Genomic DNA, 144,179 nt, shown 5'->3' on the forward strand with positions numbered 1-144,179 from the left:
GCAGTTATTTTATCAAGGAATGTGGACCTTGCCATTTCTATACTTAGCCAGCCTAACTCTCTGGTTAAGGAAGGGGGAAGAAGCCTGACCTAATCATCTCAGCCTCCAAATTACATCATATACGGCGAGTCTTGAAATGAAAATGTATTTTACCGACCTGCTTCGTGAGGCTTATATCCCTTGCTGTGACAAAGTATTTAGGGAGAGAAAATGACAGATGTTAGGCACATTAGCACAATGAATAGTCACTTCTTCCCCCAGATGAAGCGTTTTTATCACGGCAATTTATCATGAACAAGATAGTGATTTAGGAAGACGCATTAGAACCGCAGCTTATACTGCAAAGTGAGTTAGCATGAGCAAAAAAAGCATGGCTTCCTGGGAAATGTAACCACAGGCCTTTCAACCTGCATGCACTGGCGGGACGTGTTTATTTCTGATTTTAATATTTTGAAACTGAATATCATCACTTAAAAAAATGAAGGAGTGAAAAAATATACAGAGCTCAGAACGCTGTGGGCTGTAGCTAGAGTTGGGGAGGTGACCCACGGTCTGGTTAGCAATGACTGCCCTATGCACCGCATTGATACTCTTACTTATTTTAAATTTCTTGACTAATACGTAGCAAATATTGATCCAACTGCCTGAATAACTGGTAAAAATTTCTACCATTTTCATACACATTTTAGGAACAAATATGTCAAATTTCCAGAAACAGACATTTAAAACGCAAATAATTTGAGTTTGAATGTTGCTTTTTTAATTTTTTTATTAATCATTACTAACTTTATGATGTGCTCCTTTAATTTCAAGTCTTCCTAAGAAGGCTGCTAGAACATGGAGAAGTGAGGGAGCATTTATGGGTCAGGGGGAGCCATCCAACACTGCCCTTTACCCTTCCACTCATTGGATTCCACATGGAAAACCTCCCTTCAGCTATAAAAATGGCAACATTGGACATAGGGAGCACACTTCTTTTCTGTATGACAATTAACATGCAGTTTGAATATAGTATAGTCATGTTTTTAAAAAAAATGTCCAATACCTGTAAGAGAAATATGAACAACCTGCCTCCAACTCTGAGAACTCCTCAGGGATACTGTCAAGAGATGGAAATCTGTGCATGTCAAGGAAGCAAAACGCCAGAGGTCTCCAGGGTAGACGTGCCTCCACCCAAGTTCCAACCCTTCTAGTTAGGAATGGCTCTCTGACATAACACTGAACAACATTAAGGGAGAGGAGCCACACTCACACAGACATGGGCTCAGTGTTTGGATATCTGGGTGCCAGGTGTCCAGAGCTGCCGTCTTCTCCCATTCAGGAGAGAAAATGGGAGAAACTTTGGGAAAGTCACTTCAACTGAATATGGTTTAAATTTCATAGCTCCTAGCAGCTCACACTTTATATTTGAAGGTCAGGGGAATTAGCTTTGTGTTTAACAAACTCGTGTGTGTGTGTGTGTGTGTGTGTGTGTGTGTGTGTGTGTGTTTCTGCACATTTATTTGTGTGTCTGTGTCTCTTTGTGTGTGTCTGTCTGTGTCTCTCTGTGCCTTTGTCTCTGTCTTCTCTCTCTCTCTCTCTCTCTCTCTCTCTCTCTCTCTCTCTCTCACACACACACAAACACACATACAGAGAGAGAAAGAGAGAGACAGAGAGAGACAGAGAGACAGAGAGAGAATACAGATTCAAATTGTTCTGCTAGTCTGTGTCCCACTGAAATCTTTAGTCATAAAATTTCATCCTAAGTGAGAGACTTACCTATTTCTGGTATCAAAGATTGTCTTTGCAGGAGGAGCTCAGCTGACATTAGTGTATGGACTACCACATACCATTCACATTGTGACATTACATACTGTTTTCATTGGGTCAGATATAAAACAGAAGTTGATGTTGGAGAGGAGGCTCCAACGAGGGAAGACACTGAAGGGATGATACAAATTGAATTTGATTACTGTTGATATAAAACTGACCTACTTCATACTTTTGTCTAACTCTGGACTCACTTTATTTCTCTGTAGAAGAACAAATTTACGATCAAAAATTATTATTTCTCCTCTCTTCACTAAGCAAATATACTATCAGTGGGGGGATGAGCCTTAGAAGTGCTCCACACGAACACTGTACAACTCCCAAGTACTGGTTGGCAAAATTACTACCATTTGAAAATGACTTTGTCCTGCACTGTGTTTGCTAAGCACTAATTTGTCTAATGCTTGTAGCAAAACTACATGGCTCATGGAGTTTATACTTCTTCTAGATCAAGTCTTCCTTACCCAAAGCCATAGATCTCTAGAGTATCAATGGGAGACTCAAGTCAGTCTATCTGAAGACAAGGCTGTTGTTCCTTCCGTATCTGCTAGCTATGAATGCCAGGATCCAAGGAAAGATTGTCAGTCATTAGCATTAGTCTGTGACACCTCGGTATCTAGCAATGAGCATCCTGATTCTCCATTTTTTAAAACCTTTTATTGATTCTTTGGAAGTTTCACATCATGCACCCCAATCCCACTCATCTTCCATTCCTCCAGATCCACTTTCTGCCCTTGGTTAATTAATTTAACAAACCTCCCTGTGGAAGCTACAGTAAGTCATGACGTGTCACACAGTACACCCTTTTGTCCACACATTTTTACTTGCACACATTCATTGTGATGAGTCACTCACAGGTCTGGTTTGCGGCCTCTGGCTTCTGCTACAATATCAATACTGGATCCTCACAGGCTTCAGATATTCTATTGTTACTCTCTGTCATAGAGATTCTGCTGCTTTGGATACGTAGGACTGGCTCACATGCTCCAGCAGTTCATAGATGGAGTAGATGTTGGGGTAAGCCACCTTAAAGCCCTGGATCTATGCCTGGACATTACCTGAGCTGTTCATCCTGCCGGCTCCCCTGTGCCTGTGCCACCAGCGCCAGCTCTCCAGCTCTACCATGGTGAGGGTCTGGTTTGGCTCTCCTGCCTGCAGCAGCCTTTAACACATTCCATGTTTGGGGGCCTTTAAAGCTGGCCTTCAGGCTGTCTTTCCTGAAGCTCTCTACCTTGGGTGGTTAACATATACTTCTACAAGGCTTCTTCTTGAACCTCAAGCATAGGCCATAAAAGACAAAGAATACAAACAGCAACACTTGTCAGTTGATTTTACCAAACCACTAGTGAACAACCTCTAGTGTTAGACTGAAGGTCAAGGTTATATCTAAGTATCAGCTCTTAGTTGCATGGCATTCAGTCTCTTCAATGCAATTGAACATCCTGCATTGGACAGTTGGTTTACGAAGAAAACTGAGTTGCCTTCTGACAGGCAGAATTTTCTTTCAATATCAAAGCTGACCCAAGTTAGCACTGCCTTTCCTTCCTCTATTTAAAATAAGTCAAAAACTGCTCAACTCTCCATGTTTGAACTCCCAAAGAAGCGTAGAAGTTCTTGTTTTGAATGGCCTCTCCTAATTTCAACAAGAAAGTTAATTGCTTTTGTAGGAGTCTGAAGAGATGGATAAAGCCTTAAAAAGGGTATGGCCCATCAGGACTCTGCTCATGAAAGGGTTTTAACATGAGAATACACTACTGTAGAAGTCAGTTCCTAAAGACTTAAGTCTGGTCTTCTTTCTACACATTCCCACCAGCTCTCTCACGTGACTTCCTGTTGCCCTCTTGTACCTCAGCAAGAAGCACCTTCCCAATTGCAGCTCAGAAATCCCAGACATTTTAGCCTCCATAACCACCAATCAAATGAATCAATGCCTCTGGGTTTTTGTTTAAACAATATATTAATAACAAAAAATAACCAAAAACAAAAGTGCCTGTAAATTTTCTTATACAAATGTATTAAATTCTCTTGTTAAGAAATACTAGTATCATTTCTCTAATAGGCTGTTTGAAAGGGTTAAATATGCATTCCAGATTATCTGAAAATACTTCTGTGGCAGCTTATAAATAATTTCCTTCTATGAGTATCAGTTTTGAAAACTTGATGTTTTAAAAGGTATATTAAAGTAGTAATATTAACAATCTCTTTTGAAATTTTATGAGAACTAAAATGTTAATATTCATAAAGTATATTATAGTTCCTATGTGAAAGTTGTTAAGTTTAATGAATGTGTGGATTCCAATAAAAAGGTCAGGTGTGGAATTTACTGAACTGAAAGAAAACTGCTCTTCATATACAGCGATCATACCACGTGTAAATGTGTAAACTGAGAGCAGTCTGGCCCACTGAGCCTCAGCCATGCTTGAAGAGTTAAGTGAGAAGACGAATTGTCTAAAACACACAACCGAAATATAAGCACAATAAGTTAATACTTGTTGACCCTTTGTGAGTGGATAAAACTATAAGCACTTCAAATGTTTAAAGCAAGCAAGAGTAAAATGTGCAGGTAAAGTGTTACATAGAATAATATCAATACTTCTAAAATGTAATGTGAACGTTTTGTGTCTAGCACTGCACTGTGTATAATGTAACAGTATTTTATTTTAAAAATTTGATTCAGAAGACCATTTGAAAAAATTATGCGACTTACAAATTACAATAATAAACCAGTTACCATCACATGTGTTGTCTATTTTCCAATAGGACTTATTTTTGTCTCTTATTCATAAATAACTACTATACTGACTGCTTGTTTTTTATATAATCCCCTTGCTTCTGATTAATCCCACCCAAAATATCCATCCTAAGACAATACTTTTATGTCCTGAAAATGTATGCAAAGCACATCAAACTTGATGCTATCATTTATAAATGTTTCTTTTTCTGCACACTGTTGGGGAAACATCCTTTTGTTGAGGGTTGCTTCATTCTTTTTCATTTCTAAGCAATGTCACATTACATAAGAGTTGTTGTTTATTTATGAGATTTCCCTTCCTGTAGTTTGCTTTCAAACTGATCACTTATTTATATTGACTTTTCATATTATAAACTAAATTGCTCTGAACCGTTTTCATTGTGCCAAGAACATATATCTAAGGGCTTCTTGGTGTTTTTTCAAGAGTAGAAGTCTTGAGTGGCAAGTATTGTATTCATGAGAAAGAAAATACAAAATCTGTGTCCATACCAGCAATGGGTGTGTTTTGCAGCAAATGGAGACCAACATCTGCATTTTAAGATTTTATTTCATGGGAATTTTACTGATGTACAGATTTCTTTATGGAAAAATGACAGGATTGCTTTTAACATCTATCTTAACGTATACAATGTTGAATTTTCATAAAATTCTTTATATCTGTCTTCTAAATTCATTACATCCTCCAAGGTACTTATATTTTCTTTTATTTTGAATTTGCGTGTGTGTGTGTGTGTCTGTGTGTCTGTGTGTGTCTGTGTGTGAGATAGAAAAGAAATTTCCTCCAGAATACAGTCTTAGAACTATTCATTTCTGACCTCCATATGTTTCCTTCACACATGACTGTGTACTATGAACAAGGTGTGGCTCAAGTAGAAGGTCAGTCAGAAAACGTGCTTCCAGATAAAGAGCCGAAATAGTTCAGGGTTACCTATTATAATACCAGATCATTCTGTGTACAACAAGAACTCTGATCTTTCCATAATTGATAATCACGTGTTTTCCTGACAATAACTGGCTGAGGCATCTGGCTCCCTTTTCAGGCCACTCCTGGAAAGAGGAAGTTCGTTTTCCTGTTGCTCTGACAGGAAGAGGTGGATCTACATCGTAAAACAGCACAACAACTTCTTAGGGCACAGAATGAAGAGGGAGGAGGGAACATAATGTGTTCTTGAAATTTCCGTGTCTGAGAATGAATGGCTGTATCACCGGTTAGCATGCACCTATTAGGTGTCAGTTGAGTTTCTTATTTGAGTCCTATTGATCAGGGTCCTCTATGAGTCAGAACTGGAAGAATGGACATACCTTGTCATAGGGGATTCACTATTTCATAGCCGGGATCCTAACAGTGCTTGGAAGATAAAGCTAGGTGCCTCAGCAGTCCCAATCTGATGGAGGAGGCCTGGGGATTCCTAAAGTCTTCTGCTTTCCATTCATATTTAAAACGCCAAAACAAGCTGGAGTTCAATGTTAGCAGAGGACCATAGCAGCAGAAGTGATAGACACTCCCTCTGGAGGCAGGGCCAGGACAACATGGCTCCCTCAGACCTCCTTATATGAGGACAGAGTCACCACAGCTGATGTTCACTCTGAGGAAGGCTCTTCCCTCCACATGCAGTCATGCCTTCCTAGAAACCACTTGCATTGGTGTGCTTAGTAGTTGATCCTAGATCCAATAAAATCGACAAGATGAGTCTTTCCTGAGGTCAAAGGCTTGGAGGCGGGATCTAGCAGCTGTCTATCATTAGTAGACATCATTGAATAGATTTTATCCCTGCAGTACATCTTCTTGTTTCAGTCTTATTGTCCTGTGACTGAATCATAAAACTGCATGCATTTAAAATGGACAAAATTATTTGATGCACATGATTGATTAATTCTACTGAGGACAGTGAGCATCCTTCAGTACATGTGATTAACCTTGTATGTGTGTGCCTGGGTTGAGGATGCTTAAGACCTGCCCTTTCAGCTAACAGCAAGTACACGGTCGATATTATCAGCTCTCGGTGCCCTTGGAGGACCAGCTTCATGAGTGTCCTAGATGTCGAAATTCATGAATGTTCAAGTCCTTTTGTAAAAACGCATGGTGTGTGCACATAATCCACATACATTCTCCCATATATTACAAATCATCTGTAAGCTACCTATATCTCCTAATAGCGTGTAAATATACTGTAGGTCATATGTTTTAAGCAACAATGGGAAAGAAATGAATGTTACACTTAAGAAATCTGAAGATGTGGTAAACATAAATCAATGTCAACATCAGCAAATTAAGCCACCAGTACTTGTGCAACCAAGTCTTTTGTAACTAATGTGTGCTCATAGTATGAAACTTTTTTTTATTATATTCTTTCTACTTTTCTGTAGACCACAATATCGAAGTTCTATTTTATTTATATCTGAAAGTATACTTAAATTTTGTCTTAATGCTTGTCAGCTACTATTGCTTTTAAGTGAATTTTATCAATATTAATTAGGATTTTATAGATTGCAAAAAAAATCACTTTCTGCAGTGAAAAATTAGATGTAAAGCAAAAAAAAAAAATGTAGGGGCTAATAAAACTGATGGTAGACTGGTTTAAAAAAACAAAAAGGCAGTTCTCATTTCCTGAAAACAAACCCACTGATGTCTGTACACCTATATTATCTGTAAATGTAGCTGAGATGAAAACCAGACAGAAAAATAACTAGTAAAATTATTAGCTCTAAGATGTCAACTACTTAGAGGCTGTGAGACCATATCAATAAGCCACATTTGCTGCACTCAAAGCTCTGAATTCTGTTACAAAAAACACTGTGTGATCCTTTTAAGTTAATGGACTATGTTATCACATACAGCATGCTGGGATGCTTCGCTTATGACATCGATAAATGCTATCAGTTTTTAATGACTGTCTTCATAATCCATCAAAGCCACCATGTCAACTCTGTAGAAATTATTTCCATAGCCTTTTGAACAGAATCCTGATGGACTTATTTGAAATCCTGAAGGTTTGGCATTCTTTTTATAGATAAATCAGAACACTTGGAGAAAGAAGCCAATCAAGAGCAGTTAAGTGACTTGTACGGGGCATGCTACATGGAGGAACTTCCAAGTAGAGATGATATTTCAATCGGGGACAATTATATCAATTCATTCACAAGTAAAGGGTTTGTTACAAGCTCAACTTCTGCAAATAATTTGTACAGATAGGGCTACACCATTAAACTGTTATCCCATAGAAACTATTCAGAAAATATTTTCCTGAATGGTTTTAATCCCTAAACTAACTATAGAAATTTAAAGATTGTAATTTTGTGAGGGCTGAAAAGACCATTAGAAGCTAACGTTACAAACTGCTCTTGCAGGGGACTTGAGTTCCTAGACCCACAACCATATTTGATTCCACCTCTTGGAGATATAAGATCCTCTTCTGGACTCTAAACATTCAACTGCACATAACAACACATGCATACACATAGTGGAAAATAAATTTTTATGGATCATAATTTTAGATATCTTATTTCGGTATGAAAATAGTTATAATTTCCAATTTTTACTGTAGTATTTCTAAAACTGTACATATGTATACATGTATTTATATATATGTACAGGTTTATTTGTTTTATGTAACAATGTATTTAACTTTCTAAATTACAGTTGTGGTCAAAATTTGGTTACCCTGTCTTTTCCCATTATTATTATTTCCTTTTCTGACCTTTGACTTTTTTTGCTGAGATTTGATTATACTAGAAACTAAGGACAAATCAGGTCCAAGATACATATTTTATTAGGACAGCAGTAACTGTGTCTGTGTATAAAAGGGCACTTACAAGGCATACACCTCAATGTCCTATCACTGTCATCTCCCTCTCAACCTCAAACCAGTGATGCATCTGATAAAATTAACCAGTTAGAATTGGGGTTATTCATACCTACAAGTACATCTCAAATTCATGATGGCTGAAATAAGACAAGAGGCAAATTGTCTCCCAGTTGAGGAGATTGGGAGTAGCCACTTCCGCTACTATTTAAAGACACTGCATTTGGTTTGACACTTCTCAGGGATGTTATTGGTAAATGTCATGAGGCTATCACTCTTTCTCTAAATCAAAAATAACTACTGGAATTCTAAATTTTACCACATGGAAATAAGCAACAGAATGAAATAGGCAAAAAGACAAAGGAACATCTAAGATTTCCATATCTGAAACCCAAAACCTGTACTAACATTTCGGTAGCCAGAACTCAGTCTTAGCTACTGCAGCTGCAGATCAGACTATGAAGAGCCAGCTCTCTCTGAGGAGACTACGTTCACAGCTTTAAGTATGGGTCATCATCATAAAGAAAATACAAACAATATTACTACATTTAAGATGTGCTCTGGAGATAAACATGCTGAACCATGCATGTCTGTAACCACAGCCTTTGGGGAGATGCTCTGAGATAGGTGAGATGGGTAGCAATATTCTAACTCTAAATCATGGGGAAAGAGAAAGAGAGAGAGAAGAGATAGAGTCAGAGATAAAGATGAGGGAGGAAGAAAGACAAACAGAGAGAGAGAGAGAGAGAGAGAGAGAGAGAGAGAGAAGAAAAACAAAGTCCTTATGCCTTATGCTCTTAAAATGATATGTCCTCTTATAAGACAATACTGACAGTGAGTCCTCATATGCAATTTGAAAAGACAGGTCCAGGCAGAACTATATAGAAGTGCTTAGAGCTCACATTTCAGGAATAGATTAATTAATTCATGTGATTAATGCCTCAGGACTTATCTTGAGGGTGATTCTACTATAAATCCAGCTTTGGCCAGGTTCCTAACATGGCACATGGTTCTCGTGATACCCTGTGCTGCACTGAGGCTCTGAAAACAGAAAGTTCATTTGTATCCCCAAACTTAGACCAGAGCCATGAGTAAAATCAACCTGTGTTTACTGTAATTTATCCAGTTTGTGGTACTGTAAGTAGTGGGAAAAGGTCTAAGATGAAAGCCACAGGTCAACAACAGAGAAGATCCAAGTATCCCACCAGTCATCAGAAGACTCGAAAATCTCCAGAAATCCAAGAGTGCCATCTGGGAGACAGGGTCTTACTTCCCACTGTGGTAAGCTAGGTAGGACTTTAGTCTTGTCAGATTTAAAGAAAGGCATTATCATACAAAATCTTAAAATCAAAGTAGAAAAATCTTACTTTTGATGCCAGTAGTTGACAATAGTTGTTGTTGAAAGTACTAATCATCAGAGGGTCCCCTGAAAGTCAAATTTCATGCCACTCACCAAATGAAGAAAGGTACAAGTGATCAATGAATCATGTATATAATCTGGGATACAGTAGACATAATATGCAGGAAAATAAGTGTTTGACATTCTATTGTTCCTGGTAGCTTAGTTTATTATTGCTTTAATTGGATAATAATACTTACATATGATTTAATGATGAAGTGATTTGACACTTGAGAGTGGAATTTGAGAAAGAAGTTGAATAATATTCATTTAAAATTGCATTAGGCAAGTTCTTTGACTATATCTACACTTCTTCAAAACTATGCAGTCCTTGACAGATCCAAGAAGTTAGGAAAATTCAGGGAAGAACAGATTCATTTGTGTACCATATTACCTGTCAATAAAATCATTGTATAGCACACTTTAAATTCAAATAGCATTGTTTGTTAGGTGTGAGGATTTTATGTTGACATATGCACAAAATTAATCCCTACATTTGACAGCCTTATAAGTCCTTTGGAAAACAGAAGACAACAAAACAAACAAGAGATTTAGCCATTCTACTGACAAGGACAGGAGGGAAATGGAACGAAATTAGTGTATTTACAGGACAACCTTTAAGACCATAATAACATAGTGCCTCTCAAATGCTGTGGTAATGGACCACAGAAAATGGTAAACAAGAGGCGTTGCTTAAATATTGTACAAATCAACCTTATCAACTTTAGCTCCGAAAGTAAAAGTGATGCATAAAATTAATTCCAACTCTCCAAAAAGAGGAAAAAAGACTGTGAACAAAGAACTCACAACTTTAGTGATTGGTATTGTTATAAGCTTTCCAAATGTTTTTTTTTTTTTCTTAACTACAAGCTAAATAACTTTTTAAAAAGCTAAAAGCTAACAGATACAAGGATTTGGAGATGCAAGAGGAGATATGTTGCTAATGACAGGATCCTCAGACTGAAATAAAATCAAGAATAAATCTGGCTAGTAATAAAATATTAGTATTTTGGTAGGAGCATCAGTACTTTTTACTTAATAGAAATTAGAAAACACTAAACTAGCTTTTATAGAGTTTTTTTTAAGGATATAAAGTGTCTAGATTAGGGAAATGTTTATTTATAGCAGGATGTAATGATTATCTTCTAATTTAATTAGACAAAATGATAAACACACTAAGTGGATTCTCAACCTTAGGCTTAAGGGTCAATTATGTGAGCAGTAATTAGCTTACTTTGGTTTCCTATAATTAAACAAATTCATTGCTAACTATCAATGTAAGTTAGAAATCTTTCTGTTTTAAAATTATGTGTTTATTAAGACAGGTTTGTAAGTATCTGAATTCTAAAAAAGAAGAAAGAAGATAGGAAGGAAGGAAGGAAAGAAGGAAGGGAGGGAGCGAGGGAGGGAGGGAGGGAGGGAGGGAGGGAGGGAAGGGGCTCTCAGAAACAAGGATATAGTTTAATGATAGAGTCTTTCAATGATAAGAGCAAGCCTGAAATGGAGCAGAAGCAGAACCCTCACTCAGATAAGTAAAGAATTACTTTCAAAAGTTCTGCCTGAGGCAATCATATTTAGTCACAAAAATAAGAAATGTATTGTTTCCTCCTCATTACTAGCTGTACCTTAAATAATTTTACTTACGTTTCTCCAACAAGTTTCAGTTGAAAAGATGGAATTTTAACTGTTTGCCCCACTTTCAGAAGATGCAGTTTTCAACTATGTTTGTGCCCATCCCCCATCCCCACAAGTTCTTTCGTGGCAACGCTGTTGGAGTCGCTACCAAATCCTAAAGCATCCTTGTGGATGAGTGAATTCAACACTGTTCACCATACAGGAAGGAATCATAAAGGCAGTGACAACTCTTAAATCAACTGCACCACACAGGGCGAGAGCAGGATAAAGATGGAGAGTAATCAACGATTTTGCAGTATCACTAGATGGGAAGCTTAAATTATAAGAGAACTTTAGAAACACGGTACAACTGGTTTATAAAACGATCTTAAACATACACCAATAAAGTAAAGCTACCTGATAGTCTGTTATTGATGATGCTAATTTGTGAGTTATCTGCCAATAATACCATATGATATTGGGACTTTTGAAAGATTAGATGATGACCTTCAAATCTGTCTAATCACAGCATTATTGGTAAAAATGTATTTTCAATCAATGGAGCTAGTTTGTATCATTTATGATTATTGATAGCATACACTGAGAAATGTTGAAAATTAAGAACCTGGTGCCCAGGATTAAAAAAAAAAAACCTTAAAAATAAGATAAAATAAGATAAAGTACAAAAGATTATCAGTTAATGCAACTTAGACTTTCAAAGCATCTTCTCTTCTTATAAGCCAATATTCCTTCCCAGAGGCTATTAATAAAACATGTTATAGAGGAAAATTAAATCTTGGCCAAGATTAAAGGTGTTTGACAAAGCAGAGAATGTCTAAAAGGATAATTCCCAATGTGGTCAGAGGTTAAGAAGAATGCTCCCAGGGGCTCTAGACCATGGTGTGTATCTTTCATGTGCTCAACACCAACAATGGATGTTACTTGCTTTTATTAATCAATTATAATGATTAATCTTCCTGAAATAAATGAGCAACTGTGACAATTTTTGAGAAGATAAAATAAACTAGCAATTGAAAAACCCAAAGGTAGATCAAGTTTAATCTAAAGTATACTGCACTGCAAAGCTAAAGAAATGGTTTAAATTACTCGTATGTCCTGATGGATTTGGTAACCTCTAGAAATATTACTCAGAACAATCTGATGAACCAGAGCTATCGACTATGAATGAATCAGCACTACGACATGTGGAACACAGAGTTAAAATGTGCAACACTATTAAATAGAAAGCTATTTCACCATGGTGTCTGTTTTAGAAGTGCTGCCCTTTGAAAAGATGAGGTCAGTTTAATATTTGTATGACATGGAAAAGGTCCAAACAAAAGAAGATAAATTAATGAAACAATTTGGAAGTCTGAAAAGAGGCAAATAATTAGCATAGATGTGATTCTCCCTCCCTCCCTCCCTCTTCCTCCTCATTTTCATTCCTCCCTCTCTTCCCTCCCTCCCTCCCCTCCCCCTTTCCCACTGCCTCTCTCTTCCTTCCTTTTCTTACTCATCTTCTGTTTATAAGGCACTATTCCTAGGTTTGGATGCCAGTTTATAAATCTTCTGAAGTGGAACTGTAAAGGAGAGAAAGCCATGCAGAATAGAAACATTTACTACTGTTACTCAGAACAATGAAAAGATTAGTGATTTTTCTGAAGGTCATCAAACAATGGAAGGACCAGCTTAGGAAGAAACTCTGGTCCCCTCCTTTCCATGCATCACTGAAATCTTCAAATGATCTGAGGCCCTTTCTACTAAGAGAGTCCCCAGCTAAGAAAACTAGGCAAATATTCCTGCTTACACTCATGAAATCAGCTTTAAAAGCATTCTTTTAAATACAAAATTACTTTAGAATTAGATGAAGAAATGGCTAATATTTAAGTACAAATGTATATTGAGGCGACATAGTTTTTTTGTATGTTCAGGGAAATGGTCTGCATGCATGTTTGTGTTTGCATGTGTGGGGGCCCATGTGTGCTAGTAAGTTTGATAGCACACATGCTGTGTGCAGTTTGATGTTGGGAGTCTTCCTTGCTTGCACTTAACCTTACACACTGAGGCAGGGTCTTTCTTTACACCCAGATTTCACCAGTCAGCCTACTAGCTTGCCCCAGGAAAGCCTGTTTTCTCATCCAGTGCTGGATTTTCAGCTGGGCCCACTCCCACTCTGCATTTACTTGCGTACTGCAGTCTGAATTCTTATTTTCACTTTTGAACAAGGAGGGGTTGATTAGCTGAGATGTCACCCAAGTCCTATTCTTGATATAATATATTTACAAAGATTCAATATATTACAGCCTATAAAGATGCATGTTTTGAAACTTGTGTGCCGTGCCTAGGTCTGGACATTGCAGTATCTTCTGATTCTCCATTTGTTCTTAGATTAAATAGGAGACACAGAGGAAAATATAGCTCCACATCCCATTGGAAACAATGACTTTCTGTTCACATAACAGTTTAGCTGTGGTGTTTGTTTGGTTGATTTGTTTGGTTTTGTTGAGGCTTTAATTAATTGTGGAAAAATTAGCCTGTTCAGTCCCAGTGACATAAAATGCATCTGGAACATTGAAGACACCCGAGGGAAGCACTTCTAGCTAATCCCCCAAAACAAAGCAGCATTTTGAACAAAGTTTACTACGTATTACTGTATAAATGCATCCACGTATTGAGCCAGTCAGTGAAAGCCACTGTTTCTATTGTTTCTGTTCCTGAGCTACAACAGCATCTCACAAGGCTAGCCTGGAACTCACTATGCAGGAAGGGCAAGCCTAGACCTCCAGACAATCTTTCTGCTTCAGCCTCCCAAATGCCACAGCATTTATCAATCACCCATTGTTTAATTACATAACAACCATGGTGATTTCGTGTATGAAAGAATTAACTACAGATCTATGCCCCTGACCTTTGTGTTCTAAGTAACTGGGTTAAGAATAACCTTATACTGACCAGTCAACCTTGTCGCCTCAGCCCTTATCCGTTCTTGAGAGTTACCTTATGCTGTGTGTGCTCAGATACTACTAAAACTGTTGAGGGTTTTAATACTAATTATACTGTGTAAATGAGGCTTTATTTACACGTAACTCACTTTCCTGCTTTCGTTGTTTCTCTATGGTGTGTGTTGCTATGGTGGGTTGTAAACGTTGCATTTGTACATTGTCTTGTTCTCTATTTGACACAGTGCCACTTATCTCAGAATAACCTCGAAACCACAACTCAACAATGCTGGAAAACTCCCCATAAAAATTTGTATTCTAGTGAGCATGCTAAAGAAATACATGATGTGACGTGATTAGGAATTGCTTCGTGTAAACTTTGGAGACAAAAATCCACTAACTTTAGCAAATTCGATTGGTGGAGAATAACTAATGTGTGGAGCAATAATCATGGCCTGGAGATTAATCTTAATTAAATCCACAAGATTTACACTAAGGGAAAAGTTAGTCTAACCAAGGCATGAGGAAGGGGCATAGTATCCCTACCCTGGCCTTTGTGAGGACAGTAAACATGGCTCTGGAGAATGTCTTCCTACTCACTGTGTACTAACGTCCTGTATTTAGGTATGTTAAATGTTACAAGCTGGGATGTAAGTATGTAGAGTGTAACACATTGTGTTACCACACAGTCCTCTGGCAGGTGCATGTTGTTGCTTCCATTTAAAGGGACCAACTAAGTATCAGCAATACTTTTTCCAAAGTCCACTCTCTATGAAGTCAACTGCTAAGCCTAAACTTTTACTGCAAAAACCTTCCAATGTAAAATCTGCCCTTCCCAAGAACTCTCCTGTTAGTTTTGGCTCTTACAAACAGAACTAACATAAAGTACCTCACATTTTGTCATAAAATGAACCAATGCACAAAAGCACAGACAGGAAGTTTATAACTGGCTTCTTTCCACGTGCTATACCTTAAGCAAAGTGAAGTCTTCGATGATTGCTGTCTTTGAAACTTAAACAGGAGGCTGGAGAGATGGCTTAGAACTTAAGAGTACGTACTGCTCTTGCAGAGGGCTGAGGTTTCATTCCCAGAACCTAGCATAGGCATCTCCCAACTGCCTGAAACTCCAGCTACCATGTGATCAGGTATCTTCCTTTTGCATCAGGCACCCTCTTCTAGAATTCATTCACACACACATGCACACACACGCACACACACACACACACACACACAATTCCTTTTTAATTGCTGCTTTTAAAATGTTTATCTTCAATGACACAATATTTTTATTGAAAATTCTCAAAATTTTCAGTGTCTTTCTAAAATACTGTACAGATAATGGATTCAGAGTTATACGGTGAATTCATGTCTATCCATTTCCACAATACAGACTTCCTCAAACAATGCATTTTAAAATGATTTTGATCTTACAATGGGCAATCTTAAAACTACAAGCATCATTAAACACTCTGGTTCTTTGTGTAAATTCATTTTTTGAAGTATGAATTAGCTTCCAGATTTAATAAGAACACACACAGAGAAAACACGTTTTATACAACATTCACGTTTTAATTTGCTTTTGTTGTTTTTTTGCAAGAATAACATTTTCAAAGATTTTATTATCTTCTGTTATCTTTGGGACAAGCTAAAGTTTAAACATGTGCAGCAGAAAGGTGGAGTAAATTATTTTAGGTTAATGACTTCTTAAAATAGGTATTGTGTCTGGGTGTATAACTTTTGTCTGAAAATAATGAGTTTCCATATTTAAGCCCTTTGAAGTTAGTTTATATATATATATATATATATATATATATATATATATATATATATATATATGTATGTATTGAAACTCAGTTTTTCTTGACCTAAGAAACTCACACCACTTGGACTTAGTCAGATATGAAGCCAAGCTCATTTCTTTTTGTCCTTTCTAAGTAAGTCCTCATTCTAGATTTCCTGTGTTTGTAAAGGAATCTAACCTTTCCCACCTAAAACAATTTGAAAACCTCCATGCCCTCTATCTCCAAAGCATTCTAACCAAGCCATGGCATCCCAGCATGGCCAAGCCAAATCCTCCAGAGCACTCTGGCTTATTCTAGCTCTTTCAGGAATCTGTATGTCAGTGTCTCAGAGAATCAGCACACAGGGCTTGCCCAGGTGATTACCGGTTGCTTGTTCAACTCTGTGTAGATTGTTCCTCTACCTTGAAAGCTCCTTGGGCTTCATCGTTCACATGGTCCAGGAATTCTCCACTACATTACTATCCAGTGCTTTTAAAAGAGAAAAAGAGAATAAAGAAATCATTTAAAAAAAATAGTAAACACTTTTTTCATGAAATTTAATCACTTAAATAATCACCTTTTCAAACACCCTGACTAGCCTTCTCTGATTATTCCACATTCTTGACACAATCTACAAAAGGGAATATCATGAGAGAAAGACAATGTCAGGACCACCTATCCTTCCAGACCAGCTTCTGGGCTAGCTGCGGGATGGGGAAGTCACATCACATTCTGGCTTTCATTTGTTCTACACGTAGTGGGGTCACTCTCAGGAGCGTTACTGATTTACACATTTATTTTATTTATTTAATTAAACCAGAAAGGGTCTTGAGGGCACTGTGAAGGACTAGGGACGGGCCATCCATCCGTAAGCTGTTCTTGCACCTTGGTGACTGGTTTCAATCATGCCTTCATCACTGTATGTTCTGTGGATCTGAGGGACACTGAAGCTCATTATGGGAAGATATTCTGTGTGAGATGTGGATTCTCAGCCATCATCAGGGAAACACTAGGTGTGTCAGAGTTGTGTGCTAAAGTGGTGTGTGCTGACAGAATGAACTTCAGTTATTTCTTTATGTCACCTGCAAGCACACAGTGTCCTTGGCTTGCACACAGTGCAGGGCACCAAGCTTGAGCATTCTGTTTGATAAACATTGACACTTGCGTGCACTCACCAGCTCAGTCAAGGCGGATGATGTCGTCTATCTTCCACTTTTATAAATTAATCTGTCTGCAAGTTACTTTGAATTTTTTAAGCTAGAATTTTTTTCTATTTGAATAATTGTCTGTTTAGTTATTTATTTATTCATTTATTTATTTGAAATTTTGAGTATTTTCTTCTCCCCCCAACTCCTCACAGATCCTCCCCATCTCCCTGCTCAACTTAATTTTCTCCTCTCTTCTCCACTCAAATGAATGAAAGCCAAAACAAATGAACAAACAAACAAAAAAAAAACAGTAAGACAAAAAAAAATTACCACAAACAAAGCAAAACAAAAAGCCCACAAAATAGTAGGTGGTGGTTTTTGTGTTGGCAACTCTGGCGCATGCCCTACAGTGTAACTGATATACTTAGTAACAATTCTTGGGAGAAAACTGGTTTCCCTTTCCCAGGGAAATAAATTGCAAGTAACTTCTTGGTTAGGGTTAGTACTTTGTGTCCAGTGTCTGTAACTTCTTGGTTAGGGTTAGTACTTTGTCTCCAGACAGGTCTTGTGTGTGATCTCACTCTGTATGAATTGGCATCAGCCATCGCTGGCTCCTATGATCTTTCTGCTATTTCTATTCTCCAGCCTGAAAGATAGTCATTTACACAATAGATTCATGAATCAACAAGTAGAAAGAACTTGGCTATGATGCACAAATCGTACAGGTGTTGGATGGGTAAGGGGTGCAATGGTGAAATCGACTTGACCTTAAGTTGGAAAAGAGAAAAGAACACTTCGTGCTTCCGCAGTTTTCAGCAGGGAAGCTGACCTTCATTCTTACGTGTTTCTTTTCTTTTCACTCTCTTTCTTTAACCACAGTTTTTCTCCTGGGTCCTTGAATCTCCCATCAGGTTAAAACTGACCAGCACAGACAAAATGCGACAGAGCCCCTGGGCCCCTTGGCCCCTGGCCTATCTTGGCTCCTTTTCCTGTCAGGACAGAAACAAGGGAACAGATAAGCAGTCAGAGTCCCTGTGAGATGAGCTCTCTGCTGGAAGGAGTTCCCAATGGGTCTGTGAGATCTGAGAGTACAAGCTTTGAGGGCACTCTGGTGGCTGCTCCTGGAGCAATACACAAAGTCCCATCTGTAATCTGACAGGGCACGGCATTTGTGACCACAGGCTGAGACTGGAATTCAGGCTGTTTGGGTGAAGGGGCCTGGCTGCCGGACGTGTCCTGCAGAGTCTGGGCTGTGCACACATTCACACAAAAGAGGCCGGAAAGTGACAGGAGGAAGCTGTGCGTCACAGGGGACTTAGCTGGACCCTGCTGATCCTGCCCAGCTCCAGGACAGACCCGCACTCTAGCCTTGAGCGCTTGGCCGCCAGCTCCGCGGCTTCCAATGAGACTCCTCCCGCTTCTAGGTGAGTTGGGCTGGGCTGGGAGGCTGCACAGCGCCCACCTGCAGGGAGCCAGGGATGGCGACTTCTCAAGACCTGGGGTTCAAGTGTCAAGTGTGTCTGGCAAGTTCTCCAAGGAAAACAGACGCAGGCTTTCACAGGATGTTTTTCTGCTTGGCCTTTCCACTCTGGACCTTGCAACCCACGACCCAGGACTATTACCCTTTTTCTTCCTGGAGAAATCCCGAAAGTCCCCGAAGTCTCAGCTTTGACCTTTCTCTTGACCAGCCCCAAGAAACCTGGGAATCTAAGCTTGAAAGAAGCTTTCTGACATTTTTAAGGCTACTGCCTGCCTGGAGTTTGGGTTCATTTAAAAACCTGTTTTTGGTGATGCATGGGAACAGAAAATAAATCACTTCTTTGAAAGCAAATTAATTCAGGTTTACAAAGTACATACAGTTTTATGTAGGACTGGGATTTAGAATTGACTGTGTAAGAATCTCTTGGTACCAGAAAAGGACAATTTATCTAAGATAACTGTTTTCTGAACAATGGCTTTGTGATTCATCCCTGTTACGTACCAAGCTTACTCTTAAGTGGGCCTGAAATAAGACAATAAAAAGAAACACTCTATGGCTTGGCTTATCATTTCTTAGCAGTCCCCAAAACATAGTTTTGTTTGTCATGTTGGTCAGGTGTTCTGTGGCTGAGATCAATCTTACAACAGTGTGTCGAATTGTTTAATGTCTCCAATACAAGATACAGTAAAAAGAACAGAATGACAATTGCCAGAATGGAAGGGACCTGCATTTCTTCTCCTGCATGTGACAAGTAACATCTTAAAAATAAATGATTTTGCTTTGAAAAGACCCAAATACTTAATTTACCTTGATTCTGGAGAGAAAAGAACTGCTTTGCAGTGAGGCAACACCTTCGGAGGTAACCACTTCACCTCAGTGAAGAGGGATGCAGTTTCTAGGATATGATGAGCTCATGGGTTTCATTATAAATCTGGATTCTCCATCATGTTTTAGTTTTACTAAAATTTTTATGATATATTCCTTAATATGTAGGTTTAGTCATTTCTCTGTTGTGATTTAGCTAGGTAAATTATTGGGAAACTTTTATAACTCTCTAGATGAAAGAAATTAAGAGCATTTGTGGGTTATTTATTAGTCTATAGCACAAGGGTGGAACGGACCCTTGTTTCTGACAAGGTCTATGTCTTGATTTTCTTTAGTGGGTTTCTCCACTTTCCTGAATTGCTCCTACACACAAAATTGCAGCAAGACACCGTGTCTCCCAAATGCCAAGTGTGAAGTGCACAACGGTGTGGAAGCGTGCTTCTGCAGCCCGGGGTACTCTGGGAACGGCATCACAATTTGTGAAGGTAAGAGTCTTGATCTCTTTTGACCTGCTTGTGAGACTCAGTTCTGAGGTAACTCCTTTGTGCTCTCCAGAAATGAACTTGCTTATCCGACACTCACAGGTTCAGGTGGATCAAAAGAAGGTTAATTACATAGTCACTAAGAATGAACCTCTCATGTCAAAATGTATTTTGGGTATTGATAAGGATTACTCTGTCTTATTTCTTTATTTTGAAAGTTAAAGATTACTCTGACATTAAGCTAAAGTCCCGGCACAAAGAAGAGAATTAATAGACTGAGAACTCACTGAGACCAGTCTCTATTGGCTTCTTAGATGTTTGCTCTGGTTGTTAACCACCTAATATCAAGTTTAATGTTAAGGGTAGGAAATAGAGTTGTGTTGTGGTGGTGCATACTTGCCATCAGAATGCTTTGTAGAGGGAGAGACAGAAAGAAAGACAGCAGATGTTCTGGCAGCCTGGGCAATACAGATCCTCTCAGAAGGCAAGACAAAGGGAGAGAGAGTTATAGAGAGGGACAAAAGGATAGGAATGAGACAGAAAAGGGGCAAAAGAGGGGCAGCAGCATGGAGGGAAGGAAAATAGAAAGGAAAGAAGAGAGAAGGGAATTTAAAAATATCGTCTTCTCTATGAGTTAATTCTTCTTATAGAATATCATCCTGGAGGCCAGATGGGAGGGGTCTTTGTAAGGTACAGTTCAAAAATTGACAGGACAGGATGCACTCCACCAGACAATCAAATTGAGATGAGTTCTACCCCATGATCATGTCAGCCAGCGTTTTCCCTGCCAACAAAACTCACTTCCTCTTTCTCGTTCCCCATTATCCTCATCAGAGGCTACTTTTAAGGAGGCCATTACTGAAACATTCTGTACAGAGAGATGGAGAAGACAGGGAAACCTTGCAAGCCATATAAATTAGTTTCAAATATAATTAAAACACTAAGTTCACATTAGAACTATGTGGTGTTAGATGCCTAAATGTGTTTAAGATCACATGGACTTTTTCTAATTAAGCTAGGGTATTGTGTTTTGTTAATAGTGCATGTTGTTGCTTATAGCACAAACAAGTTGCATCTCGTGATTCAAGTTGATAGGCTCTTAAAAAGATTAAATATGCCGTATATAGTAAAATCCAAACCTCATCATAATTAGTTTAATGCTTTAAAAAAAATGTACAGCAAAGATGCAGTTTGCTTAATGGTGCATCAGACCAGCCGTTTCTGTTCTTACATCCAGCCAGAATTTGTAATATACTATTCTACAAGTACTACAAAATACTTTCCATAAATAATCACAGTTTTTTTTTAGTGTGTATTTAATTGAATAGCATTGAGGCAAGCTGATAGCTGGATGACCTTCAGAATACTGCTTCCAATATATCAGCATACTTTCCCACTAATCACTGCAAATTGCTCTGTAGCACTTATAAACACCATTGCCTTTCTGTGAATTAGATACTTTTACTGTCATGATTATCATCATTAACATCAATAAGTTTGTGGTTTGGGCCTTTGACAACCAACTAGCTGATAATCATGATGTTCATTGCTTCTTTGAAAAATACATGTTCCGATGCGCAGTGTAGTCTCTGTACCAATTGCCTACAAAAACTTTAAAGTACTTTCTCTTGGGAGAAAATAAAATGCTGAAGGTCCTGTGACTTGAAATTTCTTCTCACTCTGAACACAATTGGTAATGGGAATTATTTGTCTTTTTAAAAATGGTTTAAACTTAAATGCCCTTTCCACTTAATGAAACTTCTGTATTCACTTGATTTAGGAGTCATTATCTGACTGTGTAATGTCTTCTAAAACTGCTACAGACTGATTTTCTTCTTTGCGACATCTATTTCAGTAGGTGTGCTAATATGTTCTCTCAAATTAAACTTAAAACATTACATTTTCAATTACTGGAAAGTATAAATTATATGTTGACTATGAAGATCTTCTTGTTGAATTTTTCATCTCTAAGTATATCTTATGTCTCCTGTTCACCTTTGCACAGTTGGCATTGTGTCAGAAATGTCTGGGAACAGCTATAAAGAGGCTAAATGATTTAAAAATAGAAGGATTTTTTCCAGTATCATAGCAATCACATGATCATTATCAATACAGAATTTGATTGTTTTTAAATACCAGACACATATTTTGGTGATGACGTAGGTACAACAAGAGTTGGTTTTAAGCAAGTCACATAGAACACAACTTACATGGTTCCAAGCAAACAATATTTAGCAGTAATAAATTAATGTTACCTAATCACCTTGTTATTGAACAAATCTATCTACTTATCACCATTATCATCAATATGCTCATCAACTGTCACTACTGAGACTAATAATAAGTATTGCACATGGATTCCAGAGCAGGAGTTAGTGTAAAGCTTGCCCTGTTGATGGTCTCTTTTATCCTTGAAGAACAAATCAAGGGATGCAACCAAGAAGTGGTGAAAACAATTGTTTCACCAAGTTGTCCTATTGGACAGTTGTAACATCTTCTTTAATTATTGCAGATATATATATATATATATATATATATATATATATTACTGATATATATCAAATATGTTGATATATACATATATATACTATTACATATAATATTACATATTATATTACATATAATATATATGTACATACATATATATTACTATTAGAGATATATTACTGAAATATATATATATGTATATTAATATCAGAAGGCATCTAGAAATGTTTTTTGTATAAAAGAGTATCAGTAGTAATTTCTCTATGTTCTGTAACGTTATTAGCCATGAGTAATTGGCCTGGACTGAAAGTATAAAGAAGCAATGGTTTCTGACATAGAAAGTCTGTGCTGGGGCAGTTACAGGTCTATATTACTGCTTGTGAAGTGGTGCTACAAAGAGTAGGAATACAAGCAAATCTGTAGAATGTGGGTGCATAACAAGTGGAAATGACACTGAAGCTGAGAATAGAAACAAATTAGATTTGTCGAGGTGTCCAAAGTAGAGATGAGAAAGTGGGCAAATGCACATTGCCCAATAAAGAGCCTGAGCAATTTCTATAATGTAAATCTATTTTTCTATGGAATAAACTGAGCTATAAAAAGCAGTAAACACAACCAAGAAGTTGAACATATCTGAAGTTTCTCAGATGTCCCAAGTATTTCATCCATGATGGCAGGACCACATTAACTGTAGGGCCAGGCAGGATACTGATTCAATGGACATGATTCTATTAGCAGAAAAGAGACATTACAAAGTCTTGATGTAACCGAGGTACACAATGATTTTTTTATATTAAAAAGATTAAACTACAGGGTAGAGTAAGCAAACATGCAACAACCTACCAAGGCCTGTTGTAAAAACTACGTATTTGTTCAATTAAACATAGTTAATGGACTTACACACCATATATAAAACTTCCAGTTTTAAGTCAAATTTTGTAAAGAGAAAAAAAAAACAACATACTTTTTCTATCTCTGCATTCCCCTATAACTGGGCATGCCAGCATTGCTTTAGCCCCATGCCATAGTCTTTTGCACTTGAGAAAAGCAGCACCATAAAACCGTGAGCTCTACATTCCTTAAGAATAGCTGGTAGTGTCAGTACTCAGACCCTCGGGCCATAAATTTCTAATAATGACAAATGTTAACATATTCTTAGCCAACAGACATAATTAGGGTAGCACAGCCTTTAGAGACATATCTACAAAGTAATACTTTGAACAGAAATAAGTTACTTTAATAGACATAGTGTGAAAATGGTCATAATTTATCTGAAAATTTGTGTGTCCAGATATTTGAGAGATTTTTTTTAAGAAAGGAAGAAGTATGTGTACAGATTTTAGTGTATAATAAATTGTTGAATCATTTCATCCTAAAACAAGACTTCTTTGTTTTGCCACCTGTACCTTTGTTAATTATGCATTCCAGCACACTTTTGGTTGTGCTTCAGTGCACAACAATTACACGTATAGTAAAGAAGAGACTATTCACCCTTGACATAAGAAAGAAAGTGTGGAAAGCACGTAAAGTGGGAAGGCTGAGGTGAATGTGGGAACTCTGTATATTTGTAAAGCACGCAGTTGGTACAGTACAGCGCTGGCATAGGTGTGAGAATGGGTGAGAGACTCTGGCTCTCTCCTGGCAGGAACCTTCATTAAGTAGAGCAATGTTTGGGGTTTGAACGGAATGTGAGTGAGACAAACAATTGTCCCAGGTGGGGGCAGGAAGTGTCAGGAAGGACGCAATGTGGACAGTTTGTGCACATGTATAAACAATGAGGTTCTGCCTCTAGCTGAAAAAAACCAACACACTTCATAAAGCAGTGTTCATAGCCAACAAGATGGCTTCACCAGTTCAGTGACACAAGCTCAGTGACACAAGTCCCATTCCCAGAACACATGTGATAGAAGGAGAGAACATCCAATCCTGCAAGCTCTCCCCCCAATACTCAATAAAAGTAATGAGAACTACTGATTTGTTAGCATAATAAGAAACGTGTTCATCAACATGAGTGGGTAAATAGGGTCAGAATGCCAAGTGTGCATATGCATGTGTGTTCTATCTTAGCGCAGGACAGGTAAAAGTCTAACTGTGAGGCCTAGACTATATTTTATAAATACAACTGAAGTTTCGAACATTTGATGAAGTTATTATGTAACAGAAGAATACTGCTGACCTTGACACCCCAGCTCTGGCATTTCCGATCTAGCTATCTAGATAGACACTTGGGCTGGGCATACCTAGCACGAAGTCTCTATCTCTCATGTTGCCCAAAAATAAATTCAGAATGAACTTGGGTATAAGACATGAAGCATTAGAACTATGAAATAAAAATGTAGATAAAAACAGTTTAAGGTATGAGCATAAGCAACAATGTTCTGAAGGGCCCCAGCGACACCAGAAATAAACCCAAGAACTGGGGGAAAGGCAAAAGGATCCCGTGAACTAGAAAGCCATCTGCACGGCAGTGAGACGCAGGAGACAGCTTCCTCAGCTCCCCTGTCAAACAGCAGTGGATATGTAGAATATATAAAAACCTGTAAAAGTTAACCAGCAAAAATAAGCTAACAAAAGGGCTGAAGTGAATAGGTAGTTTTAAGAAAGAAAAAAACAAAAATTCTCCCAAACTTGAAAAGAAAATTCTTCAACATCCTTGGCTGTGAGGAAATGCAAATGAAAAGTTTTTCTCCATAGCTGGTCTCCTCTGACTGACTGCAGTTCTCAAACGCCCTTGAAGTTGCATAGGTTGTACAGATCAGGCAGCCTGACACAGGTCGCTCCAAAGCACCACAGCGTCTAAATCCTGATTTATTTTTTTTAATGTTAGTGCTTCAAATAGGTGTGATTTTAATATGTATTTCAGGTTCTCAGCAGGCTCTATCAACTCTCCAGGTGTTCACTGAAAACTTTTGTCTTTTGTGTTGACTGCTTGGGTGTGGTGCTGACCCTTAAATCTTCAACTGAAAATCTTAATTTCTTTCCTCTTTTCTTATTTCTTTCTTCATTTCTCTTTTTTGGCATTTCTTTTTTTTTATTGGATATTTTATTTACATTTCAGATGCCACCCCCTTTCCTCATTTATCCCCCCCACCAGAAAACCCCTGTCCCATGCCCCCTTTTCCTTTTTGCTTTTATACACTTTTTAAAAATGTTAATCAAAGGCTTTATAAGTTTGGTAATGTTCAATCAAAAGTGTAATCCAATACCCAACCTAGATATATCAACTATCTTTGACTGGTGGAGACACGTGAACATCTGCCTCCATACCCCCCCTCTCTTTCTCTCTCTCATCACCTAGCTTCTTCTCTCCTTCTCCTCCTCTCCTTACTCCTTCTCTTCCTCTCAGTACTCTTCCCACCTTAGCTCCTCCTACATATCACCCTTCCAGTTAAAATAAAACTCTTCCCTCAAAATACAATTAGAGCATAATTATGCCAATTTGTACCAGTGAGGTACAAGATAGTCCTAATACCCAGTCCATCATTTTGTTAACTAACCAGAACCTCTGTCATCTCTCCTAACTAAAACACTTCGTTCTGAACCTGGCTTTTTCCTTGGCTTTAGAATGAATGTCAGCTGAAAAACATCCACTCAAATCTTTTCTCTCAAAGTAAATAGCCAGGATTGGCTATGAGACTATAAGTTTTCAACCCCGTCAGAAATCCAGAGTGGCTGAGTTAGCTGAAGTTATGGGAAGCACAAATCATAGCTTCTAAAACTCTTCATTTCTCTTATCCTCCCATCTTCCCAGTTTTTCAGTTTCCTACCCTGCTGTTCTACTTTCCTTCTTTATTTTAAAAAAAATATACATTTTTTTATGTGCGTGACTGCCTACCCCTGTGCCTGTACACATGACCATGGAGTGCCAGAGGGAGCTAGAAGAGGGTGTCTGAGCTGGAACTGCAGCTACAGGCTCCGGGTTGTCAAGTGACTCCTGGGAACGGAGCTCATGCCCTCTGCAAGAGCAACAAAGGCACCGCTGCTGACCACAGAACCATCCTCCAGCCACAGCACACAGGTGGAACACACACAGGCAGATACTCATACTTTTTCCCTCCTTTACTGAAAATAGATTTTTTTTCTCACTCACATAACATATCCTGATTACAGTTTCCTCTCCATCTCCTCCTCCCAGCTCCTCCCTACCTCACCTCCCATCCAGATTCACTCTTTCTGTCTCTCACTAGAGATCAAACAGGCCACTAAGGGATTGTATCATAGTATAACTGATAACTGAGAAAGGTAATGTGTACATCCTGTGTGTTTGTGTTCACATACCTCTGTGTGTGCATGTATGTACATGCTTGTAGAAGCCAAGGGTCATTTCTCATATGTCATCCACCTTGTGTGTAAATTTCATTTACTTTTTATAAACAGAATCTTTCACTGGCCTCAAACTTCTCAAGTAGGACAGAGAGGCCCTGGGCATTCATCACTGTGTCGTCAGCTCCCTGGTGCTGACATTAGGTTCTGGTGATGGAACTTGGGTCTTTGTTCTTTCGGGGCACGCACCTTACTACAGCAAGTCATCTCTTCTGACCTCAATGTATCTATTTTGATTCTAAATTTAAATGTCCTCTTATCATTTATATACATCATGTCTGTATATATGTACACATACATGACTTTTAGAATTTCTGTGATGGAATAGGCTAGGCTAGGCTAGGCTAGGCTAGGCTAGGCTAGGCTAGGCTAGGCTAATAAAACAAAAACTAATACATCAGAATTGGATAAAACAAACCAGCAGAAGGAAAAAAAAGCCCAAGAGATGGGACAAGAAATAGACACCCACACAGTCTCACACTCAGGAATTCCATAGAAACTCTAAATTGGAAGCCTGTGTCTGTGTGTGTGTGTGTGTGTGTGTGTGTGTGTGTGTGTGTGTGTGTCTGTGTGTTTCTGTGTGAGACATCTGGTATAGACCTGTATAGGCCCTGTGTATAATGCAATAGTCTCTGTAAGTTCATAAGTGGTTTCATCATGTTGATTCAGAAGGTCTTGTTTCCCGTGGTCTCCCATTCCCTCTGGCTCTTACATTCACCTAAGCTTTTCTTTACATGGAACTTTCTCTATTCCAGGCTGGCTTTCAACTCAGAGATCTGCTTGCCTCTGTCTCCTGGGATTAAAGACAGCTTTTAAAAGTTTAAAACTTTTCAGCATTAAAGCTTTTCATGGTTAGTGCCTCAAGATCCAGATAAAAAGCCTGTCTTCCAGCCTCAAGATTATAGGTGTGCCCTCTATTTCTAGATGGCAGTTCATTTCAGACACAGTCAAATTGACAACCAGGAACAGCTATCTCAATTGACATAGCTGGATGTTGAGGTAGATCTATTCCTAGTTTTCTGAGGAACTGCCCCAGTGATTTCCATGGTGGAGGTACAGGTTTTCAGTCTCACCAACAAGAGACTTAGTGTTCCCCTTACTACACATTCTCAGCACATGAACTCTCCCTTGTTTGTTTCTTAGCCATTCTTAGAGGTATAAAATTAAATCTCAAAATCATTTTGATTTGCATTTCCCTGATGACACATCTTTAAGTGTTTCTCAACAATTTAATTTCCTCTTTTGAGAATTATCTGTATAGATCTATACTCTGCTTTTTAGTTGGGTTATTTTCTTCATATCTAGTGTTTGAGTTCTTTATATACTTTGGATATTAACCCTCTATCAGATGTAAATGCATCTTTTAAAAAGCACAGTGCATCTAACACCATAAAATAAACATTATATCCAGATTCCTGTTTTCTGTGGTACAGACCTACTCTTCTTGGATTCTTTAATATTTCCACTTTATTTTGGAGCACTGGTGTTATTTCCTCTGTTCTATGAGAGGCCATTGCCTGTAGCCCCTACAGGTATATTTAATGGGTAGTAATAAGTCACACACATCCTTTTGTTTATTTTTCATACATTTTCTCTTCTCTATGAGTTAATCTTTATAATGCTCAAATTCTTTCAAGATCATAGTTTAAAAGCAAAATAAATGATACATTAATGTCAACTTTAATGCTTTCTGCAAGTTAGATACTACCCTAAATACTTCACACAATGAATATTCATTGATTCAATTACCATAATACCTCTAAGAAGTATGAGTTAGTATTATCCCAGTTTATAAATACATCATTTGTTAGTGAAAACATATTCAAAGAATTCCTCTAGACAATCCTCAAATGACTTAGTGAAGTAGATCTGTAAATAGGGAAACTGAATCTTACTGATATAAAAGTAAATAGTTTTAATTCTAACTTAGCCCCACCTTTCTTCTATGCACAATATTGTCAGTGGAAAGGACAATCAACAGATATAAGTGACAGTTAGGAAACTATACAATGTTTATGACTTTTAATGTACTGGTAAGTGTTGTGTAGGAAATGCACGTATTTAATCATTTTCCAGACACTTCTGGAAGGCAAAGAGCTTCACGGTAAAAGTGGAGAACTCAGAGAAGAGCATGAGAAGTCCAGTACTGAAGACTGAGCTCATGGAAGGGCCATGAGTAGGGGCCACTCACTGCACACAACAATGAGTGCGTTAAGATAGTGAACTGTCCTTGCAATGAGGATACGCTGTACTTTTGAGCAAATGGGTTGAACTTTTAGGTGACTGGTTATACACTATTCTACAAAGAGCACGCACATTGGAGACTGTCCTCTACAGTTGGCTCACATAGATAAAGCCATGGTAATGATGACAAAGAAACAACCATCTCTTAGGGAAGAGCCCTTGTCAGTGAAAATTGATGCCAACTTTGTGCGTTTTCAACACCTATGATGCTGGAATAGTGCAGAAAAAATTCCTATTTCCCAACCATATACACAGAAAACTCTGAATTTTCATACATTAAACAGTCTATCATGTCTCATAGAAAAAAAAACCTGAGCCAAGTTATATGTGACAACCTCACCTCACTCTATAACTGGACTCATGAGGATCCCTGAAACACAAACAGCCACTGAAGAGCTGACAACACCATGACTATAAAGAGGAATAAATAGAGAACCTGAGCATGAAAAGTTAAACGGAAGGAAACAGTTTCAAGAGAAAATGTCAAATATAAATATGCTCAAGAAAATCATGGAAAAATTCCATCTAAACCATAAAACAGTGGAATGTGTGTCAAAATATCAAAGCCTGGGTCATATACCAGACACGTACTAAAATTGCCATGTCTCTCACTTCCTTGTATCTAGATTTTCTTCTTGTCCCTCTTCAGTAGCAAGAGTGGTGAGGCAATCAGCTGGTGAAATTTTAGTATTACAATGTTTCAAAACAGTAGGAGAGGCTTTGAGGGTGGATCAGTCAGGAAATCCTTTCCATGAATGACCAACAACTTCAGTTGTCTAGAACCCATGATTGAAGGAAAGAAATCAATTCTACCCTTCTGGCCTCCATGTGCACACTGCACCATAGTGTTAAATGAAAACAACAAAATATCAGAAGATTAAAACCAAAGTCTCCCATTTCTGGGTTGCTTGTCCTATAAAAATGGCCTGACACAGAATAGAGAAGACAGGAATATAAAGTTCACAAACACATTAGTGAAGACTACAATAATCAAGATATTTAGATCATAACAGTACAACCCCTTTCTGTAATATCCCAATTTATCTTCTTAACTTTTATAAACCTTCTCAAACTCCTACTTACTTTATCTACAGATTAGGCAAGGCAGTTACCAACGTATTTTTCTAACCCTTATTATATGAGTAGTCTGTGATCTTTATAGTGTAAAGTCAGCAAGTTGGAAATGAACTTCAAATGTAGTAATGAGAGATAGCATATTGTTGAAGAAAATCAGTGGCTTCATTTGGTTGAATTCAAGATTTTAAATCACTTAACTTTTGTGGTCATAATGTGAGTGTTGTTTTAGCTTATCTCTGGAGCTGCTGAGGCCAGAGAAATAGTCATTTTCATCTTCCTGTCCCTGCTACTCCTCTCTGGAGATCCGGGCACATCAAGATGCTGCTTCCTGCTGAGCTGGATGTGACCGCAGACTGTCTCTCTTAATGTTAACAGGCAGGTGCTGTAAATCGGTTGGGATTGGTGTTCAGCTGAAGACTTTCTTCTTCTTCCTATAAAATGAGTTTCTGCTTCAGCCTTCAGAGATCCTTCCTGTATATATCAAAGTTACAGTAATAAAATGCAAGGTACTAAACATAATAAATTAATTGAGAGAAAGACTACATTGTAATCACTGAATAATAAAAAAGTAAGTCACAAAGCATTTTTTGTGTGTTTATCTAGCTACTTAGGCAAGTTGCATTACTATCACAGGTAAATATGAGTTTTCTATTTGAGTAATGTGTGTTTATGCAAGTCAGTAAGTTTTACTTCACATACACATCTTTGTATCGGGCACAGTGAATGGGATAGAACCATCAGTTAGCATTCAGGGTAGAAAATAAGTTATTTCAATTTTGGGAATAATATAAACTAATATACATTACCTAAGGCCCAACTTATAAGTCACTTTCTTTTTAAGACTAAAACATTCTATTTATTATGAATTATAGTTTTTCATGTCCTAGCAATTTCATTCTGTTTTAGATCAATACAGTTTTGAAGTACATTAGAAGGTCTGTCTGCATTTCAATTGTGGCCAAAACCCTTGGTGACTATTTCTCATTCTCGTTTGTGTTCTTGGAAACTCCCAAAGTGTCTTGTCAATCTATAACATGCTTGACCTGAAAACAGTGCCTCCCCAAAACGGCAGCTGTATACAAGTTGTGCAAATACACAGCTTGAAATGAGCACAGAAAGTTTCCTTCTCTGTTCTAACTATCCCTAAGCCTAGAGCTGGAAGCTTCTAGCCTCTGTACAATCTATCTTCAAAGGTGGCTTAGTCAATCCAAATCCTCTTGGCTTCCCACTGAATTGATCATCCTGGCCTCATACTAACTTTGGTATGTTCTAATCTTCTGGCTCCTTCTCATTCTCTGACTGAGTCTGTTTTGATCTGTGACTAGTTTGTTCTCTCTGACAACTGTCTTTGTAAAACTGTCTCAGTAAAACTGCCACACACCTCTCTCCATGCACTACTCTTTCTTGTGCAGTTCCTGTGAGAGTTGAGCATGACATATCTCTGACTCATTCTGCCAAATAGTTCTCTGATTCCTCACTTTGTCTGTCCTTCAATTGAATGTCACTTGTAAACATTGCTGCTTCCATCGACAGACTAAACTTATCTTCACTGTTAGGGATTAGAGGTGTGTACTAAAAGTATATTCCAGTCAGATCATATTATAATCCAGAGCATGACTTCATGACAACTGGATCACATGGACCTAGAAAGTCTTTGGATGTAATCCCTTGCTTCTGCAGCATGTTTCTGGATTAAAATTCCTCTATAAATCCTAACCACACATTTGCCTCCCTCCATTCTTCCCCACTTTTCCCCACTTATTGTCTCCGCTAAATCCACTCCCCCTCCATTTCCCTTCAAAAAAGATTAAGCCTCCAAGAGACAACAGCCAAACAGGAGGAAAAAAAGATACAGTAAGACAAGGCAAACACTCTCATATCAAGGTTGGAGAAGGCAAACCAATAAATAGGAGGAAAAGACTCTCAAGAGCAAGCAAAAGTGTTCAAGATATATTTGCTTCCACTGTTAGGAGTCCCACAAAACCACCAATCTAACAGCCATAACATATACACAGAGGACCCGGTGCCTTTCATACATGAGATTTACTAAGACATTGTGAACACTGAGCTTTAGAGATGGCTCAGTGGGTAAAGTACCTGCTGTGTTTGCATAGGGACCTGAATTTAGATTCTTAGAACACTTATAAGTCATCATGGACACATGTAAAATAATGAGATCAAACAAGGTGGAGGGCTTATCAAGAATGTGAGTCTCTATCTTCTGTGTGCTGACACATATACATGTCCACCCCCAAGTATGAATATGTATCACACACACACACACACACACACACACACATAGAAGAGCACCATGTATGGAATTTTTCCTTCTGTCCAGCACTTAGCTTTGGTTAAATTTTATTCACTATCTAATATTTATATAAATGAAGAATCTCTTATATATAATCTCAGTACAAATATTTGACTAGAAATAAAGAATACTCATTATAGTCAACTGAAAATTATATTAAAAATGAATACAGATAATACAAAATTTCATATTGATTTTTATATATCTTTTGTTTTCCTGTTTCATTTGGGGTGATCAATTATCAAGCCTGAATTTCAGTTTGCTTCATTGGTGACTTATTAATAGCTTAGTATGGTTATTAAGATAGTGCTAGCACAGGCAGTGCTAACACAGGCAGTGCTAGCACAGTCAGTTCCCCTGCCAGAACCTTCTGTTTTTGAGAAATGGAGCCCTGGTCTTTGTCTTTTGAGAATCCCAAGAATCAAAATAACTGTTTGGGTTTTTTTTATTGATTAATCTTATGCTATCAATCTGACTTTTTCATAGTTCTAAGAAGCATAAAATCATTGGTATTTAGAAAAGTAAGCCTTTTGTTTCTAATTTGCATGTAGCTTTGTGAGTTTTTCTTTAATTATTAAAAGAACTTTCATAGAACTTACACTCCTCTCTCATTTCCATAATCAGGCCTTTATAAGTAGAGCTTAGCATGGAGCATTGTTTACTTATAAAAACTATCGAAGATTATGTTTTACTATTTTACATTAATTTATACAGTGTGAAGGACTTCATTTTATTGCAGTTAGTTACTAAAATATTTTATTTTACTATCCAGTTATAAGTTTGACTGAGATTAAAGAAGTGATCACAAGTATGAGAGAAAGGAGACATTCTTCCTTCTATAACTTCAAATCATTCACGTGATTTTTGACACTCATAAAATATAAAACATAAAAATTCTATCTTCATTCACAAAAATATTTTTTAAATAGGTTTTAGCATTCCAAAAGTACACCTACCTCTAAGAGAGTCTGTCTATTCTGTTTAGCATCAGTGTCATCAACAGGAAGATTACTGGCTCACAAGAATGGCAAGGAAAGAGCTTAAAAATTCTAAATATCTCAGAAATTCCTTTCATGATTGTATGTAATGTGGTTTTGTGTTCTCCTTTTTATCAAACATCCAATCCTTGGTCTGACTTTATATTTGAATTTAATTATTTTCTAGTCAGCTTCATGACAGAAGACCACTGTACATCACATATAATACACCATTGAGATAAATTTCTCTAACATTTTAGCTGCTCTTAAAAATGAATTAGAAGCATACTTGTCTAGTGTGAAAATCATAATTTTCTGAAAATTAAATCCTTAAACAAGACTGCTGGGATGTTTTAACTTAACTATTTGGACTGTTCCCACTGGCCACAGGTAGGGGAATGTATTTGAAAGCACAGTTTCATTGTAGCTGTAATTATTGTGAGAATGAGCCTAGGAGAGAGGGAGGAAGAGAGAGAGAGAGAGAGAGAGAGAGAGAGAGAGAGAGAGAGAGAGAGAGAGAGAGAGAGAGAGAGAGAGAGGGAGAGAGAGGGAGAGAGAGGGAGAGAGGGAGAGAGGGAGAGAGGGAGAGAGGGAGAGAGGGAGAGAGGGAGAGAGGGAGAGAGAGGGAGAGAGGGAGAAAAAATGTTGATAACAACTGGAATCAGGGAGAAAGCTCCAGCACCTGTGTGTAAAACATGAAAGTATTGTATATTCAATTCAGATAATTTTCATTAAAAATGTGATTATCTGGAATGACATTGGTCAGACAAGCTCAGCTCCTGCAAAGTCTCTTCTTCTGGGATTTACTACATGGTAATGCTATTTTCCATATTAACAAGATTTTTTTTCTACACTCTTAGTTCAGATACATGATTTATACTACCAAGAAATGTGAATATGTATACAGCTTTGTAGATCCATTTTACAGCTGTGTTAAAGTTCCCAAATAAATTACCATTATGGTGACCCAGAATGTCAGAAGAGTTCAAACTGTGTCCTAGACTAAGAAGGAATTAACAGTCAAGATTTTTATTCGCAAGGAGAGGAGATGATTTTCTCGGGGACGATGAGAATCTAACCAAATATTGTAGCTAAATATAGCATACAAAGCCGTGTGCCATTTCTGAAGATGCTATCATGGAGAAAACCCAATGACTGGGCTTCACACCGTAGTTTTTAGGTACACAGATTCAATTTAGCGATTGGGTTTGAAAATAAAATATACTGCATGAGTGTTTTTGGCTGATAAGAAATGGATTTTGTGACCCTGGTGCACACTAATTGAAGTATCTGGCAATGTCTCGACCAGGTTAAAGGGACCATATGTTCTTGGAACCATATTACTGCTTCATATTGAGCTCCCAAGTTCAATCTCTTCATTACCATAGACGGAAGCACCCTTTCCCATCTGGAGACTGCTCAAGCTAACACTGCCTACTGCCTACTGCCTAACACCTGAGTTTTATGCAATGTACCATGTAGTTTCCAATAACTTGAAAATTGATTTTTTTTTAAATTTAAGAACAAATTTATGAAAGATTATACTATTTTATATCTTCTAATACTTCAGTTTTAATATATTTTTTTGCCTTTTTTGCTTGTTTGCTTGCTTCTTTGTTTTTGAGGCAGTTCATAGTCTAACTCAAGCTGATGTAGAACTCATTGTGTATTCCAGACTAATCTCAAATCTAGAGTTCTCCTACTTTAGCCTCTGAAATCCTGGAATTAAAGATACACATTACCATGCCTGGCTAATATCTTCTAACATCTTAAAGGTTTTAATCATTAAAATATACAGAGTTATTTGCTGATGGCTATATTTGAACATAATAAAAGCAACATCAGTGTTGGATTAGCCATTCACTTTCATAATATAATTTTAAGATGGATGAATGAACGTAGTGGCATGTTTCAGATGATAAAATGTATGGACTAAGTATGTAGTTGCCAGTATTTTTTATGCCACTTAAGTGCTAGCTGCTTTGACAGGTTTTGATTCACACAGGTTTAATGTACATGGGGCAAAAACATTAAAAAATAAATAAAGCTTGAGGCAATGGTGAAACCATAAACTTTGCCCAGAGGCCTCTGAGATTTGGGGAGATTAAATAACTGAGCGAGATATCTATTCAATAACTCTTTTTTGTTTATGCAATAAATACTAAAATGTAGAGCATGTGGACACAGTGACTTTGTGTTTCTGTTCCTCTGCAAAACAAGGACATACCCTGCATCTTAAAGAAATAACTACCAAAATTTCAATTGATTCGTGCTTAACAAGTAGACCAAAATTGAGGAAAGATGCACAGTCTTTTATGTGTTGTTACTGCACTAAAATTGACAGGTACAGGGAAAAAAAATTGGTTTGATAAGGTTAAACAGAAACTAAGGTGGTTCTAACAGTTGTTTGATAGTTTTGGCTTTGTGGCAAACTTTTTATATTCCAAAATAAGAGAGCCATATATACTTTCCGCCAGAAAGAATCTTATGCCAATTTTCTTAGCACCATATGGAGGAGAAATTCTGAGATTATTTCTGGACCTTTATAAACACAGAAGCCCATTGAGAATACTAAAGAAAGTGCGCCGGGCCCATCTCTGCTGTCTATGCAGTGGTGGATGGCGAGCATCTGCTTGATTAGGCTGAGACGTTTGTTCAACTAATGTTATGCTCATTGCAGCAGCTTTGTAATGGGGGCCATGTGGAGTTGAATGATCTGTAGAGTGTGTTTTGGACTTTGAATTTCAGTTCATTAGGACACAAGCATGTCTGAAAATTTTCAGTAGATGAATTAATTCTTGTTTTATAGTCAACAATCCCTTTAGCTTATCCTTTTGGGAAAAAAAAAATCAGATGGCTGCCTGACAAACAAACACACATAGGGTGAATCTGAATTTAAGAAAAGCTTTTGCAACTATGGGCATGTTGTATTGTGCCTGTGATCTCAGAAATCAGGAGGCTGAGGCAGGAGGGTTACTGTGAGTTTAAGGCAAGGCTGCAATGCACTGTTAAGTTCTAAAGCAGCCTGAGCTACAGTATGAGACCCTTTCTCTAAAAGGGGGAAAAAAGAATTACCGAGATCAGTCAGCCAGTAGCTGCACTTACTTTTTAAGCCTGACTACTTGTGAGCCCAGGTCAGTGAGGAAGAAACTCTATGAGGCTGTCAATGACTGCACACTTGCCCACCACACACACACACACACACACACACACACACACATACACACACACACGAATAGTCACACTAATAATAAATGGAAAGAAGGGAAGACGGAAATTGTTGGAGAGAAGGGGGAGAAATGAAAAGAAGAAGAAAGAAAAGAAGTTTCCAATAGCAGTGCAGAGTACAAACTGCATTGCCGTGCTGGGGGAATATACTGAAGGCCAAAGCTTACCAAATTCCACTGAAATGATTGCACAGAAGCTATAGATTCTTAATTACGGCTTCTAGTGTCTTGAGATACATTCCTTTGCTAATGAAGTTGTCTTTTCATCAGTATTTAAAACTGAGCTTTGAACTATCATCGTTGTTCAGAAACAAAGTATCAAGGGTAGACAATAACTATGGAGAAGAAATAACGGCTACTATTTAACCAGGACAGGTTTCGGGTGATGTAGCTCCATGGCTACATTGAAATATGATTGTCAGTATTTTAGGCTTAGAAAGTATGAAAGTACAATTACAGTCCAAATGGATGGAAGGCTTATGAAACTGCCCCTCTAATCTGTAGAAAGACGAATTACAGTGTACTGTGGAAAGCAGAGCCTTGCAGTCTGTGAGATTCAGTCCTCATCCTAGAATTTTTCAGTGACTAACTTTACTGAATATACACAGTTTTGTCAATACCAAAGCCATTTTTTGAAGATTAGAGAAGAGAATACCAATTAAGCGCTTAATTAAAATGGTCCTACAGAGGGATCTCAATAAATCAAGACTGTTGCTCATGTATGTTTGCAAGTCACTTACTGTCAGAAGTGTTTTTATGCACACTCTCTGTCTTCAACCACTGAGGAAAGTAGATGAAGGTTACTGGGCCACACGCTTTGAACATTAATGTTATCACACTGCAAGGAAGCCTTTTCCTGCTACCTCCAAAGAAACAACATGCATGTTCGCATCTGGGCATGTAGAGCGAACATCAATCGATTCTCACATTACAATTTACACTTCTTATGTCCAAAGACAAAATATGAAAAAAGAAAAAAAAGTTATATTTCCTCTGTGCACCTTACCCGATTAACGTGATGGAAGCTTCCGCATTTGAAGTAAAAGCAGGTTTACAAAGAAATATCCAGGAACTAATTTCTCCTAAATCATATACAGTTGCATATGTTTCAATAAATCACCTGTTATATTAATTATTGTACTGTATTATATAATTATGTTGCATGTGTTACATATAATACTAATCTTAATTTTAATTATATTATGTATATATGTAAGTAGATATATGCATACATATATATATCAGTTAAGAAATCATAAAATACAATTCAAAGGCATCAAAGGCATGATGTGTAAGGGAGATTCAAATTACAGTAAGACATGTTAAAATAGTATGCACTGTGGCTGCAGAGATGGCTCAGATGCTTAAGAACACATAGTGTTTGTTCAGAGGACTCTAGTCCCTTCCCAGCACCACACTGGAGGTTTACAACTGTTATCTCTAACTCCAGCTCCACTAGTTGGACCCTCTGGCCTCCATGGGCACCTGCACTAATGTGCATATACTGACAACAAACACATACACTAAAAATAAAAATAAACCTTTAAAAAAGTGTGAATTCTCAGGAAATAGTTTGCTTGCAGTGAATACTGATTAAAACTAGCTATCATATATATTAATACCCTATACCTGTTTTATTGATTGAAATAAATACGTTTACATGAAAATATTTGAGTTTAGACCCCAAAAGTCTCTCATTAAAGTTAGATAGTTAAAAATACATGGAGGAAGGGGTCCAGTTGGAGAGATAGCTTAGTGGTTAAAGTATCTGCTGCTCTTACAGAAGACTCAAGTTTGGTTCTCAGAACCCACACCTGACAGCTCACCAAAAAATTCAGCTTTAGGGAATTCAAAGCCTGCATATGTACATACGTCCCCTATCCCTCATACACACATAAAAATAAAGTAAATCTTTAAAAGAAATACAGAAAGAGGCCTGACTAGAAGGCTCTGTGAGTAAGGGCTCTTGCCGACAAGCATAACAACCTGAGTTCAATACCCACGATCCACATGGCAAAGAACTGACTCCCATACATCACCCTCTGACATCTATACATACAGGAGATACATATGTGCACACACATGAAAAACTAATAAAAATATAAAAACGTTTAAATGAAAATAAATACATGATGGACAGAGGGACGATAGGTATATCAATATAGAAAAACTCTTTGAAGTATCACTTTGGAAGTTTCACAAACCCTCGGGATATGATATGCTCACCCAAATATCATTAGTATATATGAGTGTGCATATGCGTGAAGATGATTATCAAAGAATGAGAGGTAAAATTATTTTGTATAGAGAAAGGATTAAATATGAGGCATAGTTTTGCTTCCCAGATAACTTACTAAATCCCCTGCCAGATTTTTAGATGCTGAGAGAAACCACACAGATGCATAAGACACTGTAATGAGACCACATTCCTCAGGGCTTCAGTGTTTTAAATGACTGGAACTTGATGGATTCATGGTTAGGATTAGTCTGCCTTGACTTTTCTCAAGCCAGTCAGTGTGATTTCTCATCCTGGGAAAGACAGCTTTGAATGGAAACATGCTAAGACACTTGCACTGAGTTCAACGCCATGTCTGAGTTATAGTGTAACTTACATCAACGCAAGATGACCAAATATTTAGCCAGAGCATTTGAACCTACTGTAATTTCTTGCTTTTATGATTTAGTTGTGCTCCCTGAGGGTCTGTGGTGACTGAGGGCTTAATAGGTCCTTAAGAATGTCATAAATATTAGCCCAAAAGCTCGCAATACCAAGATACAACTCACAGGCCCCATGAAGCTCATGAAGAAGGAAGACCAAAGTGTGGGTGCTTTAGTCCTTCTTAGAAGGAGTAACAAAATACTCATGGGAGCAAATATGGAGACAAAGTGTGGAGCAGAGACTGAAGGAGGGGCCGACCAGAGACTGCCCAACCTGGGAATCTGTCTCATGTGCAGTCACCAAATGCAGAAACTGTTGTGGATGCCAGGAAGTGCATGCTGACAGGAGTCTATTAATATGGCTGTCTCCTGAGAGGCTCTGCTAGAGCCTGACATACACAAAGGCAGATACTTTCAGCTAACCATTGAACAGATCAAGGGGATCCCCAATGGAGATGTTAGAGAGAAGACAGAAGGAACTGAAGGTGTTTGCAGCCCCATGGGGAGAGCCACAATACCAACCAACCAGAGGTCCCAGGGTCTAAACAGTCATCCTGGGGAACACACATGGAGGGACCCACAGCCCCAGCTGTATATGTAGTGGAGGATGGCCTTGTCAGGCAAGGGTAGGAGAGGAGGTCCTTGGTCCTGTGAAGGCTGGATGCCCTAGTGTGGGAGAATTTGAGGGCAGTGCGGTGGGAGTGGATGAGTGGGTGGGGGCATACCCTCATAGAAGCAGGGGGATGACATAGGGATGGGGAAAAGAGATAACATCTGAAATGTAAATAAATAAAAATATCTAATAAGAGAGGAGAGGAGAGGAGAGGAGAGGAGAGGAGAGGAGAGGAGAGGAGAGGAGAGGAGAGGAGAGGAGAGGAGAGGAGAGGAGAGGAGAGGAGAGGAGAGGAGAAAAGAGGAGTGTCAGTGTTAGAGGCCTGATGGGAGGTCTCTAGCCATTAGGAATGTGTCCCTGGAAAAGGCCTGGGAACTCCATTCTCTCATGCACTTCCTGTGTATCTTGATTCGACTCCAGTAAGGAACTAGAGCAGAACTGACCTGTAGCAGGCGCTGTGCTATGCAACCCCCCAAAACTGGGAGCTCAGTAAGACTGTCCTCTCTTCAAAACCAACTGTTAGGAACTTTGTACTAAGGAAGGGCCATCTTATAGCACAGTAAGCTTTCCAATAAAAACCTGGAAGTAAAATATAACTGACTAGCACTGCAAGAGTATCCTTCGTTTCTATTAGAAAATGTATTTTCCTTATTTTTAATATATACGTTTATTAATTTCTAATTAATTATTTTATTCATTTACATCCCAAGGGTTGTTCCCCTCCACTAGGAGGGGTTATTCATATCGTCCTCCCTCCCCTTTGCCTCTTAGAGTATGCTCCATTTTACTTTGCATTTTCCTGATAACTAAGCATGTGGAACATTCCTTTAAGTGTTTCTCAGCCATTAGAGATTCCTCTGTTGAGAATTCTCTGTTTAGTTCTGTACCAGTTTTTGATTGGGTTATTTGGTTTTTTTGGAATCTGATTTCTTGAGTTCATTTTATAGTTTGGATATTAGCCCTCTATCCGTTGTAGAGTAAATGAAGATCTTTTCTCAACCTGTAGGTTGCTATTTTGTCCTATTGACAGTGTCCTTTGCCTGATCCCAGTTATCAATTGTTGATCTTAGAGCCTAAGCTATTGGTGTTCTGTTTAGGAAATTTTCCTCTGTCCCAATGCGTTTAGAGCTATTTCACATTTTCTCTTCTATTAGATTCAGTGTATCAATTTTTATGTTGCAGTCCTTGATTCATTTGGATTTGAGCTTTGAGCAAGGTGAAAGGTATTGATCAATTTGCAATCTTCTACATGCAGACTACCAGTTAGACCAGTACCATTTGTTGAAGATGCTTTCTTTTTTTCCACTGTATGATTTTGGCTTATTTGTCAAATATCAAGTGTGCATACTTGTGTGGATTTATTTCTGGGTGCTCAATTCTATTCTGCTGATCAACCTGTCTGTCTCTATACCAATACCATGTGGTTTGTTTTTTTTTTTTTATCACAATTGCTCTATAGTACAGGTTGAGGTCAGGGATGGGAATTCCTCCAGAAGCTCTTTTATTGTTCAGAATTGTTTTTGGCTATCCTGGATTTTTTGTTATTCCATATGAAGTTGAGAATTGCTCTTTCTGCTTGTAAAGAATTGTGTTGGAATTTTGATGGAGATTGCATTGAATCTTTAGGCTGCTTTTGGTAAGTTGGTCATTTTAACTATATTAATCCTACAAATCCATGAGCATGGGAGATCTTTCCATCTTCTGGGGTCTTCTTCTTCCTTTATTTCTTTCTTCAGTGCCTTGAAGTTCTTGTCATACAGATGTTGCACTTGCTTAGTTATAGTTACTGCAAGATATTTTACATTATCTGTGGCTATTGTGGAAGATGTGTTTCTGTCCCTTAATTTCTTTACAGCTTATCAATTGTAAAGGAAGGCTACAGCAGCAAAGTGGCTGGATGTAAAATCAACTGCAAAGTATCTTTAAAATGGAATATTTAATTTGTTACCTGTTTTGTTTAACATAAGGTCTCACTGCATAGTATGGTTCATACTCTCTTTCAACTAGTGGTCTTCCTGTCTCTGCATTTGAAGTCTTTGCCTAAAAGAATTTTGTTTCCATGCTCAGCTGTTTTGAGGGAATAAAGTGAAGAGGTCATGGAGAAGATCTTCTTCTTCTTCTTCTTCTTCTTCTTCTTCTTCTTCTTCTTCTTCTTCTTCTTCTCTCTCTCTCTCTCTCTCTCTCTCTCTCTCTGTCTCTGTGAGTGTGTGTGTGTACATTCATTGGTGCATACAGACATTGGAAACACACACATTAAATAGATAGATAGATAGATAGATAGATAGATAGATAGATAGATATCACCAACTTCTTCTAGGCTGAAACTTCCCATCACTGGTTCCAGTCTATCTCTTCAAAATTATGGTATTATTGTTAAGATGCTGATATTCAATTAATTTTCTAAACTATTCTGAACTAAAACATTCAAACTCTTTATGTGACAACATTTTTGTTTCCTTATTCTCATCTTCTATTTTTGTCAAGAAAGCTATTGGGCTTGAAATGCCGTTGGCCTTAATTTTTTAGCTATAATATATTAGTTATATTTTAGTCTAATTTGTCAATGTTCTTAAATTATAGCAACAGTAACTGTGATTTTTATATTAAATATCTCTAACAGAATCATGATAAATAATTCTCTACCATAAAACTAAAAGTCTTTCTATAGTTCATCAGACTGTACTTTTAAAATAATAAAGCAATAACTTTGAATCAAATTGGAAACTGAAATGGATAATTTATCATTCATTAATTCATTCATGCCTCACTCATTCAATAAATACTTGTGCAGCATCTACAATATATTTGACACATGCTAAGTTAAATATAAATCAAGAAACAAGTTATGTGTCCTCCTCTGCCACTGATTCTAGAACAGCAAGGAATGGTGGAAACTAGCTTACACAAGTGAACATGTCTGGGTGAGCAGGAGATGCTCACAAGAAAAAAAAGTTTAAGCTGAGAGCTGAGATGCATTGGATCCATTAAATCATGTATTTGTGGATAGCAAAGGGGAATAATGGTCATCATATTAATGTTTTAAGAAAAGAAAACTTACAGTATCCTTGTACTATAATTGTCTTTGATGATTACACCTTTGTTATATCTATAAAATTAGTCAACTACTCTATTATGTACCCCCCCCTTGTATCATCCATAAGCAAACTAGATCTCTACATATTTTTTACATTTTTATAAACCACATTAGTTTCTAAAGAAAATTGTTTGGAAACTCCAAAGTGTTGATGCTGGCTGATTAGGTGCATGGCTATTCCACTCTTCAGAAAGAAACAATAATAGTCATTATTGGTTGGTTGGTTGATTGGTTGGTTGGTTGATATATATATATATATATATATATATATATATATATATATATATATATTAACACATAACACCATTAGGACCTAAGTAGGCTTCAAACACACTTGGTAGCCACAATTTACGTGAAACAGGTCCCCCCTGTAACAGCCTCCAAACATTGTTTCAGGTGTGAGCTATCATGCCTACCCTCCACCAATAGTAGCTTAATCAAGATTGTTCTGGAAGAAGACATGAAACAAACAGGAAAAAGTTATAAATGAAAAGGTTCCAAGGTCCAGATAAGAGAGGGAATATTCTGAGTATGAGAAAAATCCATGTGACAGAAAGGCTCATATTGTGAGCAGCAAGGGTGGGAGTGGGGCCCATTTTAGTGCAAATGGAAGTCTACCTGGAGAAATAGTGATGACAGCTCAGAATGACATGATCTCAGAAGGCTAAGAGGAGACAACAGTACCTTCTCTCTGAGACTGAGACAAGGTTTGGATAAATGAATCCTGTGTCAAATTGTATTCAATGGTACTATGTTCCCTGCCAAACAGGGATTTACATATTAAAATCTCAATTCCTCTTAATTAATGTTCTTAATTATTAAGACATCATAAAGTACTGAAATTTGTAAATACCACTATCACTTTGCAAAATATCTTTGTATATTTCTGTTCCATGTCACACACGTTAATATTAAAGTGTCGTGGACACATCTTACTCCTACAAATGCCTTCTGGATGGCCAGATTCAATTTTAGTCTCCTTATCTGATGTTGTTTCCATCTGTGAGAGCTCTGAATTGGATTGTTTGCAGTCACTTCAGATAGGACACCACAAGCTTTTTGCTTTGATGAGTCAACAGTTTGGAAAATACTTGAATTTAAGCCATAACAAGGTTTACTTTGGATTTCAATTTTTTACTAGTTGCAAAATATTATTACATATACAGAGTTTGAAAACTCTGAATTGGAGAAAAGGAGTGCATGCATACTGATTTTCAAACTGGTGTCTTTACTGCGGATTGTGTTATCCAAAGGACAGAGACAATTACTCATAGTTTTGCTGAGTAAGAAATGTGGGTCATGATTTTCATATCTTGCTTAACCTCTTCTTTGCTCTTTGTATTATGACCCGAAGAACTCAGTTTTATGTAAGCATTTCCTCCAATTTTAGCTCTAAATTTAGCCTTCCTTGGCTGTAGCTGGTTAGTGAGCCTAGATCAGTAATGGGGGAAATTTATAATCGGAGTCACGTACTTGCTCTTTCAAGGAAGGTTTTTCATTTGTAATCAGTTGGGTCAGTTTTGGTTTGTATTGGTTTTGTCCCCACAATCCCTTTGGTTTCTAACAATTTTACCAAAAATAAAGTATAAAGGACATCAGTGTAGATCAGATCCATGAGATTAATGGTGTTTGTGAACTAATTACAAATTCCACAGCTGCTTGAAGTGTCATCTGAAGATTGAATGCAATTGATCTATGTCAATTCCATGTTTAGATTCCTTTTAATTCAGTAAAAAAAAAAAAAAAAAAAAAAAAAATGTGTTTCCTGAATTTCAGCATTATCTGTATTTTTCAACTACATAAAAGAAAGTCTCCCTCTGTTGCCCAGGATGTCTTCAAACTCTTAGCAATTCTGCTTCTATTCTTTTGTGCTAAGATTAAAAGAGAGGGACAAATCATCCAGTTTATTCATTGTTAGTTCCTAAAAGTAATCCTTGTTTACTCAGAATGGAATTACAAGAAAGTGTTCTTTACCTCCTTCTCTTCCTCTTCCTCTTCCTCTTCCTCCTCCTCTTCCTCTTCCTCCTCATCCTCCTTCTTTTTTAAGTTTTACATCACTTTTATCTTTTTACTCCACGAATTTCACTTCAAGAATTTTTAGAGCTATTTCTAATCAGGTAACCACTTCATTAATTAATTTTAATTTAAACTAAATTAATTAATTATTAGGTATTTTCACTCAAACACTGCTTGATTCTTTAAACTCCTTGTGTGTTTCTTAACAGAAGCTCTCTCACATACTTTAAGACCAGCCCCTTACCTTATTAATGTTTACACATAGCTTATATTATATATTCCAGAAGTCAATTTGTAAAGGTCTCTAAATTTACTAATTTATATTTCTACCCTTCTTTACAAATGGTAGGATTTGGTTTGAGGGGGCTCTTAAATTCAATTTTGATAATAAAATATTGATGATAGACTTTGTAGCTGGGGATTCTGTGATACCTAGAGCATAGCTATTTTTATGCAGGAGAAATATTGATTTGTGTTCCCCAGGGGGTGTTCCACCCACCAATACTCTCTGTTGTTTATAAGCTTAGACTTCTTATAGCCTTCCTGTAGTTACTGGAGTGTAAAATCGTAAACATCCATCCCACACCCACTCACACACAGCCTGGGTCATGCCAAATAATCTTATCTTTTCTACCATTCGACAGTTCTTTTCCTGGCCCTGCTATGGCTGGGTATATTGCCCTTTGATGTCCCAGTTTTTGGCAAGTGTCTCAATCCAAGCTCAAAGGGCCAGTGAGATCATCATTACCCTAAAAGTCTTTGAAGCTTTGTTTTATTGCCTAGATTTTAACTTTCTCCTCATGTTTTCTCTCACATTGTTAGAATATGAAATTAAAACTCATTATAAACCATGTTATAATCAGGGATACATATATAGCTAGTCCAGGGGGGAAAAACACCAGTCTCTGGCAACAGAAAAGACAGGAGGAAAAGCTTGATGACCTGAGTGTTTTACTAATCCACCCTGTGGATGATTAAGAGATTGTTTTATGTTTAAGCCACTTTCTGATTGGCTTTACTGGCATTTGGGGGTGGGGGCGGGGGAAGAGATTGCAAGAAGCTCCACCCCTGGCTGCAGAGCTCTTTGCAGATGACAGCTGCTGAATATGTCTGTTTTTTAAAGGGTGGAAACCATGATAGGACAACTATGCTCAGTGGGTGCCACAAACCCAAGAGCACATGTACAGGTCAAATGGGACTCAGTGGGTTGTTTGTTTCGTTTTGTTTTGCTTTGCTTTGTAAGCAAAGACACAAAGTTATGTTTGTAGGGAAGTAGAGGTTACATCAGTGAGCTGTTGCAGAAGGGGCAGATATGATCAAAATACTATCTGAACAGTATCTTACAGGACCAATAATCAACTTGCTCACTTGATTTCCAACTCTTCCAACTTTCAGATTAAACTTAAGGCTATATTGGTGTAAATTGCTGACCTACCTTTCATGAAAAATTAAACAAAGATTGTCCTGGGACTAATAAAAATTGGTACATATTCTCAAACTGAAAATACAAGGAAATATAAATTCCCTGGGGATGCAGCTCACTTGGTAGAGCGCTTAGCTAGCACACATCAAAGACTAGCCTCTTTGCTTAGTGCAGTTTGACGCAATGTGTCACATTTGGGACATAGAAGCAAAAGAGTCAGAAGTTCAAGGTCCTTGCCTGCTGTTCAGGTACTGCAAGGCAAGCCTGAACTACATGAGATCCTGTCTCAAAAAAATAAATCTGCTTTGGCGAGCGAAATCAAATTTAAGTTTCAAATTCTATAATGACTCAGAAAGCTTAAAAAATGTTTAAGTATGTCAAACGGAAAAGTATTCGTGTCTCAATTTGCTAACACATTATTTAAAAGACTTGAAGGGTTGAACACACCTGGAAATGAAGTGAAAAGCAGGCAAGATGAGGCCAGTTTTAAAGGCTGCAGAAATGGGTGCACATAGTGACGACAAACAATAATTGCATTATATGTTGAACATGAACTGAAAATGATAAGATACTCTGTCATTGCACGAAGAGCAAGGGAGAAGAAATGTAATAATGTAAATCATGTAACTTGTATTTAAACTCGATTTGGCATTAATAATTCATCGAACTTAATTCATAATACACATCAGACATTTTAATTATGCTTAGGTTGCACTTTAATAAAACTGAAGAAAACTAGGATATCAAGTGGACCTTTGTGCTTTGTTATATGCTTTTCCTAGTCACTTCTTACTCGTATTTTTTATTATTGTTGTTTTCTTTTAGAATTAAAGTTATACCATGTGGCTTGGGGAAGCAGCGTCACTGGTAGAACACTTGCCTAACACTCATCAGACTCTAGGCTCTAGGCTCAATGCACTTTAAACTCAATGTGATAGCAAACACTTGGACATAGAAGCAAGAAAGTCAGCGTTTCAAGGTCATTGTTTGCTGTTCCGGTACTTCAAGGCAAGCCTGAACTACATGAGACCCTGCCTCAAGAAATAAAAAAATTATAAAAGGTGCATACTCCTATGGTAAAAATTAAAAGAACTTTTAACCAAAGCACGACAATAAAACCGAACAGCATATACTGAGCACCTACTGAATACAGTAGCTTTACTGACCAGGCTCACGTTGTCCCCATCAACTCATGAGCCGAAGTTCTTACTGTGTTTTGTAATTGAAAAAATAAATAAGTGTAAATGTACTCCATGTGAATTGGTTGTGTGATAAGTTAACACACAATAATTTGACATACAAAGCCAATGGACATATTAAAAACCATGACTACATGAAAGGTAGGGTATTTTCCAACCTTCCTCATCTTAGGAAGGTAATGTTCCTCAGCAACTACTCTGTATGAGTTCTTACAACACTGAACCTTGGGTCCCCAGTGACCTGGTGATTTTATTTTTGCTTCCTGGCCAGTTGGTGCTTTTTGTTTTTTTAATTATTTTTCTGTCTGCCTTGGCTTTGCGTAATGACTTGACTGCTCTGTGGAGGGGTTTATGATGTAGAGGAAGCTGCTTTACAGCGAAGCCATGGCTTCTGCTCGAACACACAGATGTCTGGAAGGTTCATATCGTACTGGGTTTATACCGTATTGGGAAATGACTGTTGACCTGAGATAGAGACTTAGTGGAGAATAGAGTAAGAGCACAGGGTAAGGAGGAGGCTGCACACGGATGCCCCTGCTGACCTCGGAGCTAGGATGGTGCTCGCACTAAATGTATCAGTATGTCTGCTACATGTTTGTGTGTGATGTTTGTATGTGTGGGTGTCTGTGTTTGAGAGTATGTTTATGTACTGCGTTTTACGTGAGTGTGTGTATGTATATGAGTGTTCTGTGTGTGTGTGTGTATGTGTGTGTGTGTGCACACATGCACACAGATCAGCATGTAGGGCAGCTGGATGCTGAGCTGGGTCCTACAATATTAACATTCTTATTAAAAAGAGGGTAAGATGATTGAGTGACATGAGATATTTGAGCATCCTCAACCTTTCTTAGAGAAGTCAGATGGGGGGGGAGGGAGGAAAGGAGTCTTGTCGAGGAATATATAAATTTTGAAATGTGGACTGTTTAGGTCATAAAAAGACATGATTCATATTTTGAGATTATTGCTTTTCTATCTGAACAGTGTTTATTTTTGAAGATTTGATTCTTTATTCACCAACTATCATTATAAATTGGATTGATTTTTCTCATACACACACCGAAAAAAAGCACACACATACACGCACTCGCATATACACAGCACATACACATATCCTCAGACACATATACACTCACACACTTTCATATAGCAGAAACCCTGTACAGGTGTGTGTACAGCACAATCTCAGAGCCTAGGGTACTCTGACATGCTCCTCTTTCCTTATTTTCATGCATTGGAGAGATGGCTATAGAATTTAACCTGTCACCAGTTCTATAAGTTAAAGTTGTTGTCTACAAACACAAATGAATACAGCGGTGCTGCACACCCCAGATGTAAGCTTGTTTACTGAGCTATAGCCCAGGCTCTTCTGTTTGTAAATCTGTGACGTGGGGTCTCACTATGTTCCCCAAGCCAGGCTTGAAAATGGGCTGTAGGCCTGGAAGGCCTAGAATCTGAAATCTGCCTACTTCAATCTTCATACTAGCTGAAATCACAGACATGAATCAGAAGGCCCAGGTGTATTTTCAGTGTAAAATATTAAAATGTGGAACACAGAGATTAGATCATTAATTCATTTATAGATAACATCATTTGAAGAGAGAAATTAGAATACATTTTTTGGCCTTATATCACCTCATATTTCAGGTTTTGCCACTTTGGAACATTTATGTCTTAGACTCTAATTTTCTAAGTAGTAAAACAATTCAGAAAAAAAAAATAAAGAATAAGGTTTTTGTGAGGATCATTTGAGACAGCAAGGGTAAAATACACAGAGATTCCAATACCAAAGTGTTACTGTGATAATCCTCTCTTCTGTGTTTGTAAACATATGCTGAGGTTTTGTGAGTGATCCTCAAAGAAAAGTATGTATTATGTATGTTGAAGAGCATTCTTAGGAAGAAAATATAAATGTAAATATTCTGTGATTACCTGGATAATGACACAAGAGATGGATTCACATGTAGAATGTTGTGTTTTTATCTGTAGATTTAGCTTTTAATCTCCTGTGTTCTGGACCAAGACACATGCTTACATTTTCACAATTCCACCTATGTTCTAGGCAACAAGTTTTTAAAATAAAATTAGTATTACAAATAAAATGTTTTATTACATGTTCAGTTCCAGAAGGCTAGACAGTTCCCCGATAGTTCCTAAATCTCCAGAACTCTAGAGCCTTACAACAGATGCGGAAACCACATGTCCAGAGATGTTTCCAACTGGAGGAACCTGGAATCATGGGAAGATTTGATTCAGGAGAAAGAGTCACATCATTGCAAACAAAGATCTGATGCCCAAACCTCTACTGCATGTTCATGGTAAATACCAGAGGTGCCTATCGATAATCGTATGGAAGCATGGCTTAGTAGACAGTACTGACATTTTGAATTTTAACTTAGAAAAGACTTTGCTGTTCAATGAGTTTCTTTCCACATCTGCCAGTCTACCTGTGGGTGCTGGGACCACAGTCACCATGTGGGGTGAGAACTTCCCCTGCTGAAAAAGACTTTTCCTATTAAGTCTAGCTGATGGTTAACACGAAACTATCTACTCGTATATATGAGAGGCAAGGAACTGGTATTGCCAGAACAGACTCAACACATGATCTCCAAACAATCACTTTTGCATGTGGATTTATGTCTGAGTTCATATTCATTTTCATCTATTCTAATATCAGCATCATTATCTTGTTAGTATTGAAGCCATACAACTTGTGTTCCTATGTTAAGGGATATATTATCAGGGCATCTCTTTGTATTTTACAGTTTTACTAAATGTAATTAACATGCATTCATCATTTAATGAGATTCTGTAAAATGCTTAGGTCATGAATTCAATATCAATATAGATATTGGATATTATCACCTCCAAAAACCTTTCTACACCTCCATAACCAAAAATTTTTTCCAAATCTCAAGCCAGCTTTGAGGATGTCTACTTCTAGTCTGCATCTATATCAAATATACAAAATCTTACCCATGACTTCTTAGCGTAGTTATTTTGTGACTTATTCATACTATGGATACTTATTATGATGGTCTGGGAATCTTATGAGGAAAGCACTTAAGAACATTGGGTCCATGGTTCCATATAGGCATCTACTGATATTCCTCTGAAGCAAATGCCTAGAAGTGGAACAGCCAGGTCATGAGTAAGTACCTGTTTCGTTGTACAACATAGAGACAAATGGCTGAGCCACGGTGTGCTACATACTTGCTCCAACACTAGGATCATGGAAGTGCTACAGATTAAACTCAAGTATCTATATATGCTGCTCAAACTGTCATTTAGCTCCATACCTGAAATTCTCATTCATAATTCCAAATTTAGACTCTGTTTACTTTTTAAATTTTTAAACTTTTATTTATTTATTCTTCATTTATATCTTACACCCCAATATTAGACCCTCTTTCTTCCCCTCCTCCCAGTACCCCTTCACACAGATCATTTCCCCATTCTCCTCTTCTAGTCTAAGAAGGGGGAGCCTCTCAGGAATCTCTCTCTCTCTCTTTCTCTCTCATACATACACACACAGAGTGAGAGAGAAAGACAGACAGGAAGAGGGAGAGAGGGAGAGAGGGAGAGAGGGAGAGAGGGAGAGAGAGAGAGAGAGAGAGAGAGAGAGAGAGAGAGAGAGAGAGAGAGAGAGAACACAGCACATTGAGTCACTGCAGGACTAGACACATCCTCTCCCAATGAGGCTAGACAAGGCAGCCCAGTGAGGAAAACGAACCATAGGCAGGACAGTCTCCACTCCAGTTGTTGGGGGACCCATGTGAAGACCAAGATACATCTGCTACATGTGTGTAAGAGGCCCAGTTCCAGCTCATGCTCACTCTTTGTTTGGTGGTTCTGTCTCTGGGAGCCCCAAAGGATCCAAGTTACTAGATACTGTTGGTTTTCCTGTGGAGGCCCTGTCCTCTTTGGGTTTTTCAATTCTTCCCCCAAGTCTTCCACAAGACTCCAAACTACATTTAATGTTTGGCTGTGGGTCTTTGCATCTGTTTCCACTGGCTGCTGGATGGAGCTTCTCAGAGGACAGTTATGCTAGGCTCCTGTCTGCAAGCAGAGCAGAGCATCATTAATAATGTCAGGGATTGGTTCCTGCCCATAGGATGGGTCTCAATTTGGGCCAGTTATTGATTGGTCATTCCCTCTGTCTCTGCTCTAACACTACCCCTGTGCATCTTGAAGGCAGGACACATTTTGGGTCTAAGGTTTTGCTTTTGCTATCTTATTTCCATTCTCTTTCTCCTGCTTTCCCTAGACCAGATACTTCCAATCCTGCTCCCCTCCCAAATCCCACCCACATCCCTCCCTCTATCCACCTCCAATATCTATTTTATGTCCCCTTCTGAGAAAGATTCAACCATCCTCCATCTAGCCATCGTGGTTATTTGGCTTCTTTGGGTCTGTGGATTATAGTGTGGTTACCCTGTACTTTATGATTAATATCCACTCATAAGTGAATACATACCTTGCATGCAATCTGGGGTCTGGGTTATCTCACTCAGATTGAGGCTTTCTAGTTCCATCCATTTGCCTGCATTTATGATGTCCTTATTTTTAATAGCTGAATAGTATTCCATTGTGTATATGAACCACATTTTCTTTATCCATTCTTCAGTTGAGAGACATGTGGGTTGTTTTCAGTTTCTGACTATTATGAATAAAACTGCTATGATGAGCAAATGTCCTTGTGGGATGCTGGAGAATCTTTTGAGTATATGCCCAGGAGTGGTATAGTTGGGTCTTGAGGTAGCACTACTTCCAGTTTTCTAAGAAACTGCTAAATTGATTTCTTGAGTAGTTGTACCAGTTTGCAATCTCACCAACAATGAAGGAATGTTCCCCTTGCCTGACATCCTTGCTAGCATGTGCTGTCGCCAGAGCCTTTGACCATAGCCATTCTAATTGGTATAACGTGGAATCTCAGAGTTGTCTTTCTTTGCATTTCTCTGATGACTAAGGATGTTGAACAATTCTTTTTTTTCTTTTATTGGGTATTTTTTATTGTTAATTTTTATTGGATATTTTATTTACACTTCAGATGCCATCCCCTTTCCCCAATTCCCCTCACTAGAAAACCTCTATCCCATGCCCCCTTTCCCTTTTTGCTTTTATAGAATTTTTTTAAATGTTAATCAAAAGCTTTATAAGATTGGTAATGCTCAATCAGAAGTGTAACCCAATACCCAACCTAGATATAAAAACTATCTTTGACTGGTGGAGACACGTGAACATCTTCCTCCATGTCCCCCCCCTCTCTTTCTCTCTCTTTCTCTCTCTCATCACCTAGCTTCTCCTTTCTTTCTTCTTCTCCTCTCCTTACTCCTTCTCTTCCTCTCACCTTAGCTCCTCCTATATATCACCCTTCCTGTTAAAATAAAACTTTTCTCTCAAAATACAATTAGAGCATAACTATACCAACTTGTATCAGTAAGGTACAAGATAGGCCTAATACCCAGTCCATCATTTTGTTGACTAACCAGAACCTCTGTCATCTCTCCTAACTAAAACACTTAGTTCTGAACCTGGCTTTTTTCTTGGCTTTAGAATGAATGTCAGCTGAAAACCATCCTCTCAAATCTTTTCTGTCAAAGGAAATAGCCAGGATTGGCTATGAGACTATAAGTTTTCAACCCCATCAGAAATCCAGAATGACTGAGTTAACTGAAATTATGGGAGGCACAAACCATAGTTTCTAAATCTTAGCCAATTTATACAGACTGCTGAGCATCTGGACAGTCCCTGTACTACAGAACGTTGGAGCATCTGATCTTCAGCCTTCTGGCCCAGAATCGTCTGGCAGACCTTAGTGATGCAGAATTATTAAGGGCTGATTACTCTGTCTAGGCAGACATAATCAGTCGACTATTCTGCAAGTGTGTACTTTTCTGAACAGTAATTTGTCTGTAGATGAAAAGAGGCAATTCTTGCCTAGTGGCTGTCTCACCACAACTGGAGTAACTCCAAAGATGCTCAATTTCTTCTTAGAATTCAAAACAGGAAGCTATCAGGAATAGACAGGTCTCTCTAATCAAAATGAACATTACTACAGAAATGTTTGTAACGTCAATTCTGTGGATTTCTGACATTTTGAAAACCAACTATCCATGTAAGGTAATCTGGACTGTTGTCTGTTAACTCCTCTCAGCTATTTCTAAATAAAATATGGAAAACACCCTAGCAATAAACTCTAAGCCATGAATTTGCAATAGGCCCTTAACTCACAGGCTGACCATCTCAAATAAGTTAAGAAAGTTAAAGAAGGACTGGCTCTAAGCCTTGTATTCCTAAATGTGTTATATAGGCACAGTGCCTATGAGAGTAACAATATTCATCTCACTTTTATATCAATAAGAAGCTCGTAGCAATGAAAACCTTAAATTTGAAATCAAAGTAAATTTTGTACCATTTAAGAAATTATAACTTCATCTTGATAACAATTATACAGATTTCTACCACTAGGTTATGGCTATGAAATAAATCCTAGCTAATCCTCCCTGTTCCAACAAACAACTACTTTTCCCTAGAAAGACAGCCCAATATTAACCACCTTAGTCCCCAAGCACAGGGCATAGGGGCACTGACTCTTCATTAACTTCTTCAAGATGATTATGGGCGTTGAGATATTAGAAGAGGGGCGGGAGGAAGAGTAAATTGATAAGCCTCTGACGCTGTCTCTTCACTGCATCCAGATGGAATTTCAGGACATCAGAGGTTTGAGGGTATTTTTTTTTAATTTACATTTCAAATGTATTCCCTCTCCAGGTCACCCCTCCAGAAACCCCGTATCACATTCCCCATCCCCCCTGCCTCTATGAGGGTGTTCTCCCACCACCCATTCATTCACTCACTCACTCACTCACCCACCTACTCACTCACCCCTGCCTCCCATTCCCTTACACTAGAACATCAAGCCTTCACAGGATCAAGGGCCCCTTCTCCCAGTGATGATTGACAAGGCCATCTTCTGCTACATATGTGGCTGGAGCCATGAGTCCTTCCATGTGTACTCCTTGGTTGGTGGTTTAGTCGCTGGAAGATCTGGGGAGTCTGGTTGATTGATATTGTTGTTCTATGGGGTTGCAAACTCCTTCAGCTCCTTCAGTCCCTTCTTCAACTCCTCGACCAGGGACCCCAGGCTCATTCCAATGGTTGGCAGCAAGCATCAGCCTCTGTGTTTGTCAGGCTCTAGCAGAGTCTCTCAGGAGACAATCATATCAAGCTCCTGTCAGCAAGCACTTCCCAGCATCTACAATAGCATCTGGGTTTGGCAACTGTATATAGGATCCTCAGGTGCGGCAATCTCTGGATAGCCTTTCTTTTAGTTTCTGCTACACACTTTGTCTCCATATTTCCTCATGTGAGTATTTTGTTCCCCCTTCTAAGAAGCACTGGAGCATCCACACTTTGATCTTCCTTCTTCTTGAGCTTCATATGGTCGATGAATCTTGGGTATTCAGAGCTTTTGGGCTAATATCCACTTATCAGTGAGTGCATACCATGTGTGTTCTTTGTGACTGGGTTACCTCATTCAGAATGATATTTTCAAGTTAAATCAGGACCAGGTAAACCATCTAGACAGTCCCATTACCCTTTAAAAAAATAGAAGCAGAAATTAAAATCTCCCAACCCAAAAAAGCCCAGGACCAGAATTCTATCAGAATTTAGTGCAGAATTCTATCAGACTTTCAAAGAAGACCTAATACCAATACTCTTCAAACCGTTCCACAAAATAGAAACAGAAGGAACACTACCCAATTCATTCTATGATGCCACAGTTATGCTGATACCAAAACCACACAAAGACTCAACAAAGAAAGAGAACTTCAGACCAATTTCCCTTATGAATATCGATGCAAAAGTACTCAGTAAAATTCTTGCAAACTGAATCCAAGAACACATCAAAATGATCATTCACCAAGATCAAGTAGGCTTCATCCCAGGAATGCAGGGATGATTCAATATACAGAAATCCATTAATGTAATTCACTACATAAACAAACTCAAAGAAAAAAACGCATGATCATTTTATTAGATGCTGAAAAGGCATTTGACAAAATTCAACATCCCTTCATGTTAAAAGTGTTGAAAAGACCAGGAATTCAAGGCCCATACCTAAACACAGTAAAAAGCAATATATAGCAAACCAGTAGCCAACAACAAACTAAATGGAGACAAACTTGAAGCAATCCCATTAAAATCAAGGACTAGCCAAGGCTGCCCACTGTCTCCCTACCTATTCAATATAGTATTCAAAGTCCTAGCCAGAGCAATTAAACAGCAAAAGGAGGTTAAAGAGATACAAATTGGAAAGAAAGAAGTCAAAATATTTGCTTTCCTATTTTTATCCCTTTGACTTCCTTTTGTTATCTAATTGCTCTGGCTAGGACTTCCAGTACTGTATTGAATAGGTAGGGACAGAGTGAGCAGCCATGTCTAGTCCCTGATCTTAGTGGGATTGCTTCAAGTTTCTCTCCATTTAGTTTGATGTTGGCTACTGGCTTGCTGTATATTGCTTTTACTATTTGTAGGTATGGCCCTTGAATTCCTGATCTTTCCAAGACTTTTATCATGAAGGGATGTTGAATTTTGTCAAATGCTTTCTCAGCATCTAGTGAGATGATCATGTGTTTTTTTTCTTTGAGTTTGTTTATATAGTGGATTACATTGATGGATTTCCAAATATTGAACCATCCCTGCATTTCTGCGATAAAGCCTACTTGATCATGATAGATGATTGTTTTAATGTGTTCTTGGATTTGGTTTTCGAGAATTTTATTGAGTATTTTTGCATCAATATTCATAAGGGAGATTGGTCTGATGTTCTCTTTCTTTGTTGGGTCTTTGTGAGGTTTGGGTATGAGCACAATTGTAGCTTCATAGAACAAATTGGGTATTGTTCCTTCTGCTTCTATTCTGTGGAATAGTTTGAAGAGAATTGGTATTAGGTGTTCCTTGAAGGTCTGATAGAATTCTGCACTAAAACCATCTGGTCCGGGACTTTTTTTGGTTGGGAGACTTTTAATGACTGCATCTATTTCTTTAGGGGTTATGGGACTGTTTAGATGGTTTATATGCTCCTTGTTTAACTTTGGTACCTGGTATCTGTCTAGAAAATTCTTCATTTCATCCAAATTTTCCGATTTTGTTGAGTATAGGCCTTTGGAGTAAGATCTGATGATTTTTTTTAATTTCCTCAGTTTCTGTTGTTATGTCTCCCTTTTCAGTTCTGATTTTATTAATTCGGATACTGTCTCTATGTTGGAATTTTGATGGGAATTGGATTTAATCTGTAGATTGCTTTTGGTAAGATAGCCATTTTCAAAATTACATTTTGATTTATGTGTGGAAAAATAAATAGTTCTTCAGAACTAAAAGCAGTCCTCTGTCTAATATATGTGGACATATGTAAGCATAGTTAATGCTCACACACATAATACATAAGTTTATATACATTATAGTATACATGTAGTTAGAGGATACTGAACCCATCCTTTGCAATGAAAATAAACTCATTTTTAAAAGATACAAAAAGGGGCTGGAGAAAAGGCTCAGTAAAGTAAAAACTTTACTCTCGCAAAGTAAAGGCAAAGATAAATTTTTACAAATAAGTAATTAAATAAAAATGCACAAATTGGGCAGTAAAAGCCAGGTGTTTGTTTTAGGCTTTGTTTTGTTTTAGTTATTGTTTTTGTTGATTTGTTTGTTTGTTTAACTCTAAACTAGGAATCAAAATTCAGAAGCTTTTCCAATGTTTTGAAACTGGCTTCTGAGGGGAAAAAGATGGCTAAATCAGGAGGGAAACAGAAATAAAGCAGAGGAAATGACATTTCAAAAAAAATGCAAATGCTGAAACCTAAGGGTACCCACCTGTCTGGCTTCCCTTAAAAAACACAGAAATATGTGCTCTGCAACTGAGTTCTGTCTGATGTCCCTAGCTGAGAGGCCGGCACCTGGCAAGAGCTGGGTCCACTGGCAACCATATTTGTCAACCAAACTTCCCACGTTTTTCTGCACCCTGGGATAGACAACAAGAACAGATGGAGTACTGCTGTAACATAAAAAAACATTTGCTGGGAACCAGACACAGATGCATGCCGGCCATGAAGTTGTGTGGAAAGTTTTATAATTCGAGAAATTAATCATAAAATAGAACCATTGCTGAATCAGGAAACAGAATTTCAAGGACGGAGGAGGGCTTCAATGCTGAGCAGACTCCATTTATGATGCCAAATAGTCAACACTATTTTTCATATTTTCAAACAATAAAACTTGTTTTTGTCCTACCTGTTTCTTTTTATCTTTGATAAATGCATATCAACGTACCAGTATTGAATATATACTATAATTAAATCTTACTGTCTCACCATAGGAATAAAGCCAACTATCTTTCATCTTGTCTCTCTTAATTAATCTTTCTCATGCTTTTGGATTTTATCCTTTTCTCATATTTGTAATTTTCATTTGTGCTAACTATATAATAGAATGCCAATGAATCAATACAATCAATTAATTAGACTTTTTATTGGATATTTTATTTATTTCCATTTCAGATGCCATCCCCTTTCCCTATTTCCCTTCTCTAGAACCCCCTATCCCATCTCCCCTCCTCCTGTTTGCTTTTATACCATTTTAATTACATGAACGTATTAAGGTCAGTTCTAGGTTGAGGAACTATCAATACAATAGATGCAAATAGTCAAGGAACAAGCAAGACAATAAACACAAATAGTCAAAGAACAAGCAAGGCAATAAACAACTACCTCAAAACTTGTAACTCTCAGATCACTGCCACAGTGAATAGTCGCTCTTGAACGTAAACATTTATACAGACATCAGTGCAGTCCTAAATGCTCCATTGCATACAATACCTGATAGCCCAGGTCACATCACCTGGGTTAGATTTGATATCCCAGCTGTGAGTTAAAAATGACTGTGAAGTTTCTCCTACCGTGACTCAGCAGCTTGCCTGGTTTATAGACTGTTCCATTGGGGCAGCCTCTGTAGTGTGTCTGGTACTCTCTGAGGACGTTCACTACATCTTAGTTCTTCAGATCAAGCTACTGGAGACACTGTTTTCTCCACTTTGCAGATGAAGAAAGTCTGGAGAAGTTGCCAAGCATTGTGTTTGCTCGCGATGTATCATTTGTCAACCAGAAATCCACACATGTATATTGTTTAACTATTTGATCATATTTCTCTGGGTTGCCAGCAATAGCAAAACAAAATCATTATTTTCCTGTTGAGTATTTCTCTTAGCAAGATGTATATTTGAAGGAAATCTTACCAAACACTTTCTAGTGTCAACATAGATCAGGGTTCAGATTTTAAAGCTTTCTCTGACAGACAAATGCTGTGTCCTGAGATGCACAAGGTCTCCTTTATGTGTTCACATACTGCCCTATGGAAAACAGGGAAATATCATTGAAGAGATTTCTTTTCCTATTTAAACAACAGTTTGGTCTAGAACTTAAGTACTCAATTGGTATCAGCTACTTAGTCTCATGAGTGAGAGGTAAGGACTGATTTAATAACATCCAATATGCATTGTCCCTGGCTGCTGCAAACTGGATATTTAGGAAACTCTATTTAAAAGAAGACTCTACTCACATTTGCTTTTTGTAACCATTTGTGTTGCTTGCTACCAAGATGTTTATTTGTGATGTAAGCAGTGGTCCTTTACTGTTTTAACACTTAATGGTTCTGGTGTAACATGGACACCAGAGCAACTCAACTGTTAACATGTTGCTCTCTAATATTTACTTTTCTGTTAGCCTTTAAGTTTCGCCTGGGATCCATAAGCCTGCACAAGGAGGCAATGCTCCAAACACTTCTTGTTCCAGCATAGGTAACATTGAATGATTAGTCAAATTTCTGTTGTCATTGTATAATATTATATATACACAATAGTTTTATAGGGTCATATTAAGGACAATCTTCTTTAACAAAATTTTAAGCTATATAACATTTTAGTCTTTGCATTTAAAACAATGAAAATGAACATATGTAACAAACTAGAAATCTGGATTTGATAACCATAAGCATCAAGTAGGTTTCTATTTTATGATTTACTTTCTTATTTTTAGAGATCAATTTTTATTTAATCTATTTGTTTGTCTTTGTTCTAACAGGGTCTTGCTATGTAACCCTGGCTTGCCTGAAACTCCCTATGTTGACCAAGATCTCCTTGGTCCCGCAAGGATCTGCCTGCTTTGCCTCATGAGTGTTTAGATAAGTAGGTGCTGCAAATATTTTAGTTCCACATTTTTTGTTTTGTTTTCCGTATCTACTTATCTCTACATCACTTAATGCTGAAAGAAACTCTTCAGAAACTTAAAGATGCAGCATCAACGCTGTAGGGGACTTAAAAAGCCAGACACAACATGGAGCTGAAGGACTTGGGGGAAAATACAGGAAAAAAAAACAGCAGGTTGTAAGAAACAAGAACAGAGGTTGATCCCAACTCACAGACATCAGGACAGTCAGCAAGCTACTTTCTGACCACATAGCATTTCTCTATGATCCCTACTGTAGGCACTTTAACCAGAACCCCAGAAACACTCATTTGCAGTAAGTCAGTGCCCAAAGAATCAATATGCGTAGCTAACACTGTTGCAGCCATCTCTTAGGAAGCATTTCAAAGGAAGGACCTTGATTCCATAATAGAAAACACCACAAAACGGGAAAACACTATTGTACTTGATGAGTTTAACAGTATCTCAACTAATAAATTGGCTGTCATCCTTGTCCTGCATAAAGATAAGGAGACGGGGACATGAAGATGCCCTTTTTAGCTTGCCAACTTGCAATTACTTCATGACAGAGCACAGTTTTGCCTTGATTGATGAAGAGCTGTAAGAAGAGAGAGCTTAAGTGGACGGATTTTATTAGGTTTTGAAATGACATCTCTAACACTAGTGCTAGGGGAAAAATAAACATAAAAACATCTTAAGAACACAGACCCACAGACTGCTTCCCATGTCCTTGTATTGCCTTGCTTTGCCATTATAAATGAAGAACAACTAAGACCCCCCCGTGCAGCTTTTCCAAAATAACATGTGGCATGAGAATAAGATACCTTTACGACCGGCAGATTGTAATAAAATGCTGTTGTTGAACATTAAAACATGCAGTATCCTCACACTCTGAAGTAGAAGCGCACTGGACTGTGATAAAAAAAAAAATGTACATTTCACGGTTCTATCATAAGCACTCAGATCCTCGACAATCCTTTCGGAGTCGTACGGTGTTTCTGAGTCAGTCTCCTTTGCTCTTAAGCATTTATATCTCAAGGTATCGGATCAGTTTTACCACCCCATGTTGGGTCAGATCACTGGTCCAGAAAATAAGGCCTCATGCCTTTTCCCAGGGTCTGAGGTATTAGTTGAATCATCTCCATGCAGCTGGGTCTCCCTCGCCAGTGTTTCAGGCTGCAAAACTGTTGGAGGAAAACAATTTCCATCTGACCCTTGAGGCAATTATTTTCAGGCCTGGAAACCTGAAATTTGTCCACACTCAGGACCGCTCTCTATTTAAATAGCTATAAATTACTAAAGCCTTGTTTGAAAAGTAACAATTTCAAAATCAATGAAGTCTCCTAAAATGGAAGAAATGTGCACAGTCTTGAAAGCGAAGCAGGGCTCCTTTACATGGTCTAATTTCTTCTTGGAGCTTGTTTTATGTAAAAAATTATTTTTATCTAATTCTAAGAAAAATAATATAAAACTGCATAAGACTGATACTTTGAGACCAGCCAGACAAAGAATAAAAGAATATTTTGTGGCACACTTTGAGGATAAAGTGTACATGTCTTAAAATACAACCAAATGTTGTACTTCACCTTGCTAGCATACAGATAAGAAATGCAAGATGCGAAACTCATTGACATATTCCAAGGGTAGTTTTAAAATAGACAAATCTAACGAGCTAATTCTAATTCTGTCTATAGAGATTCCAAAGGCAGAGAATGACAGTCTTGATTGTAGCCTAGCTTGACAATGCTTACATCTCAGTATTTCTCCTCAGATTCTTTCAAGATTCGGTGCTGTCAGTGTCAAGTAACAAAGTCAATAAAGCCTGTTTGAGATAAAGGGGAGATAAAGTGTGGGGGCTTGCTGAGCAGCACGGCCCCTGTCTGCCCTGTGGTGAAACCTTTGATGGACTGATACTTCTAACGGAACTCACACTGACATAAAAAAGTTTGTTGATATTAGACACCTGAAATACTCAGATATCCAAGAAAGAAAACTCAAAACTATGGTTCTCTCATCATACTAGATATTGCCGTGTATCTATCTGTGACATGGCTGCCATGTACACATTTCTGACAAACAGATATTTTATGGCCTTTTCCCTTGATAATCTCAGTTCTGAACAGAATAAATTTACTAAACATTTTTCAACTTTCAACAGTAAAACAAAAAGAGATTTTATAGTAACAGATCACATATAACTTTCTAAACTTCCTTGGCCATTATTCTAAAGCAGATTGGCAACTTCATTTTATACTAACCAGGGTTTAGTATTTTATTAATTGTATGCAGCCACAGAATTTAAATATAGTGTCACTGTTGTTATTGCTTCATTTTATGGATGGGGAGATCATTGTTGGGTGGAATTTCTTGTAGGCATAAGTTAATCTAATATTTCAACTGCTGACACAGATGGAAAAGAATCATTGAATTCTAATTTCTATATTATTTTCTTTGAACACAGATACTTTTCTACCTACTTCTGTATAGTTAGAAAACAAATGAATGACATTGCACTACCATTCCAAGGATGCTTAGGTATCTGTGGAAAGTAGCTAAAGAAACAGATACATGAAAATGACCTTGGTCTAGGACAGAGAAGTAGGCTCAGATACTTTGGTCATTCCGGTAAGCCCTTAGAAACAGTGATCATGGGAGTGTGTACATAATTGGATTTAATGCCTTGCTTTTTCTTAGACTACTTGTGTTTATTGTATTGCTTGTTCCTTGACTATTTGCATCTACTGTATTGCTAGACCCACAACCTAGAATTGACCTTAATACATGCGTGTAATCAAAATGGTATAAAAGCAAAGAGGAGGAGAGGGGATTGGATAGGGAGTTCTAGGGAGGGGAAATGGAGAAAGAAGATGACATCTGTATTGTAAATAAATAAAATATCCAATAAAAATAGAAAAAAAGAAACAGATACTTTCCTGTTTGTTTGGAGAAGACAGGATAAGAAAGAAATAGAGATGTCATCAGAGTGGACACAGAGAAGGCTGGTAAAACCGTGGCTTGTCAGGAGAACAAGAACAAGGCACAATAGCCACCATATTTGAAGAGGAATATAATATATTACAACTTGTCATGCTTAATTCTAGAAAAGAAATGAGAATGGAAGTAAACTTCTACATATAAATTTTGCAGAGATTAAAGTAGTATATATAAGCAGTTAGTCATTATAGGACTATGAAAAATATGAAACATTATTCAAGGCAGCCAAGATTAAAGATAATGATTAAAATAATATGTCTGGTTTCTTTATACCCTATCTAACACCCAGTTTGCCTTGCTGTCTTCATGGTCTAAGGCAGCGGATAATTTTGATAATTTTGTTAAGTGGTCAAGCCTATAAGTACTGTTCACAAACCATGATATTTTTATGTACTTATGATATGTTTCAAAGTCTTATAATTATCAGAAAACTAAATGCTTTATTTTTCTGGTGGTTGGATGATAATTTCAAATTATTAAATATTATTCACAACACATATCATGGAGATAGTTAAGATATCATGGCTTCTACTAAAATACTAAGTCTTCTTTAAAAAACGTCATGGTTTTAAAAAATCATGATACAAGGTGATTTTACAAAAACAAATGCTACATTCACATATAGATGAAAAAGTCTGCATAAAAAATAATGTCACTAGGTGTCATTTCAGAAAGATGTGAGTGATCCCTTCAATCAATCAAGAAATCATCAATTAATTAGCAATAGTGTGCATCTCTCGTTTTCAGAATGTTTCACCTATTAAACTACATCTAAAGTCAGCCAATATTCTTTAAAATGTTTTATTCAATAGATCTACATTCATAAAACTAACAAACAGATTTGGATTTTAGGATGGGATATGCTGTTCTACAGAATACATATACACACAAACACGCACACACACACACAAAGAACAACATATCTATGTTAATATTCCAATATATATATATATATATATATATATATATATATATATATATATATATAGTGTGTGTGTGTGTGTGTGTGTGTGTGTGTATGTTTTCATTGTGGTCCACCCTGACCTGACCAGTGACCAATGTAAAATTAGTCCACAGATTCTATTGTGTCCAGAGTATTTAGTACACCGCCATCTCTGTATGGCTTTCATTAACATACTAATTAGCACCTGTAAGAAGTTCTATTTTTCCTTGGGGAGCAGTGTCTCTTTCTGTGATTACAGTTAACAGTGGTTAACAATTGCATGGAGACAGTAAATGGAAAACTTGACAGATATGTAACTTGCAAGGTCCAAACTGAGCAGGAGCCTGGGTTATTTGATGAACTGTCTCATCATCTCCCTTCAGACGGGCATTATCTCCAAATACAGCATTTCTGTACAGTATGTCCTCTATCCATCATGCAGTAGCAATCTCAGTCAATGATAGAGGGGCATCTTAGATCTTGTGTTCAAGAATCACTTATTTTACTTCATAGTGAGTTCCAAAACACAAAATAGCAATGCGAGATACTTGAGGAAAAGCTACAGAGTGCATTCTTTAAGTGGAAAGGAGAAAAATTACAGGTTTAGGAAGAAAACATAATCATATATGTTCATAAAATATTTTTATTGTAAAGTTGCCAAGAACTATTGAATAATAAAATATTCTGACAGAGACAGTATCTCCATAGCTTCTACTGCAGAATATTGTTGTAACTGCCTTCTTTTATTACTGTGATTTTTTTTTGTTCACATCTCACTATTTCTAATCTTTAGGTTAAGTTTTCTCATTGTAGCATACATAGAAAACAAAGCACAGCATAGAGAGTACTTACTACAGTTTCAGGTGTCCAGCAAGGGCATCAGCTATATCTGCTTATCTACTCTGTAAGATAAGGAGATATAGCCGAATTTTCTGTTTATAATCACATGGACATTATCTCTGTAAGATTCACATGTAGGGTTTGTTACCTATGACTTGTACCACACTGTCTAGCCTTTATGTGAGGGTCTGTCTCTAAAATGATTTGAAATTCCTCACATTGCTCTCTTTAATATTTCCTCACAAACTTCATATTTCGTTTGCTGTGTGCACCCTGTATCTTTGTAAGTGTCTTTCAGCAAGATGGAATGTTTTTAGATGATTTGGGGGATGATAGAGAATCAGTTTATCTCAGTAACTTACACAGACGACTCCCTCTCTCCACACTGCAGACTCTGATGCTCCTCTGCAGCGGTCCTTTGTAAAGCATCAAGGTTTCACATTGAGAGCTTGTAAGACCTTTCTATTGATGATTTGATTCCTCCATTGCATATGTATCACTTCAATGATTAGAAACAAAAGTCAATAAAATGAGTTTCACAGAAGCGACTTCATAACCATCATTTGAGTCCCAGGGAGATTATGAGAATATTACTCATCTTTACTATTATAGCTGATGGGTTTGAGGGAATGAAAACATTTCAGAATCATTGATTGATAATCTAAAAGAAATGTGTCAGAATGTCATTCTATCCTTGCATCCAATGAGCAAGAGAAATGGTTTCTAGTGTGTAGAAAAATAGAACTGTTTTCCCTTCCACTCCCCTCTTCTACTTGTATTCAGTGTGCTTGTTTTTATAATATGTGTGCATTAATAGTTCTGACAAAGAGAAGACAAAAATGATAGTAGCAGTAAATGGGAGTATGTTCTTAAGTGCTACATTTTCCTTTAAAAAAAAAAAAGTAATTGCAAAAACAGCCTCGGAGAAGGTTTTGTACACGCATTATTTGTCTTCACCTCCCCCACCCCCCGGCTTCTGCAGACCATTCAAAAGCAGATCCATTGTCAAAGGCACATTTTTCTTTTCAAAAATATCTTGGAATAATAGTTGCTGTTTTGAACAGTTTAAAAATCACATTATAGAAACTCAAAAACACAAACATCTAGCACATTTTATTCTCATATAAATCTGCTTTGTTTACCTTGCAATTTGTAACTTTTTTCACTGGATGCTTTTGACTTTCCCTTTAGTAAATTGGACTTCTGGAAACCCATGGTCAAGGAGATGTTAGTCTACACTAATGCTTCGTGTCAGCAGTGAGGAGGAGGAAGGCATTGCTTTCAATATTGGATTATGGTCCCATGTGTCTTGTCAATCAACTATCTTGCAGGTGGAAGTGTGTATGCATAGATGATTGGATTATATATGCATTGTATTGAATTATTTCCTTCCCTGAAATAGTGAGAGGTCAAAGACATCCCCAGGTGGGAGAAAAATATGTTTATATTATTCCTTTCCTTACCCTGCCGTGCATAAAGCAGGATCTTGACATCAGTTTAACGTGCACACAGTGAGGACATCAGTTGTAATGGGCACACAGTGAGGACATCAGTTGTAATGTACACATAGTAAGGACATCAGTTGTAATGTGCACACAGTGAGGACATCAGTTGTAATGTGCACACAGTGAGGACATCAGTTGTAATGTGCACACAGTGAGGACATCAGTTGTAATGTACACACAGTGAGGACATCAGTTGTAATGTGCACACAGTGAGGACATCAGTTGTAATGTGCACACAGTGAGGACATCAGTTGTAATGTGCACACAGTGAGGACATCAGTTGTAATGTGCACACAGTGAGGACATCAGTTGTAATGTGCACACAGTGAGGACATCAGTTGTAATGTGCACACAGTGAGGACATCAGTTGTAATGTGCACACAGTGAGGGCATCAGTTGTAATGGGCACACAGTAAGGACATCAGTTGTAATGTACACATAGTAAGGACATCAGTTGTAATGTGCACACAGTGAGGACATCAGTTGTAATGTGCACACAGTGAGGACACAGTACAGGTGACTCGACTCTTCACTAACTGATTGAAGTCTTCTGTCTTCCCTGCAGTTCCTTTTTCTTCCCCCTCGGCTGACATGTCCTCCTCTCTTACCTCTGTACCCATCTGTGTAGCTTGATGCTCACCAAAAGTATGCAGTCCATGGACTGTACACACTGAGGTAGCTGAGCGATGACATTGTTACTAAGTCCCAAGCTCTTAAGTTTCTAAGTTCTAAGTTTTCTACATTGTAAGGAATTTTCCAGTACCACTCGGGGCCTGGGACAGGGGGTGGGGTGGGGAGCATGAAAAGAGCAGCTACATGAAGTTAAAGGGGACAGATAATAATGCCTTTTGCATTGCTCCGACCTTGACACACAGGGCCTGTTTCATGCAGAATCACATAATGGTTATGGTCATTTTAGTGTTCCAGTTTACAGAGGAGTACTAGCAGTCATGACCAGGGGTAAGATGGGTCCAAGAGGAAAGCTATCATTCAAATTCTGTGCCTTTCAAGTTGTTACAATCGATTTTGAGCCTAGTCAACAGTATCTCAATTTTAAAGTCTTTTTCCTTATCTTTGGTGATTACATTTGAAAATAGAATACAAAATAAAGCTTAGTATTTCAGAGTATCTGTGACCTATAAAAGCAGTAAAATTCAGTTTTATTACCAATGGATCCATTGTAGTCTGTGGTTTGTAGCCCCAAATCTGCCATCAGTAAGATTCTTGAGACCCTTGGACTTAGAGATTTAGATGCTTGTTACTTGTGCCTTATTTAGAAACATTATTTATGTTTTATTTATTATTATTTCTCAACAATGCAAAACCACTATCTTTGAAGTCAGACATAAACACTGTGTCCACCTGATTCTGCTTCTATGCAGGTCTCATTGTATCTATTCTAGTGGACTTTTCTAGGAAAACAGGGAGATGACGGCAGCAAACATTTTCTCACCACAATTGAATAATTAAAATGTCCCAGTCAAGAAACAGGACATGAAACACATGTTAATTTCCAGCATTTGAATTACTGATATAAATCTTGTCAATGTTATAACCCAATGACAAATAAATGATTGACTAACCAATAACAACAGGAATATAGTGCCCAAGATACAGCAGGAAAGGATATTTCAGACACAGTCATCTGGCTTTTGCTCCTGTGGTTATTGATAAACTGGACTGAACCAGGTAAAATCCCAATGATCTTTGCAGTTACTGTTGAATAAAACAAAACAGATGGAGGGTTCCTTGTATTCTCCCTTCACATCTTAGCCAGTCTTCTGGGCCTTTGCACTTAGTTGATTAAAAAGAGAATAGTCTCCAAGCACCAACAAAGTCATAATGCACGCAGTATACCCCACAGCTGCATCCACTGGAACTTAGGAGACAGACGGAGAGAAGGAGGGTCCTTGCAGAGATAAGTACAAAGGGAACAGTGGGGTTCCCCCTCTTCTGGAATCTGACAGCTTCAGAAGGAAACAAGAAAGGCTTCAGCTCTCCCCCGGAGACCTGTAAATTATAGCTGTGTGGTTACTATCCAATTGGCGACATCCCTGTCTATCTGAATAGACTCGATTCATCAGAACACCTCAACCTTTCCATTGTAAGGTAAGTCTGCTCTCTCGCTCTGTAAAAGAGCCACTCCTTTACTTCTCCTACTTCTCTGCAAGTTAATAAAAAGGAAGTCATTTCTGCTGTTTCCTCCACAGCCAACTGAAGTGTCCAGATAATCTCTAAAACACACTGATATCCTAAATGTTATGTCACCATGAGTAAAAAGTAAAAATCTGCACTACACATCATCACACACAATGTTCGAGTCATATTCATTCTACTTTGACCCCACCTACATGTACTGGGGATGGGGTAGGTCAGTGACTTCAAGTTTGAAATAGTTCTGAGGTGTAATGTGCCTCTTCCTTTACTCTGCTTTGGTATCATCCTCAAGCAGCTCTGGATAGGTTCTACATGCTTGTGTACTCAAATTCAGTCGTAACTTTCTACTCCATAGGATGTGTTCAAGGCCATCTTTGACCTAGTTCCAAGTGCTTAACAAGTATTTGTCAAGTCTTGGTGCCACCTCATATGATTTTTCTTAGTTTTTGCTACCAGATATTTATGAAAACTCTTTTCCTTGGTTAAGGGTACTGTCAAGATGACTTTTCTTTCTCCAATCCCATAATTACAGTGTAATATCTGGTCCAGCTTACTTTCTCTTTGAAATCTCTGCAAATAACATAAATCCTGATATCCTTGGAACTAAGGAAGCCATATCCTCTGTCTGCATTGTAGCTTAGTAATGTCACTGTTTATTAAAGACCCTAAACAGCAGATAATCTGGTAATTAAGGTGTTTGTCTCATTTTCCCCAACAGTCATAGATACTTCTGTTGGGAACCATGTGTGCCTTTAAGCTTGTCATACTCAATTCATCATGTTACAGATGGATCAATGTGTATCACTGAGCGAATACTAAGTACTTCTCCCTGTTAATAGCTTTTAAATTCTAAAATCTACAACTTAGCTGTATTATAAAAAATTTTAAGGAATATCAGTATGAATGATTATATATAAATATGATGAATTAATGTAGGGGTAAATTCAACTTAGGGTTACTGCAAGTTGATGGGAGTATTATAAAACAAAACAAACATGTTTTAAATACGCATTCATGTTATATATATGCAGATATATGCAGATATGTGTATTTTGGGTATGTATGTTTACCTGCATGTGGATATATGCACATGTGAGTATGTGAGTGCAAGTATCCATAGTGTCAGATCCCTCCGGAACTAGAGAAACAGATGACTGTGAGCAGTCTAACATGAGTTCTAGGGACAGATCTGAGACCCTCTTCAAGACAGTACGCTCCCTTAACCACCAAGCCAACTACAAGCTCAAGAAACAGCTTTCGTTTGTCTACAGTCTACCCATCTAAAGGAAATTTGTCTTTGAAGGTTAATTATTATAAAGCTAGACACTGCGAAGTTTAAGGGTATTTAAATAATTCATATTTATATATTACTTCTAAAAATAATTTACCTATCCACTATCTGGAGGTTACTTTTAGGTAAATGATGTTTTATTGAATGAGATTTGAGTAGGAACTCCAGGGAGTTTGCCTATATGATACATCCAGTTTGTGAGACTCAGACATAGCAAATATGTTTAATTTCCTAGTTCTTGATAAGAAAGCTATGCGGTCAAGTGTCAAAACTGTGCTTAAAGAACAATACAAAACTTAGTATCAACTTTTTTGTGTTAATATGTTGTGCAATATTAATAAAGGTGTGTTGGAATGAAATAGCACATTGCTGTGTTAACTGTCTTTAGAAACCACTCATTTAGGCAATATAATGTGGCTAAATTGCTCAGATCTGGTCCTTCAGATCTAGACAACCCTTTCCCTGTGCATATTATTTTTGTAGCGGTAGCCCACATGGGATCCTAGCCTCATCATTTTCTATATCACCAATAACTGATCTGAAACCACAATTTATTTTATAGTTTAATATAAACTTCCCCCTAAATTCAGTGACAGGATTCAAATTTAGAGATATAAATGAAAACTTTTATTTTAATAAAAACTCAATTATCTGCTTGTGTGGGAAGTTAACTTCAGAATGTGAACTCTGACAGGAGGGCACAGATCCTGACTTTTTGATTAATTTTTACTGATTTCCCAATATAGGCATTCACATTTGGGACCTGGAAGACTCCATAAATATTTCAGTAACTAAATGATTGACTCAAACCCAACATGGGAGAAATATTTTTCTTTAACATAATTTAGACGCTTTGAGTGCAATTTATGGGATACCCTCAGTTAATTTTCATGAAGTAGTTTAACTTATGTTGTATGTAGGCATGTTCTCACATGTGCATGTGTGTCTGTGTATCGCGTGCATGTGTGTGCGTGTCTGTGTGTGCACGTATAAGTGCACATGGGTGTGTATTTGCCTGTGTATGTGTGTACATGTGTGCATGCATGTCTTAATTCTATTAGGTGGGTGCAGAGATGGACATATTGCTGCTTTCTGGGAATGTATATATTTGCATAATAATAGATAAAAATTAGATAGATGTAAGCCAGCAAAGATTTCGCTTATTATGCTCAGACACAGTGAAAGGTTCTTCTACACGAAGGCATTTCAGATAAAGAGAGAAGTGCAGTCACAATCTTAGTCCTAAAAGCAAATTTCCCACCTGAAACTTAACTGGGTGCAACATTTGAAGCTTATCCCGCCCTACTATGTGGAGGATAAACCTCTGCCAGAGTGTGAAGGCTCTACAACAATGCTATTCTTCTCAAAAGCCAACTCAATTTCTCTGTCTTATATTCCAGTTGCCAATCTTCTTAGAATCCCATATAACACGTTCTACTGTGAGGAGTGAATGACTGATTATGTACCTCAGGAAACATTAGTAGAGCTACTCTGGTTATTGGGGGAGCCTGACAGGTAATACTGTGATTAAAGACAATTTTAATTGTATTCTCGGTTTTCTAGATCCTTCAGTCTCCACAAAACCTCCATTGTCACATCAGATCAGGTTTAATTTTAATATTTTTCAATTCAAAGGAGACTCTATTTCACAAACAGAGAAAACAGACGCACACAAACAAACAAGCAGTAAGATCTTCAACATTGTAAGAGAAGTAATTATTGTAATTTACAACTCTTTCTTCCAATCTTCATTTCTGCTACAGAATGGGACAGAATGGCCCTAAGCCTTAGCTAACTCCCTTGTAGCTCTTTTAAGTAGTTTGCAAACACAGTAACTGTATCAAAACCCAATCCTCAGTCCTGAACCCTATTTTTTCACCTGTTTCGTATGATGGATTATTCAGTGAAAAACTCATTCTCTGGAAAAATGTTATTTCTCACAGTTTTGCTGTCTGTAAGGATTATGCTTGTCTGAGAAGCTACTGTGCAAGTCTGTTTATTCTCTCAGGTTCTGTGGTAATTTTCATTGTTCTCTTTGATAATCCTCGGGGTTCACACAGAGCCATACATCTATTCCCTCTTAGTATTATCCTCACTTGTGCTTCCGATGGGCAAGTCAGCTAAATCTTAAATGTGACATATGTAGCAATTATAGTCCTTAAATAATCAATTAAAAGAAAATGAAGTTTCCTATTCAGAGCAAGAAGTGAGCCAAGAAGATGTCTTTAACTTTAGTGTGTATTTAAGTGCAGTTCCTCACACATAAAGTAATCGTTGCAGGCAGGTGTGGGTGAGAGCACGATGCGTTATATTCATCCCTTTGGAATCACAGTAAAATAGGATGTCGGGTACTCAGCTCCCAAGACCAGTTGAAAACCAGCATGGCCAGGTGGGGAGACTTAAGCACCCAGAAGTCAAAGTGACTAGAGGCTACAGAGCAGATATTATCATTTCTCCTTTACCCTCTCTCTGCAGTCACCCTTGCTACACATGTGTTTTTATTTTCTACTTGAATTTTCCGTGTAACTGTAGGAGTTTTTGTTCTCTTGCAGTTGAAAATGCTAAAACTGAATCCCATCTTTGTAAGTAATTTCTCATAATCAAACATTTTGCCTTCTACCTTCTGTAAACAACATTAGAAAACTGCATCCCTAACAATTATTGTCAACTACCTATGATCAAACTCATTGTAAAAATCAGACTTTGAAAGAAGATTATCGCAAAAATGCTGTTGGGTTTACCAGTCATAGATATGGAAAACGGCATGTCCTTTTAAATTAGAATTCGTAAATAACCTGAGATTGTGAAGGTTTGTGCTTCCTTTTGAGAAATATTGAATTTTTAGTACGAAATCAAGGGCTGTTAGTAGCAAGAAAATGGGGCCAGTCATTAAAACTTTGCAATCAGTCTTAGCCAGACTTAGCTGAGATTTAGCTTTCATTAGAATGGAGGCCAGCATTCTTTACCTCTTAGACAACTTGGTCAATTAGAAAGACATGATATCCTAGGATTCATTCCTCTACATCCTTGAGCAAACATACACTCAGGGCTCCTGCAACAAGGAGCTCGGCAAACAGGACCAGAATTACTGATTTGGTTTTCTAGTTCTACAGTGAAGTATCAGGTGTAGCCTTGGTGCAACTACTACCTGCACATGCATTCCCTCATTATTGTGATACACAGCTCTGTGTTACAGATACAGTGTAAGAGGGTTAGGATACGAATGTAGCCACTGCCGTTCTTGTAACTCTAGAAAAGTGGAAACAATGTTGATGTATTAGGTTCAAGCTGTTTCCTATGGGGCAAGTGGACTGTGCCACCAGACAGAAATGGTAAGGCAAAGCCAAACTCAGGGGAATCTCAGAATTGAGAATGGCAGGCGTGGGTGAGGCCAGCTCCCTACTTAACTCTACTGGTTCTAGAACACGTAATCACGACACCTAACTAAGAGCACCATGACAATCTGTCATGTAGGAACAATACCTGAAGTTCTTCCCCATGCAAATAGAGCATGCTTAATGGCTCAGACTGAGCCAATGGGAAGCATCTACCCCTGGATCCCACCCTACTGGCAAAACATTTATAAATCCCCCATGAGGATGGAGTAATGTGCACAAGTTATTTCACCAAGAATCGTCTAAGAGTGACTGTTTTACTGAGCTGTAACACTCTGGGAAAGAGTTTTCTCTCCTGACACATTCATTGTTGGATCTTGAATCTTCCCAGCGGGCCAGGCTTGTGCCTCTGCTACTGGCCACTTGTCTAGAGGTTCTAGCTGTGGTTCTCAGCTGCTTACTGCTGTTCACTGCAGCCACTGTTGCGGCTGGCACTGGCACTGCAGGGAGAAGGAGAGAACCTGGCTGCCTGCCTTTCAGGGAGCTTCCCTTCAGAGAGCTGTAACACTTTGGCCGATGCAGCCAGGCCAGAGACCCAAGGAACCTTTTGTTCCTGCCAGACTAGAGAGTCCTCGGATTTATCTGTTCTGATTCTTCAAAGAACAACACCTAGAGACCCCTATCATAGACTGAGTTCTGCCTCCCCTGGGCAGTCGTAACACCCCAAGCAGCAAGGTAGCCAGGCAGCCAGACAATTTGGGCTTCATAAGAGATGGCAGGCAAAGTTAGCATGAATCTCGCTGCAAGATGAAAACCATATTTATTTTATCCATGGCTGCTTCAGCCCATTCTAAGACGGGACTTTTCTAAACCATCTTAGGTAGAAGACAGACACAGAGTGAGGTCCTGAGGACAGTAGTTCTTCTACCTACTCAGACATTCTACATGGACCAGAACTTACCATTACTGTGTTATCTCGAGCACTTCCCCCTGGAGAGCACAGAGCAACAATATCAAAATCAGTAACACACACTTCTGACACTTTTTAAAGGACATTTACACTTTTACTAATATATACCAAGTACAAACAATAATAAGGCTTCATTATGACATTTTTCTGAATGTATGCAATTTATTTTTTATCATATTCAACTCCATTATATTTTCTTTTCTTTTTTTTTTTTTTTGGTTTTGTGAACTCCATGTATGAACATTGATTGCATTAATATCACTTGTCCCTTTGTAACTCTTAACAAGTCCCCACCCTAACTCTCACCCAAATTTAGTTTTAGTTCATTTCTTGTCATATATGTGTAACAATAATAATACCTATGTGATTGAATTTATATGTATGTTGTATATTATATGTATATAACAATTGTGTGAGTGTGATTGTCAGAGCCATAAGAACAGGATGTCAGCTACTAGCAAATGTCCTCTACACATTACAGAGACACAAAATCTCAACAGTATGAGAGCCAGAACAAGACATACATAATGACAACACCAGTTGAGACACCAAGGTAGATGAGGAAAAATGAAAAGCCACACATCCAATGGCCACTGAAAGGAGATAATCAAGTTTTCTTCAGGAATGAGCTCTCACCAAGTAACCAGTCCTCAACATATACATATGAGCAGTGCAGAATAGACTCATGTCTACCTTTTATTAAAATGTACAAGTAAATATATGAATCAGAGTTAAGTTTTAAAAGAATTCGTTTCAGAGGATATTTGACATTATTTCATAAACTCTCGATGCTAAATATGACAAGTTTGTATGAACTTAATCTTGAATGCTAGTAACCCAGGGCACTACTACAACCTTTGATATCATTACTAGAACATTATGTTGCCATTTTATAGATTCAGGAGCTGACGTACCCTATTTGGTGACGGGGATGGCAGCCATCTGAGAGAACAGCAGTGTGAGACCATCAAATAGACAAGGACCCCAGTGGTCATGGCACTCATGAGCTCACAGAAGCTTGGTTTCCTGCTTAGGGTCTTCACAAGACCAGACTCATTGACAGGCAATTGTGAATAGAGGGAAGGCTCCTGGGGTCCAGCCCTCCCTTGGGAAGCTGCTGTCAGTTGAAAGCTAATAAGGGAAGACCAGCCATTGTCCTCAGGTGTGTCCTGACTGGGGAACTGTTTCTCAATGAGCTCCAGGGACAGCTCCACACTTTCTTGTATTTGTTGGTGTGAAATTGCAAAGCACGTGTATTGTTATGTTGTTTTGAGGAGGCAAACGAGTAAAAGAACACTAATGTAAGAAACTGCTTCTGAAACATTTGCAGATATAGACGAGTGCAGCGAGTCTTCCGTCTGCGGCGAGCATGCTGTGTGTGAGAACGTGAACGGAGGGTTCAGCTGCTTCTGCAGGGAAGGTTATCACACCTCCACGGGGAGGTCACAGTTCACACCTAATGATGGCTCTTACTGCCAAGGTAACTTATAGCCTTCAATCTTAAACTACATAAAATATTTATGACACGTCTGTGGAGTATCAATGAGACATACTCCCAGTGATAAACAAGCCAAGGTTAAAAAAGAAAAGATCACAAAAGGAAATCAGGAAGAAAATGACAAAATGGATAGTGAAGGGGGATGGGTGTGGGGAGAGGGCAGGCGGTAGGATCAGATGGGTGACTGAGGAATCGGGATGTGCGATGAGCATGTATGACATCATCAAAGAATAAGCTGTGGTGCTGCATAATGTCCTCTGGATATGACATAGCTGTTGCATATACAAACTCAGCACCTATGGTTTTCTACACAAGATCACCACAAAATTAAGGTAGTTTAAAATTCCACCATGGGTCACAGAGTGTCTACAGGCCTATCCCCTGTCTGAGGAGCTATCAGTAGTTGACGGCTGCTGGAGGTGAGGAGTGACTTTTCCTTAGGAGTATGACCCCTGTTAGGTTCCTTCACTCTCAATGGGCTGGCCCACACCTAGACAGGTAGAGCAGCACCAACTGAACACATAGGCTAAAATGTGTGGAAAGAAAGGTAGAGGGAGAGAGAGGAGAGACTGAGTGGTAAGGGGAAAAATATAAGGAGGGTCTTGGTGAGAAATGAAGTGGAATGGATATGATCAAAGTAAAAAAATCTGTAAATTTTTCTAAGAATAAATATTTCTAAAGAAAGAAAGAAAGAAAGAAAGAAAGAAAGAAAGAAAGAAAGAAAGAAAGAAAGAAAGAAAGAAAGAAACCCAAGCCAGTATAGAGGAGACATAGGAAGATGTGATCTTAAGGCAAAATCACCAAGTGTGTTTGCAAACCACAGTGCCGCAGGCTGGAGAGAGTTGAGTTTGCAGAGGAATGAATGTCCTTACATTGCTTGCAGGTTGGTTTTACATAATGTTCATGATAGTGTTGAGCATTTAAGGAAATCAATTTCTTACAGAATAGACACCTCTAAGATGACAAAATACGGATACAGAAAGAATGTATTAGCTCCCCACCCATGGAATAATTTTTACCATTCGTGACATTTAATGGGTCGTCACATAGTTTTAATTGGGTTGCTTTCCCATCTGAGTGCAACATGTACTTCTAAAGCAGCAGTGGGAGAGGGGGCTCTTCGGTGACATTCATGATCACATACCTGCAATCACTGAACTTGAAAGGCTCTGGCCAAAAGACAGTCGTGAGTTCAAGGGCTTCAGAGTAAACTCCAGATCAGTATTGTGAGAAGCTTGTTTCAACACAAGAGTAAAAGACTTTTTGTCTTGAGCCTCACTTTCCCCACCTGGTTGACTTTTGCTTCACTCTTGCCTCGTTCTTTCTTCCTTCTGTGCAGCTTGGAATGTGTGGATAGGTGGTTCCTTCGATCCAACAGTCAATACTCTGTAGCTTTTCCCATTATTAGTCAGTATAGGACTAATCTGTGCAGGATGATCGTTTCTGAACATACAAGTAAAGATAAATGAGGAGGGAGTCGTTCTAGAGGCTGTGCACTTCCGTCTCTAGATCACACACACCATAGGTGTGTAGACATCAGCAGCAGAGAGGCTTCCTAGCCTTTCACCCTGGTGATGTTCCTTATAATTTAGTCCCAGCAGTTCTCTAGCTAATGTAAAGATCTTCCAGAGCTGAGCACGAGGCTCTGTACTGAGTTTCTTTTCTGTGTTTTGAGTTCCATGTTTTCCTGTGCCTTCCTTATAGTTTTTAAATGAAAAACTGGAAACAGCTGAATTTCAGACAACAGCCTTATGACATTTTAAATTACACTTTAATAGCTCCCTTCCTTCTTATACTGGTAAATGGTACCATGCCATTTTGTTATTTTAATAATCAAATTGTAAATTAAAATTGCAGGTCCATTCATTAATCTAATAGAAACTGATTCTAAGATGACAGAACTGGGCTCAACACACACACACACACACACACACACACACACACACATCTAAGCATTAATTTAAGGTAATGATCTGAACTATTAAGTTCCTTGGAATCATTCTCCAGCCTGGCAGCATATTTATATTGTATTTATAACTTTAAGGCACATTTCACTGCAGTGTGTAAAATTTTAAATTAAGAATATGAATGATGTGAGCCTAAAACCCCAGCACCTTTATTACAGTGTCAATATATAGCTACTGAGAAGTTCTGACTTAATTCTGTGCAATTTATTACTTCATCCATACTCAACTATGATGATTGCATATTAGAATCATGGTCCAAATGTAATATGAACAAAAGTAATCAATCGTGATAAATCTTAAGAGAGCTGAATCACATAATGTGCTGGACCTTAGTTTTCAGTTAAATCACACCCAGAAATGAAGCTTCAAAGAGAAAGTGGGCCCATCTTTATCCTCCAGATTCCTTTAAACTGAGTTATCATCAGTTCAGCCTAAGACTAGCAGGCAAATAATTTTAAGTGCACTTTGAAAAATGAGTTTTTATTAAATTAGAACCAACTGTTACATCTTAGATGATGGAAATAGATTTACTGACTTTGCTGATGAATCATGCTACTCAGAAAACAATTTGAGGGTGAGGTCCATGAATAACATTTTCAATACTCTGTCAAAATGGATTGGCCAAATTAGAGTTGAGAAATGCATGCAGCCAGGTTTGTTCTCTCCTTTCCCAAATGATGGGATTTCCCCCTGCTTTCTTGTATCTTGTTTCTTGGTGTGAAATCACTATCCACATGTTTTGAGGAGGCAAACGAGTAAAAGAACACTAATGTAAGAAACTGCTTCTGAAACATTTGCAGATATAGACGAGTGCAGCGAGTCTTCCATTTGTGGCGAGCATGCTGTGTGTGAGAACGTGAACGGAGGGTTCAGCTGCTTCTGCAGGGAAGGTTATCACACCTCCATGGGGAGTTCACAGTTCACACCTAATGATGGCTCTTACTGCCAAGGTAACTTATAGCCTTCAATCTTAAACTACATAAAATATTTATGGCACGTTTGTGAAGTATCAATGAGCTACAGTTCCAGCATCTATGCCAGGACTAAGATTGAAAAACTAAATTAAGAAAGGTATTCTTTCGCTTCGTGGAAACAGAAGCGCCATGTTTAATGTGTCTCACATTCATTCTTCCTTAAACTACTTTCTTCCATTTTCTGTGATACATTGTATATTCTGGAACTCACATGGATTCTCAAATGCTAAAGGATGCATTTTTAATGTTTAAATGAACAAAATCATTCCGATCAACACGATCAGCTCAGGGGGAAAAAAAGTGGTTCGTAGGCTCACTGTGGGATGTGTTTTCTTTTTCTACAGAAAGCGTGAATTCAAATTGCCACTTGGAACATGCCTGCATTGTCGCAAACATTAATAAAACTTTAAAAAGAGTAAGTAGACACTTTAGGTTGAAATGTATTTTATTTTGGCATTTTGATCTCAGAAGTGCTACCAAAGTTCTCCCGGAAAACATCAGCAGTTGAACATCGTGTAGCATTGAAACAGTTTGCACACAGCCACGCAAGTATGACTGACGTTGCAGATAGAATTAATTTGAAACTTCCAGAGCAGTGTAGGAGACTTTATCCTGTTTAATTTATGCGATTTTTTTTATTATTGGGTGTGTTGGAAAATTATTTTCAACATGAAAGGAAGTTGTTGAATAAAATGGTAAAAACACACATGGGCTCAGATCCAGTACCACATTCCAAGGAGACGTAGTTTAATGCAACTAGATTTTGTACTTCAAAGTGAACACTTCAAAGAGCAGATAAAGAAGGACGTTCATAACTTGTTGTTGTGCGACTAAGATGAGGATCACACCATGAGGAGCAAACTCACAGCAAAGTCACTTTCATTTCATCACAAGCTAAGGAAAGCTGTGGGGTAGCACCATCAGGCTCAGGTTATTAAGGCATAATTTCTTACTTTTGATATCAAAACTTATAAGAATTAATAAATTTAAATATTGAAATGAGTTTACTGGCTAGGATATATGCTGCAATAAGGAGGTTATTTTCAAATTTATTTTTTTCAGATTATCCCCTCAAGTAAGCTCGGCTTGTTTCTGAAGTATACTCAAAGCTTTCCCAGTTACTTGGGAATTATTTCTAAATAAATTCTGTTTTCATTGCTACATGCCATGATGTCAGTTTAACCTGATCATATGTTGTTCAGATAAGAGAAGAAAATCAACCTCTGTGCAGATTGGATATATGTCTCGTTCTGGGTTTTAATGCATGTGGTCTTGTGGCTGCTGTGTGTACATGGATGTGTGTGTTTACATGTGTCTGCTCTGTACACATGTATGTGTGTCTTCACATATGTGTCTGCTGTGTATACATGTATGTATGTGTTCACATATGTGGCTGCTTTGTATCCATGTATGTGTGTGTTCACATATGTGGCTGCATTTGGAGACCTAACAGTAATGCTGAGTAACTTTCTCAATCACTTTTCACCTTAGTTACTGAGACAGGCTCCCTCTTCCTCCCCCTTCCCCATCTCCCTCTCCTCTCCCTCTTCTTCTCCTTCTCTCTCTCCTACCTCTCCCTCTTCTTCCTCCCCTTCTTCTCCCTCCCTCTCTCTCCTAGATAGACAGCTTACCCAGAGATCATGTGTCTCCATTTGCACAGCCCTGGGATTACAGGTGGGTTGCCACACACAATATTTTTACACAGAGTCTAGATATCAGAAGGTTGGTCCTCAAACTTAGATATCAAATGTTTGCCTCACTGAGCCAAGTTCCCAACCTCTTAAATCTTATATGTAAAATCCTCCAGCAGAAATCTGATTCTCCATGTCTGTACTCATTGTTTTCTCAGATTGGACCCATAAAAGAACAAACCACTTTACTCCAAGAAATCTACAAAAATTCTAAGGCTGAGCTCTCTCTGATGGATATCGTCACATACATAGAGATACTAACAGAGTCATCCTCAGTACTAGGCTACATGAACAACACCACTTCATCCAAGGATGCCCTTTTCAATTCAACTCTTACTGTGAGTTTGTTGATCTTTAATTCACAGTGGAGTTGGTATTTAAATTGTTTTCTGCATTTCTGTTCAGTGTGATATAATAATATTTTTAAAGATGTGTGTTTTCTCCTTAAATAGGAATTTGGAAAAACTATCAATAATTTTGTTGAAAAGAATACACATAAAATGTGGGACCAACTACCTACAAATCATAGAAGGCTTCATCTCACAAAACTGATGCACACTGCTGAGCTCGTCACCTTACGGATCTCTCAGAACATCCAGAATACTCAATTTGATATGAATTCTACTGACTTGGGTAAGGCATGGAAGTAAAAGGTCTGCTTCAGAGCAACAGTGTTTACCAAGCCAGACAGTAAGAAGCAGTTCTTGGAATGTTAAATTGCACATGGGTTTCTCGATGCAGAAATGAATGTTGGTTCATATGACCAGATCAATATGAATGAAGAACCATGCTAATAGAAAGGTTCCCCCATCTTTATTGCCTCCCTTTTCATATTGCTAAACTGTTTATCATGAATATTGGCAGAAGGTATCGCTTCCTGCTTCCTTCTCACACTCACTCAGTAGTTTCCTCATCTTAACCTACAATATTTACATCAGAGACTATGGATATAGTATATTTAAATTTCTCTTTGGAGATGCTTTGTGTTGCAATAACATGAGGCCATTGTGATAATGAAGTACAATTTTATACTTTGTGTAGTTTTCTGAAAAGAATACTACACTTAGGGTTAACATTGATGATGGTTATAAATGGTTCTGAAGAAGCAAAGTGATCTATTAAGAAATCATTGCATGTGTCTATATTGCATGTCTGCTTGATAGCCTGCTAGACAGTATTATATTGACAGAATGATTGATCATCTCATTGGTATTCATCACTTACTTAAATTAAGAATAAAAATGATGAGGTTAATATGTAGGCACACTATGCGTCTATGTTTCTACATAAAGGACATGCTAATATACCCCCCAAATGAATTATTACTCAAAAATCTAATTCTTTCAGTCTTTCAACAGTAGGTTATATTTACATTGCAGATAGTGTAACAGGTATTTCCAACCTTTTGACATTGAGGCAAGATATTGTCATCTACAAAGTTCACACTGAGAAACAAACAATTCAGTTGCAAAAACTGGTCTCAAAAAAACCCTGTTGAAGGTTTTAACTAAGTTACTATTTTGTGTAATGCCATACTCCTAACTTTTCCGGATGAATACAGCCTATAGGCTGCAGGTGAGCCAGCCCTATAAGACATTGTAGGCCGCACTGCTTTAGGAATTGTGTGTGGATGCTCTTGCATGTTCGGAGATTTTCATTTTTATTTGAACTCAGTAATGATTAGACAATGAATGCAATAGTCAAAAGAAAAATGAATCAGAGGTTTCTATGCTTTGGGGGACTATGCACCATATTGCACAAAACTGAAAAGAAACTGTATCCAATGCAATTGTCTCTCCATTTAAAACCTACATTGGTTAAACTAATTTTAGAATATTTCTTATGTTCACGGTCTATTTCAGCTCTCAAGGTTTTCGTTTTTGATTCAATTCATATGAAGCACGCTCATCCCCATATGAATGTGGACGGAGGCTACATAAAAATATTCCCAAAGAGAAAACCTGCATCTGACTCAACTGGTAAGACTTGAACATCTTATGCATGGTTGTGGGCTTCAAATAAGCACTTAATATGCACTTGGCTATGTCACAGATATACAAGTAACTTCCTGTAGAAATGTTTAGGTTCATATACATATTATCCACGTTTATACTTGAGATTTCATTCTGACAGCACTACCTGAGGCTAATTTTAACCAATAATATCCTGAGTTTTCATTATGAAACCAAATTCGAGATTGCAGATAGGGATATGTTCAGACTTTTCTTTGCATCCCCCATTCCTTAGTTTTTGTATAGTAAACTCTTAAGTCATGCAAGGTTTTAAAAAATAAGACAGAAAATGCTGGTAGCAAGCAATTTACTGATTATCTAATTTAACAATCTCATTTGGTAGATAATGGAACTAAGGTACAAAGTTAATGGAGTTCTCTCTATGTTTATCAGCAAATAGTTTAGAGCAATACTTGGAAGGAAGAAGTTAACAAAGAAATCAACTCAACAAGCTTTTACTTGTCACCTAACCGGGGTCAAGAAAGTTACTACTATTTTAATTTACATTACCATTCATCTCGTCTTGGAGCAATGTGCACAGAAAACTTCTCCCTATCATAGCGTCTCTTCTGTTGTAGTTGTTCTCACATAGTTAAGAATATATTACTGAGGGTAAACACGCATTGGAACCTTTCCTCAGGCTGTGTGGTGATCATAAATATAGATGAAAACCATACAGTAAATACATATAAAAACCACTTTCTGAACAGATCGACTTTATTTTTAATGACCATCCTGCAAGCTAGACTTGTGATATTTTCTTTGCTTTGTTTCAGTTCATTTTGTTTTCTGTTGCTTGGGATTTTTTTTCTCTCTATTTGTTATCCTCACTGTTATTTATTTTTCTGGTCAAAGTGAGAAACATCTAGTTACAAAACAAATGAAAAATAACCATGATGCCTTGCCACTGAACCCTTAGCTCTTAGGCTGCTAAACCATACTGTAATCAATGAAGCATACATATAATATTTATGAACATATCCACGGAACCTGTTAAACTGTTGAAATTTCAAAGACAATTTGAATAGTGTTTAGAAGTCATGGAAAACACATTGAAAATACCTATTATGTTGACAAATGATGAAATTGTCACGGAATTAAAATCTCAGAGAGATGCTGACTGATTGTATGGTAGCTTTGTTATGTTTAATGATGGCGTACATAAATGGACAGTTGAAGGGAATAATGTCAGATCTCAATAAGGCAGGGGGAGAGAATGGCTTTTCCTCAAGGTTGAATCATAAAAGAATGAGCAAATATACAAACTGATCTCACCTCCCAGTGATGCCTGCACTCTGCACGTGATTTCACTTGTGAAATTCACTAGAAAAGACACACAGTGCTATTGGAAGGAATGCAGAGGGGGTCAAGAGACACAGGTGGGCTTTTACATTGTTTTGTAAGCTGAATTTAGAACTATGATACAGACAGGATGGGATAACAAAACAAGATTCAACACTCTGAAGCGTGGTTTTACAATAAAAATATAATAGGCATCTGTTAAGGAATTCTACACACTTTTTTTTTAAATACTTGTGAAATTGGGGTAAAAGTCAGATACCAAACAGACCACTAGCGAATGCTTTACTAAGAAGAACCTTTAGCATTCTCCAAAAGAAAGGATCAGTAAAGTCATTTGTGAACCAGATTTTTTTTAAAAGTTCATTGTATAGTCCATATTGGAAATCTTACTCCTGAAATGTAACATGCAGGAAAATCTTAATTTGTTTCACCCTGATGCTTTTTCAGTGATCTAGGATGTCAAATATAGTTGCATCACTGGTGGAACTCCAACAGAAAAAAAGAAAACAAGAAACAAAACAGATCTAAGGAAAAATGTATATCTACTAATATATATATATATATATACACATATATACATATATATGTATATATACACATATATATATGTGATATATATATACATATGTATATATATACACATATATATGTATATATATACATATGTATATATATACACATATATATACACATATATATGTATATATATACATATGTATATATATATACATATATATGTGTATGTCTTAGAAATAATTGTACATATATATTTATATTATATGTATATATATTACATGTTGAGAACCGCACTACCCCACATTTGGGGGTCAAAATGTCTCGGATTGCTCTGTCAGTGTTGGAACCCACACTGCCAAAAGCCTTGGGGGCTAAGTTGTTAGACCATGCACTGCCCCAAGCTGCTCCAGTCCGAGGGTCAGGGTTCAGCAAGAGAGAGAGTGAGGATGGATGCGAAGAATGGAGACCAGACAATCCCGTTTATTCTTCAGTCTCTCTTCCTAGTCCAAGTCCCAAGTCTTGAGTTCCTAGTCCCTAGTGCCTCCAAGATCCAAGTTCCAAGGTCTAGTCTTGAGTCTCATCCAAGTACAAGTGTCTAATCCTAGTTGCCTGTCTCGAGTCTCAAGTGTCTACTACCTCCTTCTGTCTGCCTCTCATCTTTTATATGTCTCACTTCTAAGCCACACCTTTAAGTCACGCCCTTAAGTCTTGGCTCAAAATCACACCTTTAAGTCTCACACACCCAAGGGAAAAATCCTGGGTCTCTAAAACAAGGTGTTATCAGAGTGTGCTCAGCTGTTGTAGGCTGTTGTAATCAAGTCTCTTGTCAGGGTATATGGCTCAAGATGGCTGCAAGGATGATAGCCACCTACTGTCGGCTCCCCACAATTACAGATATATATTTATATTACAAGTATATATATTCATATTACATACCTATATATATTAAAATGATGTCTCTGGAAATTTAACACAGTAATTTGTATGAAATACTTACACATTTGTTCTAGAAATGGAATGAAAGGTGGTTTTTTTTTATTGGATATTTTATTTATTTACACTTCAGATGTCAGCCCCTTTCCCAATTCCCCTCCCTAGAAACCCCTTATCTCATCACCCTCCTCCTATTTGCTTTTTTAACATTTTGATTACATGCATTTATTAAGGTCAGTTCTAGATTGAGGAACTAGCAATACAATAGATGTAAATAGTCAAGGAACAAGCAAGACAATAAACACAAATAATCAAAGAATAAGCAAGGCAATAAACAAAGATATGCCAATACTAACAGAATATAGACAAAATAGCATAAACATCATAAGCCAGAAATGAGACCAGATGGAATTCAGTATGAAATGATACATTCTTTTAAAATGAGTCTACATCTGCAATCCATTTTCTTGGTGAGTGGGCCTTATTTTTTTAATAGAAAACACAGTATTGTTGTGTTCCTACCAGGATATCTGGCAGGAAATATTAAATGAGGAAAGATTCATTTATCTCACAGTTTGAAAGGGCCCATCTAAGTCAGCCCATCATAGTAGAGAAGGCATGGAGGAGTTCATAGCACAGGGAAGTGGAGTGGATGGAAAATTCTGTACATCCCATGAAGTGAGAAAGTGGACTGGAACTGGGAGTAGCCTTCAGAGCTTCAAAGCTTCATGTCTAGTGACCTGCTTCTTCAAGGCCAATAGCATCTCCCGAAATTCTGTAGCCTTCAAGATATCCCCACCAGCTGGAAATCATGCATTCTAAGCCCAAATAAGTGGAGGAACATTTTACACTCAAGTCTGGTAAGGAATATCAAAGATCAATTAGTCCTAAAATTAGCAAGAAATTATCAGAAGTAAAAAGGTTCAGAATTCTGGCTGGGGTGAGAGGAGAGAGGCTCAAAAGGTATTCATCAAGGAAAAACAATGTCAGGGGATGGAGATTTCTATGGAACCCCTTGTTCAAAATCAAAAAAATCAATGTTTAAAATATCATCATTTCAGACAGTAGCAATTAATAAAACAATTTAAAGTCTCCTTCTCTTACCAACTTTTTATTTCAATTGGGACCATTTCTTACTATGACCCCCTAAGAAGTAGCTATCACTCTACGTGGACTTGATAGTTTCTGAAGTTCTAAGTTCTTCCTTCAAGCTCTAGTTAATGAAGAGAAAACATTAGCATCGTGGCCATTTCTAAGAGTCTTGATGTCATTACAGCAAATGAACCACACTGTTCTACTTAGGATTCTATAACACTAACCAAAAGCACTCAAGGGAGAAAAGAATTTGACTTACAGGTTACAGTCTGTCATGAAGAGAAGCCGAAGGAAAAACCTGGTGGTAGGAACTAGACAGAAACAGTGGAGTGCTTATCTGCCAGAGCCCAGTCCTGGCAGAGTTCAGAACCCAATGGAGGATATGTGAAATACTTCCTACATTTAACAATAATGTACACATTGTACTTTTTCCTTCCTTCTCCTCCTCAATCCCTGAAGTTTTCTGGTACCCATAATCTATACAGCCTCAGTAACTAGTTAATACCTGGCTCAGCACATTTGTATATAACTAAGTGACTGTGCTTGGTAGCAGTTGAGGTTACAGTATAAAGAGCTGATAGCCTACATACCTAGGAAATTCTGATTTAATTATTGGCAGCTAGCACTCACCATATCCGAATCAGGAGATCTAATTCTTCTAATGCCCAGGGGATCTCAGCACAATAATAACCAGAGTCAGTTTCTCACCCTTGCTCAGCACCCCTCTGAATGTTCCTGTTAAGTTAATGTTAAGTCTTAGAAACAACAATCCAGCATGACCTTCCTAACACTTGATAATCATCTAGCTGTTGTTTGGAACAAGTTGGTGGGCAAACTGTTGTCCTAAGTTTCCACTGGAAGAGACTATCCAGACGTTAGCTGAGCTTAACCTTAACGGCATCACCATTATTAACAAACAGGGGAGTGGTGATCTATTCTGTTCCCACGATCCTCAAAGACAAACAAGAAGGAATCACACCCTTAGCTTTCTTTTCCTGATTCTTAAGAAATGTCTGTTACATATACAGGGAAGGCAAAAACTGCATTAGCAAAGACAGAATACAAACACAAGGCAAAAGTGAACCAAGCATTACCTCAGGAAAGGCCAGGAGATTCTACAGGAACATTTCTACAGGGCTTGCCATGTGGGGACCCAACTTCTCAGTCCTTGTCATAAGGAGAGCTGTCTGTATTACACTTGTGCACCTTTCCAAGCAGAGACTTGGCCACTGCCACTCATTGGCTCCTTCCCAGGCTTATGTGTAGCTAGATTTTTCACGTCTCCCAGACACACCTGGCCAGTAGTAGCACCACCCACAGTGGATTGGTTCTTCCTTCATTAATTAACAATTATTAACCTCAGAGACATGCGCTCAGGTCACTCTGACAGAATCATTTCTTCAATTCCGTTTCCTCTTCCCCAGGTGTTGACACACAGTTTAGTCATCACACAGATTAATATCTATTTGTTTCAAAGATAGGTGTCTTCCGAGCTGGTAGGTCAAAGAAAGGTTCTGTGAGGTATCTAGATTAAATAAGACTGTGAAGCAATTAAAATGAATAAAGATGGATGTATGTTAGAAACTGTACATCACATGATCACATGGAAGAAATGTGTGTTGTGGAAGAGCTTTCTGAATATACTATCGATATTTGTGTTTGTGGTTCCGCAGCATTGGGCTGCATTCTGGCACTGCTTTTGTGTAGTGCTAAGGTAAGACACAGCTCCTCTGACTCCACAGAACTCAGTGCTTTCAACATGAGGAGGAAGCACTGCAGAGATTCTGAAGTAGAACTCAGTGGTCTGACCCATCTTAATCACCTCTCAGGCTTAACTCCCACTCATCGGCACAGGGATACAGGACTCAAAGCTTGCCTCTCTAGGGGGAACGTGTCTCACACTCTGGGTCTCTGGTAGGACCAGGCTGTGAATATGTGTAGGAATACTTTTCCTCCAACCACACTTTGTAAAAATAGGATGCCATAATTGTTGACAGAGGTCAAAGAACGTAAGAAGTGAATGTTGTACGCTAATGCACACATGGGATATTTTGCCTCACATTCCAATCTGAACTTTTATGATTTCCATAGAGCATAATGTTTGTCTACTGAGCTTTTGTGTCGAAGAGGTTTAACATACATTCCTTGTATAAGAGTCCACTGACTACATTTATTTGATTGACAGGCAATGTCGTAGTTGCATTCATGTGCTATAAGAGCATTGGCCCCTTGCTTTCCTCATCTGACAACTTCTTGCTGGACACTCAAAATGACAATTCTGAAGGAAAGGAAGAGGTCATTTCTTCAGTGATCTCTGCCTCAATTAGCTCAAACCCGCCCACATTATATGAGCTTGAAAAAATTACATTTACACTAAGTCACATAAAGGTAAGTTGTTTTCTAGTATTACTTAAAATTGTTGTACAGTCAGTGAACTAGAATATATTTTGGTACTGTTACTTTAATTATATGTGAATTTTAGTGAATAAGAACAATGAAAATTAAGCTAAAAAGGTAATATAGTTTTGATCCTTTCTTCTTCTCGGCTATGGGAATTGAAGCCAAGTCTTTCTATTCTAAGCTGATGCTCAACCAATGAGCTGCAACCCCAACACTCAGCTAGTTTCCTATAAAACATTTTGCATTTCTAGTTTACCTCAAAGCTTCTTGTCAATACTAATGAGTCACGTGTGAAATGTTCTAGAATTAAGTTGTATTCTACTTCTATTTTTAGTACAGTACTAATTTTGCCAGGTTATAAACCCATATCTTTAAGGATATAAAGTTGCCCTTTAAGAGCTTGTGAAAGGGCTCCAGGAGCAAGTCTGACAACCTGAGGAAATTCTTCAGAACCACATGCTCACCACAGAAGGGCAAAACTGACTCCTCAAAGTTGCCCTCTAATCTCCACATAGCTGCACTCACACACACACACATTCACACTTATATAAACTCACACACACTCATAAACATTTACACACACTCATAATCACTCACACTCACTCTCACACACACATTCACACACACACACACTCACACTCAAACTCTCACATTCTCTCACACCAACACACATGCTCACACACACATACTCCCACACTCACACACTCATACTTACACTCACTCACACTTATGCATACACTGATACACTCTGTCACACACACATTCACACACTCACACTCAAACTCACTCTCACATTCACACATGCTCACACTTATACACTCTCACATCCATATACTCAATCTCACATTTGCACACACTTACACTCACTCTCACACACATACTCACACACTCACACTCAAACTCACTCTCACATTCACACATGCTCACACTTATACACTCTCATATTCATAGACTCAATCTCACATTTGCACACACTTACACTCACTCTCACACACATACTCACACACTCACACTCAAACTCACTATCACATTCACACATGCTCACACTTACACACTCTCACACACTCACACACTCAATATGACATTTACACATACTCCCACCCTCACACTCACTCTCACACACATCAATGTGCTATGCTCATGCATTCACATGACCAGACATCATCTACTAGAAAGAGCCTCTTTGCACTACTTTCCATTTCATTTTCTCCTCCTTTGCTTTTCTCATTTTATATTTTTTTACAATAGAATGTAAGATCAATAGTAAATATACATTGTTTGGGTCAATATTGTATTTTTTGTACATAACTGACAAAGATTTGATAGAAAAAATAAACATTTGCTGAATAAAGACAGATAATAAGTGTCAGTAATGCTCTTTTTGTTTGAAATACACATGATGTCACTTGATAAAAGTTATCACAATTCAACAAAATAGGAAGAGTGTAGCATCGTTGCAATCAGGTCTGCTACAAAAGAGCAAGTGTGGTCATTTGTCAGCATTGGTTCTGTGTTCGTGATTGGCATCATGCTAATCCTATTGGTGCTGGTTTAAATACAAACACCACAGAAGGGCAAAAATGACTCCTCAAAGTTGCCCTCTAATCTCCATATAAGTGCACTCACACACACACACGCACACACACACACACACACACACACACTTACACAAACTCACACACACACTTCCGGTGGTTTTCTCTTTGTCTCACCAGTGGGATGTCTGTTTTTCAGCTCTCAGATAAGCACCAGACACAGTGTGTCTTTTGGAACTACTCAGCCGATGCCATGAACAACGGCAGCTGGTCATCTGAGGGCTGCGAGCTGACACACTCAAACGACACCCACACTTCCTGCCGCTGCAGTCACCTGACACACTTTGCGATTTTGATGTCCTCTAGTACCTCCATTGTAAGCCAAGTGTGAACTTGTGTTCACAATGCTGCAGCCGTCCTTTGTCATCCTTAACCTTCCTCTTCTTACCCCATGTCATTGAAAAGAATGATCCTTTTATTTCTTTTCCTTGAGGGTCAACTGTATGTTTAATGTAATTGAAAAGCCTGTGGGTTGGGTTGGGTTGGGTTGGGTTGGGTTGGGTTGGGTTGGGTTGGGTTGGGTTGGGTTTAGTTTGGTCTGTGATTCTTTCCTTCTCTTCTAGGATATGTGTAATATGGACTTTTTAGGTTATTTCCTATCAAGAACTTACTTAAGCCATAACCTCCATTAGGTTGCATGAAAGACACAATATCTTTTCATTGCTCTGGATTTTGCATGATGCTTCAATAGTTATTTACACATTTTACTCTCAAAGTAACTGCAGATCATTTTCTTTATCATTTTGATGCCTGATAAAATTTGGCATATTTTTACCTAATATATCTTTAAGAATGTAAGACCCCAAAGATTTTCAAATATAAAAACATGGTAAATATCCTTATAATACATCTTTTGCTTCAGTACTATTTCTTCACAGTTGTATTATTATTATTATTATTATTATTATTATTATTATTATTATTATTATATTTCCTTCTTTGTATCTCTATGTTTTAATATTCATCAGGTGCTGTTCTAAGCTTCTTTATCAGGCCACTAATTCAATTCCATACAATGATAAAGTCTATTAGGTGTCATAACACATTTGATTGAAGTAGTAAAAATTATAAAGACTATTTTTTCCATTGTGTTAAGGAGGAAACACTTCTTTATGTGAAAATAGACAACTCATCTACACTATCAGCCTCAACTACACTAGGTTGGCCCTCCTCACATCCCATTTTACTTTTACCTTTGTTTAATGTGTTTTAGATGAATCACCTCATAGACATAAGCCTTGGACTTACCACTGATAAATCTGTTTTAATTAACCATTTTCCCATTACAATGATAAATTACCTTTTCAATATCATGCAACTGATGGTGATAACATTATTCAGGCATGCACTAATATATACTATCCTTAGAGAAAAAAAAATCACTAATTATAGTACTGTTAGCCTGCTACATGATTTATATCAGATTTCTCTGGATACTAAGTACAGGTTTTTCTCATCTAAATGTACATTTTTATTTTTACATTTTATGAACACCTTGATTAATGCTTCCCTGAGAAGTTCATGAGTGACTGTAGTCCCTTTGATAAGTCACTAAGTCTTCCTCTTAACAACTCTGTCACTGTTCACCCTTAGGGAATTAAAGATTATAACATCCTGACAAGGATCACTCAGCTCGGAATAATCATCTCCCTGATCTGCCTGGCCATATGCATTTTCACCTTCTGGTTCTTCAGTGAAATTCAAAGCACCAGGACCACAATTCACAAGAACCTCTGCTGCAGCCTCTTTCTAGCAGAACTTGTTTTTCTTATTGGCATCAACATAAATACAAATAAGGTATGCAAATTGGCCCCCACTGTACTTGATTCTTTTCTCTACCTCAGCATTGTCTCATGTGTAGGAAACGTAATAAAGGTCTTACTGTGGCAGACATGCTAGATAGTTGTTTAAGTTATCTTCTCTATATTTCATAAGACTAACATATCTAAAAGACAGAGTCAACAAATTCATTAAACAAGAAATATCTTTCATTATATAAATTATTGGGAAAACCAAAATTCAATATTGAATAAATACCCACATTTGCATAAGCAATAAGCAAGGACTGAAGAGGAGTGGAAATGAAGTTTTACAAGGATTGAGAGAGTCTTAGTTAGAGTCTCATGGCTGTGAAGAAACACCATGACCAAGGCGAAGTTTATAAAGGAAAACATTTAATTGTGGCTGGCTGAGTTTCAGTGGTTCATTCCATTATCATCAAGGCAGGAAGCATGGCACCATCCAGGCAAGCATGGTACTGAAGAAGGAGTTGAGAGTTCTACATCTTGATCCAAAGACAACCAGGATGAGACTGGTTTCCACAGTCAGCCAGGAGGAGGCTCTTGTCAACATTGGGTGGAGCTTGAGCATAGTGACACACTTCCTCCATCAAGGTCACACCTCCTCCAATAATGCCACACCTCCTAATAGTATCACTTCCTGTGGGCCAAACAAATGACCACAGAGAGTAATCGCAAAAACACGTGAGGTGACTTGGGGCCTCACTAAAGAATTTCATATTAATTTACATCTGCAGAAAAGTTGGACCTGCAGTGGAGCTAAATATTATATATATAATATTATATATAATATATATTTATTATATTATATTATATTATATTATATTATATTATATTATAGTGTGTGTGTGTGTGTGTGTGTGTGTGTACTAAAGGATGTGCTCATGAGAGAAAATTGGAATTGCAGACCAGAAGGGGCAGCCAACAAAGTCCAACTCTAAGTAAAGGAAAAAAAGAACAGTATACTTCTAAGAAGGTCCATCACAGGTGCCTTAGTGTCCTTTGAAGAGTCCTTTACTGATCACAAGAATCCTCCCTGGTCTCTAGGCAACTAGAATATCTGTAAGCCAATAGCTGACAGTAATCCTGGCTGAGGATGTGAACAACATTGAAGTTCACATGCAACACCAGCAGCTAGAATTTCCATGCACTTGCTGGAGAAATGTATTCTTGGGACAGAAATCAGGAAAGTGACTGTGCACTTCTGTTCCTCTTGGAAATCTTTCAAGGTCTAAAGCTAGTAAGTAATAATTAAGTTTCCCTCTGAATTAGGTAGCATGGAACACCCTTCTGTTCATATAAACTTTATAGGCTGTGTGGCGGAACTCAATTGTAGACACTCTTCAGACCTCCAGTGTGTAGGTATGTATCTTCTCTTTCCTCTTATTTTTTTGCTCTACAGTTCTTACATAGAGTGTTTTGGTCAACTCTTTCCTGTAAAATAGACCCATTTTAAGCTCTAATTCAATACTAATTTCTTCATAAGTGACTTCCAAATTTCAACTTTCAGAAATCTTTCCTTTCCCCACTTTATCCAGCATTCCTCTCTCCATTGTATTTTAACATGGAAACTCCTTATTCTTGAATTGTACTGCTTTAATATTTTAGGTTTATTTGCCTTACAAATATGAGAGTCTTACATACATGTTTGTGTGTGTACCACTTGAATGCCTATTGCTCACAGAATTTAGAAGAGGCCATTGGGTCCCTTGAAACTATAGTTAGAGATAGCTGTAAGCCACCATGAGTGCTGGGAAACACACCTGCTCCTCTGCAGGAGCCAGTGTTTTTAAGCACCTAGCCATTTCTCCATCACCTACATTGTTTTAATAAGAGCAATTAGTATGTATGTTGTACGACCTTTCTAGTAATACATACTATTTTACTACTCAGGGCATGGCTACTTTTCTATTAGTTCTTATAAACCTACCTCCAGAGGATAAAGAGATGGGTAAGTGCTTAATAGCACTTGCTGCTCTTGCCAAAGACCAGAGTTCAGTTCTCAGCACCCATATTTGGTAGCTCACAACCATCCATTAAGTTCAATCTCAAAGAATCTGAGACCATCTTCTGGCCTGCAAGAACACCACATGCACACGGTATGCATATAGACAAGTAGACAAACAAATATACACATAAAGTTTCTTTTAAAAAAATTAAAGCACATTTAAATATAATCCAAGTTCAAAGTAATAAATAAATACTCATGAAAAATGTTTAATGAAAACACATTTCAAATTTACATAGTAATCTTACAACCAGAAGAAATTCTATAATGTATATTTTGGTAAAATGTACTACTATTTGTACATTTTCAATTTTGCCACTTAATCAAGATGTTCACTTTGTTTTAAATGATTTAAGAATAATTTACATTCTTTGAACTTTAAAATGGAAAGGACAATGATATCCAGTCAGAAGTCAGTTTAAACCATCATGAAGTCAATGAGAAACAAATCGTTTCTGCGAAGAGTCCCCAATTTATCCCAGAACATTAATGCATAAAAACAACAAATCTCAAAACAAGTCAGGTAGGTTAATTCCGTCACAGAGTCTGTTGGCACTTCCCATTGATGAAGTGCAGCTCCTTTAAATCAGCCTCAAGTAGAGCATCTTAAAAACAGAGCCGATGAGACGTGAATATTTTCGTGTGATCAGTGGTGGTATAGAGGGCATCCTTCATGAAGAACGTTGAGAGATGATAAGATAATTACAAAGAGAACGTTGCTTATGGTGTCTTCTCCCGTTTGCATTCTAGTTGGTCTGCTCTATTATTGCTGGTCTGCTCCATTACTTTTTCTTAGCGGCCTTTGCCTGGATGTGCATTGAAGGCATTCACCTATACCTCATCGTTGTTGGAGTCATCTACAACAAGGGGTTTTTACACAAGAACTTTTACATCTTTGGCTATCTCAGCCCGGCTGTAGTTGTTGGATTCTCGGCATCTTTAGGATACAAATATTATGGTACCACCAAAGTGTAAGTCAAACAGACTTTGTGAGCATTTGAAAGAAACTACTGAATGCTCTGCCTATCTTTGAAAATGTTGTCTTGCTATGGCCCATGCAGAGTATTCACTGATTTTACCTCTCACTTACTTTACAGATGTTGGCTGAGCACTGAAAACAACTTCATTTGGAGCTTCATAGGACCAGCATGTCTAATCATTCTTGTATGTATATAAAAATTGCTATTAAAATTTAATAATTGGCTATGGTTAAGAAGAATGGTCCCAAATCAGGCATGGGGTTTTGTAAAATCTGATTTTTGACCACTCTGTGTCTGTCATTTGGTACCATTTAATATATTGTATTAGAATGGAGAAAAATACATAACTTGCAAGTGAAAAGCAATTACCATTCATTCACATCTCTTGGGAAAGGATAATTTTTGCATAGCATATGAAAGGAATGTCAGAAGTATCCATCTGTTTTATCAGTAGTATCTCTGCATTCTGAAATGCTGAAAGTGTGCCCACCACCTGATAATCTGGCATTTCAAATGTTTACGTTATTTAATCTTTTATCGATGATCGGTCATCTTTGAAAATTAGACTGTCATCTTTAGAGTTTTGTCATCTTTATGTACCCTGTCATCACAAAGTGATTTTAAACTAAATTGCAACATCAGAGACAAGAACCTGCTATTTCTCCCAAGCAGACAAGTTGTCTATTGATAGTCCTATTTCAACAAGGAAGGAGGCCTTTTAATTCCTATTGAAAGTGGTTTCAAACCTACAAATTTGGCAGGTATTATATGTTCCAGTCTGAATAAAGACATTTTTATATGTCTCACGAGCATTTCTGAGTGCTGAAAGTTTTCACTAACCATTCTGAACATAATAGTCTGTCAATGAACAAGGGAGTCCTGACGAGATGCAAGGAAGGAACGAATTGTCAGAACAAAAACTCTGAGAATATTTTGGACAACTTTCTCCCATATGGTTTGGCCATAAACTAGACTCCTTTTTCCTTCCTCACTCTTTTTTTTTCTTGAATATTTTGCAGTTGAGATGGAATGGCTATATTGATGGCTGTGTATGCAAAGCAGAGAGTTCTGAAGAGTTGTTTGCTAGTGGTGTGGAAATTATGCTTACTATTTCTTGCCTTTATTTAAAGCACAACTTTCACTTCTTCTTGACTCTTCTTTAACTACCATCTGATCTCTTTTTTCTATCATTACAACTCATTTTGGAATAATATGAGCAGAAGTGAGTTCATTGCCTACCACCACCACAGCCTTGGTGCTGACAGTGCTCCTTGCCTAGGCTGGCCATGACCACAAGGGATGTCTGAGCTTTGGGAACCCTCTTCTCCTCCCGCTTTCAGCCTTCCCTTACTCTGGTGAGGGATAAACACTTGCTTGAAAAGATTCTGAGAGTCTTTTTTTTCTTAATGATCTTGAATTTTTCTGTAAAGTTCTGCTTTCAGAAATTATTAATTAGAGCAGAGAACTGTGGGCCCTTTCCCAAACTTGAAACTCTTCTATTTCTCGAATGTACTTACATAAAATTGGTATTCTGTCCTCTGTTGTACATTTTTGACTCTACTACTGCATAACTTAAGTTTGCATTAACTTTCTGTGTATAATCATGAGCAACCCCAAAACACATAGTGTCAAATGAGTTCTCAGCAATCAATTTAGAATTTAATTGATTTAATAATAAAACCACAATAATGCATGAGGCAACAAGAAAGGTCATATGGTCTTTCTTTGGGTGTTTGATCCCTCTGTGTCCTTAAGTCCTGAAAGATAAATGAGCTTAATGTCAGAAGCTCAATTCTGCAATAGTAAATAGCATACATTCTAAAGCAGCCATTCTTCAGCAATTAAAAATGGAAAATCCCAATTGATTATGAAGAAAATCTTATGATTCTTATTCTTACCTTCTGTGCTAAAAAGTCAAACAAAAAGACAAATGTTGAAACAGGATTTCCAAAGCCCCAAATCATATGCAGTAGAATACATGTGATCAAATCCGGGGCATGTGCATGTGTATGCTTGTGCTGATCCTAGCTTTGAAAATGTTAGTGAATATGTCACAGTATTTAATTATGGCAAAATACAATATATATGCCTGCTATTATCTAGTGTGTGGTTTGCAGTATGCTCTGCCAAGATAGTTAACTAAAACAGAGAAAATAAAATAGAAATTTAATAAAAAAATCAATATTAAAGTTTCTAGAAAAAAAGACAAAATACAAATTAAGTCACAAACTTAAATGGATAATTAGTGGTGATGGTTCATGACCTTGAGTGAGGGACAAGCCTTGTCTGAGGATAAGGATGCTCTGGAACCTTTTACATCACTGTCAATTTGCATGCTCAGGGCTATCCCGGGCCTCACATCAGAACTTTGAGACACAATATAAATGAGTAATAACTGAATTATTTAAACTCTGTTGCTTTTGCTCTTCTTGAGTTTGCTGCTTCAAATATTTCATCTCCCCTGATAAGAGTTAACTGCTAAAACATTTGAACAGAAACATATTCTCCATCAATGATATACAAGCCCTTCCTCGGATACAAACTTATTAATATTAAGCATCCCTTGAGTCCAGAAATGAGAAACTGGCGACCCCATTGATTCTGTGTTTGAATCACAGCATTTAAACATTTAAAGATTGTGACTGCATGAAAGGATCGACTATACTTTCGAAAATAAGCTGGGTGGGAAAGAGACTTCTAAGTCTTTGCAAAAGTGAGCTTCAAGCAGCAGATGATTTCCATATTTTTTCAATATTTTTAATCTTTAATGTTGAGTTCCTTTAACAAAACCTATACAAGCCGCTGGATTCAAGTAAACAAATATAAAAAGGAGTTCATAAAAATTTAGATAACTTTTAAATAGGAATTGCTTGTTCCCATAGATATATGTTCAGTTATTGAACGACAGGATTAAGCTAAGTCCACAAATACTAATTAAGCTGTGTCCACATAAGGAATTTTATTTAATTGAAAATAGATTCTTCTCACATACATCTGACTACAGTTTCCACTGCACTCTGCTCAGCTGTCCCCACCTCCCTTTTCCCTAGAACCCACTCCCATTACTTTTCCTTCAGGAAAAAGCAGGCTTCCAAAAGACAACAACCACATGTCACAAAACAATATAAAATAAGATATATTAAAAGTCCTCATATCGAGGCTGAACAAGGCAACCCAATAAAAGGAAGAGTCTCAAGACTAGACAAAAGAGTCAGAGACACACCTGCTTCCATAGGAGTCCCACAAGAACACCAAGCTAACAGCCATTACATATATGCAGAGGGCCTGGTGCAGACCTGTGCAGGCCCCATGCTTGCTGCTTCAGTGTTTGTGAGCTTCTGTGAGCCCTGCTTAGTGAATTCAGTGGGTTTTCCTGGTGCCCTCCATCCTGTCTGACTATTACTATCTTTTCTCCTCATCTTATGAGGTGTCCACAGGGAACCCTAAGTTCTGAGGGAGGGGCCCAACGGAGAGCTCTGATTCTCTTTAAACCTATGATCTTTCATTGGGATTTAAATCACACTGTTGTAATAAATCGTGGCACTGTTAAAACTCTTCCAAACTGATGTTCACCCAGCCAGCGCACCACTCAGGTGCAGTGGCTGTCCCCTCAGGCAGCCCCTTCTGTGTTTAGTCTCCTAGCTCCCTTTAAATAAATACCAATTAAAACTACTGAAAACAAGTCCCTCACATAATTCATATAATAGAGGACTTGTGACCAGTGTGTGTGTGTGTGTGTGTGTGTGTGTGTGTGTGTGTGTGTGTTTGTGTGTGTGTAAACATATTTTCTAATGTTATTACATTTTAAATTTCACAACTGTCCAAGATTGGGAGACATATGAATATCATAAGATTGTATAATTCCATCCTATATTTGCACTTCTTGTAACCTACTGCTCCTGTGATAGAACTTGGGTTCACTGTCCACACCTCAGGTAGACCAAGGATTTGGACATCTAAGCAGTTCTCGTCACGTGTAGTCACCCCTTTACTGACACATTCTTGTCTCTTCATTACTGTAAATCTCTTTCTAGAGAGAGGTTTTTCATCCTGGGTTGCCTTTGTATTGATCATGTATATGTATGTGTATATATGGTATAAGTGTGTACTCAATTAAAAACTCCAAAAAATGACCCTTGAGTTATCTATAGCCTACAATATATCTTATCCATTTTTCCTTATTAGGACATACTTTTACCATTCCTATCCTTGCTTATTATGAGTGTGTATTTAAAAGCTCCCCTAAGGATAAATATTTGTTTCCAGCATTTCTTATTAAAACCAGTGTTGCATAAAGACTCCAAGTCCCACTGTGGCTGTGTGTCCATCCAGACAGTCTTAAGGAGCACATCTTAGAGGTAGAAATGCAAGTATGAGCTGACTTGAAAATGTATATAATTACCGCATAAAAATTATATGAATTCACTTTGTTACACCAACATTATATGAGAAAGCCTTTTTTCTAATATTTATGCCAACATGCGGTATTATTACCTACTATACTGTCAAAATGGTGCTCTCAGTGTAAATAAAGGCAAAAGAAAGTTGATTTATTACAATGAACCAAGTATTACTAAAATTTTCAGGGAGTACCTTTGTGCTTATCAAATGATACTATAGAAATTGGGTTTCTCACATGGGGTTCTTAGTCTCATTTTTTAAAAAATTTAAGAATGGATTCAAAACAGAAGTTCAAGGACAGTTTAATTAGAGTTTAAAAGAAAAACAGGAGAGCAAGCAAGTTGTAGATCTCAGCAGCTCCCTAGAGGAATAGAATTGAGAAGGGGGAGGGGAGGGGAGGGGAGGGGAGGGGAGGGGAGGGGAGGGGAGGGGAGGGAGGGGAGGGGAGGGAGGGGAGGGGAGGGGAGGGGAGGGGAGGGGAGGGGAGGGGAGGGGAGGGAAGGGGAAAGAAAATGGAAGGAAAGAGAAAGAATGGGAGGAGAGGGGAGGGGAAAAGAAGGGAGGGAAGGGTAGAAAAAAGGAAATGAGGAAGAGAAAGAGAAGGGGAAGCCATGCTATTTAAGTTAAGGTGACATAGAGGCCAGCTGTATGGCAGGCAAGCCCAAGCCACATGACAAGTTGAGGAGCTTTAGAGACAGAGAAAGCATAGTAGTTTCTTGTCAGTGCCTGAGAGACACAGGGAGAAGAGAACAGAGGGCAGGTGGAAGAGGTAGAAACCAGAAGGTAGGCAGCCCCAGGTGGACCTTATTGAAGCTCACGGACTGTGTAAGAGGAGCGGAATTCTAGGAAGGAAAAGAACATCATCTCCTTAAAGGATGAGTTATTCCTTGTCTCCCATCAGTGTACCTCAAGGTAGTCCCTTGGGCAGGTGATTGACAGGAGACAATGTCTCGGCTCCCATTCTTAGAGTCTATTCTTTACTATAACACAGGTTTGATGACACTGGGCAGAGCCTTTGTTGTAGCACTGTGCAGGGCATTGTGGGAATTCCTCATCATCTGCAGGTCCTACTCCCTAGATTCCAGTAGCTGTACTACTTTTAAATATGTCTAGAGTCAGCAGTCCCCTGAGGGCCATGTCCCTAGTTCTCTTCACTGGGAACGGACTCTAGTCTAGACTGTACTATTAAGGTTAGTTTCGCTCTTGTACAAAAAGCAGACATGAGAAATAATCACAGTCAAGATATAGGCACTGTGCATTGGATAACCACATTAAAGCTATCCTGGAAAATGCCTCTGGTTTAGAATCTTATGAAGAGTGGATTACAATTTTCATTGAAAATTTTAATATGATGCCAGAATGCTTTTCACTCCTCCTCCCAGTGAAGCCTAAGTTTTAAAGCATTGTGATAGTCCAGCCTTTCTCCACACTATATAACTATATAGTAATAGTTAAGTGCTTGCAACATTTTTTTTTCATATTATTCTGACCTTCTTGAACAATAGATAGCTAGAATGTTTTTAAAAGAGATGAAGAAGAGGGGATGTTTTCTGAGGGGGAAAAGCAATATAGTAGTGTATTGCTGGTTATCAACATGTTCTCATACATAGGAGTTGTATTGTTACTGCAAATACCTTTAAAGATAACCTTTTTGGGACTCACTAGAGAATTTTATAAGATTTGAATAAACTTGTAGAAATTAGACATTTTTTAAAACACTACCTCAAGTCTCTCAAACTCAGTTTTAACGATGTGTCTAAAAAGATGCTGATTACCAATGCTCCCTTGTGAGCGTCCCTCTGCCGTATGGGATCTAGGGTGTGGCCCTGAAGAGGGGAGCCCTGATGGGGTTGTGTTGGTAGATCCACACAGTCACTAGAATTAGTACATGCTGTATATTTGCATAATCTTTTAATCTTCACAAAACCTTTTAATATGTCTCAGTTGTTCCTCACAGAAGCTTCTGCAGCACACGAAAATAAAAATAGGAACGGCATTTGGTAGAAGATCAGATCTCACGAGATTTTTGCACTCTGGTATCATAATCTAGATTTATCTGTTTAGACATGCCTAGAGGGATTCTACTATTTATAATTTAAGAAGCAGATAAATTTCTGTAAGTGGACTGATTACAATAAAGCAAATTATTTATATTATATTTAATCTAACTCATAAAACCCTCAAAAATTTGTTCACGATGAATTTTTAAAAATTGTTTAATTCAATCGAGAGGCAAGTGCATATTCTGATCATTGTCTGAGAGTAACTCGGGGCACTTGCCCAAGTCATCTGTAAGTAAGCAATGCCCTCTGTCAGCCTTACCGTCTTCTGCTGCCATCTTTCTTGGCTTCACATTGTTTCTGGGATCAAGTCAATAACCTTGCACAGGATTTATTCTAAGACTGGTCCTGTTAGTTTATTTATCTTCAAACCAAGGAGCCTTTTGAGAGAAACAGTGGCTTATAAAATACTTCAAAATAGCGTTATTGTGTAGGAAATCTATAAAACAGCCCTGTTCAAAATATTTTTTAAGTTGGGTCTTTTTATACAAAAGAGAATATTATTTGTAGTAAATCCTATGTGGCTGACCATAATGGCAATGGCTAGTCTCTGCTACGCAACCACTAGTGCCTACGTATGCTTCAGTGACCCTGGTAACCCTCAGGCACCAGCATAGGATTAGGAAATGGAAGTGATGCATTGCTCATGCCCTTCTACGCATGTTTAACCATGAGCAAAAGAATGCACTCTGCATATGTGACTTGCACTGGATAGCCCAGATAGAAGACATCAGATCTCTCTTAATAACATGTTCACTGAATGCTAACCTGAACAGAACCCTGATCAACAGCCTAGGCCAATAATGATATGTAACCCACCTGTTTAACCACACAGGCTGCTACAGGCTTTCTCTTTCTACTGCATCCTCTCTCTCACTTACTCACTCTCGCTCTCTCGCTCTCTCACTCTATGAAACCATTTCATCTCGATCCCCTCTGATCTTTCTCCTAGCTCAGCCCTACTCGTCTTGTATACTTCAATTCAAACGTTGCCTGAAGGAAGTCTTTTCTAACTCCTTGGTCCGTAATAAATATTTTGGTAATGCTTTCAAAAATAGAAGTCTACATTTCGTTCTTATGGGATACTTGCTGCATATATAATATGTGTAAGTTCTTATGACTATCTGATTCATGGCTGGTCAGTATGTATCTTTTCTGGATGACTTTAAGGTCTGTGAGAAGAGAACATCATGGATTTTCCTGCACTATACTGTTCGTAAGGTCCAGCACGTAGGAACCATTCAGGTCATACTCGTACTGTCGAGGAAATAAATGAGTGGTCCTCCAAGATGAATTTGTTCAAATGTACTCATCCCTTCCCCACGGAGAAAGGGAAGGAAAGATGTCAGGCACAAAACAGGGAAGCTTTCACTAAGACCTATCAGGTTTATTTTATATCTTTTCTTCTTAAGAAAGGTTATTGTCTCTGGCCAGGGAGCCTATCTGTGGTAGGATTTTACATATAATAGGGTATGGTAAATTCACCTGAACAAAAGAAGGCTTTGGCCAGGCAGTGACAAAGGTCTCAAAGGCAGTATGATTGATAGAGAGCACTCAGGGAGTCCTTTCTGTGCCTGCTTCTCAGCACATAGATGCAGATAGTGAGACTATGCGTATCCTCTAGAAGTTAAAGAAGAGCAAACTAATTTGGGGAATCATTTTATATCACTTCTATTTTACCGTTTAAATTAAAACCTAACTTTCTGGGGGTGCTATGCTAGAGAAACAGTTCAGCGGTTAAGAGTGGCTGCTCCTCTTCTAGACCCCCTGAGTTTGGTTCGCAGCTCACCAGTCAGATAGCAACCACGCACTTTTAATTCCACTGCAGGGGGTCTGACATCTTGGATCTTTGGGAGAGCCTACTCTAATGTATACAATCATACACATAATTAAAACCAACAAAAACAAAACTTTTACACTGCAAAGATTTTAAATATTATTTCTTTGCATAATTAAACATGTAAAGTTTGTTTAATTATGCAAAGTTTGCATCAAAGTTTCAGGAGCAGTTAAGTAACTGTACAAGTTTATGTCAAGTGCTGCTTGCGGCTTCTACTCACCTCCAGCCACACTTTACTCAGCAAGTGTGTATGCAAGAATAGCTTCTCACTTCTGAGACAGTAACATAAACAACTGGTGTAAATGCTCCTCACACACAGGTTTTCCCCCTCACCTTTCTTCCTATTTCAGTATTTTTCGTGGCCTATGACTAATTACAGGTTTCTTTAAGCTATGAACATGGACATTCACTGATAGTCACAGGGGCTTGCTTTATTCTCCAGTTTACAAATTATTCATTCTCTTCTCTGTCCTTCTATTTTTCTTTATTCTGGTTTTAAAAAGATAAAATACTTTTTTCAAACACCAAAAACTTTCAGGTATAAAATAGTCCTAATGCTTCTTTGAATTATAAGTAATCCTCTTATTGCCAGGGATGATCATTGTTAGAATAAAATTTTAGGCATACTAAAGGAAAGAGGGCCCTTATTTAACTAACACAGGGAATCGGTAGGATTGAGAGAGGGAGATATCCTTACAAGAAGATCCTGACAACTGTATTCCAAAGCTTTCAGTTGTGCCTTACCCTTGTATCCCGGCCTGGTTTTAATGAGCATGCACCATAGGCAACATCTGCTAACTGTCAAAGTGAAGATGCCCTTGTCTATCCATAACCTCCAGGAAGTACTGTTCTCATTCCACACATCCTTCCTCCCTCTTCCTCAGTCCTTCCCTCACACTCATTGTCTACTTATAATTTACAATGTATCTGTTTCTATCTTCTTTTACTCTCATGTGTAGGTATAAATTCCAGAGAATGGTCTTCAAGGACATCACAACTTCCCTACAGTTCAGAATCATTACATTTTAATAACTTAAGTCCCTTGTCTCTGTTTCTACTGTTACTTTCAATCTTCAAATAATTCAATGTTAATGAGAAACTTCTGTAGCAAAATCATCAAGATGTGAGATACATCATGGTCATTTTATACATTTGTCCAGTTAATAGGTAGTCAATTGATGGCTTCTTAATATAGGTGGTTAAGGTCACTGACTATAGAAACTTAATTTTTAAATTCATATAGCAAATGAATAGTGGGCCTGTGAGATACAAGTCATTATTTCTGACTGTGAGAATCCATAAAGAAAAAAATAAAAGTAGTTTGTTTTTATGGATTGTGGATTCTAGACCAAGAGCAATTGCTGATTCACTGTTTGTTGGACACTCACATATTGAACATGAATCCAAGAACCTAACATTAAGTGTGTGATTTATTCAGGCAAAAATATGTAAGATAAACATTAACATTACTCATGTACATGTATTAAGAAAGCAAAACAAAGAGAGCTCAAAATTTGTCTAGTTAATATCAGGACTGGAATTGGAGTTGCAGTGTTGCTCAAGGAGCCGTGTGCTCTATGTGGAAGTTGAGTCATCAGTAAAGAGTGTACTTTCATGTATGTATTCTCACATCTTGAAAACCCTGAACATTTACTAGATTATGCACATTGCCTTATATTATATAGAGTATGTGTATTATAAGACATGTTTGAAAAGATTAAAGAATTAAACATGAAAGAAAATTATTTCACACATTTGATATACATTACATCAAGATATTTGAATTTCATTATCTGAAGTTAAAACTTTATTTTACTATATGTACAATAATTAAGTTATATAGATAAGTACAGTCTGTTTTATACTATTATTTCATTCTGGGAATTGAACCGAGATTTGTGCATATCTAGACAAGCCTTTGAAATGCACCCCAATTTATGCTCTATTTAGAAGGTTCCTGACCTCCAATCTCAAAAAGATGAATTTAATTTCCATGTTCAGGTGTTTGTAGGCAGACTTCATTACAGAGGACTGTTCCAAATACCCATGTGCCTTCACCCCTTTGTGCTATCCTTTTGCATTTGAAATGACATTTACTGAATTGATTGCAATAACTTAAACTTATAGAAAGATTTGCCTCTAGATTTTCTTCCATATATTACATTAACTTACTATCTCATGAAGAATAGCATTTTTTTTCTCCCAGACTTTTTAAATAACTAATTAATAGGACACATGTAAAGAGACCCCTAGACGTTTATTTGACATAAGAGAAAGCATGGATTGAACTTAATATCGTGCAGTCTTAAATGCAACTGGGCAATGCCTCTAAATATATTCCAGATACTGTCTTCATACTGATTAAATTCATTGTATCAAATATGATCAGATCTTTATGGAGATCATACTTGTTGGCTTGTGTGGACTTCTGCAACCTGCCTGACAACATAGCTTACTTAGAAGTTATGAAAAATGTTCATTTTATATTTTCTCCTATGTATATTTGTTCCTGATGTTAAGGATAATCACAATACCCTTGGAGACACTGAAGCTCGTCTGCTTATGCTACTGAGATCACTTGTTAAAGCCAGATAATGTGACCTGGGCAACCATGTAGACACTTTATAACATGTTGCTGCAGATAGAAATGTAGCAGAGGGTTACCCTGGTACTTTGAGGAACAGACCTCTGCAGAATAACTTCCAGGTGACATGTGAGACTTCACATGACCTGAAAAAGGTAAAGGTACCAGAGACATTCATGGATGCAAAAGCTTAATTATTCCCAGAAAATATTAGCTGCAGTGTTATCATTCTATGTTTAGATTTTTTTCACATGACATTTTTTATAAAAGTAACTTTTATTCGCCTGATGAACTCTCATCTTGAAAGCTTACTGTGAGTAAAGTCACCCTTCCTAATTCTTTTGGAAATCTCACTGGCTGTGGCTCATTCAATTCAGCTGTTCTGACTCAAACTCTTCTCCAAGCTGACTGATTCAATCTGGCTTCTTTCAGCTTCTCACTGAATTGCACCTCTTGGCCTCAAACCAACTCTGGCAATCTGTTCTAATCTTCTGTCACCTTATTCTCTGGCTTCATCTGCCTCTGCTGACCTGCGCTGAACCACATGAATTCAGGAACAAACTCAACTTCACTGCACTACACTATCTGTCTGTTCTCATGAGAGTTGTGTGTATTCTCTCTCTGATTCATTCTGTCAACTCTTTCTCTAATTTGTCACTTTGTCCCTCAATTAGATGTAATTTCAAAAATAGCTACTTCCTTCTACGAACTAATTTTACCTTAAATGTGTGTACTAATGGCATATCTATATTCCAGCCAGATCACACAGACATAGATCTTTGGGTATGGTCTCTTGCCAGAGTAGCCTTGTTGCTAAGTTAAAATTCTTCTACACGCTTTGAAAACTACCAATGGAACAAGCAAAAAATACTCAGATTATGATGGGGTGGAGCCTTCTTGTTGACTTGTACCATATTCTTTGACCTCTGGAAAACTGAGAAAACTCTTGCCTTCAACAAGTTGAATCCTAGTCTTCATGAGCAAGGTTCCATCATTGATTTTGACCACTTTGATTGAGCATAAATTACTACTGAGCCGACTCTTCCCAGTCCTATAATAAATGCCTGCATTATTAATGTCTTTAAGCCTTAATATCACTTTAGCTTCTCTTTGCTGGTTTTCATCTGCAGTTTGATAGTTTTATTTAAAAAAAAATTGATAGCATAAACTCTGTAATCCATTAGGAATGAATTTTGCCTCTGATTCTTCGTAGCCATTGTCTCAGGTAAATCGTTTAATCTTTTTGTAATTCTGATGCCCTAAGTTTAGTCACAGCATATGTTATAATTCTATAATTATATTAGAAGAATAACTAATTAGTCATGGGCAGTATTTATCACATAATATTCACTCAATGCATATTGGTGCTTAAATGGAAATTTTGTCATAGTTCTTAAAGCTCAGAGTTACAGCCATTTATAAGTACTAGTAAAAATGACACATTATCCTACATCAACTATTCATCCAACTGCATTTCCAAGAAGGCAGTGCCTGGTGGGAAAAAATTGATGTCTGCTAACATAGAAATCTCAGAAGATTAGTGTAACTATTCCAGGGTAGCCTGTTAGTGATCTCCTCTTGTAATGTTCAGAACTTTCTTGAATGTACCTATTATGTTTTCAAAGTGATTCAGATGTTTCAATATGTTTGAAACTCAACAGTTGATTTCATCACATAATTGTACACTGTGCTTCCTTTTCTCTGTAGTCTACTCTCTCCAGGGCCAGTACTGGATTCTCAGCATGGGAATATCTTTAACTCAGTAGATATTCCTGAGGCAGCTATTCTGAGCCAAGTGTTAAACCAGATGGAACACATGGTGTTGCTTAAGCCTATGTGAGAGAAAGGTTATTCAGTTGACTTCACAATGCTAAGAAAGAGGCAGTGCATACTGTGATGTCATAAACTCTGTGAACTTTCACTAAACTTTTATTTCCTTTTATCCCTAAGATTGGCAGATTTTATTTCTTTCCATTACTTTATTTAGAGACAAGATTTCATGTATCCCAGGCCTTACTGTGTTGCTGAGGATGACATCAATGTCTGATCCTCCTGCCTCCCTTTCTCACCTGTTGATATTACAAGTGTATACATCGCCCAGTTTTTGTGGTACTGGCTATGGAACACAGGATTTTGTGTGTGTTAGGCAAGTAACTATACCAACTAAATCACAAGTCCAGCTCCTAATTATGAATCTTTAACAAAGGAGTTTATCAGTCCAATCCCTTGCCTCCTGGCATAACATTCCTATGTACCATGAGACATTTCCATGCTGTCAAAAGCTATGTGCATTGTTCCTACACCCAATCCTTTGTATCATTTTACTACTTCCTAATTTTAAAGCATAAGGCAGCCTTTGAACATATACATGTTGAGCTTCTATAACAGAACACAAAAACTTACCCCCTCATACTTTGACTCTTTTTACACTGTTAGGAATTGGCCTCTGCAGAGAAAGTGATAGGCTCGGGGTTTCTTCTAAGGTATTGTGTCCTCAATGATGCAGGAATTAGTGTGTAAATTTGAAAACTTGTAAAATCCAGGTTAACATACAGAATAAACCATGTCAAACTAACTTAATATTAATTAACGACGAGCTGTTTATGTCCCAATATTGTACAGATCACACTTACACAAAATATGCATTACATTTCTGGGAGTTAAATTAGCTGGTATCATTTATACTTAACCCATCTGGCTATTAAAGTACAGTACAAAGAAAACTGGGAGAAACTGGAAAGAACAAGTTGCATGAGTGACAGTGTAAAGGAAGTCATCTTAGCATAATTAATCTTAGCCATTTTAAGAAAACAGGAGAGCAGAATCCACAAATAGTAAACAAGGAGAACCTTATATAATTAGATATTCATTAAATAGATGGAGCTAAACATGAGTTAATAATAAATGATTGTATATTGTATCACTGTCAATTTGTACTTAAATATAATCAATCATCATCAATGATAAGGATCTTTCATTATATATGTTAACTGTACATATATGATGTATATATACACACATACATATGATACACATGCACACGTGCTAGTGAAGACAAATGCTCCTATTCAAAACAGAGTTGAATTTTTGAGTGGAGCAAGAATACCCCATTTGTACAACATTTCCACATTTCTTTCTCTCCTTTCTCACTGGTGCTATAAAAATGACCAAGTTTGTCACCTTGCAAAATGCAAACATGTCTCACAGGCACACAGAAGTCTGTATAGCATTGATCAGCTGCCTCTATTCTCAGGATCTCTCTGTCACGAAGTCAAGAGATCAGCCCTACCCAGAGGTTCCAGAGAAGAGCTTGTTTCCATGGTATTCATGTTTTTTTACTACTCATTTTATTTGTTCACATTTCAAATGTTTCCTCCCTTCCCAGTCTCCCCTCCATATGGGTAATCCCCATAAATCTACCCACTCCCACCTCACCCCTCTAACATCCTCCTTCTCTGGGGCATCAAACCTCCACAGGACCAAGCACCTCCCCCACACACACACACACTGATGCCAGATGAGGCTGTCCTCTGCTACATATATAGCGGGAGCCATGGACCATCCCGTGCATACTCTTTGGTTAGTGGATTAGTCCCTGGAAGCTCTGAGAGATCCTGCTAATTGACACTGTTGTTCTCCCTATGGGGTTGACCAAACTCAGTTCCATGTGATTTCAGGACTTAAGCCCCAGATCCTTTGTGGCTGTTTGAAGGAGTACTTCAAACAGTTTCTGCTTGTAGAGGCTTCACAGAAACCCTCACGAAAGTCAGTTTGTCTTCAAAGCCAGCATCTCTGCCTCCATTTCTTTCCTTAGGTTTCATCTTTCCTGCTTTCTCTCCTGCTAGACCTTGTCTGTCTTCAAAGCTCATGTGATTAGACTGGGTCTCATGTCATTATTCACAGTCATTTCTTCATGTAAGAATATATAACGTTGATTCTACCTCAAACGTTATTTTATGTGTGCTTATGTGCCATAGTCATAGATCCCACAACTAAAGTATGGAAATTTGGGGGGGGAAACATTTTGCTTACCACATACCCCAGTTTTTCTAATAGGGTGTATAATTTACAATTTAACTGAGGCTTTTGCAGGGACTATTCTAACTGGGAAAAACAGTAAACATAAAATCAAACAAAAGACAAAGCTATAACCCTTTGATTTTAATTTGGTTCATAGATAATGGAACATATTCTTTTTCTGAAATTGAACCCCTCTATTATTTAGAAGGTGGTCTAAGGTTTGAAAAGAACTGAAAGCTTTGTATGGACACTCCCTGGGAGAACAGAATCCTGCTGTTTGTTCAGAGCAGAAGCATGTTTGTCTGGCGCCAGTTAATTTAAATATAGTAAAACTATTCGAAAAGACATGTAAGCTGCAATCATGACACAGTCTTAAATGTACATGATTTTGTTTGATATAATGAAAAATTAAAGTGTGAGTCTGAAAGTGCCTTGAAGGAAATTTCCACATTCCTTTCGGTCAGAACTGACATCAGCATATAGATGGCTTCATCAATTATTGAGAAAAGACTAAGAAAGGAAAAATGACTGATTGAGACACTGCGTTTTGAACTTCAGGTGTGAAGCCCTTTGGTTGAAGCTATCTGAAGGTCTAAATGCTTCATAGTTATCCCTGGCTGTCTTGTCTGCTCACTCATTAAAATTTCCTTTTAGGAAAAAAATCTTAAAGAGTAAAAAGGCTGCTTAAAGAGTTTTTGAAATAGATTATTAAACAGAGTGCATGTCCCAAGCATTGAAACACTGACATTAAAAATAGATCAGCGTGTAGATAAACACCACTTATGTAGAGCAACGGAAGTTAAATCTCAACCAATAGTCTCTTCAATGTCAATTGTCCATGGCACTGAGTTTTCTCACAACTGTTTTTATCCTCTTCTGAATTCCAGCACACAGCAACAGACCTTAGTGTCATCTAGGATTTATGGTGCGGTCATTTCTAAAGCAGTATGCTAGACTCTGGAATGACAGCCTAGAACTAATCTAAAATTTAAGGCAAAGTCAACAATGAATTTCCATTTGTAAGTCCTTAGCTAGCCCTTGTGCATTTGTGAAACTAATCTTTAGGTACAAATGACAAAGGGATCACAACTGACAAAAACGAAGAAAGTCAGCTTTTCACACATGCCTTGCCAGAGCTTACATGCTCTTGACTTCAGGTCGATGCTAATGAGAAAATGAAATTATTCACTATGATTATCATGAACTTATTTAAAAATTACCCAAACTCTCAGTTCCTTAAAATCCACATAGTTTCCACCACAAAATTATAACATTAACAATGTAGTGCCAACTATCTAATTCAAAATACAACGGACTACTTATCACCTGATCTCATGGTCCTTACCTGTGGTTAAGCACAAAGGGTTTCTTTACTATCAGAAAAAATTAATTCTATATAGATTTGTTTTCAGCTAATCTTTGTTACCTTACCACAGATCTTTTACGCTGATTCACAATCTATTCTTTAAAATATTTTCCCATTCCACATAAACTGAAGCATTTAAACTTCATTTCCGTCCCTAAGTACATGAAGTCACATGCTTTGGATGCCTTTGCATAATATTGATTTCTTATGTATGATTTATGAATCTACACAGATCTGTTTAAAGACATTTATATATTTATGGGCAAAATTTTATATGAGTAATACAAAGATGTGAATGTGGGCTTTACCACTGGGTTCATGTTGCTGTGCCATCTGATCCAACATCATGTGGAAATAGTACATTTAAATAACTGAAGAATATCCAAGTTATTTTAAAACACCATTACTCTAACTAGAATTATTAATTTTCAACAATTATTTTAACTTTCTGGAATAGATATTATTTGGGGAAGTATTTTAAAAAAATAGGTGTCAAATGTTTGCAAAGCTAGAAATGTGACAATGCAGTATTTGAGAACCTGAGACATTAGGGTCATGAATTAAAGGCTGTCTTATTCTACAGAGTGTGACACTGGCTCAAAACAAAATAAAATAGTTTGCAAAAGAGAAGAGAAATTGTCCCTTTCTGTTTCACCCATATAGCTCAGGGGCTACTAGTGTGCTCCCAACACAGCACCTGTATCTCACGATGACATCTTTCTGTCCTTCTCCTTAATTCTCTACTGAACTGTAATCTCTGAGTTCTAGAAGCCACAGAAAGAATGATGTCTGACACTAAGCTATACCATCTTGCCTCTCCTAAGAGTCCCATCTGTGACTTACAGTCAGTTTGCAGGTGGATAAACACCCCAGGGTTATTTATTTACTTTCTTTTCTCTTAATAGAATCCATGACAACAAAAGATTCTGTTGGGTTTATTCACGAATATGTATGTACCTAGATCGCACTGGTGTCTAATGCTGGACAAGTCAGACTCTTAAGGAAATTCCTGAAATGATCAAAATTTAACAGCCAGATAGTTGTGCTTTCAGTGTGTAAAAATAATGGATTTGAGGTGTTCATGACACTTTTGGTTAGCTTCTAGATGTTTACTGTGCCTTTACATTTGAAGAAACGTGAGCTTATGGTGTAGGGATTTACCTCCTGTGTGGTGTCGACACCATATGCTTTTGGTTGTTCTCTCTCTCTCTCTCTCTCTCTCTCTCTCTCTCTCTCTCTCTCTCTCTCCCTCCCTCCCTCCTTACCTCCCTCCCTATTCTTTCTCTTCTTCCTCTTCCTTCTCTTCCTCTTCTTCCTCCTTCACTTCCTCCTTGTCCTCTCTTTCTCCTCCTCCTCCTTCTCTTTCTCCTTAACATAAATTTTCCCCTTTTTACAGGAAAAAAAAAAGTATATTTTCCAATACCATATTTCCCTAAAGAAAATGTCTGTTTTTCTCCTCCTTGATTCAGTGTTTGAAAAGAAAAGGCACATGCTGAGTGTGTGTGCTTCTGGGCTTTGAAAATCAAGTTTACAGGGAACAGGAGTCAAAGAAACTTTAGCCAATACTTTGAATAATCCATTAGTGTAGGGAAAATGAATGGATCTAGAACAGATTCTTAATCATTTACCTCATCTTAATAGGTCTCTTTGTGGATAACAAAAGTTTGCTCTAAAAACATCATTAAATGATTTGAAGGATATTTCAAAGTAATTGTGGTGTACATCATTTATATCAACTGATTTTGAAATGTTTATTACTTGAAAATATATATGCATGTATTTCTAACATTAACCATAGTGGTTTCTAAATTTATTCAAGACTATATTTTTAAAGGTAGAAAATGTTACACATTCTTTTTAAAATTATTAAATTGTATTTATTAAACATTATTAAATTGACATTTTAACTCATTATTTGAACATCCAAATAGGGTGAAACTGTCAACTAACTCAATTTAAACATACTTTATCTTGCTTCTGAAATTGCTAAGGTCTTTGAATGGAAGCATTACTGTAATTGGAATTAATTAATCATATAATTAGAAGCAAAAAACAGTTGGAAACAGAAAAAAATGACTAGAACCCTAGTCTTTTAAAATTTCATCTCAAAGAACTTTCAGTGTGTAAGAGGCAATATGAAATTCTCTGACCTCCTTCTTTATATTTGTTTTAATAGGAATTATTCAACATAATTCTGAGAACGTCCACAAAACTTCTTAGTATGTAAGAGATATAGCTCAATGGTAGAACAGTCTTCTAGTGTGTGCAAGGTCCTGAGTTCCATCTGCAGCATCAGAAATGATAGATAGTAAAATTCTGCCCAGAGCTTACCAACCTAAGACAGAAGTGCATTGCTTATGATAATGCATATTCCACGATGGCCTAAGAAGGCTTTCTTGTCAGAACGACCTAAGACATGCTCAGTCTGGTTTATGGAATAAAAAGGGGGAGATGTGGAGAGCTTTTGGGGCTGCCTGCCAGAAATCTGTCATTGGCCAAAGACACCAAAATGGGCTGCTTGGAAGGAATCTGACATAAGCCAAGGACAAGGAAATGGACTGCAGGCAGGAATCTTGTGGGAAAAAACTTGTGAGGTGTCCTGCGGCTGTCAGGTCCAGCAGTCACAAGAGCTGCTGCAGCTGGCAAGAGCACAGAGCAGCAGGACATTCATGCCACTGCGCCTGGCCAGCAGCTGCCTCGAAGGTCCAAGATTCCAAAGGTTGAGAACCAAACGGCAAGACCAGGAGACACCTGGAGTCCAAGGGATCCAGAGCTTTTATTGTTGATGGCGTGGTGGGTGGGTCTGGATGGTGTGCGCCCCACTGTAAAAGCCAGGGGAACTGGCTGTGATAGTGAAGGGGAAAACGGGAGGGAATAACTTAGCTATGCCCGCCCTGCCTTTAGATAACTCATTAATATTTAAATCTCTCGAGGTGGAGACCTGTTCATCATGCCCTCCACATGTGCCCTGGGTGCAGGTTGAATGGAGATTAGACCTTGTGTCAGGGACCTGGGTTCTGGGGGCGTGGCTGAACACCCACAACCCAAGAACCAGGATACCCTTCCACAGCTGACAGAATCTGACATTAGGCTGGAACAAAGAAATAATTTCAGGCAGAAATCTAAATCCTAGGCTAGAACAAAGAAGAAATTCCAGGCAGAAATTTAAATCTTAGGCTAGAACCAACAAGTAGGCTTCAGGCATGAAAATGACTTTGGGCTAGAACAGGGAAGTAGGCTCAGAAATTTTGATCATCCTGATAAGCCCTCAGAAATACTGATCACCGGACTCTGTTTATTGTGCATGTTCTTTGATTATCTGGGTTTATTGTCTTTCTTGTTCCTGGACTATTTACATCTATTGTATTGCTAGTTCCTCAACCTAGAACTGACTTTAATACTTGCATGTAATTTAAACAATATAAAGGCAAAAAAGGAAGAGGAGGGATGGGGTAGGGGATTAATGGGTGGGGAGAATGGGGAAGGGAGATGGCATCTGAAATGTAGATAAATAAAATATTGAATAATAAAAAAGGGAAAAGCAATGTTATCATCTCATTAATCATTTCAACAGAAAATGTTTCCAATAAAATTTCAATTATATTTGAAATATAATTCAAATATGCTATGCTAAAAAAAGTGATAGATAAAAAAATCACCTCCTTTGAATGAGGGAAAGCCTACTCTAACTCCAAGCTCAAAAATTATTAATATAAGAACTACCTAAAATTATGATATTTTAGGTAGTACTATCATTTAAAAATATATCTTGAAAATTTTGTTTAGATTAATAGATATACAATAAAATATTAATGCATCCATCACACACATAATAGTTGATATTTTGTTATTCATATATTTATATTAGCATGAATTGCATTTATCATTTGAATATTGCATGTCTGACTTGCAAGATTTTTAAAAGGCAGGAAAGTGGGACTGGGGAGGTTGGTCAGTGGTTAGGAACACTGGTTGCTCTTTCAGAAGATTATGGTTCATTTTTGAGCATTCACATAGTAAGTAACAACCCACTGTCAACTCCAGTTCTGAGATCTGACGTCCTCTTCTGGCCTCCACAGGTACTGCATGCATGTGATACATTTCCACACTTGCATGCAAACATAAAATAAACACATTTTTTAACCACCGGGAAAAAAGAAGCAAATGCACTTTCACAGTCTTGTGACAGTAAGAGACAACAGACTGAGTATTGTACTTAGCAACTATAAAATACAAATAAAAAAATAAGTCTAACAAGAAAATAAATTTTTGAGCAACATTTTTTATTGATTGATATTTCAAAAGCTTCTGTAAATAAAATGAGGAATATGAACCTCAGGATAATAGCAGGACAAGATGACTAGATGAACCACCTTAAACAAATGAAGGACATTAAAGACTTTTCAAGTAGTGACGAGTGTGGTTTCACTAATTGCTAATTTACTATAAACTCCTCTCAGATAAATTTCCACGGTGTTGTGAGAATTATCTCCCACACTCTTTTCGAAGAAATAATGAACAAAACTGAGCTTTCTCACATGCTTGCAAGTTTCATAAGTCAAATTCACCTTAATATGTGTTAAGTGTCAATGGATTGTTATAACATCTGCGGAACTTCCTGCTCATCTCAAAGTCACAGCTAAACCACTTACAATGTGTTCTAACAACCAACGTCCCTGACACTGTCAAAACCAACCATGCAATTTACTTGTCTAAGTCTGCATATATGTGTACACATACACAAATATGTGTGTCACATGAGTCCTTGGGATTTCGGTTATTTCTTGACTACTTGTTTATTGATTTTAGGTAAATCAGAACACACTATGAAAAAGACCTCACTTTTTAACATTGGAATATCTCCCCAGGTTAATCTCTTGGCTTTTGGAGTTATCATATACAAAGTTTTCCGCCACACTGCTGGACTGAAACCAGAAGTCAGTTGCTATGAGAACATAAGGTATGTGTTGTTGAAGCTGACTTAAATGTTTTAGCAAAATGTTTTCCTCCTTTCTTCCTTCCTTTCTTTCTCCTTCCTTCCATTCTTCTTCCTTTCTTCTTTCTTCTTTCTTCTTTCTCCTTCCTTCCTTTCTTTCTCCCTTCTTTTCTTCCTCCCTTCTTTTTTTTCCTTTCTTATTTCCTTCCTTCTTCCTTCTTTCATTTTCCCTTCCTTCCTTTTTTTTGCTTTCTTTCTTTTCATTGTCTTGCAGCTCTGGGGTTATGCAGGGACACAGGGCATCCTTGTGCTAGGCAACTGCTCATCAACTCAGCAATATTCCCCGTTCATTAATCACTTAAACAACTGATAATTTCGGAACTGCGGTGGTTTGTTTGTTTAAGAATTAGCTTTTCACAATATTTAAAATGTGTATTACAAAAAAACCACTTAGTACATTTAATAAATTTATAAACATTACAGATTAAATAGTAAGTGAATCCATCTTTTAAAATATACTCCCATTTGAAAGAAAAAAGATAATTTTGTAAGCCAAAAATAGATCTTTATGGAGTGTCTTTTGTCAGACACTTCTCAAAGCTTAGCAAATCTTCTAATTGAGAGTTTACATGTTGCTATAATCTTTCCTTTAACTCTCTCTCTAAGACAGATCTAATAGAACCTTGAAAATGCTATGTTAAGGAGCAGATGAGGTAAGGGTGTGTGAAGCCACTGCTGCTTGCACTGCTTGGGATCACTCCTGCATCCTGCAGGTCTGACACTTCTGAGGAAGATTTGGAGTTGCAATTTAGCAAGCGTTTTAGTGATTATCTTTTTTCAGTCTGAGTTTCTTGTCATGTCCTGACTTCAATAACGTTCAAAATGGCACATTTTCTCAGGTGCATTGCTAACACACTTACAGTAAGGACTCCACTGAAAATAAAATGTCGGTTGCTTCATTTTCAAGACCATGTTCCCTGTGAAAAAGATTTAATATTGTTTTACCCAAAGTCATTGATAGTTGTTTGAAAATATGGGTGCCTTAACATATGTATGCATAGTTCCTTTAAATATTATGATGTTAGTATTCTGACATGAATTTATTTCTTGAGATTACTACCTTGCAAAAGCAACAGCAATAACAGAAGTCTAGTTTTCTATTTTACATTTCATCATTATTGAACATAACAGTATATCAGAAGCAACTATAGATGTGATAAACACCAGTTGATGCAAGTAAAAACAGGATGCTCTTCAAGGTCAACTGTCACAGTACATGTGGAACCAAAGCTAGCACACTACAGTTACCATTTAAAAATACTTGAAGATTAAATATTTCCATCAAAGAATACACATTTAAATAATTTTTGAATTGTTGAAATTTTTGAAGCACAATCTAGGTTGAATAGGAACATAATTACCCTAAAGGCTATAGCATCAAACCACAAACAAGCTATGATTGTCTAAGTCATTGACTTTTTCTGATCATAAAATCCTTAACTGAGGGATGTGTGGAATATGTGTGGTAACTGGGGATTTCATGGACTTTTATGAGTTTTAACGGAAACTCTTCAAATGCACTCCAGGTCTTGCGCCAGAGGAGCCCTGGCCCTCCTCTTCCTTCTGGGTACCACCTGGATCTTTGGGGTTCTTCACGTAGTGCATGCATCTGTTGTGACAGCCTACCTCTTCACAGTCAGCAATGCTTTCCAAGGGATGTTCATTTTCTTATTCCTGTGTGTTTTATCTAGAAAGGTAAGTATTTTAAATTATTAGTCAAAACTAATTTATATTCATGTAGATGTTACCACACAGGGAGAACTGTTGCTTGGAGTTGTGTGACTTTCACCTTTTATTTTGCCTGAATGAAGCCCATTTCAAATATACAGTAATGGTTAAAGGAATATTTATTTTAAAATACCAGCATATAGATGCTCATATCTGAATATGCCTTGCAAAGAATCCTTATTATTAGGCCAGTATAATATAATATACTATAATGGAAGCTATGTAGCTTATGTGCCCTTGAGTCTATCCCTGCATTCAAATAGCAACAGACTTCAGTAAATCAGATATGGTCATTTATTGTGACTTAAAAAATAATGGTATGCAACTGCCTTAATAATACAACTTTCTTTTTTTCTCTTTCATCAAGATTCAAGAAGAATATTATAGATTGTTCAAAAATGTCCCCTGCTGTTTTGGATGTTTAAGATAAACAACGAGAAGTCGTGCTAATTATAGCTGCAATGAAATGGAAACTCCAAGATTCGGATAACCTGTGCGACAAAAATGAGCCTGGCTTTATTGTCAGTAATTAATTTCAAATTCATTTTTCTGTTCACAGTATAAGACATGTAGTTAATGTGAGATAAAATTATGGACCAGAGAGTCGCAGTGTGTTTTCCTATATGACATAGTTAGATATGTCAAAAATAGTACTGCAGATATTTGGAAAGTAATTGGTTTCTCTGGAGTGATATCACTGTGCCCAAGGAAAGATTTCTTTCTAACACAAGAAATATATGAATGTCCTCAAGGAAACCACTGGCTTGATATCTTTGTGACTCATGTTGCCTTTCAAACGAGTCCCCTACCACCTTAGTAATGAGTTCCTTTGCAGAAAGGAGAGCATAACAGACTCGGAGGGACAGAATAAGAAGCAGTGAAGAAGCCTTCTCTGACAAGGAATTGTCATTCCAATAAACTTGGCTTTCTCTAAACTTGATGAGAAAATTTCAAGATAAAATAGCGAAAAAGGAAACACATCCTAGCAGTTTGGGAATTGGTCTGAACTTAAAAGTCCCAGATCTAAATTTGTCAGGTCTGTGTTCTTCCTTACTATTGTAAAACCAAAGAAAAGCCATACAACTGACAGATACAGGGACGTATGCTCTTATGCTAACATTAGGTCTGAGTGTAAAATGTTCTCATTCCTCACAGATTAAGACTTCAAATACATAGTTAGTAAAACATAGATTTGTCAAACTATTATGCTGTTTATGTCTTTAGTAAAAAATAAAGTGTGAAGAATTTTGTCTATAATATTTTACTGTTATGGAAATTACCTTTTCATGTTAGAGCAGCATACTTGAATATTGTTTTTAATCTTACAAACAGTGTAATTCATGTTGCAACAGGCCCTTTTAATTGACTGTATTTAAAAGGGCATTATAAATTTAAACTATTGATGAATTATAATTCTTTTCTTATCAGAAAATACACAATTAAAGCATTATTTATAACAAATAAGTCACTGAGTCCTATAGGGGTTCACAGTGGATCTATTTTTAGCCTGTTTCCCACTATCTATCAAAGTCTATTTGCTTAAGTATACAGCTCTACCTATTATTCAAATGAAGAGGCAGTTTTTTTTCAGAAGTGAGTCATTGTTCTGAACCTTCCTGAAAATGTGATTTGATCCACTGGACATTGTGATTTTAATTCTCCTCCTGTTGAATGAAGCCTGACAAGGCCTCTCCTGAAAAGTGAAATGTCAGCTGGATGAAGCAGCCCTGCTACTTCCTGACTGAGTTGTTCTCTCAGAAAGACCACTCACCTGCCAAGAAGAGCTTTGCATTTCTAGAGCTTCTGAGACAGTACATTTTCACTAAATCTCTGGATTTCTTTCATGCTAAGTTTGTGACACAGCATTGTCATTCTGAGATTGGACTGTAGAAATGAGATCAAAACCTAATCTGTTCAATCAGTGGATATGAAACTATCACATGTAGTAGACAGAATTACCCTCCCCAAATATCCTTACACTCCTCTTCAGACCCTGTAGCTGTGGTGGATGGAGCAGGAGGGTCCTATGGAGAGGAAGGGTGGCTGACCTCAACTCAGTTGGAGAACGCTCTCACTGAGCTGGGGAAAGTGAGCATGCTGATGATGTTATTTTAGTATGGGTCTCCTGGTTTGGACATCTCAATTCTAGAGTTGTAAGACAATAAAATTCTATTATCAAAGCCACTAAATATGTGATGTTTTATTATTTTACTTTACTTCATTTTTTTAATGTGACTACCAGGAACTAAGACTGGAAATATTTATACAATAACATCTTTAGATCAAACTACCATTCACATGAAGCATATAAACATTTCTATGATTGTCCAGTTTCTCCATTTCTGAAATATTCTCCATGTGACAATTTGTGGAAAACACATCTACTACAGGGAACGAATTTGTGCCAACTTGGTTTCTTTTATGTATTTTTTTTCTTTCTCTTTTGGTCTTTCTGAATACAATCTACTTCTCTGCCACCTCCTGACCACAGGGCTGGTGTGATAATAATCCGAGCAATGCATTATCTGGCTGTCCCAGGCCCTGGGTCAGATATCACATACTGGAAGTCAGATTGGAGAGTTTCTCATGCAATTTCAAAACAGTGCAGAGGAGGCATCAGAATCAGGCCACAAATGCAACCATAAACTTAGTCTGTACTGACACTCTGATTTTCCAGACAAAGACTGACATACAAACTCTGGTTCCCTCCATAAACAAACAGACATGGAACTTGGAGGATCTCAAGGGTCAGAACAAAATGTACCCCTGAACTCAAAGAATAAGATAGATACCAAAAATGTATTAGGTAAAGCCTCTGACTGTGGAAATGTACTACAACTAGAAATAAATGATAATTCCTTATATGTGCTTCTGTTTACTGTTACATCATGTTTAGGAAAAGGTGTGTTTATAAGCAGTATAAAAAGTATACAGCAATTAAAAAGCAAATACTCTGTTGTCTCCAAAGAAAGCATCACATGCTAACCTTGTGAGACCACTATTTCTGTGGTCTCGTCAATCAATGCTGGTCACTTATGGTAATCATTAAGTGTATTTGATCTAACTTACTGAACCCATATTAAACTCCTTACAAACTGGACTTTTACAGTGTTCTAGCTTGAGCCCAGGGCTTTGTGCACACTGAGCAAATACTCCAGCACTGGCTTATGTACCTAGAACCTCTTCATCAATATCCTTGTCTAATATCCCCAGAAAAGGAAACTTTGGGGGACAGCACCCTTTTGTATAAAGTTTTCATCAACCTGGAATATTTTCTGCTATGCAAAATTCATCTGTCACTAAAGGCCACCTTCCACAAAACCTCGAGTTGATTCTTACTCATTTCCACAGTCATTACAACTTTAGTAAGGTGGTTGTTGTTGTTGTTGTTGTTGTTGTTGTTGTTGTTTGAGACAGAATCTCTTGTATCCCAGCCTGGACTTGAACCAACTCTATCTCAAAGGATGAACTTGAACTCTTATCTGCGTACACCTCCTGCTCTGAATTAGAGTTGAAGAACATACAGAGTGTGCACAGTAACACAGCACATACTGAGGCTGCTTATGAAGCAGTCACAAATGTTCAAGATTAAAGCCCATAAGTATTAGATTGTAAAAGTTAGAGGGATGACCTACTAATCGCATTTATAGAAGAAAAACTTTGGCACTGAAAAGGACACAAATATACTTTTTCCCTAAATTCTGCCACCGTATTTAATTTTCCCAGTAACCTGGGTGAGCTGTACTGTCATTTTCAGAAAGTCACTGGTGAATTTCCATTAGTGTTAGACCCCTAAGCCCAGAACATTCTGAATCCACCCAAACTCTCACTTACCTGATAGGGTGGGAGTGGAAGAAGCCAGAGCACTTGAGCAGGAGACTGATGAGGCTCGAACCAAGCCACTCACTGCTCCCTGCCTTCCTGGTGCACTTTCCAGCCATAGCTATAAACGTTTGTTTCTCTGGAGTCTCTCTGAGTGGAGGAAGCATGACAACCCTTTTTCCTCCCATGGGTGTCCAGCAGAATTTCAACTTTAAAACATCTTATAGATATCATAAGCCTTAGACCAAGTGCTCTCTTTCGTTTCTCTTAGTCTTTCCCACACATTTCCATAACCCACCCCCACTCACACTGTTACCCAAGCAATGCACTTTAACAAACTCCTTCTTATTCTTCCATATTCTCATCCTGTTCAGACCAACATACTGAAGTCATTAATATGAGCTCTCACTGCAAACATCTCTGCTACTTATTTCTATTGCCTAGTAGCTCATTCATTCTTTTTAGTGGCTGAATCATATTCTAGACTGAGTGAACCATAAACCCTACAACTGGTATTCAGTCTGAAATAGTGCAATAATACATTTGCAGGATCCCAGTATTATTCAGAAATAGCATTGCCCATGCTATAGGGTCCGTGGTGGGGCTGAACATGCGCTAAACACTAAGTTATTTACTTCTTGGCGGATATAAATTATCAGAAGGCAGCAAAGCTTTTAAAGTATGTCCAAGTGAAATAAAGTTAGGCCATTGGAGACAGAACTGCTAAAGATGATTGTGGGAGTCTGCTTGCCAGCTCTTTTTATTTTTCTTCCGGGTTGCCATGAGGTATTCACAGCCATGGTGTAATGCCTTCCTTACCACAGACACAACACAGCAGGGTCAATGGGTCATGGACTACAAACTCTGACAAATGGACTGAGATAAACTAAAACTGACCTACTTCATAAGCCTCTGTTCTGAGAAAAAAAAAGTCACTTGTTCTTGTAATTATTCAATGAAAACACTTACGCATTTGAGACCTACAAAGCTCTTAGGCATTTTCATCTTAGGGAAAATGGTTGTTATTCATCATGGGTAGTTGGATTGAGCAAGTTTTGAGATCAGTGGGAAGCCTGAAGGTGTGGATTGTTAGGATGTATTCAAAGAGTACACGTGGACGGGTTGTGGCAGCACTGTAGCTTTATAAAATGAGAGGGTTAACCACAACAGATCTCTTCTGAAAACAGGATAATATGCCTCAGATTTCCACCACCCACCTGGAGGCACTGCAAATAATAAAATCTATAAAGTATATTACAATCCCATGCACTTAAAAATGAGAGAAAAAATAATAGGTTTCTTTCAACATTGTCCTTGAGAAATATGGTTCTGTTTCCTATTGGGCTGCAATTTGACATATATCAGCATCCAAGGACCAGGCTGATGAACCTGAAAATGATTGTTTTCTTTCTTTTTTTAATGTATTGGAAATGGATCTAAAGGAACCTTCAGGATGCAGGAGGGTTAATTATCCTGGCAGTCATTTAAGCTTTGGAAATTTTAGGCAGTAAGACAGAGCCCTGAAAAAGACTCCCTACCACCACGGCCTGCTGTGAGGGAATAGTCATGTGCTGCCACCACTGCAAATATTGCTCAAATTACCCTAAACTTCCCCTGATTTTGTGTGCATCCTGGCTCCTGGAGAGAGGCAGTGTGCTGAGAAGGTCATTTATTCTGTCACTTCAGCCTACTCGGCAATCATGACAACTACATCTTTCACTCAATCTAACGCAGAAGGCTTTTCACAGAGACCTTGTGTGACCCGAGGGAAGTAATTATTCAAAACAATCTTGCAGCTTGCTCTTCCAGTGGAGACTCCTCTGCAGTACCACCAAAGGCTCCCAAGTCCATCTTCCCACTCAGATCAATTTCTCAGACTCTCCTGAAGGACTGTGCAAATAAACAACCACCTCCCATGCCTTAGAATGTCCCTTTCATCAAGGCACCCTCAGTGCTGGGGATCAAGCTGGGGCTGCAGTCAAACGGCCCCGTTGACATCTCCTTTCTGCAATGGTTAGCAAGTCACAGCCCAGAACCTCAGTGATGTATGAAATACAGACAACTAAAACTACTGCAAAGTGTTGTTAATATATGGAAGAAAAGACAGTTACATTCAAGATTAGTATCTTGTTGAAAGAACTCTCACCTCAGAAGACTAGAGTTGAAAATCCTTGGCACCTACATAATGCTGGTGTGTGTTACAGCTCTCCATTACTCCTGCACTGTGAAGACAGAGATGAGGCATCCCCAAGGCAAGCCAGCTATAGCATTGACCTCTGTCCATGAGGCTCTGTCCATGTCTCTGGGCTCAACTGATTACACCATCCTTATCAGTGGGCTCTGGGCTCAACTCAGAGGCTTTGCCTCAATGAATAAGGTAGAGTGAAATCAAGAAAGACAACATGAGACCTCCACACCCATTCTTACACACATGTGCATGCAACTGCCCACATGTGTGCCTACATACTCAGGAAAAAATGCATACACATACTCATGTATAACACATACACACATGAAAACAAAAGAATAAGAAAGTGAAGAATCATTTTCAAAGTATTGCTTTACAAAATCAAATTAGGACATCTAAAAAGAGGAATAATCTAGATTCTATCTATCACATAAGTTGAGTTAATATAAAATAAGAATGTAGTCATAAAATACAACTAGTAAAATATGAATACCTATTTACCCATATGTATGTATGTATATATATATATATGTGTGTGTGTATACATGTATATACACATACATATATATGTGTATATATATATATATTCTAATGTGAATTAACTAGCATTCACTATAAACATTAATATGTTCACTATAAACATTCACTATGAATATTTTTAAGATTATATTATCATATACAGTTCTGACACTTCTATGGCCAGCTGGTGCTGTTTATAAAATGATATTTCAAAATACTTTTCTGCTTAGAAACAAGAGAAGGCAGAATACAAATATTTAATATGAAGAAAGCTCATGCACATAGGAATGTATTTCATATGCTGATTGAGACAACAAAAAGAAGACTGTAACTTAATTTATGTAATTGTCTGTTGTGTTCCATAACCAATGTTTCAAAAGATAGAACTTACAAGTTAGATGCAAAAGCTAGATAAAACAACTATCCTAAAAATGTGTGTGTTGCTCCTGACATCAAAGAACTCTCAGGGCCCTCTCTCAGTCTGGTTAGCACAAGAGGGGAAAGAAAACTAATGAGAAGATGTTTACACGAATACAATCTTATGAATTAGTGAGGAAAACACTTTTAAACAAGAGCCCATTTCAGAGACACCTCCCCTGAAGCTTCACAAAATGGAAAAGGCATCCATGGAACCCTAAAACTGCATTCAGTGGTATCTTCAAGCCTATTATTTTAATGGTTGATTTGTATGCAACACTTCCAAGTGCAAGAGAGTATGACAGACTTCTGAATTAGAGGATCACACCACAGACCCAGCAGGGGCAGCTGGAGAGAACAGGGAAGAGTGAGAAAATGCATGTTCAGAATGTTTTCCTCCAAAACCTTCAGAACAACACAGACTGTGAGCACTGCCCCTGTTATCACACAGCCTTAGCTGGAGCTTATGTCTCTCACTTTGAAAGGCAAAATAAAACACTACAAAAGCTTAGCCCATTTGATTTAGGCTCATTAGACTTGCTCACTGCCTCACAAGGCAGAATCCCAACGTAACTGCTGATGGCAAGCTCACACTCTACAGGTGTGAGTGTGTTGAAATAAAGACAGATGGTTACTCTGATTTCAGGTAAGTAGTTTTTTCCAGAAATGACATTCCAAATGCACTTGACGTTGAGGGAATCGGTGGGAGACCTTTACACCATATGATAATCCAACCGCTATGAAAGAACATGAATAACCATTTTACAAACAAAAATAGTAACTGATGTACACTACAACTATGTTAAAGTAATACAGCAGGTGTGGAGGTCTTCCCTGTCCTGCATTTTGAGAGAGAACCAATATATTGTTTGAAGCTATCCATGAAAACATAGGTGTATAAACATTTAAGATGTCAAAGAGGAAAAAGGGCCAACTTTAACTTTACTTACTTGGGAGTTTGACAATGTTGTGCTGTAAAATATTTAAACATAATTTATGGCTCTCTTTCTGATGGGAAAGGTAGAAAATTTAACTTCCTTTAAAAAGCTCAAAGTGTATTTTTTCAACACTACTAAATATCATGAATTTTTAAAATCAGTTTCAGAACATTTCAAATATGTATGCTTTTGCTTATAATAAATGATATTCAATGAAGTATTCACCTTGTTTTCAAGCAAGAGTCTAACTTCTGCCAGCAACTTATTGGAGGTAGAACTTCCCTGATGAGAAGGTCTCCTTTGACCCACAACTACCAAACAATGTGATTTGTGTTTCAAGGTTTGACCAGGTCCTGTGGACTCTGATCTCTTAAAGGAGTAGTGGTTATGAACATTGGCCTAACCTCTGAGAGGGACAGAAGACCATGACCCTAACTGAAGCTGTGTATACCAAAGGATGAGGAGTGCTCCCCTGGTAAGTAATACTGTTTTCACAGCCTGCAGGATACTCATGATTCTGTAGGAACAGGACGACCAGCACTGTCATTTGGGAGGATCTTGGGCTCCATCTTTTAGATAGTCTTTTCCTTAGTGATTTTAACTCTTGCAGTTTCATCATAATGAGCCTGAAAACAATTCCAGACACAGTGACGAAAACCTGCGATTCCAGCATTCAAGGGTCTAAGGCAGGAAGAGAAGAGCATAAGTTCAAGGCCTACCCTGGGTACATAGTGAAAAGCTGTTTCAAATAATAAGTATTAATAATAATATTAATGATGATAATCATACCAATGAGAATAAACAAACAAAATGTTAAGTAGATTGTATTCCAAGCAGTAGTTTTCCTATTGCGTTATTAAATTGTCGGCATTTTTATCTGTTAATCATATAGATGAGTTTTATGATATACCATAGGATATGTTTCTTGAGAACACCAACACAGTAATGATAAATATGTATATGTATGATGATAAATCATGTATATGATAAATAAGTTTTATATATAATGCATGAACATATATGCATATAAATATGATACTCATTTTAAAGAATACTGTAACACAATACAGTGTCTGGTAAAGCTAAACTTAAAAGGTAAATTTAAAGCCTGACTCTGCAGAAGAGGTCAGCAAACTTAAAATTCAAGAAGTGTTGGGTGTTTCAGTCTTCAGGCAATTTTTTTCTTTTTCTTCAATGAGAAAATTCAGTGTTTGCTCTGGAGGTTTTAAACAGACTGGGTGAGTTCTACCCACATTATGTAGGGCAATCTTTCTTCAAAGTACCTTTATTGTAGATATTAACCTCCTCAATATGATGCCCTTATGGTAACATCCAGACTTGCATTTGATTAAGTATCTTAGTACTCTTGCCTATGTAAAGTGACACATAAAACTAATAGTCACAGGACTGGAAAGATGGCTCAGTGGTTAAGAGTTTGTAGCAATCTTCCAGAAGACCCCCAGTTTGGATCTTTATGCCTGTATCTGGTAGTTCACAATTACCTGTAACTCTACCTCCAAACAAATGTGATTCCTCCTGCCTCTACAAGCACCAGCACTAGTGCATACAAACACACACATACACACACACACACACACACACACACACACAAACACACATACACATAATTTTTAATTTTAAAAATTTTATTAATGACAGTTGACAGCTGAGCTGAGAAAAGGTAGTCTTGAACTTGCGCCTAGTAACAGAGGTCCTGTGAGAATCCTGTCCATTGACTACAGAATTGACTAAAACATTGATCGACCTACATAAATACATTTACTAATCTTTGAGAAAAGCAAAAAGAAAATTCAGGAGACAGAAGACATTTTTAACAAATGTTACTGAACAATTGGATGCTTCTGTGTATAAAAGACAACAACAGCAAGAACATAGAAACACACAGCGTATTGCACGTAAAAATCAACTCACAGTGGAATATAGGGCTGAATATAAAAGTTAAACATAACATTTCAAGAGTGAAATTCCTCAATTCTCATTCCATACTGGTGGAAATGCTAAGTCTCCATTCTGAGAGAATATGGCAGCTTCTTACAAAGATAAATACAGTCTTACCATACGATCCAGCCACTGTGTTCCTAAGTACTTATCCAACTGATTTGAAAATTAATGTCTACACAGACCTGCTCATGAATGTTTATAAAGGCTTTATTCATAATCACCAAGATGTCCCTTACTGTGTGGATGGGTGAACAACTGCAAGACAGACACGTGATGGATATTTTATGTCTGCAATTAATGTACCATGAAGCCAGGCAAAGACATGGGTGACCCTTCAGAACATATTGTTAACTGGATAAATCTACTCTCAAGAAAACTACAACTGTCCAGCTCATTCATGTTACATTCTGCAAAATGCAAACCTTCAAAAACTGAAAACAGATCAGTAGTTCCCAGAGGACATTAGTGGGGAGATGGACCTATGAATAGGTGAAAGTTGAGGAATTATTAATTCCCTGACTCTCTGCATTATTCTGTAATAATGGCTACAAGACTATATGTCAAAATCCATAAAAAATTATTATGCAGAGTAAACAGCAATGCATACAAAAATTTCAAAATCAATGATCTTAGGATACAGCCTGCCATTTACTGGAGAATGTAACCATTTTAAACTACCAGGAACAGTAATCTTGAGAATTATAACCACTAAACAAATGTTAAGTAAGTCTTACGTTTAAGGAAGTCTCCATATCCAAGAGTGTCTCAGTACCACAGATAAAGCAAACCCTACAAGTATGTCTCAGTTTCTGATACTAACTGGTGACTCTGAATTTCTTCAGTCGTGTAATTCTGTTTTCCTAACTGATCTTTCCTGATTCTGTTTCTCACCTTTGGGTTCAACATAATTACTACCTATAACTTGACATCTTTATTCCCATTATTAGCGCTTATATACAGTTGGTCTACTGTAATATAACACTTAATAGCATTCCTCAACATTCATATGCACGCACTCACGCACACACACACACACACACACACACACACACACACACACAAACCTACTGAGTCCATTCAGTGTGGCTCATATGCACATGTGTTTAGAAATGACCAGTTAGAACTTGAAAACCTAGCAGGGGCTTGTTGCTAGACAACAGTGATTATTCCTTTTCAGCAGTCATTGATTTACTGCAGCTCTTCAATTGTCAGTAAGAGTTTGTGGTGCACACCTTTAATCGCAGCACTTGGGAAGCAGAGGCAGGCAGATTTCTGAGTTCGAGGCCAGCCTGGTCTACAGAGTGAGTTCCCGAACAGCCAGGGATACACAGAGAAACCCTGTCTCGAAAAACAAAAAATAACAACAACAACAACAAAGAGTTTATGAACTCTCTCTATCAAGATTAGCATGCCAGTGTTACAGTCACTATTCACGTCTGGTTTAGTAAAGCACATTGAGATTTCATGGTTGTACCATCCCTCTCATGTCTAGAAAACAGTAACTCATAGAAGGCATCCTGGTCCTCAGGCTCTTAAAATATTTTCAACCCGTCTTCTGTGATGCTCCCTGAGACTTAGGTTATAGGAGCTGCATGGCAGAAGTATCAGCTGGGGTTGGGTACCCATGGTGATTTACTTGCTAGATTTGATCAGTTATGGATCTTTGGAATAGCCTCTACTGGGGGGAAAAGACGCTTTTTTTATGTGGGCATGAAAGTTACATTTATCTGTAGTAGTAAGAATAAGTATCTAGAATGTACTTAGAAGCCATATTGATTTTGAAAAATGGAAGAAAGAGACCTCTCCAACCACAGGTAGCTGATGAGGTTTGTTGGACCTGGAATGAATTCCCTCCTATGGAGAGTTCCTTGAGTCCAGTCAGATACATGTTGGTTACCACATGTATGGAAGTGCCACTACTGCACCTCAGGTGTATCTTGCTGGTCATTGTTGTGGGTCAGAGGTCTCCAGCTAAGAAGCACTATTGATTGTCTTTCTTTTCTGGCAGCTTACACAGAATATATCAGCTAAAATATCAACCTCTCTGCCCCTAATCAGGTTAACTTTGACAAATACATCTATTTGACCCTAAGAAAAACTACATTTAGGATATCAGTGGTCAAAGAAGGACTTTCTCAAACACCAACTACTTTTCCAAAATAATTAAGTCACAATGAGCAATTAAAAAAAAAAAAAAATCAATGCAGCACGTGACCCTAGGTACTGTTTAGGCTTTCCAAACAGGTAACCGCGGCAACGGCTTACTCTCAGGAGTAGTTTGGGGCCCTGTGTTGTTCTATTTTCAGTTCTGAGTTTTCAGTTCTGTGCAGCTTGTGGCAGAGTGACTACTTCCTGAATTCCCCTGACTCTGCTGAGCTGTAAACCAGCTCATTGCAGCTGGTGCTATACTCAGCCTTGTTCCCTGGCAACACGGGAGGAGAGAAGGAAACAGAGCATTAGTTCAAAGTCGCTGGTGTGAGTGGGAATCCTTAGGAGTCTTGTTAGGAGAGCAGACATCCTGAACCTGATCTCTAGAGACAGAGAATCCATAGGCTTGGCACAGAATAAGTGTCTGTACCTTAACACACACACACACACACACACACACACACACACACACACACACACAAACTGTGCACGGAGACTATGGTAAAGGTGGCCCCTGATCAAGGCTCTGGGACACTCTGGGTTGTAGAAACGAGCTGAGTGCTCCAGCAAGTCTCCATTGCAAGCAGTACATCTCCATTGTGCCAAGCAGCATGTCGCATTAATGTGATTTGTTTATATTTTGTTTGGCTAGACTATGAGCTTCTTGAGGGCATGTCTTGGTCAATTAATTTTATGTTCCCAATGCCTGGAACAGTGACTTTAATGAAAGATAATCTAAAGCTGAGGCCACAAGTGCCAACGGAATGTTTCCTACCGACTAAAAGAGATAAAAGAGTGTGATAATGTAATTAGAATCCACCGTTTGCCTAGGAGTCCCTTGTTAAAATTTATTACCCTAGACCATACCTGAAATTGTCTTCTGACCACTGGGAAAATAACTTGTTCTTTTCCAACATAATTATATGATACAAAACTGTTAAAACACATTTCTAAATAGGTAAAAAGTAATTTGAGGGGAAAAAAAACAACTGACCATATTTGATCTACTTTTGTTCCCCATGTTTCCAGAAATACTATGGGCCAGTTCATGAAAAGACACATGTGGGATGGTTAGTCACTCTCAGACGATTTTTAAACACAACTGTAAACAATACCGATTTGGGGCATTTAAAATTATCATTTATCCATTCACCATGCTCAGCCTGTGTCAACCCTGCTTGTCTACAATGCCAAGGCTGTTGATGACGAATTTCATTCTTTCCCGTCTGTCATTGGCCTCTTTCTCCCAGCTTCTCCCTCTCACTTCCTCTTCCCTTCACTAGATCCCAGTAGGAAAGCACTCTGTAGTTGAGCATAGAATCAGGGCCTTTGTACTTGCCCTGTGACCTCAGTCTCCACACATTCACTGGCTCTATCCCTTTTCTTCATTTTTCTAGTATTCTCTTCCATTGCTCAAAAACCTAAGGATTTCATATAATTTGCCATCACAGACCATACTAAAATGTCTCTTATGATATCATAGTTACTTTCTTCTTTCTTCCCTCCAAATTACTTAATATGAGTTGAAAAAGAAAACAAACAGAAAGAATCCTTGATGGATGACAAATATCTATAATAATATTTGATCTACAGTAAGTACCCAGTAATTCAGTCATTAAGTTAACCCAAGCCAGGAATGTCACTATGCACCAGGTTGTTCGGCAAGTAGAACAAGTTAAGTCCCCATGGGCAGCTGCATGTTAGAGATGAGTACAGACAGCAACCAATGAACACACACTCTATCACCAAGTGCTGATATACTTAGAAACGCCAAATAATAGAAAGAACATAGAGAGTAGAGAAGACCGTGGCTTAGAAAGGCTGGTTGGATATTGAAGGAGAAAGTGGTCAAAAGAGTTGATAATAATTAAAAACTGATATATAAAAACCGAGGCCCTACAACCACATTCAAGCTATAGCTAGGGTCTATCTATAAAATTGATTAATTATGTAATACTGAGTGAAATACCTTTCCTTCGATTAGCTAAAATACTAGATTAAAACAATGTCTTCTTTGGGATTTAATAGGTAAAGATGAAGGAGCCTGTTTATGTGTAGAGACTATAACACAATGTGATGGATAATACTTGGCTGCTACTGTTTTTATCGGAGTTGGGGTGATGGGATAGAAGCCTGTCACAGGAGTATACCTGGAAGGCACAATGAAAAGCCAGAACTGTACTGTGGCTGGCTGGAGAAGCACTTGGAAGACTAGAAAGAAATGAGTTTTGAGAACATCGCACAGGCTACTTATATGATAAGTGTGCAGTCATGAGATGGTGGAAAAGCACTTGCAAAGCCCAAACCACCCTGTCTCTAGTGAATGGAGGCAGTCTGTCCAGTGAAGGAGAAGGCCATTTCACACACTAACAGGAATGAAAGTCTGGTAGGGAGTGGGTATTGATGACGTTCATCTGGCTTGGGTTTACACGATGCACTTTGGTTTTCATATGTTCTGAGAATTCTCTGCCTTGTTTCCACACTGAGTCCCACCACCACCTTTCTAGTGAGCTGCCCTTAAACAGTGCAATCAGAGGTGCTTCAGTATATTTTGGGGTTGCTTTCTATAGTCTGAAACCATCAAGTTCAGAAACAATGCATCTGTCGTGGCTGTGTCTAATAGATATTATTAGCAGTTCATTTATTTTAGGGGCTAAGGAGATGGTATTTCAGAAAGTGCTTGTCTTGAAAGCACAATAATCTGAGTCCCACCCCCAGCACCCACATGAATGCCATCCATTGCGGGGTAAGCAGCACCCAATTCACAGCACATCTGTAAGTATCTGGACCAGCTCCCCTCTCACAGAGTAGTCATGGGCTCTCTTTGCCATGGCCTGTGTCTGCCTCTCTAAATTTCTTCTTCAAGACAATCATGGTTGAGCTTAGTTCAACTTGTGGCCCTTCCCATTCACTTTACATCTCTCTCCAGACAGTCTCACCAGCCCACCGCATCAGTATCATGCCTATCATGTTAGGAAAACCTCCAAGAACTACTGTTGTTCAATAAGCTGTCTCCAAAGTTAGGGCTTAAAGCAACAGAAATGTATTGTTTTAATTTTGTAGGTCTGCAGTCAAAAGTAGGTTGAATAACTGTATTCTTTTCCAAGACTATAGAAGAACTTGGAGGCCGTCTTCTTCCCTTGGCTCACGACCCTGTCCTCTGCCTTCAAAGTCAGCAGTATAGCTTCTTCAGGTTTCCCTCTGACCCTCAATATTCTGCTTCACATTTCTCTCTTCTTTCTTTCCTCCATAAAGACTCCTCAGTTGGTTTCTGGAAATGTTTGATAACTTAAGGAAATCTACCTCAAAATTTTAACTTGATTAAATCTACAAAAATATTTTATCACTGAAACGAATACAGAGATCTTGTGATTACAGTGGGACGCCTTGGAAATGCATTATTCTGTCTACTAAACTAACCTTAATTTTTCTCCCAAATAGTAAATTATATTAATTAATATAGTAAATTATATTAAGTTGTCCAAGGTTCTGTGGCTGTAATTTTCATCTTTACCAAAAAGCATGCATGCATACACAGCAAAGACTCCTATTTCACTCTTTCTATTTCAAATAATTATGCATGGCCATTATATAAGTGTTCAAGATAAAAACATGTGATACACAGAGAGGAAGCTGTTCAAGGACGTGAGCATTGGGGGGAAGCAGAGGGAGAATTAGGTCCACATTCTAGCCTACAAATATAAGTGTTACTTAGCCAAGTTCTACAACACACCTTCAACCCATCTGAACACAGGAGTAATAATGATACATACCTAGCCATTCACTCTGGGAACTCAATAAATACATCATATTACACAGTAACTATCTAATAGATTGTAATTACTGTCCTATTGGCCTGCATTGACACAATAGATTAGGTTTTCTAAAGTAATAAATAGGCAGAGTGGTTTTGTCTGGTTGGTTGGTGGGTTTTGCCTGGTTTGTTTTGGTTTGGTTTGGTTTTGGTTTTTTTGTCATTCAAGTCTCTTGTGGCCCAATAGGGGCTCTATTCTCTGTAGGCACTGAAGGAAGAGACTGACAGTGAAGTCGCCTTATCTAATATTAAAGATAGAAGGGGTTGCTGGCTCTAGAAAATCATGCAAAGGAGGTTAAACACACAGGCAAGAATTAATACACTCTACTTCTTCATAACACTTCTTATTGCAAATTAATCACATGATACCACCCAATCATGAAAAGACACAGTGCCTTCAATGTATCTGTTGGGAGAAAAAAATCTGAGTTCTTTTCCTAATAGCATTGAAGATGCTCTGTCATCCAGCTGATTCCTTATTAGATTACCTTCCACGTTGCCTTCGTATTTCAGTCAAATCTTCATTTCACCCGCCATTTCTATGCCTTCATCTTTAAATGATATTCCCTCGGACTATTGCTAATCTTATTGATTTTGTTATCTCTACTTTTCTGTATTTCTAAGTCACTTTTCAAACAGATAGTATAGATCTATTAGGATCAGTTCATTCTCCAACACCTAATGATAATAAAGTAATCTGTCTTAGTAGTTGCTGCCCTGAACCTGGGGCAAGAAAATGCAGATCCAGGCAAACACATTGTTTATAAGATAAGTAACTTGAGAATATTACTGAAATGTTATGTTCAGTACAGTTTTGAGGATTAAGGATGAATAAGTATATAAGTTACATATTTCTCCTTATAAACTATGATCCTATCACAGTTCTGTAAATTTTAGTTCTGCTCCTCACAGATTAAAGAGAAGAAAAATCTAAAAACTTCTTAATGCATGACATTCAAACCTTTTATGCCTGAGAAATTTTAATCCTCTTCCTCTGTGTCTCACTTCCACGAGCTGCCCATTGCTCTTTGTACCATCAGCTTCCATAAACATAGCATGGACTCCTGTTGTGCCTTTTACAGACTGATCCGACAACAAGACATCCTCATTTTCCCTCTAACATGTAGAAAATTACCACATTGTTTGACCCTACCAGAATTACCCATGACCTCTCAAGGAAGAATAGAAGGAACCACTTTTTCTTTGTGAATTTGTTGAATCATTTTTCTCTCCTATGTAGAGACCTGAGTAGCTCTTTGCATGAAGAGCAGGACTCAAGACTGCAGTCATTCAAATCAGTACAGCAGATAGAGACCCATTCCTCTGGGGCTTTATCTTTCCTGAGATTCAAGGACACTGGAGCATTTGATGACCAGAATTCTTTCACAGGAAACTGATGAAAGCACTGGTTAACCCTCCACCCTCCCCTCTGGGTTTTCTCGGGGTCTAGATATCTTGTTTAAATAGCTGCAGTTGGTTGTAAGCATGAAGCTCTAATAAGGACTTTACAAATGCCAAAGACAGAGAATTAACTCCTGCTTCCTAAAGTCACACTCCAGTTTATATATCCCAGAAGCAAGCTCTGAACAGCAGGACTATATTGTAGCTGTGTTTTGCTGTATGTTAAAATATGTGTTGGGGAAGGACCAGATTCTCAGCCTGTATAACTGCAAACATTTTCTCCAAATTGCCGACAATGTGATCTGCCCCATAAAAAAAAAAAAAAAAAAGTATACACAAAAACAAAGCTTTGAAGGAAGCTATTTTCCCAACTTGAAATGGAATAAAATATAAACTACCTAGCAACACCCAGCACTTCTCTTTATAATTAGCCAATGAAATGTGCCAAGAAAATGTATTCCTCAGTCCCACTCAGTCCCAAGTGATGTCTGCTCTGTGAAGTCTCACCTATTTCTCTGTGCTCAGTGTTTCTGGCAAGAAATCTGATTTGATCATTTGCGTTTCCAAGGGCAGGAGCCAGCAAGGTGTAGAGAAAGGTTTCCATCTCAGATGTCTGACAATCCCTAGTTAAAATGATGCTTTTGTCACTTACTACAGGACACCTTGGCCATGTGAGGTAACCTCTCTGAGCCTTAATTATCTCACTGGTAAAATGGAGATGAAGATGTATATTTCACGAGGATGTATATTTCATGTATATTTCATGGTCCTAAAGATTAGCAAGATGGTGGATGTTAGGTGCTTGGCAGATATGTGGCATTAAGAATGAAGAGGTTTTACTTATTGGTATTTGTAGCTGTCCCTGTACCCCTCCCTTCTCACAGACCAGATGCCCTTGGAAAACAATGCTTTTTTTGTCATTGCATAGCACAATGATTGGAAAATACTTGTTTATTGGATAAAAAGTGACCAAAGGCTGGCATCTAGTAAGTAAATGGACTGCTATTTGAATTGGTATTAGAAGATTAGGGATTAAATAGAGTAAATGAGATATGGATTGAAGATCCTTTGCTATAGAAATACTATTTTATATTCAACTTGGAAAAAATGACATTAAATCAAAACATTTTAGCAAGGACCTCAGAATGCCACTTAAACATAAAATATATTCATTTTTTTCCTTTGGATTTTTCTCTGCTTGTGAAAGTGTGTGAGTGTTTCTGAACAAAAAAAGCCTGCTAAGAAATAGTACTATTTCTTTATTTCTGTGAATAAATGTGGATGTCCTTTCAGAGAGCGTGAATAGAGAGATAATAAAAAGTAATTGTAATATCAGACTAAATTTAAACTGAAGAGGCGCATGTTCTCCATTTTATGGTCAATAAACCTTAAAGGGGACAAAGCTCAGTTTGGGTCCTTTTAGACTGTGATCAATAAAGAGCTTCCATCCTTCTTAGGCAGTGTCAGCTACAGTCAACCACTGTCAACAGGCAATTTGTTCTATCAGTGAAGCAGATCATCAAGACACACGGTATAGGGCTACAGTTTTCACTCCTGCCTTGAATGTGAAGTGGAAAAAGATAAATGATAGATAGATGATAGATAGATAGATAGATAGATAGATAGATAGATAGATAATACATATATGATAGATAGATAGATGGATAGATAGATAGATAGATAGAAAGATGATACATATATGATAGATAGATGGATAGATAGATGATAGATAGATAAACAGATAAATAGATAGTATTATAGGTAAAAATAGATGATAAATATATAGATAATAAAATAGATAAATGACTAATAGATGATAGAAGATAGATAACAAATGATAAATGGTGGATGATACATAAATAATAAGTATATAGATGACAAATGATAAATATATAAATGATAGGATATATAGAATAAATAATCGATAAGTTATAGATGATATATGTTAAATATATAGATTATAGAATAGATAGATGATAAATAATGATAGATAAGCAAACGAATATTTTCTTTCTTTCTTTCTTTTTTTTTTTTTAGAAATATCAAATCTTCAGGAAATAAAGAAGAATGAATCTTTGGGTTAACACAAAGGACATTTTAAAAATTCTTTTCCTAAAACAAAAGAGAACTATTTCTCTATAGAAATATGCTGGCTCAGCCATACATGCTAAAACCTACTCATGACATCTAATGCTAAATAGACCCAGACATTGATTGTCTTGGCAAATACAACCAGCAGTGTCAAATGGTTGATAAAACCCACCTAGAAGAAGGAGAGGAAATAAAAAGATTTTTTTTAAAATTTCAATGACAGTTAGAATCAAGAGGCTTAAGAAGCAAAAAAATGGGGAAAGTGGGACTCTTTAGACCAGCCCCTTATTTAAGCACCTCAGACAGCACTGGCCACCCTGGAACTGCACATTGCCTACCATCTGAATCAGTGACAGGAGACACAGGACTGGCTATCGGAAGTATACCCTCAAGAGCAGATGGGCTTTTAACTGTGGCCAGAAAGCCTGTGGGACCAGGCAAGGCAGAGGCTGCGTGGAGACCGCATGCACTTTTCCAGTTTCCCTTATTTATTAATACTCATCCAGGAGGGCAAAGCCCAGAGAAGCAGAGCCAGAAGAGACCGTCAGCTGACGGAAACACTGGCTGGCTTTTTGCAGTCCTGGGTGGAAGGATTCTCTTTTCTACTCAAGCATCATTGGGAGGAGAGGTCCTTGGTCCTGAGAAGGCTCAGATGTCCCAGTGTATGGGGAATGGCAGGGCAGTGAGGCGGGAGTGGGTGAGTGAGTGAGTGGGTGGGTGGGTGGGTGGGTGGGAGAGCACCCTCATAGAAGCAGGGGGCTGGGATGGGGGTTTCCAGAGGGGAAAATGGGAAAGGGGATAACATTTGAAAAGTAAATAAATAAAGTATCCAATAAATGAAAAAAAGAGAGAGAATCTTCTAGGTTTGTAGGTCAAACCTGCCCTGTCAAAATTCTTCCTTCGATATTCTGGCTAAGGACTAAACCAGAGCTATCCTTCAGAACCTGCTCCTTGCTGTAGTGGTCTGCTTCCGTGTCTGGGGCATTCTGGGAAGAGCTTGATTCCACCTGGCCAAAGTCTAGGAGCTTCAAGTCCAAGTGACTAGCAAGGACCCATGAACAACCAGAAATGCCGAGCAGCTCTGCTGCGTGAAACCAAGAAGTTACAGAGGAAAGGGTCGGGACGAAGAAAAAGCTTTACTCTTTCCCATGTGTTTGCATTTGCTTCAAAAAGATTTCTCTTCTTGCAAGCTAAACCCAGAGCAACCTTGCTACCGAGGAAACAGCTGCGGTAGCTCTTTGACGATGGCCCTGTTCCAGAACTCAGGCCTGACAATCCAAGAAACCTCTCTAGCTTTTGGCTCTGAATTGATCATCACACGAAACTGAACATTCAATTGGAATAAATAACACTCTGGGGCCTGTTGTTTCAGGTGCAAGCCATCCCTACTAAGTTTAAAGATGTTAAAAACACCTACCTCAGTTGTACTTCCACCATAACCAAAAGTAATACAAATACAGATTTTAGCAATCTTTTCAGGGACTTCTGTTTCCAAGCACTGGGAGTTGGGGATTCACACATATAATTCCCATTAACACTAATAGGAGTTGGAGTGTGTACGCCAATTCCCTTGTGTTGAAATAAGTCCATAACCATATGGGTACTAATAAATACATTTTTAATTCCAGTTTTATGCAGATTTCCTCTAATATTTTATACAACACTTAGCAAACTCTTTGGAGACAAAGATTGCCTCTATTAATTTTCACAAACAGAAACACAAATTCCAACAAAGTCCTGGTTTTTGTATAATACCCATTGCTTTTATTAGGAAGAAAAGATTCACCTAAATATTGGAGGCAGTTTTAATCCACCTACCTCATGTAAAGACTTTTAAAGTGTTCGGGCATTTTGTTTGTTCATTTGTTTGCAAACATACCTTCTGTGCATGCCATAGCCTCTTGACCTTGATGAGCTTTTTTTTCTTCCAGGTGGTTGCAATTTTTAAATTGATAAGCACAGCTCAACCTTTAGACGATGCTTTACTGCCACCTGCTGGAAGATCCTTTAAAAGCAGGAGATGAGGAAATGCAATGAATTTGGTTTTCTTTCCTACACTCAGAAACAAATTATCTGAAGACTTTAATAATAGACACAGTAAGTCAATCGATTAATTATTAATAAGATTTTCAAATATAATTTCAAAAACAATTAGAGAAAAAGAGAAAGTAGTCAAAGAGAAAGAAAGTTTTCATGTTTGGAGTTAAAGGAGTTAAAAGAGAAATTAGTCAAGACAAGAGTAAACAGGATTTGCACTGATGCAAAGTGTGTGTGTGTGTGTGTGTGTGTGTGTGTGTGTGAGAGAGAGAGAGAGAGAGAGAGAGAGAGAGAGAGAGAGATGCTTAGAATCTAGGCTCTTTTAGAGTATTTTGTGGGAAATCTTTTTTGTTTTAAATCCTCAGATAGATTTTAAAAGTTTATTGTATGCACATGAAAATAAAATCATGATTTACTTCAAAATTCAAAAAAATATAAGTAGCCGATGTCACATTGATTCGGGATTTACTAAAAGGGGCTCCAATGTAAGTACCAAAAGATGTGCAATTTAAATAGATTTAAATAATAATAGGGTTGACTTTTAGAAATGAAATTCCATCTTAGAAACACATTCAAAACAGCACATATGGTGTTTGAAAAAGAAAATTAAATTTTAAAATTTTAATTACCTTGAGCTCAGTACAGAATAAAATGCAAAGACAAAATCCTCTCAAGAAACAAGTGTTGATTTATCTGAATTTAACAAGGCAGCTTCTGACAGAGTGCCTGGAGTCTCTAAAGGCCCAAGTCCTGGAAGGTTGGCACCTCAGGTGAGTGTTTTGAACTCTCCAATCACAGGCAGGCCAGGCCCCAAACTCATTGCCTTCTTGGAGTCAAGAGAACAGAAATGCATACAATATTTACCAACCTCTCCTAGAGAAACAGCTCTAGGTAGAGAGAATCCTGCAAGAGTTCATTCATTAACTTTGAAAGTGAGGATTTGGGGCAGATCCTTTTACACACAATGGAAGCCACTGACTACCAACACACTGGGTTTCCTAACTGTAGAGAAAAATTTTAAATGTTTTAGTCCTTTACAGATGTATTAGAATGTTTCCTAAAGATTAGACCCCTCCCCCTTTTTTTAATGTCACTGGAACCAGAGGAGGAAATTTAAAAAGAAAAAATAAAGGCATTCTTTTTCTTTAATAAGCCAACCTTGAAAAGAGAACAAACTAGAACTTAGAGTGTTCAACGTTTTCTAACTGAATCAAATATTTCACTCAAATTACTCTTATTAATAAATTTCTAATTAATAATTAATAATTTCACTCTTATTATCCTACAAAAGCACTTTTCACTTATACATACCAATACACATAGATGTAAATACACATAAGCTTTTAATTTGTTCAACTTAAAGGTAGGTACTTCATTGTGACCAGGCTCCAAGATTCCAGGGAAATGTTATTATAGTCATAGGACACTTAGAACAATTGCAGAGTGGGGGGTCATATATTACATTAAATCACACTGAGGTCATTTATTTTTCCACCCATGGGTAGAGAAACTGTTGGAAAAAGAATAAAAACCTGTTTCTATAAATACCACCAAAGACAGTTAAAATGAATACATAGATTTTTCTTCCCCTTAAACCAGGATTTCAATCATTTTTATGTCTATTCCACAAGAAAAGCCCTAATATGATGCGGCTCTTTCCACATTCTCAGGTGCTCTAAATATTATCTCCTTGATGCACATGCCCAGCTTCTATTAAACACTAATGGTGAGACCACACAGACATTCCGAGGACACAGTAGCCCTGAGCAGCTTTCACTCCTTAGATAGGAATAAGGGATGCGTTTTAGCACTGCAGTAAAATGGGCTGTGTTTCCATTAATGTTCTTTGGGAGAACACATTGGCTAGTACTCAAATTACATGGACGGAGTGCAAAGGAAATGGGCTTCCAACCATCACCAACTGAAATTGGCTTAAGAAGAGATAAGTGTTGACTAAGTACCCCCCAGTAGGTGTGCTGTATGTGTCTCTATAACTCTACACCATATACCCTACTGTGTAAAGAGAGCGATTATTAACATTCGCCTTGCCTTATATACCAATGAGCACAAGTGACTGCTCCCTGGTGCACAAAGCCTAACTGATAGTCTCTAAGCTCCTGTGACACCCTGCATCCATGTATTCAAGTTGTAACAAATCTCCCTACTTCTCCATAGATGTTTCTGAAAATGACAGAAACTGGATCTCCAAAGCAGATTAACTTGAAGCAAAGTCACCATGCTGTGTGCACCCAGTTCTCTCTTCCCTGTTTGGTTGCTTTTGCCTTCATCCATTGCTGGGGAGATTTTAAAAGCACATCTCCACTATCACAGCTGAGAGTACCCTTGGGAGAGCACAGCAGAATCTAATTCTCCAGTGCAGGATAGTCACTGTTCTTGGAGTCTCTGGGAAATATATTCCTTCAAAGGATAAAAAATAGAATTCTCCTACCCAGATCATAGAATAGCATTTCCTGAACACAGACTTACTCAAGTCCTAGAGCAAAAGCATCTCACATACTGTAGACAGACTCCCCACACCCATTCCAAAAGTTAGGAGCTGACAACAGGTCAAAAATCCCAATAGGAGATATACCATGTCAGCTGTTCTTCCCTACAGCACTGTCTCTCTTTCTCTCCTATGTCTCCAACCTCTTATTTCAGAATAATCAAGAAACATCCTATATAGTTCAACAGGTACCGATAGAATAGACGTGCATAATTCTGATCAAATTCGAGCAATCGTAATAAGTACTATTAGAACCAGCATGTGCAGGGCCTTGGGCAGCATCTCTAACACCACACAGACAGAGCATATTTTGACTAGGACTTTAATTTTCCTTCTAAAGAAGAAGAAACTCTCCACATAGTGAGCTAAATTTTCACCCAAAGACAACATTGGTGAAATCCCTCTCACCGCTCTTCATTTCCACCCACTGCTGCTGTATGTACTCCCCTGTTTTTGTTTGTTTCCTTAGGGAAATAACTAGGAACCATTTATTTGATCTGACTTTATTTATCTTGTGATGCTTTTTTCATATCCTTGAAGGTAAGCGTGAAGTTTAACTTGTATATACTGATCTAGACCTAGAACAGTACGTAAATCTGGACTATTTGCATATCAAGAATAATTTAGTCACCAGGTATGGATACAAGGCACTGTATGTAGTATAAAGCAAGAGGAGAAAATTACTTCAAATCAACTCCTAGTAAACTAATGCTTACCAGGTATGTAAGGAATAATAAATCCCAAGAGAGTGACAAAGACCAAGGGACCATAGAAGAAACTAATGACGCAAGAACTGAGAAGGTCCAGTCAAAAGTACAGCATCCTGCTCAAATTCCACATAAATTGCTGCTTAACTGTTGGAAGGATTCAGTAAGACAAGGGACATTTATAGTCTTACAGTGTATTGTTTCATGGAAAGATGAGGTCAGAATTCTGACAGAATCAAATTAATAAGTAAATTGGGACAATAAAATAAGAGAATTTTAGACAACTATGTTGAAAACTTAGGAAAGAGCTAAGCGAGAGGGCAGGTGTGTCACTGTGGGTGTGGGCTTTAAGATCCTTGTCCTAGCTGCCTGGAAGTCAGTCTTCTCCTAGTGGCATTCAGATGAACAGTGACACACCTACTCCAAAAAGACCATGACTCCTATTAGGGCCACTTCCTGGGCTGAGTGTACATAAACCCTCACAGCATGTAAACTTGATATGGAAGCTTCAACCTTAGTCCTCAACCATAGCAAAACACTGCCTACAGATGAGTATCAGAAAACACTGTTTAAAAAGGTAGCATACAACAAAGACTCTTTTAATTAGAGGGGAATGTACTTCCCAGGAGGCTGAGCAGGCTGGGAGTCAGATCTCAGTGACTATGACAGAGTTGCACACTGTTGGCCTTGCCTAAAGGATGCTTTCAGCGTGTTTCTGGGGACAACTCAACTTTTATAGTGGAAGCTTGGAGATCCTTTTAAAGAGGAAATGAGAGGGGAAAAGACTGAATGACTAGTGGATGAGCCACCAGGATGAGCTACTTCCGCAGAGCTGGGTATCCACTGGCTGAATTGTGAAGGCTGTGTGTGCTGTATATGTATATATAATATTCATAAACACATCAAGACTACTTTCATTTTCTTTTCTAAGACTTGTTTTCACTTTTATATGTATGAATTTTTTTCTGCATGCATGTATGTGCACCAAATGGTACCTGGTGCTCATGGGGGCTGGAAGAGCGTGTTATATGCCCTGGAACTGAAATTGGTGTACTAAGTGGGTGCTGGGAACTGAACCCAGGATCACTGAGAGAAAAGCAAGTGCCCATTGCATAGAGGCGTCTCTACAGGGTGTCTTGTAAATAACTTTTTCCAGTTTTTAATTTATGAGATGGGTTACCCCTTACATGGATATCTAATGGTTGGGAGAGTTTTTTGTTTGTTTTTTCTTTTATAGAAAATTCTTGTCAACTTTTTCCTTCAGAGTTTCTGGTTTTATATCATGCATAGAAAAGCCATCCTCTATCAAGGATTCTAAAATATTCACTTCTATTTTTTTCAACTGTTGTTGGAATTTTACTTTTTAGTATGAAATTCATTGCTCTAGCTAACATTGATTTCAGTGAAGTATAGATTTTCATTACAACCCCTCCCCCATACCCAAAGGCTAACTAGTTTTCTTGGCATCATTTCTTGAATAGCCAACCTGTTCTTCATGAAACTGAAATAGTACATTAACAAAAAAAAAAAAAAAACTAAAAATTCAAATAAAAATGAAACTGCCTCCAAACTTTTCTCATTTTCACTCTATTGATCTTGCTTTAGCCCAGTGTTTTAAAATATGAATGGAAAGACAAAAAGAATGAATATAAATGCATGGAGTTAGTCCACCCACCTGGGGGATTATAGATTTCATCCACTTTTTAAATATATGCAGACAATCTCATGGATGGATAGGAAGGTCCACACTGGCACAGAGAAAACAGCAATCTGTCTGTCCTCTTTGTCAGCCCAATTCAGCCTCAGGCTAGGGACATATTTGGCTTACCAACTTTGGCTTGGGAGAGATCCATCGCATCCAACATCAGTCTCTATGGCTGGCATACAG

The 144,179-nt window shown here is 37.8% G+C and overlaps 1 protein-coding gene across 1 annotated transcript; it reads left to right on the forward strand.

Annotated features, from left to right (window-relative positions):
- Positions 1–18,511: 18,511 nt before the first annotated feature.
- Adgrl4 (adhesion G protein-coupled receptor L4) lies at positions 18,512–118,486 on the forward strand. The gene is made up of 16 exons (XM_034499407.2): positions 18,512–18,669; positions 19,886–20,035; positions 75,307–75,456; positions 78,242–78,391; positions 78,760–78,830; positions 80,265–80,444; positions 80,559–80,739; positions 81,969–82,085; positions 88,150–88,352; positions 90,099–90,275; positions 91,553–91,756; positions 94,517–94,737; positions 94,864–94,930; positions 115,886–115,977; positions 117,540–117,708; positions 118,109–118,486. The coding sequence occupies exons 1-16, from the start codon at positions 18,648–18,650 to the stop codon at positions 118,169–118,171; spliced, it is 2,217 nt and encodes a 738-aa protein (XP_034355298.1). The 5' UTR covers positions 18,512–18,647; the 3' UTR covers positions 118,172–118,486.
- Positions 118,487–144,179: the final 25,693 nt, after the last annotated feature.

Source organism: Arvicanthis niloticus, chromosome 4 (assembly GCF_011762505.2).
Source record: "Arvicanthis niloticus isolate mArvNil1 chromosome 4, mArvNil1.pat.X, whole genome shotgun sequence".
NCBI lineage: Eukaryota > Metazoa > Chordata > Mammalia > Rodentia > Muridae > Arvicanthis > Arvicanthis niloticus.

What these genes read in the sequence shown, in the direction of transcription:
- Adgrl4 (XM_034499407.2), top strand. Translation starts at nt 18,648, where the DNA reads ATGAGACTCCTCCCGCTTCTAG. An exon ending in TGTCCTCTAGTACCTCCATT is followed by an intron (nt 90,276 to 91,552) that starts GTAAGCCAAGTG and finishes GTTCACCCTTAG; the next exon opens with GGAATTAAAGATTATAACAT. An exon ending in AGTTGCTATGAGAACATAAG is followed by an intron (nt 115,978 to 117,539) that starts GTATGTGTTGTT and finishes AATGCACTCCAG; the next exon opens with GTCTTGCGCCAGAGGAGCCC.